The sequence below is a fragment of the Haliotis cracherodii genome, unplaced genomic scaffold (genome assembly GCF_022045235.1).
Source record: "Haliotis cracherodii isolate W230 unplaced genomic scaffold, xgHalCrac1.p SCAF_7, whole genome shotgun sequence".
NCBI lineage: Eukaryota > Metazoa > Mollusca > Gastropoda > Lepetellida > Haliotidae > Haliotis > Haliotis cracherodii.
The window spans coordinates 841,973-986,151 of record NW_027266330.1 but is presented as its reverse complement, the minus strand read 5'-3'; the positions used below and the strand labels follow the sequence as shown (position 1 = coordinate 986,151).

The 144,179-nt window shown below is 41.3% G+C and overlaps 6 protein-coding genes across 6 annotated transcripts; 1 reads left to right on the top strand and 5 right to left on the bottom strand.

Moving 5' to 3' along the window:
* Window positions 1–23,712: 23,712 nt before the first annotated feature.
* On the bottom strand, window positions 23,713–27,449 carry LOC139447889 (uncharacterized). The gene is made up of 3 exons (XM_071229368.1): window positions 27,366–27,449; window positions 24,380–27,048; window positions 23,713–23,761 (listed from the first exon to the last, which is right to left on the bottom strand). The coding sequence occupies exons 1-3, from the start codon at window positions 27,447–27,449 to the stop codon at window positions 23,713–23,715; spliced, it is 2,802 nt and encodes a 933-aa protein (XP_071085469.1).
* Window positions 27,450–29,587: 2,138 nt separating this feature from the next.
* Window positions 29,588–32,850, top strand: LOC139447886 (uncharacterized). The gene is made up of 4 exons (XM_071229365.1): window positions 29,588–29,637; window positions 31,011–31,164; window positions 31,969–32,002; window positions 32,726–32,850. Exons 1-4 carry the CDS (start codon window positions 29,588–29,590, stop codon window positions 32,848–32,850), a joined length of 363 nt encoding a protein of 120 aa, XP_071085466.1.
* Window positions 32,851–49,335: 16,485 nt separating this feature from the next.
* LOC139447136 (ankyrin repeat domain-containing protein 29-like) lies at window positions 49,336–102,376 on the bottom strand. The gene is made up of 9 exons (XM_071228316.1): window positions 102,340–102,376; window positions 95,763–95,801; window positions 95,190–95,228; window positions 93,458–93,496; window positions 93,233–93,277; window positions 92,422–92,463; window positions 86,661–86,696; window positions 51,455–51,529; window positions 49,336–50,114 (listed from the first exon to the last, which is right to left on the bottom strand). The coding sequence occupies exons 1-9, from the start codon at window positions 102,356–102,358 to the stop codon at window positions 49,513–49,515; spliced, it is 936 nt and encodes a 311-aa protein (XP_071084417.1). The 5' UTR covers window positions 102,359–102,376; the 3' UTR covers window positions 49,336–49,512.
* An 11,337-nt stretch (window positions 102,377–113,713) lies between these two features.
* On the bottom strand, window positions 113,714–119,149 carry LOC139448395 (serine/threonine-protein phosphatase 6 regulatory ankyrin repeat subunit C-like). Its single transcript, XM_071229939.1, has 8 exons — window positions 118,963–119,149; window positions 118,180–118,243; window positions 117,325–117,600; window positions 116,730–116,865; window positions 116,526–116,546; window positions 116,141–116,154; window positions 115,768–115,803; window positions 113,714–115,620 (listed from the first exon to the last, which is right to left on the bottom strand). The coding sequence occupies exons 1-8, from the start codon at window positions 118,963–118,965 to the stop codon at window positions 113,720–113,722; spliced, it is 2,451 nt and encodes an 816-aa protein (XP_071086040.1). The 5' UTR covers window positions 118,966–119,149; the 3' UTR covers window positions 113,714–113,719.
* Window positions 119,150–122,074: 2,925 nt separating this feature from the next.
* On the bottom strand, window positions 122,075–127,674 carry LOC139447883 (scavenger receptor class F member 1-like). Its single transcript, XM_071229361.1, has 6 exons — window positions 127,667–127,674; window positions 126,750–126,805; window positions 124,338–125,276; window positions 123,880–124,000; window positions 123,054–123,058; window positions 122,075–122,181 (listed from the first exon to the last, which is right to left on the bottom strand). The coding sequence occupies exons 1-6, from the start codon at window positions 127,672–127,674 to the stop codon at window positions 122,075–122,077; spliced, it is 1,236 nt and encodes a 411-aa protein (XP_071085462.1).
* Window positions 127,675–132,488: 4,814 nt separating this feature from the next.
* LOC139447882 (scavenger receptor class F member 1-like) lies at window positions 132,489–137,865 on the bottom strand. Its single transcript, XM_071229360.1, has 5 exons — window positions 137,846–137,865; window positions 137,691–137,746; window positions 135,852–136,790; window positions 135,391–135,511; window positions 132,489–132,822 (listed from the first exon to the last, which is right to left on the bottom strand). Exons 1-5 carry the CDS (start codon window positions 137,863–137,865, stop codon window positions 132,489–132,491), a joined length of 1,470 nt encoding a protein of 489 aa, XP_071085461.1.
* Window positions 137,866–144,179: the final 6,314 nt, after the last annotated feature.

Genomic DNA, 144,179 nt, shown 5'->3' with positions numbered 1-144,179 from the left:
ACTTACAGAACCTAATGAGTAACGACCTACCCTTGTATACAGACATACACTTACAGAACCTAATGAGTAACGACCTGCCCTTGTATCACGACATACACTTACAGAACCTAATGAGTAACGACCTACCCTTGTATCCAGACATACACTTAGAGAACCTAAAGAGTAACAACCTACCCTTGTATCCAGACATACACTTACATAACCTAATGAGTAACGACCTGCCCTTGTATCCAGACGTACACTTACATAACCTAATGAGTAACGACCTTCCCTTGTATCCAGACGTACACTTACATAACCTAATGAGTAACGACCTTCCCTTGTATCCAGACATACACTTAGAGAACTTAATGAGTAACAACCTACCCTTGTATCCAGACATACACTTACATAACCTAATGAGTAACGACCTGCCCTTGTATCCAGACATACACTTACAGAACCTAATGAGTAATGACCTACCCTTGTATCCAGACATACACTTAAAGAACCTAATGAGTAACGACCTACCCTTGTATCCAGACATACACTTAAAGAACCTAATGAGTAACGACCTGCCCTTGTATCCAGACGTACACTTACATAACCTAATGAGTAACGACCTTCCCTTGAATCACGACATACACTTACAGAACCTAATGAGTAACGACTTACCCTTGTATCCAGACATACACTTAGAGAACCTAATGAGTAACGACCTACCCTTGTATCCAGACATACACTTACATAACCTAATGAGTAACGACCTGCCCTTGTATCCAGACGTACACTTACATAACCTAATGAGTAACGACCTACCCTTGTATCCAGACATACACTTACAGAACCTAATGAGTAACGACCTACCCTTGTATCCAGACATACACTTAGAGAACCTAATGAGTAACAACCTACCCTTGTATCCAGACATACACTTACAGAACCTAATGAGTAATGACCTACCCTTGTATCCAGACACACACTTACAGAACCTAATGAGTAACGACCTACCCTTGTATCCAGACATACACTTAAAGAACCTAATGAGTAACGACCTGCCCTTGTATCCAGACGTACACTTACATAACCTAATGAGTAACGACCTACACTTGTATCCAGACATACACTTACTTAACCTAATGAGTAACAACCTACCCTTGTATCCAGACATACACTTACATAACCTAATGAGTAACGACCTAACCTTGTATCCAGACATACACTTACAGAACCTAATGAGTAATGACCTACCCTTGTATCCAGACTTACACTTACAGAACCTAATGAGTAAAGACCTACCCTTGTATCCAGACATACACTTACAGAACCTAATGTGTAAAAACCTACCCTTGTATCCAGACATACACTTAGAGAACCTAATGAGTAATGACCTACCGTTGTATCCAGACATACACTTAAAGAACCTAATGAGTAACGACCTACCCTTGTATCCAGACACACACTTACAGAACCTAATGAGTAACGACCTACCCTTGTATCCAGACATACACTTAAAGAACCTAATGAGTAACGACCTGCCCTTGTATCCAGACGTACACTTACATAACCTAATGAGTAACGACCTATACTTGTATCCAGACATACACTTAGAGAACCTAATGAGTAACAACCTACCCTTGTATCCAGACATACACTTACAGAACCTAATGAGTAACGACCTGCCCTTGTATCCAGACATACACTTACATAACCTAATGAGTAACGACTTACCCTTGTATCCAGACATACACTTACAGAACCTAATGAGTAATGACCTACCCTTGTATCCAGACATACACTTAAAGAACCTAATGAGTAACGACCTGCCCTTGTATCCAGACGTACACTTACATAACCTAATGAGTAATGACCTACCCTTGTATCCAGACATACACTTAAAGAACCTAATGAGTAACGACCTACCCTTGTATCCAGACATGCACTTCCATACAGCGGTGTGCAGTGTTCTGACAGTATCAGTTGGTGTGGAGCCGTGTGGCCCTGTGACCTGTTATGTTGTCTTTCACAGTTCAAAGTTTGCTGTTTCATTTCCCCTTAACAAGGAAACATCATATCCTGCATTAAACAAGCTGTGTTTTCTCTCAACAAAACTGAATGTGTGAAAAAGTATGAACAAAATAACTCATTTTGTAGTTAGTAACCTTGTTTGTCAAAGCTTAGATAACAAAGCTTAATCATAGACAACAAAGTATAACACAAATGTTATGTATTGAATCTGCTTGAATGTGTAAAACACTACAGGTTTGTTGAATTGACAAACCCAACAATATCGCAATCAATTCTTTCACTTTGTTTCCCTTTAAATAGAAGCAACAAACCCTTTCTGCTAAAACAAGTGTCTGTTGTACGATTCTGACTACAGCATAAGCATGTGTCTATAATCACATTCAAAAAGTGGTGGTACCAGATGTTCGCGAAAAGGTGACCGTATCCTGCTCCATCGGTGGCACCCGTCACAACACATGCAAAGGCAAGTCAATTGTTTACCTGAACCAAAACCGGAACATATTGATATAAGTCTCATTAAAGAATTGCATCGGACATAATTTGTATCCAAATCTGGAAATGTCCTCCACATGTCTGCTATAAAACTTTTGAAAGCTTTTCTCAGGCAGTGAATGCTGCAACCCTGAAGAAACAGCTTATGAAATCTTGGTAGAAAGAGATCGATTGCCCCTCAACACTTGTGAAATGTAGGCACCAAAGGCTAGAGCTGCTGGATTGCTCGACACAAAGGGAACGTGGACTATTGGCAAGATGAAGTCATCCCCCTTTTCTTACAGTCTCGTGGAGAGGTATGATCAGGGAAAACTATTTCAGATATCCTGCTGCTATTCCCACTGTCATCATAAAATTAATTTCGCAGTGGGCATTGTATGTTATATTAAGGGCTTGATATAGTGGTATTTTGTGTCCAGAGTTTGGTTCCTTATATATAGGATGTTACGATCGTGGGTTCGAGTCCAAGATTCATTCTGATTCTTGGTGTGTCAGCACAATTTCAGTAAAGTGTAAACGTCTAAGAGCAACATTACCAACATCCATTTTTTGCCGTTTTGAAGGCATTGATAAACCAAACCCTGTCACTGTGATATGGATAAGGCAGCAACTCATGCATTATTGACCGGGTCACATTATATTGTCCCGCTGCTTAGAAGTCCTAATTAAGACTGCTTGAACAGTCGATAGCAGAGAAGAGAGACACACACATGTTTTAACACTGATTAAGTGTGTTTGAGGATTTGATATCAATTATTCATGTATGTACGAATTTTAATCCATAATCCAAACACGAACCCAAACCTGTTAGTTATATATACCATAAGAACAACCACACGCAGTTACCACAAGGAACAATCATTATTGCTACCAGGACCCACTCGCACAAAGCGATCTAAGCGTTAGGACTATTGTAAGCCTGTTAAAGAATGACGATCATCGTAGTGCTGAGATCACTTTGTGCAAGTGGGCCCAGGATTACCTCAGTACAACAAGAGGAAAGCGCTTGCGGTTTGGGGTGAAAACTGTGTGAGTGGCAGGTGCAACTAGTAGGGCAGGACATGCTTACCCTTTTCGCGAACACCTGGTGTCATAGTTTTCCAGTGGTCCATTTATACAATTTACACTGTTATTTTTCCCTTTACGCCAAATGAAATTTGTTTCGGAGAATAATCAAGACTGGTTATTCTTTTGCATTGTAGATTTGCATTTACATGGCATGGTTGTAGTTGACTGAAGTAATGGCGCGATGATTCACCAAAGATTCATGTTGGGGTGAGGTCATGTGTAAATACCAAATGTTAAATGTTCACCGTGAGTCGCCGGACGTATGAGTATCGTGTCGTGAGGTTTTGTATCACACAAGTCATACAACAGCATACGAAGGATTATATTGGAAACGCCTGTCACTAACACCCAAGAGGGCTTTACGTGGTCTAGTCGGGTACAGACAAACCAGTTGTTTGTATCATAAGAATTATGGGTATGGTGCCACACCACATTCAGTCCATTTAGTCTCACAAGCAATTGGTTGTTGTCCCCACTGTGTGTAAAAGGGTGTGGATGCATCATAGAATCTGTGCTTTGATTATTTTGAAGTAAGGTCATGTATTGATACAATCTGACATACAGCAGAAGAACATGCTGTTTCTATATTCTGACGCTTTGCACAATAGTCAATTGTAAGTCACTACAAGTATATCATATATTTTCGGTTGCTTAGATCTCTTTGATTAAAAATGAATCTTCTGGATCTTGTGTTGACATTGAACCTGTTAGACAGACGACGTGTACCACCAGGGTCCAACTCATATTACTGTACTTGTTCAGTAGGTGAAGAAATGTGTTGTCATTATTCTAAAATAAACATTCAAAGCCTTATGTAGTCTTTACGCCGGTGGTGAAATGATGTTTAAGACATGTTTAACTATTCCGCAGAGGACATAATAGGTTTACATATTTATGGCGGGGCGACAATCCACACTGAAGCCAGCACAAATATTACATTTGCCATTAAGTTTATATGTGCTTACGCCAATACAAAACACTGATAGTTGTTGGTTTCTCCGGGAAAATATGTAACCCTGGCTTGCTTTGTAGTCCGTCACATGTTAAGAACTCGACAGCGCCATTGTGACTTTCTCGCCATATGCATTACAGATATTTCTGAACATATCAATACCACAACACTTTCAAATGTAATTTTAACCGCCGAATGGTCCAACTATTCACGTATTCACAAAGCAGTTTCCAAACCATGCTTTCAGACATTCAGCTGACTGTACACAATCATGGAAAAATATACTTATTCGTTAACTGCAAATGGATGTCCCACTAATTATTTTACTAAATTTCATTCCCATATTCACGGAACATCTCAAGAGTCCAGTTTACGATTCCGATTCTATCATAAGCGTGTGTTTATGATTTTCATATAATTCTCGTCGCTATTTTGTCTTTTACGCCCAATGGGGCCTGTTCCGTGAGATCATCGAGACTGATCATTCTCGGGCGTTGACGTTTTATATTTATGATTTACAATCAATTAGTGATGATCCCAAGTGTCTGCGAAAAAGGTGAGCATTTCCTGTTCCCTCTGGTGGCCCCATCACAAACACATGCAAAGACAAATCAAATGTTCACCTTAACAAACACGGGAACATTGCATCTGACATCGTTTTTCTCAAAGATGCGTCAAATTTGGAAATGTCCTCCACATGTTTACCATAAAACCTTTTGAAAACTGTTCTAAGGAAGCATGCAATTTACACTTATATAAGGATAGATATGAATAAAATTGATACCCAAAACATTTCGACATACAGAGGACATGACAAGTTGATCTAGATTGGCGCTGTCATTTGAGTGATTTTCATCTCTATAAAAGCTCACGGTCATTTTGTGTTTCATTCTTTTTCGTCTTAAAGTCTTAACTCTGTATTAATATCGTGGTGTAGTTTCTATTCCCTCCCTGCAAAGACACGAATGTAGAAAATAGTTTCATACTTTGCAATTTATGTGTTCATTTCACTCGAACACCTTCCTTTTTTAATGACTAATATTGATAACACTGAGTCATCTATGACATCTGACACCATCTTTCTCATCATCACAGTTTCATATTGCTTGTTTCAGTTGTTTGTTAGTTACCCATAGACACCGCAGTATAAATAACTGCTTCATTGTGTCCATATACTGTTATTACTGATACATCAACAGACAGCCTTAATAGTTTATCAAGGTGTTGACAATGAATATTGAGGTCTATAAAACTGCCAGTCATATTTTGCTGTTTAATTAAATTGGTATCAGGTTTGTAATTCTCCCTTTACCCTGTGCCTGCAATGTCCCTATGAAAAAGGGTTTTTGTACTAACATATAAAGTTTTGTTCTGTAATGTTATGATGTAGTCTTCACACATCTATAATGTGCTTGAGAACGGTGCTGCAAACTGTGAATGGGAGTTGGTGTGAGAGAGCGAGTGACAGTTGGATTGAGCCGCCTTTAACAACATGCATTTAACACTGAGGGACACACGTCATTGGCCTCACATATTGTACCCTTGTTGTGAACCAAAGCTTGAATCACCCCACCTCCCTGGTGTTGCTGCTTCGTTCTGATCCTGGCAGGGGTCTGGTGGCTCATCCCCGGCACTCCAGGGCAGTAGTGACATTGTGACAGTAAACATGTCCGTCAGCCCGCTGCTGCCTGTGTGTGTTTGGTGTGTACAGTCACCTAAATACTTTATGCGTGGATGGTTGAAAGTGAAAGCTATAACCATGTCCTGTTGTGCATACTGTTGTCAACAGGCCTTACACTTGCTACATGGGACGACTGCATGTGTAGGCTTGTGGTGGTAGGCCGGAACAGTTGGCGGGCTGTTTTGTATGCGTTGAGAGTCAGACATATGCAAACTCCTGAAGAGAAGCATATTTTATGGGAAATTGAATGAAGGCTGGTCATGGCCCGTTAAGTCAATATCAAGAATGGACAAGGTTCAGAAACACACTCATAACAGTACTTGTTGCTCATAGAATTTCGAGTACACGAGGCTTGAGCACAAGCTTGGAATAGTTTGCCGACGCTACAGGTGTGACCAATGTGTTACACATTATGTTGACAGCAGACCTGTCTTTTGAAATGTTGATCCAAACACTATCAAAAGGGAAAATAAACACTGACTCATCCAGTGACGCGGGAATGTGTTTCACTTGATATATTGCAGTTTTTGTTGTTGACTAATTTGTTATGCATGTCACGTAATGTTAACAGCATTCGTTTCTTGTCTGGCTTATTCACTTATTATAATCATCCAAAGTGTCGTTACCCAGATACCAGCATCACACTTACCCCACCCTCGGCATCACCTTGACTTTGCTGAGATTCTCGTTAGGAATTCGTTATGGGTGTTACTGGGGACATACTTTTAAACATACTTTGACAATCAATTTTAGATGTGATGATTTTCGTTCATATGTACTGACAGTGATGGGAGGACCAAGTGACAGTGATGGGAGGACCAAGTGACAAAGATGGGAGGACCAAGTGACAGAGATGGGAGGACCAAGTGACAGAGATGGGAAGACCAAGTGACAGTGTTGGGAGGACCAAATGACAGAGATGGGAGGACCAAGTGACAGAGATGGGAGGACCAAGTGACAGATGGGAGGACCAAGAGATGGGAGGAACAAGTGACAGAGTTGGGAGGACCAAGTGACAGAGATGGGAGGACCAAGTGACAGTGATGAGAGGACCAAGTGACAGAGTTGGGAGGACCAAGTGACAGAGATGGGAGGACCAAGTGACAGTGATGAGAGGACCAATTGACAGTGTTGGGAGGACCAAGTGACAGAGATCGGAGGACCAAGTGACAGAGATGGGAGGACCAAGTGACAGATGGGAGGACCAAGAGATGGGAGGAACAAGTGACAGATGGGAGGACCAAGTGACAGTGATGGGAGGACCAAGTGACAGAGATGGGAGGACCAATTGACAGAGATGGGAGGACCAAGTGACAGAGATGAGGAGGACCAAGTGACAGAGATGGGAGGACCAAGTGACAGAGATGGGAGGACCAAGTGACAGTGATGAGAGGACCAAGTGACAGTGATGAGAGGACCAAGTGACAGGGGCCAGAGGACAAAGTGACAGTGATGGGAGGACCGATTGACAGTGATGAGGAGGACCAAGTGACAGAGATGGGAGGACCAAGTGACAGTGATGAGAGGACCAAGTGACAGGGGCCAGAGGACAAAGTGACAGTGATGGGAGGACCAAGTGACAGAGATGGGAGGACCAAGTGACAGTGATGAGAGGACCAAGTGACAGAGATGGGAGGACAAAGTGACAGTAATGGGAGGACCAAGTGACGGCGATGGGAAGACCAAGTGACAGGGGCCAGATGACCACATGACAGAAATGGGAGGACCAAGTGACAGAGATGGGAGGACCAAGTGACAGATGGGAGGACCAAGTGACAGAGATGGGAGGACCAAGTGACAGTGATGAGAGGACCAAGTGACAGTGATGAAAAGGACCAAGTGACAGAGATGGGAGGACCAAGTGACAGTGATGGGAGGACCAAGTGACAGTGATGAGAGGACCAAGTGACAGGGGCCAGAGGACAAAGTGACAGATGGGAGGACCAAGTGACAGAGATGGGAGGACCGATTGACAGTGATGAGGAGGACCAAGTGACAGATATGGGAGGACCAAGTGACAGAGATGAGAGGACAAAGTGACAGATGGGAGGACCAAGTGACAGTGATGGGAGGACCGATTGACAGTGATGAGGAGGACCAAGTGACAGATATGGGAGGACCAAGTGACAGTGATGAGAGGACCAAGTGACAGGGGCCAGAGGACAAAGTGACAGATGGGAGGACCAAGTGACAGAGATGGGAGGACCAAGTGACAGTGATGGGAGGACCAAGTGACAGTGATGAAAAGGACAAAGTGACAGTAATGGGAGGACCAAGTGACAGAGATGGGAGGACCAAGTGACAGAGATGGGAAGACCAAGTGACAGTGTTGGGAGGACCAAATGACAGAGATGGGAGGACCAAGTGACAGAGATGGGAGGACCAAGTGACAGATGGGAGGACCAAGAGATGGGAGGAACAAGTGACAGAGTTGGGAGGACCAAGTGACAGAGATGGGAGGACCAAGTGACAGTGATGAGAGGACCAAGTGACAGTGTTGGGAGGACCAAGTGACAGTGAAGAGAGGACCGAATGACAGTGATGAGGAGGACCAAGTGACCGAAATGGGAGGACCAAGTGACAGAGATGGGAGGACCAAGTGACAGAGATGGGAGGACCAAGTGACAGTGATGAGAGGACCAAGTGACAGTGATGGGAGGACCAAGTGACAGAGATGGGAGGACCAATTGACAGTGTTGGGAGGACCAAGTGACAGAGATCGGAGGACCAAGTGACAGAGATGGGAGGACCAAGTGACAGATGGGAGGACCAAGAGATGGGAGGAACAAGTGACAGATGGGAGGACCAAGTGACAGTGATGGGAGGACCAAGTGACAGAGATGGGAGGACCAAGTGACAGAGATGGGAGGACCAAGTGACAGATATGAGGAGGACCAAGTGACAGAGATGGGAGGACCAAGTGACAGAGATGGGAGGACCAAGTGACAGTGATGAGAGGACCAAGTGACAGTGTTGGGAGGACCAAGTGACAGTGATGAGAGGACCGATTGACAGTGATGAGGAGGACCAAGTGACAGAGATGGGAGGACCAAGTGACAGTGATGACAGGACCAAGTGACAGGGGCCAGAGGACAAAGTGACAGTGATGGGAGGACCAAGTGACAGAGATGGGAGGACCAAGTGACAGTGATGAGAGGACCAAGTGACAGAGATGGGAGGACAAGTGACAGTAATGGGAGGACCAAGTGACAGTGATGGGAGGACCAAGTGACGGCGATGGGAAGACCAAGTGACAGGGGCCAGATGACCACATGACAGAAATGGGAGGACCAAGTGACAGAGATGGGAGGACCAAGTGACAGATGGGAGGACCAAGTGACAGAGATGGGAGGACCAAGTGACAGTGATGAGAGGACCAAGTGACAGTGATGAAAAGGACCAAGTGACAGAGATGGGAGGACCAAGTGACAGTGATGGGAGGACCAAGTGACAGTGATGAGAGGACCAAGTGACAGGGGCCAGAGGACAAAGTGACAAATGGGAGGACCAAGTGACAGAGATGGGAGGACCGATTGACAGTGATGAGGAGGACCAAGTGACAGATATGGGAGGACCAAGTGACAGAGATGAGAGGACAAAGTGACAGATGGGAGGACCAAGTGACAGTGATGGGAGGACCGATTGACAGTGATGAGGAGGACCAAGTGACAGATATGGGAGGACCAAGTGACAGTGATGAGAGGACCAAGTGACAGGGGCCAGAGGACAAAGTGACAGATGGGAGGACCAAGTGACAGAGATGGGAGGACCAAGTGACAGTGATGGGAGGACCAAGTGACAGTGATGAAAAGGACAAAGTGACAGTAATGGGAGGACCAAGTGACAGTGATGGGAGGACCAAGTGACGGCGATGGGAAGACCAAGTGACAGGGGTGAGATGACCACATGACAGAAATGGGAGGACCAATTGATGGGGGGACCAAGTGACAGAGATGGGAGGACCAAGTGACAGAGATGGGAGGACCAAGTGACAGTGATGAGAGGACCAAGTGACAGTGTTGGGAGGACCAAGTGACAGTGATGAGAGGACCAATTGACAGTGATGAGAGGACCAATTGACAGTGATGGGAGGACAAAGTGACAGAGAAGGGAGGACCAAGTGACAGTGATGAGAGGACCAAGTGACAGTGTTGGGAGGACCAAGTGACAGTGATGAGAGGACCAATTGACAGTGATGAGAGGACCAATTGACAGTGATGGGAGGACAAAGTGACAGAGAAGGGAGGACCAAGTGACAGTGATGAGAGGACCAAGTGACAGGGGCCAGAGGACCAAGTGACAGTAATGAGGAGGACCAAGTGACAGTGATGGGAGGACCAATTGACAGTGATGGGAGGACCAAGTGACAGTGATGAGTAAGGACAAAGTGACAGTGATGGGAGGACCAAGTGACGGCGATGGGAAGACCAAGTGACAGGGGTCAGAGGACCAAGTGACAGAAATGGGAGGACCAAGTGACAGAGATGGGAGGACCAAGTGACAGAGATGGGAGGACCAAGTGACACTGATCGGAGGACCAAGTGACAGTGATGGGAGGACCAAGTGACAGAGATGGGAGGACCGAGTGACAGTGATGAGAGGACCAAGTGACAGTGATGGGAGGACCAAGTGACAGAGATGGGAGGACCAAGTGACAGTGATCGGAGGACCAAGTGACAGAGATGAGAGGACCAAGTGACAGAGATGGGAGGACCAAGTGACAGTGATGAGAAGGATAAAGTGACAGTAATGGGAGGACCAAGTGACAGTGATAGGAGGACCAAGTGACGGCGATGGGAAGACCAAGTGACAGGGGTCAAAGGACCACATGACAGAAATGGGAGGACCAAGTGACAGAGATGGGAGGACCAAGTGACAGAGATGGGAGGACCAAGTGACACTGATCGGAGGACCAAGTGACATTGATGAGAGGACAAAGTGACAGAGAGGGGAGGACCAAGTGATAGAGATGGGAGGACCAAGTGACAGTGATGAGAGGACCAAGTGACAGTGATGGGAGGACCAAGTGACAGAGATGAGAGGAACAAGTGACAGAGATGGGAGGACCAAGTGACAGTGATGAGAGGACCAAGTGACAGTGATGGGAGGACCAAGTGACAGAGATGAGAGGAACAAGTGACAGAGATGGGAGGACCAAGTGACAGTGATGAGAGGACCAAGTGACAGTGATGGGAGGACCAATTGACAGAGATGAGAGGAACAAGTGACAGAGATGGGAGGACCAAGTGACAGTGATGAGAGGACCAAGTGACAGTGATGGGAGGACCAAGTGACAGAGATGAGAGGAACAAGTGACAGAGATGGGATTACCAAGTGACAGAGATGAGAGGAACAAGTGACAGAGATGGGAGGACAAAGTGACAGTGATGAGAGGACCAAGTGACAGTGATGGGAGGACCAAGTGACAGTGATGAGGAGGATCAAGTGACAGAGACGGGAGGACCAAGTGACAGTGATGGGAGGACCAAGTGACAGTGATGGGAGGACCAAGTGACAGTGATGGGAGGACCAAGTGACTGAGATGAGTGGAGACATGAACTTTAATCTGGGGCGGGAAGTACAACCCATGGCCCTGGGGATGTTTATTTGTTTGCCTGTCTATCAGCAGCCCTACAATCCTGACCACCATTTATAGTCGCGGTGCTAGAGACCTACTGTGCCTCACATCTCCCAAACGCTAGTCCGATTGGGAAATAAATCGGAACACACCTTAGGTAACTTGCATACCTCCTTCAGGTATCGTTGAGCTGCAAGGAACCGATGTTGATTCTCCCTACATGAATGAATGTCGGTGAGATAAATTCGTTGTCAACAGATCCCTCGGGGCGTCTGGTGTGATGTATTCGGGGTGCCTTGGCTTGTACACAGGGTACATCACACCAGATACTAGGGCTGAAACGATATCCCGGGACACCGATGCATCGCGATACGCTCCATACGATACGGTGTGCGAATTGTGAGGTGCTGTATCTCGATTTTTCACGATACGTTTTTTCAAAGACGTATAGATCTATACGTACGTCTTTTTTTGTAAATAAACTTTTATCCCAGATACGTTTTTAATGTGTTTAAAGAAGCATCGAGTCCCCAGGCACCGTAGGCCGGTTAACCAGCCAAGCCTTAGTCACGTCAAAATAGTATATATGTTTATGGACCTACCTGTCATACCATTCATTTATTAAATCTATCACATCTCACAATGTCTGAAATACGTATTCTATTTCAATTTATCATTTTTTATTGATAGATTAAAAAGTTATTCACTATTTCCCGCAATGTTATTGAAAATATAATTCTCGGACATACACTTCGACAACGTGCACATCGAAAGTGTCAAAGAGCAAAACAAAGACGTTTCAAGCAAATCTTTAAATATATCATACAAAGTGATAAATAAAATCAACATAAATATATCTGAAAGTGGTCAAACTTACAGCTAAGTTATTATTTCCAACTTTTCGTGCGATCGCGCGTAATGTTAGTCAAATGACATCTCGGCTTTCGGCGCCTCGAATTCTCGGCTCGGACACGATGTTCAATGCCAAAATATATGCAGGAAAAATCTTTGTCACAGCTTGCAACCTGGCATGATACATCCACGAAGCTCCATATATATCATAGATCGCGATTTCCTGCTTAAAACGTTCAGAATAACGCGATTTAACCAAAAAATTTCGTAAAAATCTGAAATTCATCGTACACGAGGATTTGTAATTTGATTGCCTGCCTCAGGTCACGTGCTCAAATTTGACCAATCATTTGACCTTAAAGATTTCGGCAAGAAAGTGTCATAAGAAACCATTTTGTATCCAATGAAATCTTATGTTAAGCTACGAAAAGACTCAAGGCAATGTTACGAGCGTGTAGATGAAAAAACAAGCTTTCTAGCGATGTGTCATATGTCAGACACCAACGAACGTGTTATTCATACGAAGCATTCGAAAAACGGAGGTATTTCATCATGTTACTGAGCGGACAGCCGCTGTTATCTGGAAATGAATGAAAAGAGATGCTATTTCTTTTTAAAATAATTTTCCAATTAGATCTACGAAATCAATGAAAATAAAAAATAAATAAGTAGATCTTTTGAAATCTTACATTTTCCCCAAATCGTCAAATTTTCGCTTCCTTCGTCCTTAATCTGGACATTATGAATGTGCCAGCTTACATTTTTTGTTTACAACGAAATTAATGTCAATGCATTATTTAAATAATGTGATAAACATAACTTATAAACACTAGGATTAGACCTTTCAAACGGTGTATAACAAGGCTGTTGCTATAATCATTTTTTATACATGAAAATGGCAAATCATTAGTTATTGGACACTGGGACATTTAGTATTTAGTATTTACTCCTAGAATCTACCATCTAGTCACAACTCACAAATGTGTAGAACTGTTAGTTTTGTGTTTGGTAGCCATTACATGGAAATGGCAGATGATTCATTAAGTTAAAATACTCATTACAGTATATATTTTATGACTTATGAACATTCATTAACTTTCATTTAATTTTTCATGTTAATAAACTAAGTTTAATTCATTTATCTCTTGTCTTCTCTTGTCACTATGTGTATCGTAGCGTATCGAGATACTTATCGAATCGTGATGTAAGTATCGAGATACGTATCGTATCGTGACCTAGGTGTATCGTTGCAGCCCTACCAGATACCCCGAGGGATCTGTTGACAGCTTCTAGTATAGGATTAGGTCCACAGCACTGCAAACTTGTAAGTACAACCTAGTATCGCGTGGTCACAACGTGTATCTTGGATAACACCCTGAAGGTGGTATCGGTGCTCATGTTATCAACCACTGTGGTTGGCTGGTTGAGTGAACACTACATACAAAGTACAGCTAAAGGTATTGTGAACTGACCAAAACATGAGTGAGTGGGTGAGTTTATGTATTTTAGTTATTTGTCATGTGTGACATCACTTTGCCGTATCCTACTCTTCTGATGTTTGGCACCTGAGTGGGCGGTATTCACTCCCATGTGTGGCTCACGTCCCAGAGATCGAAATTCTTATTGAACTTGACACTAATGTATTTGAAATAATATCTTGTTTTCCTTTCGTTTGTAAATCACGATCCGTTATGATTTCTGTGTTGTGTTCTGTTTCCTTCATGAAGGGAAATGTTTCCACCATGGCGAATGAAGTCGAATTTGTTATGTATTTCTAGTTCCAATCACTTTCCGCACTGGCAACTCTGAACACAGAACAACTTCCTCGATCATCTTCATACATTCAGTCTACCTGAACAACTGATGTGACGCTATGTGCACACACCGGATCACACTTTCACACACATCCAGATACATCCACTAACTCCCTCACACACATTCACACACACATTCACACACATTTCTTGAAATATTTATTTCAACATGAACGCTCATAACGTCCCTTCTAATTTTCGTGATAAACACTTGTCCCGACAATGACGTGAATACAAATCTGGTGTCTCAAACATTCACCATCGAACTCCACTCTAAAAAGATTGGTACCTGGTAGAGAGAGGGGTACCTGGTAGAGAGAGGGGTACCTGGTAGAGACAGGGGTACCTGGTAGAGAGAGGGGTGACTAGTAGAGAGAGGTGTACCTGGCAGGGAGAGGTGTACCTGGCAGGGAGAGGGGTACCTGGTAGAGAGAGGGGTACCTGGTAGAGAGAGGGGTACCTGGTAGAGAGAGGGGTGACTAGTAGAGAGAGGTGTACCTGGCAGGGAGAGGGGTACCTGGTAGAGAGAGGGGTACCTGGTAGAGAGAGGGGTACCTGGTAGAGAGAGGGGTGACTAGTAGAGAGAGGTGTACCTGGCAGGGAGAGGGGCACCAGGTAGAGAGAGGGGTACCTGGTAGAGAGAGGGGTACCTGGTAGAGAGAGGGATACATGGAAGGGAGAGGGATACCTGGTAGAGAGAGGGGTACCTGGTAGAGGGAGGGGTGACTAGTAGAGAGAGGTGTACCTGGCAGGGAGAGGGGTACCTGGTAGAGAGAGGGGTACCTGGTAGAGAGAGGGGTACCTGGTAGAGAGAGGGGTACCTGGTAGAGAGAGGGGTGACTAGTAGAGAGAGGTGTACCTGGCAGGGAGAGGGGCACCTGGTAGAGAGAGGGGTACCTGGTAGAGAGAGGGGTACCTGGTAGAGAGAGGGATACATTGAAGGGAGAGGCGTGCCTGGTAGAGAGAGGGGTACATGGAAGGGAGAGGCGTGCCTGGTAGTGAGAGGGGTACCTGGTAGTGAGAGGGGTACATGGTAGAGAGAGGGGTACATGGTAGGGAGAGGGGTACCTGGTAATGAGAGGGGTACATGGTAGGGAGAGGGGTACATGGTAGTGAGAGGGGTACCTTGTAGTGAGAGGGGCACATGGAAGGGAGAGGCGTGCCTGGTAGGGAGAGGGATACCTGGTAGTGAGAGGGGTACATGGTAGAGAGAGGGGTACATGGCAGGGAGAGGGGTACCTGGTAGTGAGAGGGGTATCTGGTAGAGAGAGGGGTACATGGAAGGGAGAGGGGTACCTGGTAGTGAGAAGGGTACATGGAAGGGAGAGGCGTGCCTGGTAGAGAGAGGGGTACCTGGTAGGGAGAGGGATACCTGGGAGTGAGAGGGGTACATGGAAGGGAGGGGCGTGCCTGGTAGTGAGAGGGGTACCTGGTAGAGAGAGGGGTACATGGAAGGGAGAGGGGTACCTGGTAGTGAGAGGGGTACATGGAAGGGAGAGGCGTGCCTGGTAGAGAGAGGGGTACCTGGTAGGGAGAGGGATACCTTGTAGAGAGAGGGGTACATGGAAGGGAGAGGGGTACATGGTAGAGAGAGGGGTACATGGTAGAGAGAGGGGTACCTTGTAGAGAGAGGGGTACCTGGTAGGGAGAGGGGTACATGTTAGTGAGGGCAATACCTGGTAGAGAGAGGGGTACCTGGTAGTGAGAGCGATACCTGGTAGAGAGAGTGGTCCCAGGAAGGGAGAGGCGTGCCTGGTAGAGAGAGGGGTACCTGGTAGGGAGAGGGGTACCTGGTAGGGAGAGGGATACCTGGTAGAGAGAGGGGTACATGGTAGAGAGAGGGGTACCTTGTAGAGAGAGGGGTACCTGGTAGAAAGAGGGATACCTGGTAGAGAGAGGGGTACATGGTAGAGAGAGGGGTACATGGTAGAGAGAGGGGTACCTTGTAGAGAGAGGGGTACCTGGTAGGGAGAGGGGTACATGTTAGTGAGGGCGATACCTGGTAGAGAGAGGGGTACCTGGTAGTGAGAGCGATACCTGGTAGAGAGAGTGGTCCCAGGAAGGGAGAGGCGTGCCTGGTAGAGAGAGGGGTGTCTGGTAGAGAGAGGGGTACCTGGTAGTGAGGGGATACCTGGTAAAGAGAGAGGTACCTGGAAGGGAGAGGGATACCTGGTAGAGAGAGGGGTACATGGTAGAGAGAGGGGTACCTTGTAGAGAGAGGGGTACCTGGTAGAAAGAGGGGTACCTGGTAGAGAGAGGGTACCTGGTAGGGAGATCGGTACCTGGTAGGGAGTGGAAAACCTGGTAGGGAGAGCGGTACCTGGTAGAGAGAGGGGTACCTGGTAGAGAGAAGGGTACATGGAAGGGAGAGTCGTGCCTGGTAGAGAGAGGGATACATCGTAGAGAGAGGGGTACCTTGTAGAGAGAGGGGTACCTGGTAGAAAGAGGGGTACCTGGTAGAGAGAGGGTACCTGGTAGGGAGATCGGTACCTGGTAGGGAGTGGAAAACCTGGTAGGGAGAGCGGTACCTGGTAGGGAGAGGGGTACCTGGTAGAGAGAAGGATACATGGAAGGGAGAGGCGTGCCTGGTAGAGAGAGGGGTACATCGTAGAGAGAGGGGTACCTTGTAGAGAGAGGGGTACCTGGTAGAAAGAGGGGTACCTGGTAGAGAGAGGGTACCTGGTAGGGAGATCGGTACCTGGTAGGGAGTGGAAAACCTGGTAGGGAGAGCGGTACCTGGTAGGGAGAGGGGTACCTGGTAGAGAGAAGGATACATGGAAGGGAGAGGCGTGCCTGGTAGAGAGAGGGGTACATCGTAGAGAGAGGGGTACCTTGTAGAGAGAGGGGTACCTGGTATAAAGAGGGGTACATGGTAGAGAGAGGGAAACCTGGTAGGGAGAGGTGTGCCTGGTAGAGAGAGGGGTACCTGGTAGAGAGAGGGAAACCTGGTAGGGAGAGGTGTGCCTGGTAGAGAGAGGGGTACCTGGTAGAGAGAGGGGAACCTGGTAAAGAGAGGGCACCTGGTAGGGAGAGGGGTGCCTGTTAAGGAGATGGGTACCAAGTAAAGAGTGAGTGAGTGAGTGAGTGAGAGATTTTTGTTTAACGTCGCGTTAAACGGTATTCCGGTTATATCATGGCGTGTCAGCCTAATGTGGGAGGAAAGTCTGAAGTGATGCAGGTCTCAGACATTGTCCACTTCGGTGAAACCCACAAGAACGGGTATGGTGCTGACAAACCAAGAAACATAATCGGAGCGAACGGGGATTCGAAACCACAATCATAGGTTTCTGGCTTGCCCAAGGGACGCAACTCTGCACAGCGAATCGCGGTGCCTTAGACGACTGAGCCACCCGACATGGTAGAGAGAGGGATACCTGGTAGGGAGAGTGGTGCCTGGTAGAGAGAGGGGTACCTGGTAGGAAGAGGGGTACATGGTAGGGAGAGGGGAACCTGGTAGGGAGAGGGGTACATGGTAGGGAGAGGGGAACCTGGTAGGGAGAGGGGTACATGGTAGGGAGAGGGGAACCTGGTAGGGAGAGGGGTACCTGGAAGGAAGATTGGTACCTGGTAGGGAGAGAGGTGCCTGGTAGGGAGATGGGTACCTGGTAGAGAGAGGGGTACCTGGTTGGGAAGGTTGAGAGTACGTAGATGGGAACCTGTATGGGAAGATAGGCAGTACGCAGATGGGTACCTGGTAGGGAGGGTTGACAGTACGTAGATGGGTACCTGGAAGGGGAGGCTGACAGTACGTAGATGGGAACCTGGAACGGAAGGTTGACAGTACGTAGATGGGTACCTGGTAGGTAAGGTTGATATTACATAGATGGGAACCTGATAGAGAAGGTATACAGTACGTAGATTAATACCTGGTAGGGAAGGTTGACACTACGTACATGGGTACCTGATAAGGAAGGCTGAGAGTACGTAGATGGGTACCTGGTACAGAAGGTTGACAGTACGTAGATGGGTATCTGGTAGGGAATGCTGACACTACGTAGATGGGTATCTGGTAGGGAAGGTTGACACTACGCAGATGGGTACCTGGTAGAGAAGGTAGACAGTACGTAGACTGGAACCTGGTAGGGAAGGTTGACAGTACGTAGATTGGAACCTGGTAGAGAAGGTAGACAGTACGTAGATTGGAACCTGGTAGGGAAGGTTGACAGTACGTACGTGGGTACCTGGAAGTGAAGATTGACCGGACGTAGATTGGTACCTGATACGGAAGGCTGACAGTACGCAGATGGGTACCTGGTAGGGAAGATTGACAGGACGTAGATGGGTACTTGATAGGGAAAGCTGACAGTACGTAGATGGGTACCTGGTAGAGAAGGTTGACACTACGCAGATGGGTACCTGGTAGGTAAGGTTGACAGTACGTAGATAGGTACCTGGTAGGGAGGGTTGACACTACGCAGATGGGTACCTGGTAGGTAAGGTTGACAGTACGTAGATAGGTACCCGGTAGGGAGGTTGACAGTACGTATTTGGGAACCGTGTAGGGAAGGTTGACAGTACGTATATGGGTACCTGGTAGGTTACGTTGACAGTACGTAGATGGGTACCTGGTAGGGAAGGTTGACAGTACGTATATGGGTACCTGGTAGGGAAGGTTGTCAGTACGTATATGGGTACCTGGTAGGGAAGGTTGACAGTACGTAGATGGGTATCTGGTAGGGAAGGCTTACACTAGGTAGATGGGTACCTGGTAGGGAAGGCTTACACTAGGTAGACTGGAACCTGGTAGGGAAGGTTGACAGTACGTATGTGGGTACCTGGTAGGGAAGGTTGACAGTACGTAGATGAGTACCTTGTAAGGAAGGTTGACAGTACGTAGATTGGAACCTGGTAGGGGAGGTTGACAGTACGTAAATGGGTACCTGGTAGGGAAGGTTGACAGTACGTATATGGGTACCTGGTAGGGAAGGTTGACAGTACGTATATGGGTACCTGGTAGGGAAGGTTGACAGTACTTAGATCGGTTCCTGGTAGGTACACATCCAACCACTCAGTCACCCAACCACTTAAGTCAACCACACTCACACTCACATCCACTCGCTCACTCACTGAACCACACACCCACCTACACAAACAACCACCCAACCACTTAAGTCAACCACACTCACATCCACTCACTCACTCACTGAACCACACACCCAACTACACAAACACACATCCAACCACTCAGTCACCCAACCACTTAAGTCAACCACACTCACACTCACACTCACATCCACTCGCTCACTCAGTGAACCACACACCCACCTACACAAACACCCACCCAACCACTTAAGTCAACCACACTCACATCCACTCGCTCACTCACTGAACCACACACCCACCTACACAAACACCCACCCAACTACTCAATCACCCAACCACATAAGTCAACCACACTCACATCCACTCGCTCACTCACTGAACCAAACACCCACCTACACAAACACCCACCCAACCACTCAATCACCCAACCACGTAAGTCAACCACACTGACACTCACATTCACTCACTGAACCACACACCCACCTACACAACCACACATTCAACCACTCAGTCACCCAACCACTTAAGTCAACAACACTCACACTCACATCCACTCACTAAACAACACACCCACCTACACAACCACACATTCAACCACTCAGTCACCCAACCACTAACGTCAAACACACTCACGCTCACCCACTCACTCACTCACTCACCCACTCACCCACTCACTCACTCACTCACTGAACCACACACCCACCTACACAAACACACATCCAACCACTCAGTCACCCAACCACTAACGTCAAACACACTCACGCTCACCCACTCACTCACTCACTCACCCACTCACTCACTCACTCACTCACTCACTCACTCACTCACTCACTGAACCACACACCCACCTACACAAACACACATCCAACCACTCAGTCACCCAACCACTAACGTCAAACACACTCACACTCACATCCACTCAGTCACTCACTACAGGGTTACAGCATTCAAAGCCTTAGAAAAGTTTATATTTTGAGAACATTTCGAAATTTGAAGCGCCAATGGCCAAAATTATGTCCGACGCAAATCCTTATGTTTGAACAGTGCCATATGTTTGCGTCTTTTTGTGCAGGTGACCAATTGACTTGCCTTTGCATGTGTTTCTTACGGAGGAACCGGTGGATCTTAGCGCTAAGACTATGTAAAGTATGGGAGTTAAGATCATCTTAGCGCTAAGCTGGCGTTGTGCAAGCGGGCCCTGGTATCATCACCAGCTGATTGCGATTCATAAACACATTCTTATAACATGGTCGGCATCGTACAATGGGCTATTTTTAGCAGAAAGTTTCTATTATTTTGAAAAGGTTTTTATTTGCTTATATTTTATTAAAATTGTCGTAAAAAGTTACACCTCATAATGTTCTGATTATTCTTTTCAAAAAGACATAAAACATATATGAACTCTTGTCTGATGTCGTTCTTTAATTACGAACGGATAAAGTCTCACTATAAACTTGCATTCAGTTTTTAGTACGAGTCTTGAGTGATACTTCCTCTGCTTGCTTATCAATGCAATATTTCGAACTAAATGTACTTGAGAACAAAAATGAAACTAGGGAGTCTTTTTATGATAATTTGTGTTCTTTCATAACCATAAGTCAGTTTCTCTTTCTTTCAACGAGGGGCGGAAACATTTCCAGTGATTGAAAGTAAATTGTATATTCATTTTTAGTTTCTAATGGTTCCGAAATGTTCGCATCTATCTAAATAACCAGCCGTTATTATGCTGATTTACTTTCAACATCTGCGCTCAGAGAACCTTCCTCGTCATAATTCTCGAGAGAAGTACTGGGCACTACCAGTGTGAATAATTCCTCTCCAAACCCGACAACGCTACATAGAAAACTGAAAACTGAGTTTGAAGACCACACCTGCCAGTGTGGGGTTAGGGGAGGGCTGGGGGAGTTTTTAGTGGGCCTTGGTGGGGGCAAAGTGGATTGTTGGGGCGGGTGATTAGTCAGCAAACTGGTATGTTTAGAACAGCACTGTTAATAGCTTTGAACATCATTCAGTGGAGTACTATAAATTATGACAATCATTACGTATTTGCAACTGAATGCACACTGAAAGCCTTTGAAACGTTGCCAGAAAGCCACCAAAGGGACATCTGACCCCTGCTCCTCCATTGTGTGAGGCGAGTCCAGTCTGTAGAGGCGGGTTCTGTGTGTAATGTTTCCTGCATTGAATCCTGTATTGTGTCTTTGTTGTACTTTGTGTCTGGCGTGAATGTCAGGTTTTGTGTGTGTTGTGTTTGCTGCATTTATCATGTAGCAGAATGTTTGTTTGTGGAAGTCTTTGTAGTACTCTGTAAAAGTAGCAGGTTCTGACAGGTGTACACACAGGGGGAGTATGCATGGCCGTGTTTGGCGAGGTGAGGGTGGCGCTGTCAGCTGTAACAGTATCATACACGTGGCTGCCAGCTGTGCCCTCTCTTCAAAGTCAAACTGTCACAGGTCACGGCGACCTTTCACAAATATCTCTTTGTGTATCTTGAACACACAACACCAGAAGAACCCAAACAGGTGGCCATACTAGCTATTGAAGGAGTGGGACACTATAGCTGAACACACAACACCAGTAGAACCCAACCAGGTGGCCATACTAGTTACTGAAGGGGTGGGACACTATAGCTGAACACACAACACCAGTAGAACCCAACCAGGTGGTCATACTAGTTACTGAAGGGGTGGGACACTATAGCTGAACACACAACACCATTAGAACCCAACCAGGTGGTCATACTAGTTACTGAAGGGGTGGGACACTATAGCTGAACACACAACAGCAGTAGAACCGAACTACGTGGCCATACTAGTTATTGAAGGGGTGGGACATTATAGCTGAACACACAACACCATTAGAACCCAACCAGGTGGTCATACTAGTTATTGAAGGGGTGGGACACTATAGCTGAACACACAACACCATTAGAACCCAACCAGGTGGTCATACTAGCTACTGAAGGGGTGGGACACTATAGCTGAACACGCAACACCATTAGAACCCAACCAGGTGGTCATACTAGCTACTGAAGGGGTGGGACACTATAATTGAACACACAACACCAGTAGAACCCAACCAGGTGGCCATACTAGTTACTGAAGGGGTGGGACACTATAGCTGAACACACAACACCAGTAGAACCCAACCAGGTGGCCACGCTAGTTACTGAAGGGGTGGGAAACTATAGCTGAACACACAACACCAGTAGAACCCAACCAGGTGGTCATACTAGTTACTGAAGGGGTGGGACACTATAGCTGAATACACAACACCAGTAGAACCGAACTACGTGGCCATACTAGTTATTGAAGGGGTGGGACACTATAGCTGAACACACAACACCAGTAGAGTGAGTGAGTGAGCGAGTTAGGTTTATCGCCGCTTCTAACAGTATTCCAGTTATATCGCGGCGTGTCAGCTTAATGTGGGGGGAAAGCCCGAAGTGATGCAGGTCTAAGACGTTTACCACTTCGGTGAAACCCACGAGCACGGGTATGGTGCTGACAAACCTAGAAACATAATTGGGGCGAACCGAGATTCGAACCCACAATCATAGGTTTCTGGCGTGCCCAAGGGACGCAACTCTGCACAGCGAATCGCGGCGCCTTAGACGACTGGGCCACCCGTGCCCCCCAACACCAGTAGAACCGAACTACGTGGCCATACTAGTTATTGAAGGGGTGGGACACTATAGCTGAACACACAACACCATTAGAACCCAACCAGGTGGCCATACTAGTTATTGAAGGGGTGGGACACTATAGTTGAACACACAACACCATTAGAACCCAACCAGGTGGCCATACTAGTTACTGAAGGGGTGGGACACTATAGCTGAACACACAACACCAGTAGAACCGAACTACGTGGCCATACTAGTTATTGAAGGGGTGGGACACTATAGCTGAACACACAACACCATTAGAACCCAACCAGGTGGTCATACTAGCTACTGAAGGGGTGGGACACTATAGCTGAACACACAACACTAGAAGAACCCAACCAGGTGGCCATACTAGCTACTGAAGGGGTGGGACACTATAGCTGAACACACAACACTAGAAGAACCCAACCAGGTGGCCATACTAGTTACTGAAGGGGTGGGACACTATAGCTGAACACACAACACCAGTAGATATACTTGAACTATTGCTGCCTGCGGCGTAAAACAACATTCACTCACTCTCGTGTTTCCTTCAACATGATATACCATTCAACACATTCAGTCCACGAGAGGGGCGGCTGTAGTTGCCAGGCTGGAGGAATGTTTCCTGTTTACACCAGCATGTATGCGTCAGTAACGCTTAGTCACCACACTGATGTGTTGTGTATGAAAAGACATGCAACATAGCTTTGTACTTTGTACTAGTGTCAGAGAAGTGCTGGTTTTGAATTCAGCTTGTATCAGCTTGTGACAACGAAGTGCTGGGGTCCAAACTGACGACCGCCCCGATGAATCTAGTATTGGCCACACCCACTTTCCGAGAAAGCCTGAGCCTTGCGCCTCCCTTGACAGCCTGTGTGTTGAGCTTGTTCCCGCCATGTTTACTGTGTCAATCAGATTGTCACATATCTTAATAATACATCTCATAGCTGAATGATACAAGACGGATGAGTGTTGGTGATCAATGACCTTTCTTCCTTTGTTTATGGTAAACCAGGTCACAATAGATATATAAGGTGAGGTTAGGATGAGTACGGTCTCACGCCGCTTCTGACAGTATTCGCAGCGGAGAGGTGGCATAAAAAACAAGTGTTGGGCATAGAAAGTATTTAGATGGGTACCCGACAGGCAAGGATGACAGTACTTGAATGGGTACCCGAGAGGTGAGGTTGATAGTAAATAGATCAGTAGCGAGAGGTAAGGTTGATAGTAAATAGATCGGCACCGAGAGGTAAGGTTGATGGTAGTAGATCGGCACCGAGATGTAAGGTTGATAGCGGTAGATCGGCACCGAGAGGTAAGGTTGATGGCAGTAGATCGGCACCGAGAGGTAAGGTTGATGGCAGTAGATCGGTACCGAGAGGTAAGGTTGATGGCAGTAGATCGGCACCGAGAGGTAAGGTTGATGGCAGTAGATCGGCACCGAGAGGTAAGGTTGATGGCAGTAGATCGGCACCGAGAGGTAAGGTTGATGGCGGTAGATCGGCACCGAGAGGTAAGGTTGATGGTAGTAGATCGGCACCGAGATGTAAGGTTGATAGCGGTAGATCGGTACCGAGAGGTGAGGTTCATAGCAGTACATCGGTACCGAGAGGTGAGGTTGATAGCAGTTGATCGGTACCGAGAGGTGAGGTTGATAACAGTAGATCGGTACCGAGAGGTAAGGTTGATAGTAGTAGATCGGTACCGAGAGATAAGGTTGATAACAGTAGATCGGCACCGAGAGGTGAGGTTGATGGCCGTAGATCGGTACCGAGAGGTGAGGTTGATAGCAGTAGATCGGTACCGAGAGATAAGGTTGATAACAGTAGATCGGTACCGAGAGATAAGGTTGATAGTAGTAGATCGGTACCGAGAGGTAAGGTTGATAGCCGTAGATCGGTAGGTGAGGTTGATTGCAGTAGATCGGTACCGAGAGGTGAGGTTGATAGCAGTTGATCGGTACCGAGAGGTGAGGTTGATAACAGTAGATCGGTACCAAGAGGTGAGGTTGATAACAGTAGATCGGTACCGAGAGGTGAGGTTGATAGCAGTAGATCGGTACCGAGAGGTAAGGTTGATGGCAGTAGATCGGTACCGAGAGGTAAGGTTGATGGCAGTAGATCGGTACCGAGAGGTGAGGTTGATAGTAGTAGATCGGTACCGAGAGGTAAGGTTGATGGCAGTAGATCGGTACCGAGAGGTAAGGTTGATGGCAGTAGATCGGTACCGAGAGGTGAGGTTGATAACAGTAGATCGGTACCGAGAGGTGAGGTTGATAGTAGTAGATCGGTACCGAGAGATAAGGTTGATAACAGTAGATCGGCACCGAGAGGTGAGGTTGATGGCAGTAGATCGGTACCGAGAGGTAAGGTTGATGGCAGTAGATCGGTACCGAGAGGTAAGGTTGATGGCAGTAGATCGGTAGGTGAGGTTGATTGCAGTAGATCGGTACCGAGAGGTGAGGTTGATAGCAGTTGATTGGTACCGAGAGGTGAGGTTGATAACAGTAGATCGGTACCGAGAGGTGAGGTTGATAACAGTAGATCGGCACCGAGAGGTAAGGTTGATAACAGTAGATCGGTACCGAGAGGTGAGGTTGATAGCAGTAGATCGGTACCGAGAGGTAAGGTTGATGGCAGTAGATCGGTACCGAGAGGTAAGGTTGATGGCAGTAGATCGGTACCGAGAGGTGAGGTTGATAGCAGAAGATCGGTACCGAGAGGTAAGGTTGATAACAGTAGATCGGTACCGAGAGATAAGGTTGATAGTAGTAGATCGGTACCGAGAGGTAAGGTTGATAGCCGTAGATCGGTGGGTGAGGTTGATTGCAGTAGATCGGTACCGAGAGGTGAGGTTGATAGCAGTTGATCGGTACCGAGAGGTGAGGTTGATAACAGTAGATCGGTACCGAGAGGTGAGGTTGATAACAGTAGATTGGTACCGAGAGGTGAGGTTGATAGCAGTAGATCGGTACCGAGAGGTAAGGTTGATGGCAGTAGATCGGTACCGAGAGGTAAGGTTGATGGCAGTAGATCGGTACCGAGAGGTGAGGTTGATAGCAGTAGATCGGTACCGAGAGGTAAGGTTGATGGCAGTAGATCGGTACCGAGAGGTAAGGTTGATGGCAGTAGATCGGTAGGTGAGGTTGATTGCAGTAGATCGGTACCAAGAGGTGAGGTTGATAGCAGTTGATCGGTACCGAGAGGTGAGGTTGATAACAGTTGATCGGTACCGAGAGGTAAGGTTGATAACAGTAGATCGGTACCGAGAGGTGAGATTGATAACAGTAGATCGGTACCGAGAGGTGAGGTTGATAGCAGTAGATCGGTACCGAGAGGTAAGGTTGATGGCAGTAGATCGATACCGAGAGGTAAGGTTGATGGCAGTAGATCGGTACCGAGAGGTGAGGTTGATAGCAGTAGATCGGTACCGAGAGGTAAGGTTAATGGCAATAGATCGGTACCGAGAGGTAAGGTTGATGGCAGTAGATCGGTACCGAGAGGTAAGGTTGATGGCAGTAGATCGGTAGGTGAGGTTGATTGCAGTAGATCGGTACCGAGAGGTGGGGTTCATAGCAGTAGATCGGTACCGAGAGGTGAGGTTGATAGCAGTAGATCGGTACCGAGAGGTGAGGTTGATGGCAGTAGATCGGTACCGAGAGGTAAGGTTGATGGCAGTAGATCGGTACCGAGAGGTAAGGTTGATGGCAGTAGATCGGTACCGAGAGGTGAGGTTGATAGCAGTAGATCGGTACCGAGAGGTAAGGTTGATGGCAGTAGATCGGTACCGAGAGGTGAGGTTGATAGCAGTAGATCGGTACCGAGAGGTAAGGTTGATGGCAGTAGATCGGTACCGAGAGAAGAGGTTGATAGCAGTAGATCGGTACCGAGAGGTAAGGTTGATGGCAGGTATCTTGAAAGGGTACCCGAGAGGTCAGATCGATAGTACTAAGATGAAAACGATGGTTCAGTGAAGATGATCAATCAACGTGTAATTTTTTATGACAGCTTCATTCACTTCAGGGTTGTTGTCTGAATGTTTTGTTTCATGATGCATCACACAAGTAAAACAGCCTACAAGTTACTTTCCTTATTAGCTGTGTGGCTGTATCTTGGACTACTGGTACATATCTGTTACTTGCATGTTAATAATGTATCCCCATGGAGGCGAACACAAGCAGGTGCACACTTTACTCATGTCTGTCAGTCATCTGTAACAACGTGGAGCACTGTCTTGGCTAACACAGTGTGCCAGTAGCATATATTCTGCTGTTGATGTCCTCCACATGCGACCTCCATCACTGGAGTTGTCATCTTGTCCTCTGCTGTTGATGTCCTCCAGATGCGACCTCCATCACTGGAGTTGTATCATCTCGTCCTCTGCTGTTGATGTCCTCCGATGCGACCTCCATCACTGGTGTTGTTATCTTGTCCTCTGCTGTTGATGTTCTCCAGATGCGAGACGTGGGCAACGTGTTATTATCCTGTGTTGAGTAGGGTTTAATGGCAATATAACATTATACAATGAGCGCATGTATTGTAGGTCTCCTGGAAGCGACTTTACAACCGCTTTGAGGAAGCTAAACACTGCATAAGGATTCTTGAAGAGGGGAAAATATCAGTATTGATATTGTCTTATGTTATCTTGTGAATGCACTACTTGTGTTGCGATAACAAATGGCAGGTCGACATACAATCAGCCTTCACAACGTTAGCTGGAATTCCGATATGAACTCAAGACTTGGTATTTGTTTCCTGTGTTAAGCCAGGGAGCATAGAGTTTACTTATAGCATCACCTGATACTGATGTAGTCCAGGATATGCTCGACAGGTTACACGTGACTTCAACACCGGACTGGTTCAATAGCTGATGGATAAATTTCGAATTCATGACTTGACTTGATTAAAATTAAGACGTTTTGTACAATCAACAACGCACACACTAACAATATCCTCGTAAGGACGAAATACTCCGACTTGTTGTAAACTAAAATCAAACCAGGACCCAATGGTTGACGTGTTGCCAGGGACGTCCTCCCTCTTGGGTTCGCCCGTGCCATACACTATGACGTGTACACATTAGTTCATCTCAACCCCACATTAAAATACAAGCTTCTGATTGGTTAAGGAGCGGGCAATTATTTTCCATGTTGTCCGCTCATGTACCCCGCTGAGAAATCAATCGGAACACACATTAGATAAATTGATTATCTCGTATAAGTATCGTTGAATGAAATGAACCGAATGCATTGGATGTTTTGTAGGCATTACTTAGAAGTTGACGATGACAATGTGGACACAATTTATGGCTAACATCTTCTTTATTACTGTAAAGGCGACGTTTCGGTATTTATCTTTATACCGTGGTACAGTGTTGCTTGACAACGGTATACGGATCTATACGGAAACGCCACCTTTACAGTAATTAAAGAAGCTGCTATCCATAAATTATGTCTACTTTGTTGATGCAATGGGAAAAGGGAAGTAACTCTTCGCCTGAGTCGTCTGCTAGCTGTCAAAATGGCCGAATTAAAGCGTTTTACTTGGTGAAACTGCGGGCATCTGTTCCGGGTCTGTATGAATGAATGTCGGTGAGAAACATTCATTGTCAGCCGACGACTCGGGGTACATAGGGTCACACACACTGGGTACATCACAACATATACCCCTCGAGATCGGTTGACAACTTGTATTATACATACACATCAACGACACACAACACCCTCACACACCGTCCCAATCTCGCACCGACATCCGCCAGTGTATATTGTATATTGTGTATGACCTAATATGACTGCATAACGTCAGTAACATTCACACATATTTCACACACAAATTCTGGCACAGAAATTCGACACTGTTTTGTGTTTAAATATCATTGTTTTGTATGTGAAAGGGCATTAACATTTTGCTTAGATCACGTTTGTGGCTGTATTGATAAAGATTATCAACAAGGTTTGGCTGCTGAGGTTTGAAGAGTAGTCTCCCTTTGACCCTTAATACCAACGGTTGTGAGTGTTAAGTTTTCTATTTTACCTGACATGTGCAATATGGATACAGGATAGTGTAAACTGTTCTGTATAATATATTTGTTATGGTGTCTTGAGTTGCCTTATACGATGTCATAATAGGTTAGAAGAACAATATTACATGATACCGTATATACGGTAAATGTAGTCACCATAGCTATAAATATACCACACGTTCGCTTGTTATATATGTACCTTTTAAGGACAGCAAACTGAAAATTTCCACTAAATAAACAGACATATTTTCTCAACAATGTTTTTAATTTATGCTCGGTTAGCAATGCCCCACTCTTGTTAAACCCCTGAAGCGTCTCTAAAGAACAGTTCAAAAAAACGATTGACATTTTCTCGTTTTCAAGGCATGTCCTATGCTCCTCACAGGGATAGCCCGTTCGCGCACCTCGTGAAACCTGAAGGGCAGCGATGGTGACACGCGCTGGGAAGGAGCCCGGGCATTGTCTGAACGAAGGGAGGTAACACTCACCACAAAGGTGGTTACGACAGGTTCACAGTGATGTGTTATACCGTTACGGTGTTCAGCGCCACATTTCATGTTCAAGATGATTCTATCTGCAAAGGAAACTGACGCAAACCAAATCGTAAACATAGCTTCTGAGAAGAAGAGATACTCCGCACCTTCCCTTTATATGCATATATATATATATCATATCATATATACACTGCAACAATAGAAAAGCAAAAGTGGTAAAATCGTAAATATCTGACCGTGTTGTCGACATCCATACAAACTTAATACTAAAAATGAATTGATCATTTCTGCATCTGGGATTGATTTGTGTGGAAAGAATGTGGTGCTGCAGAAATTGGGTGAAAAGATGGAAAAGTCGCAAAAAAGACAACCACGTGAGAGCCTGGCGCTGAAACACACCAATACGACGTGCACGTGCAACATCACGTGTTGGGCGAAAAAACGTTTGGTTTTCATTTGTATCACAATCTTACAGCAAGTGAACAGCGAAAACATGCCACGACATGACCCACCAGCAGGCATTTACCTGATCACCAGCTATCATGATATGAAACATACAAATAAAATATACTTTTAGCTTGCTGCTACGACTAAAGCTCGTGCGAATTTACAGTGCAGGTCCTTTTCAATTGTGATATAACGCTGAAAAGCGTTTGACTTCCAGTCTCCGTGTAATTTTAACAGAACTCGTGGCATGCCGATGTTCAAAGCCAAAGTACAGTCACAGCACCCCTGGATTGCTGCCACTGGTCCTGTAAGAACAACAATGAATTAACTGTCATGTTGCGTAATAACGAACCGCTGGTATAGTTGTCAAGCCAAACACCCTTATGTCGATCGTGTGATCTAGATAACCTGTCACACACGACATTTCTAACACTTGGAATGTGTCTAGCTGTAAGCTTAAAACCATGTACAGAGGCTAACCAAAACAGTTCCCGGATATACTTCATTAACACAGGATTTGTTGACTTGGTAGATGCATGTCATCGATCCTCATTACGTGGGACACGGGAAGATCCGGGGTAGATTAGAACTTCGCAAACCCACGCTTGCCGTAAGAGGCGACGAACGGGATCGGGTGGTCAGCCTCGCTGACATGGTTGATGCATGTCATCGTATCCCATCGCTCACATCGATGCTCACGCCAATCAATTGATTATCTGGTCCAGACTCGATTATTTACAGACCACCGTCATATAGCTGGAAGTACGGCGTAAATAACAAATTATAGTGATCACGCTGTTTTCTTCTCATGTTCTAGCTTCAGTGTCCAAATTCAGTTTTAAACGAGGATTTGTTGGCATTTCAATCGTTGACGTGTGCTTGCAATGTCCATTTCACAATCTGCTTCAGTTGCGGTGATGGTATTGTCTTCCCCAAGAACATCGGCTTCACCACCACCGGGAAGAAAACCAAAAGACCGTATTTTGAAGCATTTACCGTCAAAGTGAACTCCGCCTTGAAGTTTGAATGCAACTTCACGATGTGTGCATCCAGGTGTGACGGGGTAGGTGAATGTTTCTGATGCAGTAGTGGCGGACCCGTGAAGATCGGGCATACAGCAACCCATGCTTGTCGTAAAATCCGATGCTTGTAAGAGGCGAATAATGGGATCGGGTGGTCAGGCTCGGTTGATGCAGGTCATTCTATCCCAGTTGCGCAGATCGATAATGTCAATCGCTGGATTGTTTGGTCCAGAATAGATTATTTACAGACCACCGTCATATAGCTGGAATATTTCCGAGTGCGGCGTTAATGCAGTTAAGTGGCTGTTCTGGTACTGCACGTGTTTGCATGCTACAGTAGTTCATGTTACATGGCGACACAACTGCGGCCTGCCCTGCGTGGACCCAGAATGACTGACATGTCTGTCTGGAGCCCATGTCTGGAGCCCATGTCTGGAGTCCATGTTTGGAGTCCATGTCTGTCTGGAGTCCATGTCTGTCTGGAGTCCATGTCTGTCTGGAGCCCATGTCTGGAGCCCATGTCTGGAGTCCATGTCTGGAGTCCATGTCTGTCTGGAGTCCATGTTTGTCTGGAGTCCATGTCTGTCTGGAGCCCATGTCTGGAGCCCATGTCTGGAGTCCATGTCTGTCTGGAGTCCATGTCTGTCTGGAGTCCATGTCTGTCCGGAGTCCATGTCTGTCCGGCCAACGCTAAATATGTAAAGGCCGCCATGATGAAGCAAAAGCGCAACTGTCTTAAAACTGTTCACTTTAGATATAACTCCATCTCGCTATAGCGTTCTGTCATCGGTATCTTTTTCCCTGATGTTTTTTCGTCCAACTTAAAGCCATTCTGTTCTTTGCAGAATTCCTGCACCAATGCTGGCATCGGGAAAAGAGGTATGTGTTCACTGCTGGACTGTTAGACTTCTTCAGCAACCCTGTAGTAAAAGGCGACCTACGGGATCGGGTGGTCGGGCTCCCTGACTTGGTTGATGCACCTCACCGTATCCTAATTGCCTGGATCGATGTTCATGATATTAATCACTGGATTGTCAGTCCAGACTTGACTATTTACAGACCGCCGTCAATATTGCTGGAATACTGCCCGAGTTCGGCGTGACAAACACATGCCTATTTCCTACTTTATCCAGTGTTGGCATCATGGAAAATGTTATGCAGATTTGTAACAATTACTCGAAACCATATTTTAATGTATGTGTATGAAAATATATCAGTACAAACTGTTCTCAACGTAACATTTCGGTGAGATTGCATATGTCCATTGTGCCTCCGCCTCGGCTGCTCAAAATGGCTGCCAATATAACATCAACGGACATTTTAAATGCCTGGACAAATGCTGTATTATGGGAACTGGTTCCCAGAATAGTAGTCGTTAGCCAATGGCGCAAAAAACAGTGATCCATGTCAGCACGGTCACGCTGAGGCTTGGTGACTGGGTTCATTGCGTGTCGTCCTGCCCCGACAGTGTCCAGTGTTGCTCATAACATCAATCACTGGTTTGTCTGGTCCTCATTCTTTGTATCGCATGGCTAGAATCCTGCCCATACGCATTCAACACTCGCCGCAACTTCATTCACTGTTTGTTTTATAAATTGTCAGATGTATTCGGGATGTCGGCACATCGAGGCTATGCAATGGTAGCTACTGACGCCATCGCCGTCGTCAACACGGCTCCAGGCGAGGGAGGGGTGGGGGACGTTCATGTCGACAGGTCGCAGCAGTAACGTGTATTGCCATGGTTACGGGTTTTATTAAAAACTCCTCGGTCCTTGCGTCTGTTTATTTTTCTTTCCTTTCTCCGGACAATGATCTTGTCCCGGTATCCATGTTCTGGTGGAGGCGGGCCCTGTAGGCTGGCACTGGTCAGGATTAGAACACCTGGCCACACACCTGCATGTACGCTGCTTAAATATGGTAGGTTAAAATTGAACGAGAAGTAAAATGAGGTGGATTAACTCAGCAAGTTTTTCAACCCACACTTCACGACTGCAGTTTACGTCGATACAAGACTCGGACCCATTATCCGAGATATATTAATTACCTGCAGACGAGGCCCGTGAAGACCGGGTCAGAATAGGTCTTCAGCTGCCCATGCTTGTCGTAACAGGCGACTATGCTTGTAAGAGGGGACTAACGAGATCAGGTGGTCAGGCTCGCCGACTTGGTTGATGCGTGTCATCGGTCCCTATTGCGTCGATCGATGCTGTCGATGATCGATGTCACTGGACATTACAAGAAGCTGGTAGAGCCTGATCTGAAGTCCGGGCAGTGTGTCGAGGCAGTGGGGACGACCTAGGAAAGTTTCACGAGACTTTATAAGCACGCGTACAACATGTTCTGCACTATTATGCTGGGTCTGGGGATATTGTTGCATCAATGCCGTACACAATCGAGGCTGGAGATTCTTCCTTGGAGTATCGACTTGCGCTCTGAGAAGTGAAATGAGATGAGTTGCTTGAAAAATTAGATTTCTCAACGTTGTCCACAGAGACTAGAACTCGAGGCTGTTTTTTTTAGAATGGTACAAACGAAGGAAGACAAGATCTAGACCAGATCTGAATTATTCGTGACCAACTCGTCGAATGTAGACTCGTGACCCTCGGAGGTTTCCTGATTGGCGCCTGAACAGAACTACATCTGCCAAGAACGATAACTCTGATTGTACTCGCCTCACTGTAAAGTTAATGTAGGCGCTTCAGCTCGGCTCGCTTACTCCTGTTGTAGGACAAGTTAACCTCTAAATATATTTTTTAGAAAGGTATTTGGCAAGCCATTCAACTTTCTGGGCTGTTTATCTTTTTATTTGCAAATTTATGAAGTTTTAATATATTAAAATTAGATGAAAACAGACGTGGTTTTCGGATTACGTAATGCCAACATTGATTTTCTGCCGCATGTTAGGTGTAGTAAATGTGACAGTCTTCTCAAGGCTTGAAACGACCGAATCGGTCCTTCCATGGACAGTCTTAACAAATAGTACACATCGTATATGAATTGCAAACATATGAAGGGATACAGAAGTAGTTCTAAATATATACTAACATAGTGAGACCATGTTAATATTCTCAAGGAGCCTATCCTTTTTCGTGACGGTGAGGGTTAGGGTAGCCTATCCTTTTTCTTGAGGATGAGGGTTAGGGTAGCCTATCCTTTTTCACGAGGTTTAGGCTACCATATCCTTTTTCGTGAGGTTTAAGCTACCCTAACCCTAACCCTCACGAAAAAGGATAGGCTACCCTAATCCTAACCCTATCCTTTTTCATGAGGGTTAGGGTAGCCTAAACCTCACGGAAAAAGGAAAGGATTTTAAGATTAATATTGCCCCTATTTTGATATTTATAATCCATGTACACAAATCCAACCGTTAATATTAATAAGATGTAGATGAACACTGTAAAAGCACCAATTATGAAAGTGGATTGTCTCTATATATCTCGGTGCAAGGGATGGTTGTACTGTGTTATATAAGCTTAAAGCGATGTTCCTGGTATATATCACACAGGCACAACATAATAATGTATGGGCATGTGTGATGCATTATATATGCCTGTCATTGTATCCAGTATTATCTTCCTTGCTATATAACTCCCTTGAACCCCCATGAACAAATCCCATGAATCCCCAACGTGTAATCGCCGTACATCCGACCCGAACGTAACACCTGGACGTAACAACCGGACGTAACACCCGGACGTAACACCCGGACGTAACAATTGGACGTAACACCCGGACGTAACACTCGGACGTAACACCCGGACGTAACACATTCTAACAGCAATAGAAACAGGTCGTCACACAAGGCCGGTCACGCCTTGATCCCGCGTATAATTTCCTGGTAAGCTTCGGCATACCAATCACTCAGCACCTATAACTACACTCAGTGAACATTTTCATACCCAGTCATGTGAAGTTCCAAACACAACATTTAAAAAAAATGTTCGAAAATGTTTTACACAAATTTCATTTCTCATTGAAAACAACACATACTCTCACATGATCCGGAAATGGACGACGTGAACGGCACACCACGTCCTTCACTGTCAACACAAACACAACAACGATGTCACTGAGCGCCGCGGGACTCCAGGAGATCCGCCACTCCTGAGGGTCACTCGAGTTTGTGGACACAACATTGACAGTGAGACAAGGACGTCAACAGTTAACATACAGCCAGGTGTAATACTCCCTGTAGACTGTTGGTCACTCGAGTCTGTGGACACAAAGTTTAGAGTGAGACAAGGACATCAACAGTTTACCAGGTGTAATACTCCCAGTAGACTGTGGGTCACTCGAGTCTGTGGACACACAGTTGACAGTGAGACAAGGACATCAACAGTTAACATAAAGCCAGGTGTAATACTCCCAGTAGACTGTGGGTCACTCGAGTCTGTGGACACACAGTTGACAGTGAGACAAGGACATCAACAGTTAACATACAGCCAGGTATAATACTCCCAGTAGACTGTGGGTCACTCGAGTCTGTGGACACAAAGTTGACAGTGAGACAAGGACATCAACAGTTAACATACAGCCAGGTGTAATACTCCCAGTAGACTGTGGGTCACTCGAGTCTGTGGACACAAAGTTGACAGTGAGACAAGGACATCAACAGTTAACATACAGCCAGGTGTAATACTCCCTGTAGACTGTGGGTCACCCGAGTCTGTGGACACACAGTTGACAGTGAGACAAGGACACCAACAGTTAACATACAGCCAGGTGTAATACTCCCAGTAGACTGTGGGTCACTCGAGTCTGTGGACACAAAGTTGACAGTGAGACAAGGACATCAACAGTTAACATACAGCCAGGTGTAATACTCCCTGTAGACTGTGGGTCACCCGAGTCTGTGGACACACAGTTGACAGTGAGACAAGGACATCAACAGTTAACAAACATACAGATAACTGGCTATCGGCAAACTCAGACATTCAGTTTGCAACATCGTCTGTTAGATGTCACTGTAAAAGTTAACAAGACATACACAACGAACTTGACACCATTAATTATATTCCACAATGTTGTAAACTCGGTCTTTTGGTCCTGTGATACGGTAAGTATATATCTTTCATAAGTCGGTCATAAGTCAGGGGTCTCCTGGAATTGTCACAAAGCAGCGCCTCATTTGGATTTTTGTCATCGTGACTTGGACGCAGGTGATGCAGAGCTGACACTGGACTCAACGTGAATAAATAAAACGCGAATTCTTTGGTGTTAGCAAATATATTGAGTGAAGCGGCATCGGTTGAGACCAGTGCTTTGTGTGGGTTGTCGAACAGAACCAACGGGATTACCGCCCAACAGCCATTTAACAAAATATGGCGATCGTTTTGCTCAAGCAGTTGCTCACACACATAGGTATGACAGGCATATCAAGCATGCAGCACGGCAACTTCGTAAGTTGACATGAGGTGGGCACCCCGAACTAAGCAAGTCTTGCAAAGATTTCGTTCTACACCAGACGTCACTATTATGACGTCATATCGCTCATTGTGACGCGAAAGATATTATATACTTCAGTGGGGAACACTGAGTTTTCTGAAGTTGAGGAAAGTGATATTTTTATTGCAGTGAACATAACACTTTGACGGAAACATTGTCATACAAAAGTTACCTCCTTTCAAATTGTCTCCCCTGTCGTAAGGCCGTACACAAACGTCCTTTCAGGGTTAGTTCCATATTGACATGGCAAAATACTGTCACTCAACAATATTCAAGCTATATGATGGCGGTCTGTTAATAATCGAATATGGGCCAGACAAACCAGTGATTCAAATCATGAGCGTCGATCTACGAGTCGGGCTACCCAAACCCGTGTTTGAGGTGAAATGGTAGGGAGAGAAAATAAACCGCCGCCGAGAAATATTTATCTTGAACCCTCTTGGTACCACGGGACCATATATGTCTATTTTGAACTGTGATGTCAAAATATGATGAAATTTAGATTTCAAACACTGTGTGATCAAAATCAAAATAATTACGTGGAGGATAGCTAGAGAGTATCCTGAGCTATAGGCAGCTGCCTGTCTTGTTGGCCACATGTGCGCGATGTGGAGACCGGGGAAATTACATGGTACCTGTACACATTGTGGTATTAACTACCATGACTTACTGACTCACGTACTGTGCCACTGTGTAAGTAAGGGAACAAGAAGAGAGAACTTATGGTGTGACATTGTGTGTATAGGTCCCGTTGACATCAGCGTTGAACTCCACAGCAAATCAGACTATGATCTTGTAGCTTGTTTGTTGCCCTGTAAGCCACCTTTGGATACTGATCCAGATACCAGTCGTTCTGACTCACGAAGTGTAATTCGAGGACTCTACCGCTTCCAATATATGAACGGAATTTACTAAGAACATCCGTTACCACAGTGGTATATGGTGGTATTCTCTGACAATGTAATTATTTTCATGTAGAGGAACAACAGTATATATATATATATATCCCAATTGTGTTGATCGATGCTCATCCAGACTATTTACAGACCGCCGTCACATAGCTGAGCTACTGCTGAGTGCGGCGTTAAACATCAAACAAACAAACAAACAAACAAGCATCGTGTAACTCATATTTTATACAGTTCTACGGACTGCGAAATGTGGTAAGTTGAGTAAGCTGGTTCGTAGGCTCCTGACCTTTTTCTGCCATGTTGGAAGTTCAAGCGAATGACAGGCAGTTTTGATCACGCACCCACATCACACACGACGTTGGTCGAATCTTATACGATTATCCAGATAGTTCTATACCCAAGGAGCTTTCTATGAATCTTGTATTCTGAGACAAGATGAAGAGAAAGTATTCCATGATAATGAACAAATATAATTTTGTTCGTTTTGAAATATTCTTTTGGGTATTTGATTACGTAAAATGGATGCCAAACAGGTGCGTGTCTTGTCCAACTAAGATACACGGTAAACTATTTAATTGTTTATCTATTCAAGTCATTATTTCCATGGTAAAAGCAGTCATTTAATGCTGTGTCGCAGCCATGCTGTCACCATCCATTTCGCTATAACTTACTTTTCTATGAAGAACGATTTCATCATTTCTATTGGGTTTGTTTATACCTAAATGTATACAGTTTCAATATCCATATTTGAGTTGGAAAAGTGTGGTTCCTCGGGAACAAATCACCACAAAAATACATTGTACCTATCCACAGCATATTTTCATCAAGTGACCTGATTTACAACAAACTGGTGCCTAAATATAACGGAGTTATGCCCTTTTTCTTTGTACCAGTGTAAACGCTCTGTCGTCTTTTGACGTCATAGAAGAAAAAAAGTTTTTGTCATTTACATTGTTGTTCAGATATAAGGTAGTATTCTCTTCGCTCACAGTTTCCGTAAAACTTCTAAGTAAAAAAATCGTCGCACAGTAATGTTATCAGTGTACGATAAAGAACGGAGAAATTTCCTGTTTTTCAACGCAGAATAAATTCTCGGGCATCACTCGGCAGTGTCTTTTTTAAACCGGTCTAATATTTACAGTTATTTACACCATCAGACAGAAAATTTAATATTCTACATCTCTGTGTAATTGTATAGCCGGCGGTTGATCCAGTGCCACAGTGAGCGCAATTCTCACACAACCTTCCGATCTTCGGACAATGTGCGTCAGAAAAAACCTCGGCACCCAGAGGTTAACTTCTTGAATGATGACAGCCATATCTTTGTGCATTTCAGTTAACCACTTATGGATACAATGTGCTGTACAGTTCGATATTGATTTGTTTTTACTTTCATTGAAACTGTGATAATGGTGCTGTGGTTTGTTGAAATAAACTAGTGTCCAAAAGAAACGATACCACCCGTTTGCAACGACATAAAAGAAAAACTAAACAATGCAGAAGTTTAGGATTGGTGTTATGCTTTTGAGAAATCCTTTCACAACATCTGTACAAAAATTTCATTTCAATAAAATCTGTACAACCAATATGACAAGCCTTTAAAGATGGGTGGGGTCGAAAAATGATCATTTCGTTAGAGCACTGATCACAGAAACAACGGGAAATGTCACACCACACGTCTCAAAGTCAAGTCAGTAGCGGGTATGTCCACCGTGAGCATCAATACATGCCAGAACACGCCTACGGACTGATGACGTCAAACGTCTGATGACGTTGGGAGTGATGCGTTGCCATTCCTCGAGGTGACATCGTTCCAAGTCCTGGACGTTGACTGGAGGCACACGGCGACGTCGGATTTGCCGATCGAAGTGGTCCCATAAGTGCTCGATGGGATTCATGTCCGGTGAACACGCGGGCCATGGCAAAACCTGTACGTTGGCGTTAGCAAAGAAGTTCTGTGTCAATCTTGCTGTGTGTGGCCTTGCATTGTCATGTTGGAAAAGGAGTCCACGAGGCTGTTGCTGAATAAAGGGCACCACAACAGGCCGTAGGATGTCATCAAGACAACGCTGTGCATTCAGGTTTCCACGAATTACGACAAGCATCGTTTTGACGTCACCACATATGCCACCCCAAACCATTAACCCTCCACCTCCAAACGGCCGGACCTGTTGGATACAGTTAGGCGCCAAACGTTAACCAAATCGTCGGTATACAAGCTGCCGTCCATCGTTTCTGAAGATGAGGAATCTGCTCTCATCAGAGAACATAACACGTGCCCAGTCCCGCCGTTGCCAACGTCGAACTCGCCTGGCCCAGATCAGTCTGTTGTTCCGGTGTCGAGGCGTGAGGAGCGGTCCGCGGTAGGGATGACGTGGCCGGATACCATACTGCCGTAGTCTCCTGTAGACGGTCTTTCGACTGATCCTGTGTCCCAGTGCTGTAGCCGGACGTCGCTGTTACGGTGCGGTTCTTCAGGTGTTATACCCGGATGTAACGATCTTCACGGGGCGTGGTTACTCGTGGTCTTCCACTCCTGGGCCTGTCTGACGTCTGACCTGTCTGACGTAACCGCTGCATCAACCTGGTGATAGTGATGCGTGCGCAGCCCAACCTTCTGGCGACGTCGACGTGTGACGCTCCTTGTTGGATCATTCCAACGGCTCTCTCTCTCTCTCGATGGCTATCAAACGTGGCATATCTTGTGTTCTTTTTGTTGCTGTGATATACAGTTTTTATGCACGTGCAGAACATGCTAGAGAGGGAAATGTCACTTTCACGAAATTTACGTTTTTTCCCCGAAGTGATCACGTGTTCCCGGTATTTTGTATCGACTATGCTGTGTTTGGGATGTGCAATACGAATTGACATGTTTTCATGCTAGACAATTCACTTAGTAAAAAACAATTTTGAAAATAAGTTGGTATCGTTTCTTTTGAACACTAGTTTAGTATTAGCCTCGCGCCTAATGTACATGTAACATGCTGTCATTGTACCAGACCATTGACCAGAAATTATTGAGAATTTAAAGATTGTAATTTTTTTTTTCCACTCATTACCGGCGTATTAAATGTGAATATAAGTACAACATAATTCCAGCTTCAAAGACAGGTGAACACTTGGTATTTTGTCAAGTATCCTTGGGCAGCAATGCAGGCTTCAAGGCGGCTGGGCATACTACTGATCAAAGAAGTTAGAAAGTCGTGGTTCATGCTGTCCCAATATCGGACCACCTCTTCTTTCATTTCAGCAATATTTGTCAGATTTGTTTTATTGACACTTTCCTTCATAAACCCCCAACATTTTCTATTGGATTTAGGTCAGGGCTGTAGCTTGGCCAATCTAATAATGACATATTGTGGGTCCGAAACCAGGCGTGAGAATGCTTTGAACGATGTTTTGGGTGGTTGAGTTGCTGGAAAATCCAAGAATTTTCATATAATACTTGAGCAGATGGAAGCAAATGTCCCTCGAGAATATCTGTGTTCCTCTCACTATTCACTCTGGTTTCATGATCGGTGATGGAATTCTTCGACTTTTCTCCCAACCTATTGCATGCAGCTCAGTTCTAATCGTCTCCTTACAGACACCAAAAGTTCCTCTATCAATCATATCAAGTCTTAAGTTTTCTAAACTCCTTCGTTTGTTTTTAGAAACAAAAATACCAAGCCGCCTCCTGTCATCGACTGTCAATCATCTGGGCCTACCCGCGCCTCTCTTGTGCTCAATGCTATCTCCACTTTCAATACTTTTCAAAACACGATAAAAAGTGGAAAAAGGGACGCCTGTTCTACTTGAAATCACTTTAGCTGATCCGATGTCCTTGTTATAATACTCTAAAATCAACCTCCTCTTCTCTAAGTCAGCGGTTTTTTTATACTACATATCCTCTTGAACATATCCCTAAAATTCTCAATAATTTCTGGTCATACTATACTTGATAACTTATCATGCATGTAAAATTATATATTATCAAATACTCACCAGAATATGGATATATAATAACACCATTGGGTTCATAACGTATTTCCAACATACTGCAATGGATAATAGATCTAATTAATATCAGATTTACAAGGAATTCATGTAGACTGTCCTCTCGATTATTGTATGGTAATCTATCATAAGTCTTTGACTTTTATTTGGTATGATGTAGTGTCAGCAGTGAGTGAACGCTTTCATTCTTCGTTCAATGACGTTTACAGTTTGCAATTATTTGTGTAGGCTTAATAGACGGTCGGGGATTTCCCGCCGCGGTGAATGTCTTGTCCGGACAGGGGCGCGAGGCTTGACCTCGCGTGTTGTGACGTGGATGACGTCACGTCAAACAGCTGATCTGAGGTTGTGACCGTATAATGGTAATTGGTTTCTAAATAATTATATTCTCTTTGATAGAACTGATCTAAACTGGAACGTAGATCAAGTACACCACGATGGGGAAGATTTCCACCGCGACCGACGAGTAAATGAGACCGTTTAGTCGTTTGACTAATACCGTTAGAAATTGCGCAGTTCTTTTTATAATTTTGGTTTGTTGACATATGCTTCTCATATCTGTTTGAAGGAGTGAAATTCCAAGACAATAATGTACATATAGCTGAGTAAGTGAATGGAATGTTCTACAGTGGGTAAAACTGTCAAAATGGATCCAAAATAAAACAGCCTTTTTAATATTTTAGACACATCTATTAGAATCTCGAATGGTTCAATTAATAACATGAATAGTAACAGTAATTACACACAACATTTAGATATTCGATTTCTGAATGACAAAATGTTTTCAATACCATATCACGAGTATCTTTAAATGTACAAGTACATACCTAGGTGTATATACAATCCTGAAGTCGTTTTTATAAAACAATATGAAGGAAAAAGCTGTATTTCATGGATTGGCCATTGGTATATTTTGAGCAAAGTTCTAGGTAAGGCAGCTAAGTGTGAAATACAAAGTGTGGCGAGGTTGTGTTTTCTACTGGTCATAGTGAAACACATTGTTCCGATTTCTTTAGCACATGAACGGCATCTACATTGAAAAAAAACTTTAATCGAAGTAATTTATCATATTTTCGAATCTATTTTTGATATAGATATTACTTAAGATTGTACTGTTAAAACAATAATATTTCCATCTTTCACCTGAGAAAGTTCTCGTTTCCTTGTATCAAATATAGTCTACTCCACACTTCTCAATTTTTCAAACTCAAGTATTCAATTTGTCCGATTATATGATGTTTCATGCTTTTTAATGAATAAGATTTGAAACATTAAAAACTCACCATAACACCCAACGTATAAACAAGCGGTCTACCTGATTACACAACGAAGCTGTGCACCCGAGATCCAAAATAGGTGTTTTTGAATAGCTTTGCCGCCGATGAAAACGTTTGAACTATTTTGATTGAATCTACGAGAACTCACTCTTAGCTGGTAGTACGTTAGCGTAACATTGTTAAATATTAAGAAATAATAATGATGTCCGATATTGAGCGATGTCAATTTGAGGATTGTCAGGAACGTTCAGTCATCGTTCACATATTGTCGTGACTGCGACAGGGCGTCAGGTGGGACCCTTCTACAGCTACCTGGACGTTGTGTCGTTCCTTGTCGTCATGGTCTCGCCTTGTAAGCATCGGGTCATGTCAGTCACGGGGTGATTGGTCTAGCGACGCTTACTCTCCATCAGCATTTATATTCGCACATTAAAGAAACGCAAAACCAGCTTTATACTCAGATCAGTTTTACTTCCATGTTCTCTCCGTCCATCTGTCAATACACGACTGGATCGGACCAACCAGGCTCCTCACTGAACGGTCGGGATTCGACTCGATCGCCTGCCAAAGCGATCCATTTTACGGTAACCGGTATTATTTTAAAGTGTCACATGCCATTATAGATCATTTTAATTGGTTAAGAACAACATCAGACCATGTCTTTCTGTCTCCATCGTGTTAAAGCTATAACCATCAATTAAAAGGTTCACTTTGTTATAATTTTCTAAGGTTTTGGGGATGCATGTTTACCTTATAACAATATTGTCCTTTGAAAATGTCTGAAGTCAATTGCCTCGAAGTTGTTTTTACCACTCACACTGTGACCTATTTGGTTGGCTTTCATCAAGATATCGAGTCTTGGCCAGATAATCTAGTGATTGATGTCATGAGCATCGATCCAATTGGGATACGATGACATGCATCAACCAAGTCAGCGAGCTTGAGCACCCGATCCCGTTAGTAATTTACGATAAGCACAGTCACGTCTTACGCGGCATGCATGTGTCGTTTAAGACCTACTCTAACATAGAAAAATACATAACATAGTGTATTTAGAAGCGCACCCATTGTTTCGTTGGCCAGTGCCAGGTCATGTGTTAGGAGAGACGGGACCCTGCTCAGCCAAGACCCTGCAGTGGCCAGCTGTTTTCTCTGCTTAAGATGTCGGTACATCTGATAGATAGATATGCATGTACAGAATAACTCGATATCTTCACATATTATGGACTGGCCGGTGTTGATATTTTCTAGCCATATGTTACTACAATACAATCGACCCTTGACGATTCGGGTTAGAATACGTCTTCAGCAACCCATGCTTGCCGTAAAAAGGCGACTATGCTTGTCGTAAGAGGCGATTAATGGGATCGGGTGGTCAGGCTCGTACGCTGACTTGGTTGAAGAATGTCATCGTATTCCAGTTGCATAGGGGCGGTCGGGTAGCCTCTTGTTAAAGCGTTCGCTCGTCACGCGGAAGACCCGGGTTCGATTCCCGACGGGGTTATAATGTGCGAAGCTCATTTCTGGTGTCCCGCCGCCGTGATGTTGCTGGAATATTGATAGAGCGGCGTAAAACCATACTTACTCACTACCCCAATTGCGTTGATTAATCACTGGATTGTCTGGTACCGACTCGATTATTACCAAATTCTGCTGTCATTTAGCTAGAATAATGCTGAGTGTGGCGTTAAACAACAAACAAATACATAAGCAATACCACTATTAAAACCAACGGCATAAAGCATATGGATGATAGTTGTATTCATTCAGCCTGTCTTCACTTGTATCTATGTACAACAGTGTAGCTGAGTGACAGCAGTATGCCGGTGACATCCCTTTTCAAAGTGTTACAAATAATACGTTGTCTAGGATCGCGCCTCGGTGCGTAGTCTAACATATCGTCTCTGAAATTAACTGTATCACAGAACAAAACCAGTTGTTCAATGATAGTAAATAAAATATAATAAAAAGGAGCCAAGAGACTTTATTCATTTTCAGTACAGATACAGCAGTAATCTAGACTTGCCAAATAGTATAGACTTGCATGGACTGTGTTGGAGTTATTTGTTTCAGGGTCCGTGAGACAGACTACCCGGTGCGGTCAGATGTGGATTTTCATTGAAATATGGATGTTAGTTAATAACTATGTACATAAATCAAACAAGTGCTTTCTACTTTTGATATAATATTCGCGTTAACTTTACTTAACCTTTAGCCTGCTGAATTATTTTCACACTTCTTACCCCTGCCTGCTGGTTTAATTTTAGCATAAGGCGCTCTAAAGAGGGTGGGTGATTTCAAACAGTCGGTGCCTCATTAAACAAGTGCCAATTGAAGATAGAAAAACTGATAGAAAACTACACAGTTCAATATAAAAATATCCCGAGGTTTTCAATCATACCAAGGTTAAGACCAAAGTGAGCACAAAATTTATAAATTTTCTTGAACTTACCTGAATTGCGTTATTGAAGGTGGTTTGCATTTCATGCTAGGAACCTTTTAATATCGTAAGATTTGTGCAAATTGATTTCAATAATCACATCTCCGATATCTTAATTTTAATTGAGTAAAAATTCGGGTTTTTTATCGGCCAATAACAGCGCGATGGTAAATTATGAACCATTTCAATACATTTATTATCTAGATATCTAAATGTTAAACAGAAAAATAACTTAATTTTCGAGGTCATCATGTCGGTTGCAGAAATACGAACATTCGGGTTAATCTGACGTGTCATGTTATAAAATTTGAAGGAAACAATTAATGACTTATAAATATTCAGTAATCATTTTTTAAAGCGTTTTGGTTGAATATTTATGATATAGAAAAATAAACAACCCGTGTCATGATGCCAGCTGACGTCCTAAAATATAACATGGCGCGCTTCGCCCGACCTCAGCATAACTTATTGCTATTTTAATATCAACTAAGTTTACATTGCCTTTATAAATATAACTTGGAGAAAGTTGACGATCTTCTCAATCGGAGAATGTTTTATTCGTCATATTCCGATTAGTATGACGAGAAAAAAAGGAAAATAAAGTTCGTGAATTCTGACAGTACTATTTCAATAAGTGCAAAGGACACCGGATGTGATGTCACAGACAGGGGTAGTCTGCTGATAAGCTTTCGAAACAAAACAATTACAGTAAATTTTGAAATAGTTCGCCTATCAAATACAGGAAAAACATAAGTCGATACACAGTATCAGTAATGACCACTGACATGAAAAGGAAATGTGGCTTTGACGATATAATTCGCGTATTAGTTACAATCCGTTTGACCTTGCATGCTCCCGTGATCCGGAAACGTTAGGCGATAAATCAACATGCCACATGCAAGTTTCTCGGTATCTTCTGTTGATATTTAAGAATCACCATTCAATGTTACGGTGAATATAAATGGAACATGATTCATATTTCTGCGATGTACATGCTGATAAGTTTCACTACAACAAGTGTATCCCAAGTAATACGTCTATGGATATCGTCGATGAGCAAGATCACCCTCTACAACAGGTGCGCGAAAATGGGCTTGACAAAACGTGTTTCAAAATAACATCCCCGCGTTGCTGAATATGATAGGGTATATATCAGCAATAAAATGCTACGTACATATTTTCGGTGTTAGTTCCACGTTACATTTGGGATAGTTTTCCTTTCGGGAATACATTCATAGATTCTAGCATGATATTAGAACAGTTTCACGAAGGATTTCTACATTTATTAAAAAAATATGAAGACCACCATGATTGCGTATTGATTATAGGTTTGTAATTTTTTAATTATTTACAGCTGTTTACAGGTTTTAAAATTTTAAGTTATATTTAGTAGTTGGTTTTTTTCCACAATGATTGTGTGTGTGGACAGTACATATTGGTCTTTGCATTAGCACAGTGTAACTGATCAAACTTCAATTATTATCTTTAGTTTAAACATATTTTTTCAACAATTATTATCTTTCATTCTGAAAATCAACTATGTGAATAAGTAACTCTCTGATGTCATTATTATAATTTTAGTATTCCATGAATAATGAATAAATCAGATCCTTAACATATACATACTAAACTCATATGGACATTAATCTTGTGCATTAAGGAGTTGGTTTCCAAATAAGACAATTCTGAAATATAATTTAATAGGAATATGATACATTAATTACTGTAACAGTACTTGTAACAGTACATGACATTTTTGTTTGTTTAAGCACAAGAACCACCCTGGTGGCACATAAGCTGGTAAGTTAACCATATGTTTCTAAGAAAATGCTATCTCAGTCTTCTGGTTGTAATGAAAAGATTAAAAGAAACGTGCCTGTGTACATGTTTACCGTTGCCAGATGTATTTTTTCCAGTCAGCCAATCCATTACTTTTGTTCACCTTATGTGGTCTATTTTATACATACAGGTACTGCTTCCAACCTGTTTTTCCTTTGTATGCAATCACAGTATCACAACTTCCTCAGCTGGTGAGTATAAAAGTTCCCTGTCACGAAATGAGAATTATAAAGGAAAGTCATATTTTCATTCAAAAACATATGTCTTTCCTTGAATACTCATTGTCTAAGTGCCAGAAATGTCAGTGTCATAAAACATTTAATAAAAAGATTTTCATAAGGACTTTTCTTCGATAGACCTAAGTCAAACCATGTGACAAGTTAGGTAGAATTATAACTTTATAAGCCCTCATTTCTGAGGTGTCCATATTTTTCACATTTCTATATATTTTTAGGACAAAACGTGATCCTTGTAGATCTGCCTGTTTTGTGAATTTGTAGGATTTTTTTTTCTAAAATTATTATCTTCATATATTTCACGTAAATGATATCAATATATAAGAGAAATAATAGTAACAAAGTTTAACGTATTCTATGCGCAAACATGTCGCATTGAAAATATTCCTAATTTTGTCTTTCCTCACTGACGTCAATAAGGTTTAAATTTGGATGTGGGTAGAAGTGCCAACATTGGAACAAAAACAGGAATCACTCGTACGATAAATGATATATCTTGTTATATTTAGTGGCAATGTTTATTGAAAGATTACGTTTAAAATTATGAAACTTCTGTTTTGTATTCCTTCAGCCTGTCTTCACTTGTATCTATGTACAACAGTGTAGCTGAGTGACAGCAGTATGCCGGTGACATCCCTTTTCAAAGTGTTACAAATATTACGTTGTCTAAGATCGCACCTCGGTGCGTAGTCTAACATCTCGTCTCTGAAAATTAACTGTATGACAGAAAAAAACCCAGTTGTTTAATGATAGTTATAAAGTATAATAAAAAGGAGCCAAGTGACTTTATTCATTTTCAGTAGAGATACTGCAGTCATCTAGACTTGCCAAATAGTATAGACTTGCATGGACTGTGTTGGAGTTATTTGTTTCAGGGTCTGTGTGACAGACTACACGGTGCGGTCAGATGTGGATATTTATTGAAATATGGATGTTAGTTATTATTATTCTCGGAATAGCGACCGTGACAGTTCCATGTAAAGTGGTGGTATGGGGGAAGATGCCTTTTTACACTTTCAGAAACATACAACATTTAAACACTCAGGTACCAGTGTTTGAAACACTCCATGAAACGTGTTAGCTTTCTGTATTATGTCATTGGAACTTAGACTTTTTGGTAAAATTAATAATATTGAAGTTAATTCTTATGTATGAATAAGTCAATGATATCGATAATAACTTCACAGCTTTTTACACCATTTAGTGGGCATGGCACCTATTGTTGTAGGTTTATGGAAATACAAGCGCAAACAAAACCATTGATTGGTCAGCCAATAAAATACCGCGAAATCCCTTGCAATTTATCTCATCATATAATATAAGTTGAGTTTGACGTTCTGAAATTATATTTTAGGCATTATGCTTCATACGGATAGTTTTGTTGTAGATTCTATTAATGTCTGACCATAATTTTAATATTGCAGCAATTCATTTGCACATTTTCCGGTATGTTTCCTGAATTTTCATGCCAATTTTGTTAAAATGATTAAATCACGAAAATTATTTCATTACACTGAAATAACACAGAACTCCAGACAGACTTGAATTACCCTGGGGAAATTGACTTTTTAGGATTGAAAGATTTGCATGCGTTAGATACGCCACCAAATTAAGCATTCAATGACAGAATTCATGGGGAAACCAGTGATGTACGTTCTGACGTCATGAAGATAACTCTGTGATGTGAGAAAATACTCGACGTGCACAGGGACTCGGGAACCGGCTTAGGTTTTGACCGCAAAGCCGTGACGTCATCGACAGTGTGACGTCACTGTCATTGTACATTTGGCGCCACGTCAGCTGGGCGAACCTCGGCTCAGTCTGAGGTCACAGAGTGCAGCGAGATGTAAACAAACAGTTTGGTGTGTTTGTTTCACAATTAATTATAAACTTATTACACACAATTAACATAGAATAATAGTACGCGATGAAGAGCTTACATACTAATCACACAGCAACTATATTTACACTCAGTTAACAATTTTCTTACCTGATCATGCGAAGTTCCAAACACAACAAATGACAAAATGTCTGAAGATATTTTCAACAAGTTTTATTTATCATCAAACACAACAAACATTCTCACCCAATCCTGAAATATAAAGCACGATGACGTGAACGGCACACCACGTCACTGTGTGTAACAACATGTCCTCCTTCACCGTCCACACAAACACGACACTCACTTCAGGTGACGCCACGATCCAACATTTTCTCCTGTTTACATCACGTGACAGCGTGGCGGCTACAAAAGTTTCACAACTTTCTGATGTCCCCCGCGTCTCGCCACGTCGGCCACTGTCTGACCGTCGTTGTTCCGGGCGTCGATGTCCACCACGTTCAGAGACAGCACACACTTCACCGTCTCCACATCTCCTCCACTACAGGCGTAGTGAAGGGTGTTGTCACCGCCCTCGGCCACCTGTGACACATCAGCCCCTTCACTCACCAGGAGCTCCACCACGTCTCTGTGTCCCCACTCTGCTGCCGCCATCACCGGTGTCATGCTGGCCTCTCCTCTACTGTTGATGTCCACCACGTGCAGAGACAGCACAAACTTCACCGTCTCCACATCTCCTCCAATACAGGCGTAGTGAAGGGTGTTGTTACCGTCCTCGTCCACCAGTGACACATCAGCCCCTTCACTCACCAGGATCTTCACCACGTCTACTTGTCCCTCATACGCTGCGGTCATCACCGGTGTCATCCTCCACAGTCCCCCTTCACCGTCGATGTCCGACTGACCCTGGGACAGGATGCGCTTCATCGCCGCCATGTTCCCCGTCCAGCAGGCAGCGTGGAGGTCAGACTCAGCTGGCGCAGGTCGTTGTGATGGAGTGGGTGTCGCTGTAACACAGGGTAAACTCTGTACACGTGCTGGACATCACACATTATCTGACAGTGCTGGTGAATAGTTTACACTAATTAACAGTATACTGAATAGAATCATACAAATACATTATCTGACAAAGCTGGTGACTAGTTTACAGCCATGTTCATTACTAAACTGTTCACTAAGTAGTTCAAAGCCAGAATCATACAGATACATTATCTTACAGTGCTGGTGAATAGTTTACATTAATTAACGGTACACTTAGTAGATCAAGGTCTGATTCATACAGATACATTATCTGACAGTGCTGGTGAATAGTTTACATTAATTAACAGTCTACTTAGTAGATCCAGGCCTGATTCATACAGATACATTATCTTACAGTGCTGGTGAATAGTTTACATTAATTAACAGTATACTGAGTAGATCCAGGCCAGAATCATACAGATACATTATCTTACAGTGCTGGTGAATAGTTTACATTAATTAACAGTCTACTTAGTAGATCCAGGCCTGATTCATACAGATACATTATCTTACAGTGCTGGTGAATAGTTTACATTAATTAACAGTCTACTTAGTAGATCAAGCCCTGATTCATACAGATACATTATCTTACAGTGCTGGTGAATAGTTTACATTAATTAACGGTATACTTAGTAGATCAAGGCCTGATTCATACAGATACATTATCTGACAGTGCTGGTGAATAGTTTACATTAATTAACAGTCTACTTAGTAGATCCAGGCCTGATTCATACAGATACATTATCTTACAGTGCTGGTGAATAGTTTACATTAATTAACAGTCTACTTAGTAGATCAAGCCCTGATTCATACAGATACATTATCTTACAGTGCTGGTGAATAGTTTACATTAATTAACGGTATACTTAGTAGATCAAGGCCTGAATCATACAGATACATTATCTTACAGTGCTGGTGAATAGTTTACATTAATTAACAGTACACTTAGTAGATCAAGACCTGATTCATACAGATACATTATCTTACAGTGCTGGTGAATAGTTTACATTAATTAACGGTATACTTAGTAGATCAAGGCCTGATTCATACAGATACATTATCTTACAGTGCTGGTGAATAGTTTACATTAATTAACAGTATACTGAGTAGATCAAGGCCTGATTCATACAGATACATTATCTTGCAGTGCTGGTGAATAGTTTACATTAATTAACAGTATACTTAGTAGATCAAGACCTGAATAAAGCCAAATAGAAACTATTCCTGTGTCCCTCTGTTGGCAAAACATGACTTTAAAGCGAGACTAGCAAATGGATTCTACTGCCCCCAGGGTACTGACTGTGATGACTTATCTGTCTGGTCTCACCTCGTCTGTGTTTCCCCCGTGTCCTAACTGAGTTTTGTGTTTTCTCACTTCCTGCAGACTGTGGGTCACCCGAGTCTGTGGACACAAAGTTGACAGTGAGACAGGGACATCAACAGTTGACATCTCTATAAACAGTGGCTAAATATTAACTGTACATCTCTATAAACAGTGGCTATATTTTACTTTACATCTTTATAAACACTGGCTGCAGTGTCACTTCATATCTCTATAAACATTGGTTATATTTTAACTTCACATTTATATAAACAGTGGCTAAAGTGTCACTTCATATCTCTATAAACAGTGGCTATATTTTACTACACATTTAGATCTATATAAACACTGGCTACAGTGTCACTTCATATCTCTATAAACAGTGGCTATATTTTACTACACATTTAGATCTATATAAACACTGGCTACAGTGTCACTTCATATCTCTATAAACAGTGGCTATATTTTACTACACATTTAGATCTATATAAATAGTGCCTACAGTGTCACTTCATATCTCTATAAACAGTTGGTATATTTTAACTTCACATTTATATAAACAGTGGCTACAGTGTCACTTCACATCTCTGTAAACAGTGGCTATATTTTAACTTCACATCTCTATTAAACTGTGGCTTTGTTAAGTCTGAAGTCAACGTTTCAAATGAATAAAACTCAAGATCATTTTCTCAGGAATCCATTCATGAAAACGAACATTTACGTTTTGGCTCGAACACAGATTGCCAGCAAAGTCATAACAGTTGTAAAACTATACAAGAAATACACCCCGAACTTCACCAACACAGCTTGCCAGCAAAGTCACAACAGTTGTAAAACTATACAAGAAATACACCACGAACTTCACCAACACAGATTGCCAGCAAAGTCACAACAGTTGTAAAACTATACAAGAAATATACCACGAACTTCACCAACACAGCTTGCCAGCAAAGTCACAACAGTTGTAAAACTATACAAGAAATATACCACGAACTTCACCAACACAGCTTGCCAGCAAAGTCACAACAGTTGTAAAACTATACAAGAAATACACCCCGAACTTCACCAACACAGATAGCCAGCAAAGTCACAACAGTTGTAAAACTATACAAGAAATATACCACGAACTTCACCAACACAGCTTGCCAGCAAAGTCACAACAGTTGTAAAACTATACAAGAAATACACCCCGAACTTCACCAACACAGATAGCCAGCAAAGTCACAACAGTTGTAAAACTATACAAGAAATATACCACGAACTTAACCAACACAGATTGCCAGCAAAGTCACAACAGTTGTAAAACTATACAAGAAATACACCCCGAACTTCACCAACACAGCTTGCCAGCAAAGTCACAACAGTTGTAAAACTATACAAGAAATATACCACGAACTTCACCAACACAGATTGCCAGCAAAGTCACAACAGTTGTAAAACTATACAAGAAATATACCACGAACTTCACCAACAGAGTGATATCCTGGGCCTTGGGAAACACGGATCATCAGTTTGTAACATCAGGTGTAAATGTCAACTAGAAATAAACTACACTACTGTTTCGTTGTGCACGGTTTTTACAGGTCGTAATGATTTTGACCTCGCTAAAATATTGTGAGGACATCTGCTCACTCAGTCAAAACGTCTCGCTCATTCCATGCGGCTCGGCCACTGATGTATGTTATGTTTACTCTGTACATGTACATGTAGTTTGACTTTGCATGTACGCACTTTGCGTGTATCACTGTTTTGAAGTGACGCTGAACAGCATCTTTCCTGCAGGTAACAATGTTTTATGCATAGACCTACCAGCTTGCCTACGTGTTAAACCAGCAAATGCCGTGAAGGTTCTAAGTTTAATTGCAAGTTTCCTTGGAGCATTGCAAATATGTAAACATTGGTCTGCGAGTTGGAGCTACCCTATGATACATGTTATACATTGTTCTCAGTGAACCTCGACACAACGAACACTGTCGGCGTCAGATACAGGACAGCTGATTTCTGCACACAGCTCAGCTCTGGTTGGGGGTGTTGGAAACATTTTCAAACAATGCTTGGTACATTTAGATACGACAGTGGAAATCGATGTGAATATCTACAACACAGCGCACTTCCTCACCGCTGTAATAGTAGCATGGCTGTCAGTCATGTAGAATTTAGGGCTGCCCCTTCTCAGTTATGTTAGATCTATAGTCAAGTTGTTGTGGCATAACAGTGAAACCAAAGCCAGGTAAAGGGTGCAGACATAATTGTGTATTGTGACCCAACCTGAGCGAACATGTGATCATGAACATAAGTCTTTCTCATTGAAATAAATAGACAAATAGGCGTTTATATGACAGTAGCCTGACACATCGCAGACTTGAAACATACTTTGCTGAACTGGGCCTAGCTTACTGCAGTAGAGTTAAACATACTTTGCTACACTGGGCCTAGCTTACTGCAGTACAAAACATTATCACGGGAGCAATGCTGTAACTCGCCACTCAATGTGTAGGGCCTACATCTGTGTCAGTCAACATCATGTAATCGTCAGCCTGTTTAGTTATTTAGTTCTAGGAGAGCGGACATCGATGAGACATTCGAACGTTGTTGTCCACCATGTAAGCTGTACATGTCATTGAAAATAAGATTCATTTTGTATTGATATATGCCCAAAATACTTAAATCCGTTCAAAATATTTCTCATTGTTCAATGGCGATACAGCGTTCTAATATATCTAGCAAACTGCATTGAAAATACCAATCAAACCATCCATCTCCGATCTTCACAATAGTGTCAGTATGTGCCGTTGCACTCATCTTCAAAATGTCTTCATTGTATTAAACATGTTAATGTACTTTGTCCTGGGGCCTTACTACTGAAATACATGATTGATTGATTGTGGCCGAAACATTGCAGACAGGAAGATAAAGTCACGACAGTTAGATCTGTGGAGTTAATCCGATCAAGTCTTTAAACGAAGTTACTCACCCACATACCATGCACACAAGACACCAATCTCCTACCCAGAGTTCCCTGTGACAAGACACATGCCCGCCCGCCGTGAGGCCCTGTCAGCGTGTTGTGACGGCACGACCTCTGTACACCAGCTATGACGTCAGTGTGACGTGTCGGAGGCAACAAGGAGGGTGTGTTTTCGCGGTTCGGTACGTTATGACCGGCTGTTATTTTGTATATACTTGTTTCACCTCTGGAGACCTGGCAATCTACAAGTGTGCCTCGCCCTTCGTGGATGCTGAACTGTCATGACGCATGTCGCCCCCAGAATAAAATCTCCCCCCGGCGAATTTATACCGGTACAGTTCCGCCCCTCTCGAAATAAACTCTCCCCCACCCTACGAAATAAAATCTCCCCCCAGAATATTTCCTCCCCCGGTCATTTTATAAATACTTGCCATACAGTTCAATAGTTGATGTTATTTTGGGTTAGGTAATGTTGTAATCTATTTTTAGCCATTGATTCCATTACTTTACATAAGTTTGAAGTTAGGGATATTGGTCTATATGAGTTAGCTTGATTAGCTGGTTTATTAGGTTTAGGGATTGGTATGACTAGGGCCTGTTTCCAGGGAGTAGGAACCTGTCCGTTTAGGTAGATGAGATTGTATAGTTTGAGTAGTGCCTGGAGTAGTTTTAGCGGGAGATTTTTAATTATTTGGTAAGAAGTTAGGTCAAATCCTGGGGCTGTGCCCATATTCCTGTTTTCGATTACGTAGAGGAGCTCCTCCATTGTGAAGGGTTGGTTTATTGCTAGATTGTTATTGTTTGGTTCTTTTGTGGGTTTGTTTTTTGTTTTAAGTTTATCTTGGTTTTGTTCGCTGAAGTTGGTGTTACTGCTAACGGCTGAAAAGTGGTTGGCGAGATTATTTGCTTTTTGGGCGGGGTTGGTTGAGTTGTTAATGTTAGGTTTTTTATGTCGTTTTAAGCCTCTAATGGCGTGGATTTTGCTCCAGACCGTTCTGGCATCTGTACGGTTATTTATACCTTCGCAGATTTTTTTCCAGTCTCTACTTTTGGCTAGTTGGACTAGTTTTTTAACCTGGTGGTTTAGTTCGTGGGCTATGTTTAGATGTTTGTAGTCGCGTTTTGCTTTATTGAAGGCTGATTCCACCATGGTACCGTGGGTTTGCCTAGCCTGTCTTAGATGTTTTGAAGGGGATGGAGGTTTTGGCTGTGTTTATTATTTAGTCTGTTAGGTTTCTACAATAGGTTTCTGGATCCTTATTTTCTATTTTGTTTAAGTTAGCTTCGTTGCAGATATCTTGGAATTGGTCCCAGTTAGCTTTATTGTAATGGAATTTTGGTTCTTGGTTTTCTGTTTGGATTGGTACGTTTGTATTTCCTATGGTTATGTTTATGGGGAAGTGGTCACTACCTAGCGGGACGTCGTGCACTTCCCATTGAGTACTTTGAGCTGGATCTGGTTAGGGCGATAGCCGACATTTTTTTATCGTAATTTATATCTTCCCTGATAAATATGATTTAAATTTAAGTTTAAGTTCATGGCCGTGGGAGGTGAGTCCGTTGGCGTTCCACTGAAAAATATTTAGTCCTTCCATTATTGGTTTCGGGTGATTGGTGATTTAGTTTTTAGTTTTTATTTTATTTGGTGACTTCTTTTAGATGGAGGTTAAAGAAAAAAGAAGGGAAGATGGGTTAATTTTAGATTGAAAGCTACTTTGTGGAAGGATTTCATGCAAGCTGTTGGTGAGTTTTGACTATGCATGTATAAGGTATAAGTAAGGTGAGGTTATTTAGGTTTTGGTTGTTAGCTGGTTGGGGAGTTTTGCGGTTTCGGTTTTTCTCCCTTTTTGGGGCTGAGAGGGAAGTTTGGTTTGTTTTAGTTGGAGTAGTGTCTATTGTTTCCTCAGTAGTGGAGGAAATCTTCGTCTTCGGTTAGATTAGGTTTAGCTGTTTGAGTTTCCATTGGGGAGGCATGTGATGTGGAGGGTTGTGTAGGTGTTTGCGGGATGGGTGTAGCGTGGATTTCTTAGTGTTTGTGTTTTGTTGTTGTGCTTGCTTGTGGGGGAGTGTTGTTGCCATGTGGGCTGTAGGGTGCTTGGATGAGGGTCGTGTTGTGGCGGTCGTTTTGTGGTTTGTTTTGCATGCGGGGGTTGATGTTTTGGCTATGTTGAGATGTGGGAGGGTTCGTGGTTGGTTGAGTGGCTGCTTGTGTGTGTGAGGTGGGTGCAGTTTCTCGGTAGGGGCCCCAGACAGAGCTGTCGGTTATGGGTGTGGTGTTTGTTTGTGGGATGGTGTTTGGGTTTGGTGTAGGGAGGAGTGGTTTGGATGCGGGTGTAGCAACTTTTCGTGTTTGGATTTTGGCCGTGTCTATGTTTATGTGTTTGTTGGCCTGCTGGGTGAGTGTGTGTCTGTGTGGGCATTGGTTTGAAAGTGAAGTGTGTTGGATGGATTTGCAGTGGATGCACCAGAGTGTGCATGTGCCTGGGCAGTCTGTTTGTGCGCATTTTTTACATTTAGTTTTAGGGTATGTGCATTGGGAGGCAGTGTGATTGTATTTGAGGCACTAAACCCAGATCAAAGCGGTTTCACTCATGGCCGCTCAACCCTAGGTAACCTCGCCCGACTAGAGCAAGATATTAAGAGAGGACAACTAAATAAACAATATACCACAGGCATCTTCTTAGACTTCTCTAAAGCTTTCGACATGGTATGGCATGACGGGCTAATACAAAAACTTTAAAAGATAGGACTCAAAGGTCAGATAATAAACTACATCCAGAACTTCCTAAACAATCGTAAAATAACCGTGGGTATAGACCAAACACTATCGGACCAATGTCCCTTAGAAAATGGCACTCCCCAGGGCAGTATCCTCAGCCCCACCCTCTTCAATATAATGATAAACGATCTATTCGATGGCCTATCCCCTAAACTAAACACATCAAAATTCGCGGATGATCCACACTAAAAGCATTAAAAGCATTAAAATGGCCCAAAATTTACTCCAAAAATATCTAAATAAATTACAACAATGAGCTGACAAATGGGGCTTCTCCCTTAACTCAGGAAAAACAACAGGAATAGTATTCAAACTCCCCAGTTAGAGCCAGTTAAGCATCTTAGGGTGTTTAGGTCTTTACTGCATTTAGTTGTTGGGGTTTTGGATGTGAGCATCCCAGGTGAGATGTTCATCGAAAATAAGTCCTAAGAATTTGGTTTGTTTTTGAAATTTGATTGTTTGGTTGTTTAGCTGGCTTCTGATAGAGACGATGTTTAGTTTATATGCTAGTCGTTAGGTATAAAGATTGTTTAGTAACTTTAGAAGTTCTAGGAAAGTTATTAACACGTGTCGTGTCAGCCCTATGGCATTCGCGATTGTCCACTTCCAGAAAACATCCTGTGTTGGTTTAACATGAATTAGTAAAGGTTAATTAGGGACGTCCAACACGTTAATTAATGTCAAAACACTGTCATTTCCTGCCCAGGATATCACACCCCTACACGCTAAGGTCGGTGAGAAACATTTTCATCAAGGAAAACACACAGTCAAGACTGTAGATTCCCGTCGTCTAGCTACAAATCCTGTGATGTATTAAAGGTTGAAGAATTTTGATCTGAACTGTCCGAAAGTTTATATCTAAAATTTTTGAATTGGATACAGTGATAAAGTCTTATGTCAAGATGTAGACTCATAAATATTGGTTTTATGTTTTAACGGAGATATGATGTTGTCATATGAAACATCGCGTATTAGTGTAATTTGAATGCTTTACCATTCATTGTACGTTCTAAACCATGTGAATGTTGTAATATCAGTCAATCGGGTGGGAAAACAGCCCAATCCTCGCTCCACAAAGGGGTATGTCAATCATTTTGCAAGTTTAAATGACCCCTGATACTTTATGAATACTTTATGACATTTTATGGAGTCAAAATCAATGCTGATTATTCATAAACTTAATGCTTCGTACTATAGGCCTGTGGCCTCTTTAGTGCTGAATAAAGATTGAAAATACATCAGTCAATCAAAGATGAAGGTAACTTTATACATCAGAGTTCTTGAGAATTAGTTCATGTTTTGTTCTTAGACTTACATTTCAACCATCGATTGTGTTCACATGTAGACTCAAACTGGTATATTAAAAAAATGTATACAGACAACAAAAACTGTATTAGAAACAACAAACTCTAGCAGTGAAGGGGTCATTCATAAAGTATTTCTGCAATTATAACTAAAATGCCTATTTCTGGAGATATTTGTGAAGTATTAAGCACATCGTTGTTATATTATTTGAATATACATATATGTGCAGTGGTTACAACTCCAGTGTCAAATTAACTGTCAATCCCTTTTAATAAAATAATTCACAGTAACTGAGGAAGAGCTTACTGTAGTACCATAAAACTAGGGTGAGGCAAATGTCAATGAAGTTAGTATTTTGGATATAACAAGTACATGTACCGTTACAAATAGTCTTATTATCATCTCACTAGGACCAAAGGCCCAAGTGAGCACATTGTCAATGACTTTTTCTTTTTCTCAGTACAAACTGGAAGTCTGGACATGAAATTTAAGGATATCATTATACAAGAACTGATGTTTGTTCATTAAATACCATTAACATCCGAAAAGGACAAAATATGAAATTGAAAAATTTTCTTCTCCAAAAATGTTTTAGGAGGATATTTACCATTAAAATAACACAGAATATTACAACAGGTATCTGTAATGCACAGGCTAACATTATTTACCAGAAGCAAGTCATGAAGAAAATTTGCATCCGGATACCTTCCGGAAACCTTCCGGAAACCTTCCGGAAACCTTCCAGATGCCTTTCAAATTGCTTGGTATTTTCAAGTTAATTTTTTTATGTGTTTCACACTTAAGTGAACAAAATGCACCCCCCAAATTTTGACATTTTTTTTGGAAGGTTTCCGGAAGGTTTCCGGAAGGTATCCGGGCCGGATCCAAAATGGGAAGGTATCCGGAAGGTTTCCGGAAGGTTTCCGGAAGACGGAAACCTACACTTTTTTTGCTGTGTCTGTCAACTTTTAAGCATAGTTTTTGTATAGCATTTCAAAAGCCTGGTTTGTTTGCATTAAAATAAAAACAAAGGAATCTGTAATTAAAATGTGTAAGGTGAAAAAGCTTTCACATAAAAGAGCAAAATACATGGGGGAGAGTAAATATATAATTCTATATAACTTTTCTTGAATGGAGCACATTTGAAAAAAAAGATAATCCAAGCATATTCGATATTACCGTGTTTAAAGAATTTATATCAGTCATATATTTCTAACTTAGATCACCCGTATGTAACCCAGGTAAAGCATGCATATCGGGGAACATTGTAATGTTGGTACAGTTTATCGTGTCTTCGTGCTTTAGCATTACACATTTTCATATTCCTCTAGGTTTTAATTTTTATTTGTTTATGTATTTTTTAATTCTTTTTTTCTCCTATATTTTTTCTGGGTGATATATTTATCTAAATATACATTTAGTTACTTGTGTGTGTGTGGTTGTTTGTTTTTATTTGTTGATTTTGATTTTTATTGATTTTGCGGGGTTTTTTTCTTTTCGGGTGTGGGAGGGGTGGGATGGGGGGATGGCACTTTTCCTTTCGTTGTATATAACGTATGAATCCCTTCTCAGATTCACCGCCAGCCCGATTGTAACAATTACATGATCACTTTGCTTTGTCGATGCCGGTTGATGTTGTTCAATACAGGCTGATAGTGGGTGTTTTTGAATCTATTCTACATGCTAATCATTTCGGGAAGATGATACACATTTCTCTATATTTCGGGTTACTTTACTTATATAATTTCCGATTATCATTCTTAGTTTTACTTTTTCTCTTCTGCTGCGGTGATATCCATCCGAATCCAGGACCTTTGCATAGTCCAGATTTAAAGATTATACATCTAAACGTACGCAGTCTTAAAGACAAAGTAGATTTTATCAGTGCTGAATTAGATAGTTATGATGTATGTTTAACAGAAACCTGCTTGCACCATGATATTCTAGCCACTGATATTACACTGATACCATTTTCATATCGTAGCCTGTATTAAGGAATATATTTTAGATCTTAAATCAGAGTATAACGGACAGCCTGAGCTGGAGGCGCGCGTGGATATATTGACAGTTTTTACGTAGTTAGTGTTAAAACCGAATGTTTGCGAGGATTATTAAGATTTCTGAATTCTGTTACAACAGTAACCGTACATGTATTTGTTACATTAAGTCATTTCATTCAAATTTGTTTGGTATGATTATGTCTTATAATTATTTTAGGATGGAAGGTACAGTTACCAAATAAAATATGCTGAAATATCAATTCATTATGACCATATTTCATAATCTATTTTTTAAAGTAACCCTCCTTACATTAAAGATAACTATTTAAAGAATATAGTACTTAAAGACATTGCAACAAACCGAATAATCAGGGGGGAGACTTTATACTGAGGGGGGCGCGAACCATATCCGCCCGGGGGAGATTTTATTTCAGAACAGATTCTCCGGGGGAGAATCTGTACCGGTATAAAATTTCCGGGGGGAGAATTTGTACGGGGGAGAGTTTATACCGGGACACCGGGACTCGGGACCCAGGGTCACTCTCTTGGACGACGCCTACCAGTGTCCGGTAATAAAGGCACGGCCGGGACTCGGGACTCGGGACACGCGGTCACTCTCTTGGACGACGCCTACCAGTGTCCGGTAATAAAGGCGCTGCATACAACAAGACTCACGTTCGATCTCCTAGTCAGTCAGTCTGTGACCTTGCTACTCCATTACTTCTATACTGGTGATAAGTACGTGGCATAATTAACAATATTACGCTTTTCACTTTATTTCTCCAAGATTTCATCATGTCTTATGATTTGTGTAATACCTTGGCGTATACAGTTTCAATATTGATATCTGTGTTGGAATACTCTGGTTCCTCATGAAAGGAAAACATCACAAAAATGTACTGTCCTTATCCACTGCACATTCGCACCACGTGACCTGGGTTACAGTACACTAGCGCTAAGTACAGCGGAGTTATGTCCCCTTTTCTTTGTACTTGTGTAACATCTTTGTCGTCTTCTGGCGTCATAGAGGAAAATCAATTTTTATCATTTATGGCAATCTACTTGTTTTTTAATGAATGTATTACGTCATAGATAATTACAAGATACAAATCCATCTGGTATACTTTTATGGTCGTTCAGATATTAGGCAGTATTTCACTTGCTCAGTTTCGGTAAAGCTGTTAAATTAAAACAATCGTCGCACAATACTTTTATCGGTATACGATAGAAAGTACCGAAATTGCGACCGCAATGCCCGCACAGCATTCACTTCTCCGATGTTCTGACAATGTGAGTCAGAAAAATAACTCGGCATCCAGGGGGTTAATGCGTAATTCCTATAAGAACATACGGCACCTCCATCTGCGTAAAATGTATTTGTCATAATCCAAATATGTATAAATTTAGAACGCTTCTGTCTTCGAACTATGTCTTGTTACTGAGTGAGTGACTGTGTTTGATTTTACGCCGCTTTTAGCCAAAGGTAGGAAAGTTGTGCAACTACAGGAATAATATGACATACGATATGCATGAATTCATATACCACTGCAATATTATTATACCCCGCCACGAAGTGGAAGGGAGATATAGGAATGGTTGCTGTCCGTCCTTCCGTCACGTTTCTTTTCAGGAGCAGTACCAAAAACAATGAGAGATATCTTACCCAAACTTGGCAGAAAGATACGTCTAGGAGTGAAATGGTGTCCTTTGGTAGTTTCTGATTTAAAAAAAAATATGTTTCGAGTTTCCATGACAACGACTTTGACTTACTCACTTTGACTTGTTGGCTCACTCCATCGCTCCCTCCCTTGCTCACTCTCTCACTCCCTCCCGCCCTCCCTCACTCTCTCGTTCACTCACTCATTCTAGCTTAACCTGAGTAAACAGAACCCTTTGGATTCCGGCAGGATACATGTATGCATCGTCTGTGTACAGAAAGGTCAGAATAGCGTCAGAACTGGGGGAAATAGGTCATTACTGGCCAGGGACCTTGTACTTCTCGTGCACAGAGGGTTCCCGGAAGTCAGTTACCACTTCCTGGAACTCAGGGGATGCACCACACGGAAGGTCAAGGCATTGAAATCAAGCCCGACTATTTAAGCTGGATGTAATTTTTCTCAAGGAGGAAAGTTTACCGACCAATGGTAAGTCATCCTGTAGGTAGGTGTGGATGAGGGACACGGGAAACCATGAGCGAACCTCAAGTCAGACAGTCTGGTGCGCGTCCGGTCTCGTCTTGTTGTCGCCATCTTTCCAACCAGAAACTGATCTCAGACACAAGCCTTCACACCCAGACCAACGCTGTTTGTCAGGGTGACTTCATACATAGTGTCTGTTTGTCAGGGTCCCTTTATACATAGTGTCTGTTTGTCAGGGTCACTTCATACATAGTGTCTGTTTGTCAGGGTCACTTCATACATAGTGTCTGTTTGTCAGGGTCGCTTCATACATAGTGTCTGTTTGTCAGGGTCGCTTCATACATAGTGTCTGTTTGTCAGGGTCGCTTCATACATAGTGTCTGTTTGTCAGGGTCGCTTCATACATAGTGTCTGTTTGTCAGGGTCACTTCATACATAGTGTCTGTTTGACAGGGTCACTTCAATCAATCAGTTTATTTGGTAATAAGGCCTCAGGCCCACGTACATATATATACAAATTAGTTTCACATCAAGTGCTGCATGAAATAATATTTACAGGTAAGAAGAACGAAGACAGATAGCATTTTTAACATAATTGGCTAAGTTCTCAAGGCGGTTTACATCAGAAGAGTTTAACATTCTAACCAGTGTGTCTTTACGATTATTAATAGTAATGAAGTCTAAATATGGGAAATATTTTGAACGAATATCTTCATTAATAGGGCAAACAAGAATGAAATGAATTTCATTTTCAATTGCCCTTAACTTGCACAATGGACAAAACCGGAGTGTCTTATCGGTCCTATCCCTCCTTCCTGTATTATGCATAATTCCCAGTTCTCCAATACGTAAAAGGGTAAGCATACGTCGCTTTTCTTTTGATACAACATTTAATAGATACGGTTCAAGTGATAATGATGTCTTAAATAATGAATACAGTTCTAATTTCGAGCATCCAGACAATTCAGAATGCCATGTTTGTACATGACAGTCCTTAACCCTAAGTATAAACTCACTTATAAAATATTCAGGATCACCAGCACCTTGAAATTCCCACACATGTCCGAAGCCATGAGAATATAACATATTCTTAATAGCCGAAACCCATGTATTCCTACCAACGGCATCAAACCTAACTAACATATCGTAAACCCGTTTTGGAAATCTCTCTTGAGACATATTAAGAAGCTTAAACCAGTATCTTAAACATCTTGTGTAAGAATCAATACAAATACCATATCGACCACATTCTCCGATCACTGCAACATTCGTAGATTTGGAACCGACACCCAAAACAAATTTACAAAACTTTGCTTGGAAACGTTCGAGTAGCAACCATTTATGAACCCCCCAAATCTCTGAACCATATAAAATAATAGGTTTAATCTGAGAGTCGAACATTTTAAACAACACTTTGGGAGCGATATTTCGAAGTTTATAACTAAGCTGTTTTATAGGAATTAAAGCTTTACTTGCTTTCAAAACTAATGTCTGAACTGTTTTCGACCAACAGAGCCTGTTTGAAAATATAATACCCAAATAACTATAATATGTAGAAACCTTGACAGGCATACGCCCCAGTTTCCATTTCTCGTAGTTCCTTAACTTACCACCATTACGAAAAACTAAGATATCAGTTTTATCCATGTTAACTTTTAGACCCCATTTGTTACAAAATTTGTGTAAAACATCAATCTTCTTCTGTAGTTCAAGAACTGAATCCGCAAAAAATACACCAGTCATCCGCATATAAGAGAAGAACCAATTCCAGTAAATCCTCGTGTACAAATATCCCCCTACCACCACACTGCTGGATGTCCTCTTCCAACTGGTTTATGAATAACGAAAACAAACAAGGACTTAAAACGCACCCTTGTCGTACACCACTGAGACTGTTAAAATAATCTGAGATGCTACTCTTTGAAATTTTAACACAAGCGAGAGTTTTAGAATAAATGTCCTGTATGATAGTAAATAGTTTCCCGTGAATTCCTTTTGAATGCAGAACAAACCAAAGAAGATCCCTGTTAATAGAGTCGAAAGCTTTCTGAAAGTCTATGAACATACAGTAAAATCTTCCTTTTGACTTAGACAAATATTTCTGCACTAATGATTGAAGAATAAACATGTTATCCACTGTGGAATATCCTTTTCGGAAGCCAGCCTGACATTCCGGGAGCTTATCATATAACTTAACAAAATGCTTTAATCTATTATTCAAAACCTGGGTAAAAACCTTACCACAAATATCCATCAAGGAAATGCCTCTATAATTGTTAACAACATGAACATTACCTTTCTTATGGAGAGGGAAGATAATACTTTTAGACCATTGATCTGGAAAACTACCACTGCGTAGAATGTTGTTAAAAAGAACTAGAAGATGTGGAATTAAAACATCACTGCCATACTTTATCATCTCTGGTAAAATACCATCAGGACCAGCTGCTTTACCATATTTGAGGGAATCTATGGCTTCTGAAACCTCCTCAGCCGTTATATCTTGATTTAACAAACTGTCAGCACCCTCATCGTTACACACATGACAATTCATGCTATTTACTGGATGCTCTGTAATAACAGCTTTGCAGAACGCAACAAAATCTACATCAGTTACATTATCAGTAATATTCAAAACAGTTTTAAAGTAATCAATCCACTGAGAAACACCAATACTGGGTGCTGTTACGGGTGGCTTCCGTAGGTGAAATTTCAGTTCGGACCAAAATGTTTTTGAATTTCTCTTATCATTACAGGAGTTAAGAATATTTACAATAGCAGATTCTTCAAATACATCCTTTTTTTGCCGGCATATTTCTCTGAATCTATTGCGGACTACATGAAAGTTCTTTAAAGTATCTTTATCTCCACTAATTCTAAACATGTCTAACTGTTTGTATTTGTAGCGTTTCATATTTTTACATTCTGCATCAAACCACGGCGTAGAAGCACACCTGCTAATGTTAGTGTTACGACTGTTGCTTACAGCCATACCACTGTCCTCAGCACACTCTTGAATTATAGATGTCAAATGTTCAGCTTTTTGAGAAGATGTAGAACACTGAGATATATCTCCAACGGGCATCTCAAGTAATCTGTCTTTCAAAGATACACAAAAAAGTTCAACATTCTGAGAGCGCCATATATATTTCGGTATTGAAACACTTTTTTCTATTTGATCTGGAGGTTTTATCACATTAGGTCTACACTTAAGACTACAAGTAACTGGGAAATGGTCTGATTCAGTACGTGTCTGAACAGTAAAGTCTGATAATGAATAAAATAGATCAGTTGAAGCAACAATATAATCGACAACGCTGGCCCCAGAGTTTGCAAAACACGTGAATGATCCATGTGCATCGCTGGTAAAACGTCCCTTTAGAAAGTGAATCCCGTATGTGCAACAGAAAGCGATAAGCTGTTTTCCAAAGTCATCAACGTAAGCGTCTCTCGATTTCCTTAGAATTGAGAAGACGTCACTTTCATAGTTCATGTCACGTAAACATGGAATGTAATCATTATCGTCATCACATAATATATAGTCAGGCAGTAAACCAATGCGTGCGTTAAAGTCTCCTGCCATCATAACATGAACGTCTGGGTAATCTCTTAGCATTTCTAGTAAACAGTACTCTAAATAATCAATACCTTTGAGTCCTCGGATATCTGTCACCATAGAGCTATTATCAGGGTGAATGTAAACAAAGCACACAAGAATATCCTTCTGAACATCAATGAAACTTGAATCTAACACAAGAAATATACAGTCACTAAATGAAGTGTTCACGTGTTTTATCACATTAGTTAATGTTTTCCTCACTAAGACAGCCACGCCACCTCTATTGTTGTAGTCACGCTTGTTCAAATACACTGAGAACTGTTCAAACGAGCTTTCTAAGTTTTCCTTTGAACAACTTTTCCAGGTTTCCAGATATGCAAATAAATCATAATTTTCGCAAAAACTGACAAAGCTAGAGTTATTAAGTTTATTCCTCAAACCTTGCAGATTCCATGACATGAACGAAAGACATCCACGCGGATCCCGGCCATCCTCCTAGCTCTCAGCAGTATCGTGCAGAGTGTCGTCTTCCCGCCTCTCGGTTGCTACACCCGCATCCAAACCACTCCTCCCTACACCACACCCAAACACCATCCCACAAACAAACACCACACCCATAACCGACAGCTCTGTCTGGGGCCCCTACCGAGAAACTGCACCCACCTCACACACACAAGCAGCCACTCAACCAACCACGAACCCTCCCACATCTCATCATAGCCAAAACATCAACCCCCGCATGCAAAACAAACCACAAAACGACCGCCACAACACGATCCTCATCCAAGCACCCTACAGCCCACATGGCAACAACACTCCCCCACAAGCAAGCACAACAACAAAACACAAACACTAAGAAATCCACAGCTACACCCATCCCGCAAACACCTACACAACCCTCCACATCACATGCCTCCCCTATGGAAACTCAAACAGCTAAACCTAATCTAACCGATGACGAAGATTTCCTCCACTACTGAGGAAACAATAGACACTACTCCAACTAAAACAAACCAAACTTCCCTCTCAGCCCCAAAAAGGGAGAAAAAACTAAACCGCAAAACTCCCCAGCCAGCTAACACCCAAACCTAAATAACCTCACCTTACTTATACCTTATACATGCATAGTCAAAACTCACCAACAGCTCGCATGAAATCCTTCCACAAAGTAGCTTTCAATCTAAAATTAACCCATCTTCCCTTCTTTTTTCTTTAACCTCCATCTAAAAGAAGTCACCGAATAAAATAAAAACTAAAAACTAAATCACCAATCACCCGAAACCAATAATGGAAGGACTAAATATTTTTCAGTGGAACGCCAACGGACTCATCTCCCACGGCCATGAACTAAAAACTAAATTTAAACTAAATAAAGGCCCTCACATTGCTTGTATCCAGGAAACCAAATTCTCAAAAAAATCAAAATTCACACTACCTAACTACAACTCAATTAGAACTGACAGAGCTAAACCAAAAACAAGAAGAGCTGCAGGAGGACTAATCATATTTATCAGGGAAGATATAAATTACGAAGAAATAAAAATAGACACGCCAAACCTAGAAGCCAACGGCATTAAAATCACGTTATGTAACCGAAAAATAAACATTGTAAATATATACCACTGGGCAGAACAAAAAGTCCAACCTGAGGATCTAAACAAACTACTCAAAATAAGCGATAAATCTACTATATTTCTAGGGACTTTAACGCTCACCATCCTACATGGAGCATAGATGATAAAATAGATAATCATGGCAAATTAATCTCCGAATGGATAGAAACAAAGGACCTAGTACTCCTTAATAGCAACCAACCCACGAGGTACGATAAGATAAACCAAAAAATGTCGGCTATCGACCTAACCATATGCACCGCAGATCTAGCCCAAAGCACTCAATGGGAAGTGCACGACATCCCGCTAGGTAGTGACCACTTCCCCATAAACATAACCATAGGAAATACAAACGTACCAATCCAAACAGAAAACCAAGAACCAAAATTCCATTACAATAAAGCTAACTGGGACCAATTCCAAGATATCTGCAACGAAGCCAACTTAAACGAAATAGAAAATAAGGATCCAGAAACCTATTGTAAAAACCTAACAGACTATATAATAAACGCAGCCAAAACCTCCATCCCCTTCAAAACATCTAAGACAAGCAAACCGACGGTACCATGGTGGAATGAGGAAATAGAACAGACTAGACGAAAACGTAAATCAGCCTTCAATAAAGCAAAACGCGACTACAAATATTTAAACATAGCCCACGAACTAAACCACCAGGTTAAAAAACTAGTCCAACTAGCCAAAAGTAGAGACTGGAAAAAAATCTGCGAAGGTATAAATAACCGTACAGATGCCAGAACGGTCTGGCGCAAAATCCACGCCATTAGAGGCTTAAAACGACATAAAAAAAACCCTAACATTAACAACTCAACCAACCCCGCCCAAAAAGCAAATAATCTCGCCAACCACTTTTAGGCCGTTAGCAGTAACACCAACTTTAGCCAAAAATTCCAAGATAAACTTAAAACAGAAAACAAACCCACAAAAGAATCAAACAATAACAATCTAGAAATAAATCAACCCTACACAATGGAGGAGCTCCTCTACGTAATCCTAAACAGGAAAAAGGGCACAGCTCAAGGATTAGACCTAACCCTCTTACCAAATAATTAAAAAACTCCCCCTAAAACTACTCCAGGCACTACTCAAACTATACAATCTCATCTACCTGAACGGACAGGTTCCTACTCCCTGGAAACAGGCCCTAGTCATACCAATCCCTAAACCTAATAAACCAGCTAATCAAGCTAACTCATATAGACCAATATCCCTAACTTCAAACTTATGTAAAGTAATGGAATCAATGGCTAAAAATAGATTACAACATTACTTAACCCAAAATAACATCATAAACCCAGATCAAAGCGGTTTCACTCCTGGCCGCTCAACCCTAGGTAACCTCGCCCGACTAGAGCAAGATATTAAGAGAGGACAACTAAATAAACAATATACCACAGGCATCTTCTTAGACTTCTCTAAAGCTTTCGACATGGTATGGCATGACGGGCTAATACAAAAACTTAAAAAAATAGGACTCAAAGGTCAGATAATAAACTACATCCAGGACTTCCTAAACAATCGTAAAATAACCGTGGGTATAGACCAAACTCTATCGGACCAATGTCCCCTAGAAAATGGCACTCCCCAGGGCAGTATCCTCAGCCCCACCCTCTTCAATATAATGATAAACGATCTATTCGAGGGTCTATCCCCTAAAGTAAACACATCAAAATTCGCGGATGATGGAGCCATCTGGATCCGCACTAAAAGCTCGAAAATGGCCCAAAATTTACTCCAAAAATCTCTTAATAAAATACAACATTGGGCTGACAAATGGGGCTTCTCACTTAACTCAGAAAAAACAACAGGAATAGTTTTCAAACATAAAAACATGAAACCCGCCTCCCCAATCCTCCAGCTAAACAATCAAACAATTAAATTTCAAAAACAAACCAAATTCTTAGGACTTATTTTCGATGAACATCTCACCTGGGATGCTCACATCCAAAACCTAACAACTAAATGCAGTAAAGACCTAAACGCCCTAAGATGCCTAACTGGCTCTAACTGGGGAGCCTCCAAAGATACTCTCCTCTCTCTCTACATATCACTAATTAGATCAAAACTAGACTACGGCTGCGCCATATACAACACCCTTAACAACTCCCTATCTAAAAAACTTGACTCAATACAATATCAGGCTCTCAAACTAATTACACGCACCCAACATGGCACCTCCTACACCTCACTTCAGGCCTTAACAGGAGAGATGCCACTAAGTCTACGCAGGGAACAGCTAAGCTTAAATTTCTGGGCCGCGTCCCAATCAAACCCTCTCATCCAAAACTTAATAAACCAAAACATCAGCCCTAAAAACCAAGCTCTAGCTCGTAAACACCCCTTACTTACCCCAATATCCCAAAGAATCACAAACTACCTAAATGAACACCAAATTAAAAATCTTAAACAAAACTGCAAACAATCAAATATCTTCACCCCTAAACTTAAAATACCCAAAATAGACACAACACTAGCTAGCCAAATAAATAAACAAACCGACCCAAACATAGCTAAAACTACCACACTAGCAGACATACACGAAAATTGGCCAAATTGGTGTCACATTTACACGGACGGATCCTCAGATCCGACCTCCAAACACACGGGTTTCGGAGTCCATACCACACAACCAACTAAAACCACACAATCCCTCCGACTCCCAAATAACCAATCAATATTCACGGCAGAACTAATGGGCATGGCCTCAGCCCTCCACAATGAAGAATCCAAAAACCACCAAAAAATCCTAATACTTACCGACTCCCTAAGTGGACTGCAAGCCGTCCAAAACAAAAAATACCAAAAAACCGACCTAAATTAATAAATCAAATACTTAAAAACTCCAAAGACCTAACTAAGACAGGCAAACAAATAACCTTCTTGTGGATCCCCGCCCACGTAGGAATATACGGTAATGAAAACGCCGATAAAGCAGCTAAACTATCCCTCAAAATCCCAGAAATAAGCTTAAACTTACCCATCTCAAAATCAGAAATTAAAAGTGTAAACAAGCAAAAAAATCACCAAAAAATGGCATAACCTATATCTAAACTCAAATAGCCAAATCAAAAAAGTGCTCAGCAAACCACTAACCAAACCAAAAATTCTCCATACATCAAAAAAAATCGACAGAGTAATCACTAAACTCCAGACAAGACACACCAACCTAAATAACCACCTAAAAAAATTAAAAAAACACACTACAGGTAACTGCCCACATTGCAAACAACTAGAAACCCCAGAACACGCACTCATCCACTGCACACACTACCTAACACATCGAACCGCATTACAAACCACCCTCAATCTAAACAAGGCTCTCACTCTAGAAGCAATACTAAACCCACAAAATAAACTAGAAAACTTCAAGGCCTTAGGCGTATTCTTAATCAAAACGGAACTAATAAAACGCATCTAAAAACATAATAACCTACCAAATCAAAATCACATAAACAAACAAACATCCACCATACCCAGCTCCCTTAGTTCTCCTCCCCAACCCCATCGGCATCTATTCCAAATCTCAAAATTCCCAAATTCTATATAAGCAACCCCTAAAGCCCCCTCTTAGGGTTGCACAGGCCACCTTCACCCCTTTCGGAAACACATTAAATGGCCTGGCCGGGCCCGTGTGCGAAATACGCATCAGTCGGAAAGCGCACGTTAAATCTCCAAAGTAAGTAAGTAAGTAAGTAATTTATACAAATCAGTAAATGTATTGGTAATCGCACTTAATGGCCTGGCGGACACGTGTCCGAAATATGCATAATGTCGGAAAGCGCACGTAATACAAATTAAGTAAGTTATACAAATCAGTGTTTATTCTTGATTTATTGTAGTTTTATATTTGGGAATATATTGCTCAGTTAAAGGGGTTTTACATTATATACATGAAGTATAACACATAACATATACATAATATATAATGACCATCAATCATTATGAATGTTGTAATATTAACTTCCACATCAATGTCAATTAACTCCACAAATAACGGACTCCATCACCTGGGTCAGATAGTTTACAAAGTGGACATTTCCTGTCGGTTACAGGTATCCTCCCTCTCCCAGAAGATTATGGTTGCAAGTTCTAAACTTAAGTAATACTCGCCAAACGTTTTCCTGCAGTACGTTTAAATACCATTTTTTACGATATTAAACATTATGCATTTTGAAGACTTATCTATTGCATTTGTCCAACACTCTAGGTTAATATCATGTTTCATGGACTAAATGTTTTAGATAAGTAGGATTTTTGAAACTTTGTGAAAACCAGATGTAGCTAAGTCCAAGTTCATCAAAAGTTCGTTAGATATATGTCATCCATTTATGTTTACCTTTTCCAAATAGGTCGTCATTAAATAGTATCTTGTTTACAAGAAAGTATAATTTAGATGATTTCCCAGAGACTAATTTTATCCAAAAACGCAGATAGAAAACGCAAATAGACACCTTCTGGAGATGTTTTCAAATCCCCATACTTCGCATCCGTAGAGAAGAACTGGTACAACCATACTGTCAAAGCCTCAGTTGACATTAAAGTGATAAATTTAACTCTGACGGCCCGGGTTGTATGTATAAGCACCATATCACAAACGTCACTGTAAAACAAACATATTTACAGTTTAACCAAGCCGCTAAAAACTTCCAAGAGATTGCCAATGTTTCGGTCATACCATGATGAGTAAAGGGGGGTGTGGCAGTTAAACAACATTCCACTATCTGACAACTGTGTGTCTAACAGCTTGGTGCCTGACAACTGGGTGTCTGACAACTGTGTGTCTAACAGCTTGGTGCCTAACAACTGGGTGTCTGACAACTGGGTGTCTAACAACTGGGTGTCTGACAACTGGGTGTCTAACAACGGTGTGTCTAACAACGGTGTGTCTAACAACTGGGTGTCTAACAACTGGGTGTCTGACAAATGGGTGTCTGACAACTGAGTTTCTGACAACTGGGTGTCAGACAACTGGGTGTCTGACAACTGGGTGTCCAACAACTGGGTGTCTGACAACTGGGTGTCTGACAACTGGGTTTCTGACAACTGGGTGTCTGACAACTGGGTGTCTGACAACTGGGTGTCTGCCAACTTGGTGTCTGACAACTGGGTGTCTGACAACTGGGTGTCTAACAACTGGGTGTCGAACATATGGGTGTCTGACAACTGTGTGTCTAACAACTGGCTGTCTAACAACTGGGTGTCTAACAACTGGGTGTCTGACAACTAGGTGTCTAACAACTGGCGTGTCTGACAACTGGGTGTCTAACAGCTGGATGTCTACCAATTGGCTGTCTAACAACTGGGTGTCTAACAACTGGGTGTCTAACAACGGTGTATCTAACAACTGGGTGTCTAACAACTGGGTGTCTGACAACTGGGTGTCTAACAACTGGGGTGTCTGACAACATGGAAGCCCCCATTCTAATCACATGAACATGGTGTTCCCCACACTACAGAGCTTGACATACATGAACTATCTTCCTGATGTGTGTCATAGTTCCAAAATACGTCATATTTCTTCTTTTTTTTAATAAATAATTTTGACTTTATAAAATAACACAAAACAACATATTTTGTGTATGTTACTCAATAGCTTGTGTACTAATCTATCTCAGACGGCGTTGATATACGCCGGCCTTCCTTCACAAGTTTTAGTTGATAAGCATAAAGTTGTTGGACGTGAGTTGTACGAAATAGGACATGCTCTATTTTCATGCGACAAGTTGTATGAACGCAGTCAAACAAATCGCGTATGAATATCACGTGATATTTACACGTCAATTTGTAAACCAAAATGGCGACTCTGATTCACGTCGGCAACTCCTGCTTTCCGGTATCCCAGGTGTCACCACTCAATAAAGGACATGAAAAATAGGTACAGTAAACTACGTTTATAACGAACACGCCCATAACGAACTGACGGACATAACGAACATATGTTTTAGTCCTGACCATCTGTTGTATACTAGTATATGCCGTATGTATGCTTATAACGAACTACGGTTATAACGAACTAAAATTAGTGGTCCCTTTGAGTTCGTTATAACCGTAGTTTACTGTACGTAGAATAACACTGTAATAAATTATATATTTTGACGTTTGCATAAGTCTAATTTTCCAGGTTAAACTGTTCATAGTGTTATTTGAAACGTCAGGCTATGTGACTGCACACAGTGGTGACCATAATACGTTTCTAAAACTTAAAATACACCATACACTCAAATACACGTCACAGGTTTAGATTCTGTGGGAAAGTATCTATTATGTGATGCCATTAACAACTAAATTTATATTAAGCAAAGCATATGTACAAACAAGAGTCATTAGAAGATGACAATCCCCCCGGCCCCCACATATTCGAAAATACAAATCACCTGACTGTCACATTAAGTCCAACTTGATGAGAGTATTTCTCTCTAATATGTCTGTCCGTTAACAAGAGTAGTTATTGTGCCATCAAAGCAATACCATGGAATTGGGACTCGGAAATTTGTATTTCTATGTCAGGTACACACCAATATGAACAGTCAAAATCAAAGTTGTTGCCATGGAAACATTTTTTTCTAAACACCCCTAAGTACATGTAGCATAAGGCAAACTGGTCTTTGTGTGTGCAAAGTGTCATGAAAGAATACCTATCAGTTTTAGAGATATGTTCTGGACAAACACACCACTATGAACAGAATCCAAGTCAAACTTTATATTTTTCCTTAAATTTCTTAACAACAAAAAACACCACTTCAACCCTTGGTTAATACATGTACGAGGTTAGGATGAAAAGTCTTTCACAGTTTCAAGTTGTGCTCCGGAAACGACACCTCCCCCTACCTTTTGTTTCCATGGAAATCAAGAAAAATAAATGTGCCAAAAAGCCACAAATAACAAAAGGCAACACATCAGGATCTGTTTGATATATCTGCTAAGTTCTGAAAATATATGAAAAATATAGAACGGTTTTCGAGTTACTCTCCAGAAACCAAAAACAAGTCGCGCAAAATTATCTGTGAAACTAGCAATCGTGTCTTTGTCCAACTTCTTTCAATAAAGATTTTTTTTAAATATATTTTTTTTAAATTACAAAATAGCTAAAGGCACCACCTCAGCATGTGACTAATACATCTTTCAAGTTTCGATCAAATATACTGAATGGTTTTCGTATTCTGCCCCGGGAAGGAACCCCATCCCCAGAAGGAGTCTATGTCCAACTTCTTTCCATAAAAAAATAGAATTTCGAACAATCCCAAAATATAAAAAGGCACCACTTCAGTATGTGACTGATAGATTTGCCAAGTTTCGATAATATACACTGAATGGTTTTCGAGTTCTGCCCCGAAAAAGGAAATGATTACGGACAGACAGACGGACAGACAGACGGACCGACGGACGGACAGACTGGCTGATCGCTATATCTCCCCGCATTATACGACATCTGAAAATAGTGTACAACGAAAATATTTCCATTTTCGCATTTTACCAATTCCCCGTTCTAGATGTGATTATTTATTCAAATAACGTATAGCTACTGAGAAAGTCAATTACAAAGCAATTGGGTGTCTGCTGTTTGTCCAAACACCAATCATCATTCCGAAAAGACTCCCAAATCGTTTTCGAAACATAAATACTCTGAACCGAACCTCTATGTTCGACAGTGTTGCAAAATCACGGTTCTTTCCGCGTCAGGCGAGATGCCTGTCACATCACACGTATTTCACACTCAGCTACGATACATTCATGTACATCCCTGAATTCATTATACCATTAACAACAACTGGCAAATTGTCGAAGTCACTAATACAAACGGTCCAAATAAAATCAACAAAAATATTCAATATCCTACCAGTGGACCTTCTCGTTTGAAAATTTAACAAAGCAAACCTCTAGATATACAGATTCTAGTTTTACTTTACATCTACTATTCTGACAGATTCAGTCGCCAATTTGTTGCTTACATTAGCTCAGATTATTATGAATATTCATGGGTCGCTAATCGTTGCAAGAATTAATAATTAGAGTCTTAGATACTTATTTGGAAAGTCAACAGAAATCGTTCCACGTGTTGTCGTGATAAAGCCCAACATTTTGTTCTTTTAATCGAAATTTTCTTGACTATGAACGAATAATAGTGGTAATATACTGTTACTTTTTTGTGGTACCGATTTCATCGTTTCTTATAAATTTTGATAAAACCTAAAAGTATCTGGTTTCAACTGGCTAAAGGACACTTTCAGGACTTTTATAAGTCATTGTTCTATATAATAACATAATCTGAAATATGTCTTCAGGACATTTTGGATGACAATCATTCAATGTCCCAGAAAAGGAACCGATGTGGTTATTAAAATCGATAGCTGTGTGGGAACTTTGTAGATACACATAAACAAAAAGATACTAGAATATAATGTCTTTAGGGATAGCATATGCTCACCACGGACAAGACGGGTACTGAGTTACAGCAGATGCTCACCACGGACAAGACGGGTACTGAGTTACAGCATATGCTCACCACGGACAAGACGGGTACTGAGTTACAGCATATGCTCACCACGGACAAGACGGGTACTGAGTTACAGCAGATGCTCACCACGGACAAGACGGGTACTGAGTTACAGCAGATGCTCACCACAGACGTGACGGGTACTGAGTTACAGCAGATGCTCACCACGGACAAGACGGGTACTGAGTTACAGCAGATGCTCACCACGGACATGGCGGGTACTGAGTTACAGCAGATGCTCACCACGGACAAGACGGGTACTGAGTTACAGCAGATGCTCACCACAGACATGTCGGGTACTGAGTTACAGCAGATGCTCACCACAGACATGTCGGGTACTGAGTTACAGCAGATGCTCACCACGGACAAGACGGGTACTGAGTTACAGCAGATGCTCACCACAGACATGTCGGGTACTGAGTTACAGCAGATGCTCACCACGGACAAGACGGGTACTGAGTTACAGCAGATGCTCACCACAGACAAGACGGGTACTGAGTTACAGCAGATGCTCACCACGGACAAGACGGGTACTGAGTTACAGCAGATGCTCACCACGGACAAGACGGGTACTGAGTTACAGCAGATGCTCAACACGGACAAGACGGGTACTGAGTTACAGCAGATGCTCACCACGGACAAGACGGGTACTGAGTTACAGCAGATGCTCACCACGGACATGGCGGGTACTGAGTTACAGCAGATGCTCATCACGGACAAGACGGGTACTGAGTTACAGCAGATGCTCACCACAGACAAGACGGGTACTGAGTTACAGCAGATGCTCACCACGGACATGTCGGGTACTGAGTTACAGCAGATGCTCACCACAGACATGGCGGGTACTGAGTTACAGCAGCTTACAATTAGGCATTGCGGAGTTATGCCCCTTTTTGTCTTGGTATATATCTTCCTCGTGTTTTGACGTCATTACGGAAAGTTTATTTTCGCCACATAAAACAACTACGTTTTCGTATCGAATGTGTCACTTATACATAATCGCACAATTCTAATATATCTGTCATGACGTTGTTCGGATATAAGACAGTATTTTGTTCGTTCACAGTTTACATAAAGCTGTCAAATAAAATATTTCGTCGCACTGTTTTTTATGTATGTACGATCAAATTTGCCTACATATTTTAGAGGCTTTTTCGTCAGCAAACAGAAACTTGGACAACATTTAACACTTTTGCTTTTCAAGCCAGTCTCTAATTTTCCACGATGGGGTTAAAAATTCAATAACATACAAGTTCGTTAAATTGCAAAGTCAGAGGTTGGGCCAGCACCGCGCGACCGCAATTCTCGCACAGCGTTTCAGAACAATGCGTCTGAACATAAACTCGGCAACCGGGATTCCAGGATAATGTAGTGAATCACAAGCTTTTTGTCAGAGATCTCGCGAGACCCGTGTTGTATGCAATTTGCGAGGTGTGAATGACGAGTTGAATACAACTTCAGTTCGTGCAACTAATTGCATACAACTAGTTAACGGTAAACACGTTAAAAGGCATACCACCAAGTCCTTTAGATCTAGAAATTAAAAGTCCCAGGGATCTGTTTGCGGATTTGAAACTTAAATATTGTACTACTACTCTATTGCATACAGCCATTGTAATTGGTGTGTGGTAGTTTGTATTGATTTGTGAACCTAATTATTTGTGTAATATAATTGTTGATTGTATACTATCTGTTGCTTGCTTGTTGGTTTCACACCACACTCTTGAACGTGCATATTTCTGGATTAGCTACATTAATTCAATATGGGAATCGACACGTGACATCTATGTAAAAATTTATATAACTATGGAATACTGTAAGGGTACTATAGGAAATTCATGCGATCTCGACCTTTGCAAACGAGCTAAATATGCCAAAACTGCGAGTTTCGCCAAAATCTCGCTTCTCTCATTCTCGTTTTTTTTGTGCATAGCACTTTTTGTCAAAAGTCGACAACGCGAGAATTGGACATTTTGGTATGATGCAAAATCTTGTAATCTCGACATGTCAAATTAGGCCACAAAAAACATGAAATGCCACGTTTCCTATGTCTCCCGTTGTTACAGTCTCCTATGTCTCCCGTTGTTACAGTCTCCAATGTCTCCCGTTGTTACAGACTCCTATGTCTCCCGTTGTTACAGACTCCTATGTCTCCCGTTGTTACAGACTCCTATGTCTCCCGTTGTTACAGTCTCCTATGTCTCCCGTTGTTACAGTCTCCTATGTCTCCCGTTGTTACAGACTCCTATGTCTTCCGTTGTTACAGTCTCCAATGTCTCCCGTTAATACAGACTCCTTTGTCTCCCGTTGTTACAGTCTCCAATGTATCCCGTTGTTACAGTCTCCTATGTCTCCCGTTGTTACAGACTCCAATGTCTCCCGTTGTTACAGTCTCCTATGTCTCCCGTTGTTACAGACTCCTATGTCTCCCGTTGTTACAGTCTCCTATGTCTCCCGTTGTTACAGTCTCCTATGTCTCCCGTTGTTACAGTCTCCTATGTCTCCCGTTGTTACAGTATCCTATGTGTCCCGTTGTTACAGACTCCTATGTCTTCCGTTGTTACAGACTCCTATGTCTCCCGTTGTTACAGACTGCTATGTCTCCCGTTGTTACAGATTCCTATGTCTTCCGTTGTTACAGACTGCTATGTCTCCCGTTGTTACAGACTCCAATGTCTCCCGTTGTTACAGACTCCTATGTCTCCCGTTATTACAGACCCCTATGTCTCCTGTTGTTACAGACTCCTATGTGTCCCGATGTTACAGACTCCTATGTGTCCCGTTGTTACAGACTCCTATGTCTTCCGTTGTTACAGTATCCTATGTCTCCCGTTGTTACAGACTCCTATGTCTCCCGTTGTTACAGACTCCTATGTCTCCCGTTGTTACAGGCTCCTATGTCTTCCGTTGTTACAGACTCCTATGTCTTCCGTTGTTACAGTATCCTATGTCTCCCGTTGTTACAGACTCCTATGTCTTCCGTTGTAACAGTCTCCTATGTCTCCCGTTGTTAGTCTCCTATGTCTCCCGTTGTTACAGGCTCCTATGTCTTCCGTTGTTACAGACTCCTATGTCTTCCGTTGTTACAGTATCCTATGTCTCCCGTTGTTACAGACTCCTATGTCTTGCGTTGTAACAGTCTCCTATGTCTCCCGTTGTTACAGACTCCTATGTCTTCCGTTGTTACAGTCTCCTATACTTGTGTACATGAATGTCAAATGATAGTGAAAACTCTAGCGTCCTGAAACTGAATCAACTCTATGTGTATATATATATTAAGTGAGTAAATATTGTTTAAAGCCGCATCAGTAGTTATTGAAGCTATTCGCGCTAACACCGTCAGTTAAATAAATAATCACAGACTAGTGAATTTCTCGATGACGTAACATTATACAGGGCTAGCATATTCATTAAAACATCATTCGCTCAGACCAATGTGTAATGAAATGAAAAACGAGCTTGTTCGATGTTTTACATCTTCATATTCGCTACTTTAGGCCACAAAACTTTACATTGTCATCTCCTACCGCCTCACTACAAAACTTCGCCTCGCTTTATTCTGTTGCCTCCAGGTTCCTAGAGTGAGTGAGTGAGTTGGGTTTAACGCCGCTGTTAACAGTATTCCAGTTATATCACGGCGTGTCAGCTTAATGTGGGAGGAAAGCCCGAAGTGATGCAGGTCTCAGACGTTTACCACTTCGGTGAAACCCACGAGCACGGGTATAGTGCTAACAAACCTAGAAACATAATCGGGGCGAACCGGGATTCGAACCCACAATCATAAGTTTCTGGCGTGCCCAAGGGACGCAACTCTGCACAGCGAATCGCGACGCCTTAGACGACTGGGCCACCACTGATCTCCCCCCCCCCCCCCCCCCCCCCCCCACCACAAGTTCCCAGAGGTATGATATATAGCTAATATGTGTGTTCCTACCTTCTTTACTTGATGAAATACTCCACACACGGAGGCCTACTGAACACGCATGATGCCTTAAATAGTTCGATTAGATTAAATAGAACTGTAAAAAATAAATGGCCTCCCGCATTCCCTTGCTGGTTTTTGTTTGTTTTGATTTTTACAATAAAAATTTCTAATTTCTTGCGGCCTTAACATCCACATGCGAGGCATGCTTATACTGGAAATGTACCCCAATATACACCCTGAGGGACCAGCATGGCTCTGAATAAGTGAGTGAGTTTGGCTTGACACCGCTTTGGACAGTATTTATATTTAAGTTATATCTCGGACCCGTTACGATCCGGGGTAGAGTAGGTCTTCAGCAACCCATGCTTGTCTCCCCCCGTGAAGATCTCGGTTAGAACAGGTCTTCAGCAACCCATGCTTGCCGTAAAATGTGAGTACGCTTGTCGTAAGGGGCGACTAACGGGATCGAGTGGTCAGGCTCACTTGTTGATGCATGTCATCGTATCCCAATTGCGTGGATTGATGCTCATGATGTCAATCACTAGATTGTATGGTCCAGACTCGATTATTCACAGAACGCCGTCATATAGCTGAAATAGTGTTGTGTGCAGTGTTAAACATCAATAAAACAAACAAACAAACAAAGAAATGTCATTATGTCAAATATTTTATGTAAGCTTCAATATTTTATCTGTGTATATTTTGGGCGGGTGACCTTTATATATTGGAAAAACACCGTCTGTCACTCTGCATTTATCATTGGTCAAATTAAAATAATATTAAGATAAATGTGTTTTTTCGCACGCTGATCTTTGATACCTGATGCGTTACATATATGGCCGTAGATGAAGAGAGTCATCACATCATTACAACCACATTTATATATGCCCTGTTGTTATGTTGCTTTGTGTGAGTGAGTGAGTGAGTGAGTGATTGGGTGGGTGTTTGGGTGAGTGAGTGAGTGCGTAGGTGAGTGAGTGAGTGAGTGTTTGTGTGGGTGAGTGGGTGGGTTAGTGAGTGTTTGTGTGGGTGTGTGAGTGTGTGTGTGGGTGAGTGAGTGAGTGTGTGAGTGAGTGCGTAGGTGAGTGCGTGAGTGAGTGAGTGAGTGTGTGAGTGAGTGCGTGGGTGAGTGCGTGAGTGAGTGAGTGAGTGAGTGAGTGAGTGAATGGTGGTTGCTCAAACCTTGTGTAACACGAAGACGGGTAACTTAACTCGGCTTCACACAATGTGCCGACCGCGGGATTCGACCAGGGACCTGTCTCGCGCTAGGCCGGCACGTTATCCAATGAGCTTTCCCGGCGCCAATATTGGTTTGAAGTTCAATGTTCAAATATGTGTTATGTATGTTCTTAGTCACATAAACAGTTTATATTAATTCTGCGCCGGGTAATCTATATGTAAATCAGTTAAAATATGAACACGTAATTCACGCAGGACGAGCAATGATAGACTGGGTTCCTGTCTGATACATACGCGTAGACAGGCGAGGGCCAAATTCTCGCCGGTACAAAGACTGGACAATAGTGACGAGCTTCATACATTGCTGTATTTACTGTAATACGCGACCTGCAGGTCCCATCTGTCATTCATCGCAAATATATGAAAGTGGACATGCACGATTGTGAGGAGTCAATTTTTTGAAAGTGACCCAAAAGTGTTTTGTTTGTCTCCGCCTATTATACTGTAAATTTCACTAAAGAAAGAACGATTTCTTTTATTTCTTATTTAGATCGTAATCGTGAAACAGATGTTTAAAATACTGCCTGCTCTACTTGTATAATATATAAATTGTAAAGAGATATAGATATTGAAATTTCAGGAAAGTCGCACGACGTTATTCAGTGACTGGAGTCAGCGTATGCTAGCCACTGGGTTGTTAACTCGTCTACATTTCACCGAACAAATACAAAATTTGACTCGTGTCATCGGAATTAATTTCTCTCTTGGATGCAGCAATTCAAATTATGAAAGGTTATAAATACTGAGTTATTTGTCAGGTTAAAGACATGGATAAGTGTTATCATTGCTTAATAATAGGATATGATATCATTTTAATAAAAACGACAAAAATGCAAAACGTTGAATGTTATGACAATGCTGTAACCATATAATAATTTAGATAAGTATAACCAAGCGCTGAAGTATTAAACACTCTCACTATCATAGCTTCCTTAATATACAAGCTTCAAACTTCTACGTCAGTATCCATTCATAGCCATCGCGATGGACTGTGCCCAAATGGACCGCTAACATTTTGTCCATATACATTGCCGACATTTTACTCGCTAACTTGTAGATACAACCCATCTTGATTACGTCTAATGAGTGTGCTCATGATATTTTAACTTCTTTATAAAGTACAGCATACACTTGCATCAACAACTACTTGAACTCCGCTGTTTTGAGACAATTCTAAACTTAAATCGGTACAGAATATCAATGGACCATACCGTCAATGATACCGGTATTTTCAGAATATAAAACTCGTGCTTCTACACGTATACAGAAAATCAAACCTTTAGGGAAATTGTAAATTATCCGACATTAATTAAATAACGAACGGTATGAAATATTATCTTAATGCATATTATGAATAAAACAAACTGTTGTCATCAAGGAGGGTGTCGGGCCGGGAAGTCGAAAATCTATTTACCAGTAGTACCGGAAAGGCGAATGGAGGAGTAAGGGACTGGGGACCGGGATGGCGAATGAAAAGATCAGTGATGTGTACCCTCGTTATGTATACAACGGACACTTATACATTGAGGACACTGGGGTGGTGTGAGACGGAAAAGTGAAGAAAGAGATAAAAAAAATTGAACTCGGAGAATGTGATTACTAACTTCCACTGAACTCGTGAGACGGAAAAATAAAGAAAGAGACACACAACGCCGTTCAATCTGTGTTCGCAACTACACATACTAGAGGCTGCTTCTTTCACTTTACCCAGTGTATGTGGCGACGCGTACAGAAGGAAGGACTGGCAACAGAACACACTAGCGTTGAAGAAGTGAAGAAGGTTGTAAGACGAGCTTCTGCCCTTCCCTTGCTGCCACTAGACATGGTTGAAGACGTGTGGGCTGATGCGATTGCAGACAGTCCCCAAGGCGTCAAGGTGACGCGCTTCATGGGCTATGTTACCAGTACATGGGTAGAAGGATCATGGAGCAAGGACCTGTGAAATCACTTCGGAAACCAGGGACGCAGAACAAACAACAACCTTGAAGGATGGCATCATCACCTGAACAAGAGCGCCCAGAAGACTCACCCTAACATCTTCGAGGTAGTGAATCTCTGAAACGTGAACAATCTCTAACAGAAGTGAGGGTTGAGCAGCTAGGCGCTCACCCAAGAGCACCTGCTTGGAAGAGAAAATACCGAGTGATTGACTCTAGACTCCGTGCCTTGAAAGAAGATCTGTTGAACCAATTGACGACAACAATGGACTACATTGACGATGTGGCAGATCTACTGCACTGGGAATGAACTGAATTATTACATAAATGATAAAATGTATATCTATATACATCTTCAAATACATGCATGATATATGATTTGTTATACTATACTTGTTATATATTGACTATGTTGCCCAGATTAAATAGTGTCCTCATTTCATTGGTGTTTTCTTTGTAATTAACAAGTACCGGGAAGGCGATCATCTGCCATAATAAGAATTTTTGTGATGACCGGGAAGGCGAACGTAATTTCTAACTCTGAGGGATTGATTTTCGCCTTCCCGGGCCATAACCTCAAGGAGAGAGGTCATATGTCACCAGATGTACATCCTGTATACTGTCGAGAACCTGTTTGCTCGTTACAGCAATAAGCTGTATCTGCGTTCATGTCATCCATGCTTTCACAAAAGTAATCATATCTTAAGAGTAAAGAGTTTTGGCAGTATTATTGAACATTGTTGACAGTGGGATTTATGATAGGGGATATTGAAAGAGAACTGTGTCATCTCTACTGCCACAAGCGTGATGCAGTTCCTTGTGACACCACGTGATAAGTAGATTCCAAATGTATCTCACTCCGTGAACTATTACATTGCTTTTGTTACAGTATGCGATTTCCTGTTTCTGTCAAGACTTTACCAAGAATAGAACCGATTCTTAAGAAAGCTGCAACTTGACCGTGCATTATGTTTTATATAGATTCGCGCCAAAGCAAACTTACGGAAATATATAGCGAGCTTTGTTGTTTAGAATTACTTTAATTTTCAGTAGGTATCGATATGTTTAATACATACTGTTTTCATTTAGACAATGGTACGACATATTTGTATACTTAAACATGGTGTTGTTGAGGTCATTTTATAATGGACAAAAATTAAGAGCCAAAGACGGATGCAGATGTGGAGTGTGTGCACTCCCATCCCCCACACACCCCCACCCCCACACTTCCCAAAAGTTCTTGGATCCGCCCCTGAACAGGATTTAATTCGCATGAATGGGATGTGTCAAAGACCTGATCAGACGCCGTGATGTTGGCTAAAAACGTTAAGCTAACTGCGCGTACAGACAGCAGAAGGTTTCTTTCTACTAAAACACGTTAATGGAACTGGGCAGTGATGTACGCTGTACGGAGGCAAGACGTTGGAAGCGGCATTGAGCTTTCAAGCTTTCCATCTTTCAAAAATAAAGTTTGAAAGATTTATTGACAAGTGTTACCCCGACCATAAGTGACAGAGCGGTCCCGGTGTGTGTTCTGTCACGTGATTATGAACCTGTACCATGTCAACCCTGATCCAACTTGAACAACAAACATGGCGACTGTCGTCCTTGAACTTCATCCCTGAGTTTTGTCTTCCATCGTCTAGTGAGTCAGTGAGTCAGTGAGTATGGTATTACGTCGCTTTTAGCAATATTCGAGCAATATCACGGCGGGGGACACCAGAAATGGGCTTCACACATAGTACCCATGTCGGGAATCGAACCCGGGTCTTCGGCGTGACAAGTGATTGCTTTAACCACTAGGCTACCCGACCGCCCCTTCCATCGTTTACAACCCAACTCTTGTAAATAAACAGTGCACGATGGGATAACTTTTTATATAATACAAACGGACGTCCAGTCACAATTTATAAAACAATTGCTGTTCTGCAGTACCGAAATATATATATGCTTTAAGTGAGTATTTTAATACTACGGGCAGAAATAGGTGAAATATAGACAGGAAATATTTCTTCTCTTTTGCGTCTTCAAGATCCAAAAACTGGCAATGCCGTAAAAAATATCAAATTTTCTGAAAATAAGTACTTTTGTTAAAAAGACAAGCACTCCATTACTTATAGAAGAGCATGAGTCAAACAACACAATCACAGTTTGTCTAACACACAATTTCTTTTATGTTTCAGGTTATTTTATGTTCCTCCCAATTACTGCTGACAGCTACTGATGTGAAATCAACGATTTCAAAAGTTATTACAGGTGGCAAAGATGAATTTGAAATAGAAGGCGACATCTTATTGACGAAGTCCACTGGTCCGAACATATACATGGATTGCCTCCCTCTAGTTGCAGTGGATTATCATAAGCATGCATTCAGTGTACAAACTCTTTCACCGCCTTTGACGTTCTGTTATTTCTCTGCTCCCGGTCTTGTCATGGCCCAGTAGTATTACTGGTTTGTGGGCAGATTAATATACATATTATATACATTCCTGTCCACCATAAAGATCACATTAAAATATAATTGCCATGGATGTCTCAGAATCATACATGATAATCACGTGATCAAAAACACTAAAAAGAAGAAGAAGTTGGTAGTTAGTCAGAAACATTTACTGGCAGTTTGGCGTGTGTATCGGCGGCAGACAGGCAAGACAAGACACACTGTCAACACACGGACAGCACGTGGCTGAATACAAAAGTACGGCTCAGGTGCAATTGTTGAACCGGCAATGAAATGGCAGATCAACAAAATTGCACCCCTTGGCATGAACACAGCATCGGCAATATATGAACACGTCATGTGATTATTTCCATTGATAGCTAACTATGCACAGCTAACTATTTTCCGCCAGTGTAAAAAAGTACCGAGATAATTTGTTTTTGCTTTCACGCACAGTCCATGTGTCAATGTAAAATCACCGCATGCTGCTCAAGCCAACTGTTGCCGTGGTTACCGTTTCCCCTCATCCCTTCATTGTATAATATCAGTTTTTCGGCAGAACCTGCAGGAACTTCTACAGCTCCGATTGGCTTCATGAACTATTTTTAAAAGCAATACCCAATCTCTTCCTTATTTCTTGGTGGTAAATGGACGTTGAATAAGGATTCCAGATGGAAAGCTATAACAACATTTGTTTTCGCGCAGCCATCTTGGTTTTCCAAACCTGTACCGATTTTTCTTTTCGATCTTGAATCCTTATTCAAAGTCTACTTTGTCATCGTAAAAGAATAGTTTACCTATTTGATATCTTGACCGCCGTGTGAAGGCCATCTCTGCAAGTCAGAAACACACAATGAACAACGTGATGATCAGTGAGAAGATGCGAACACACTAACAGATATCTCAGTGACACTAATGTAGAGCAAGTTCTGGCACAATAGATGGGCATTATTGCAGAGTTTCATCCCTTATCTGACAGGATCCGCAGATTGCGGGATAGAATATCTCATACCACATGTGTTCCATGATTTATTAGAAATAAACCTGTAAAATTAATTAATTTATATTTGCGTAAAGGATACATGGTCAAAAAATATACACATACACCTAGAAAAATAGCTACAGATATACACGCTGTCGAAACACTAGTGGCGTATGTGTATATGATACATGGCTACAGATATACACACACTGTAGAAACACTAGTGGTGTATGTGTATATGATACATGGCTACAGATATACACACACTGTCGAAACACTAGTGGTGTATGTGTATAGGATACATGACTACAGATATACACACTGCAGAAACACTAGTGGTGTATGTGTATAGGATGCATGGCTACAGATATACACACTGCAAAAACACTAGTGGTATATGTGTATAGGATGCATGGCTACAGATATACACACTGCAGAAACACTAGTGGTGTATGTGTATAGGATGCATGGCTACAGATATACACACTGCAGAAACACTAGTGGTGTATGTGTATAGGATGCAGATATACACACTGCAGAAACACTAGTGGTCTATGTGTATAGGATGCATGGCTACAGATATACACACTGCAGAAACACTAGTGGTGTATGTGTATAGGATACATGACTACAGATATACACACTGCAGAAACACTAGTGGTGTATGTGTATAGGATACATGGCTACAGATATACACACTGCAGAAACACTAGTGGTATATGTGTATAGGATGCATGGCTACAGATATACACACTGCAGAAACACTAGTGGTGTATGTGTATAGGATACATGGCTACAGATATACACACTGTAGTGACACTAGTGGTGTATGTGTATAGGATACATGGCTACAGATATACACACTGCAGAAACACTAGTGGTAAATGTGTATAGGATGCATGGCTACATATATACACACTGTAGTGACACTAGTGGTGTATGTGTATAGGATACATGGCCACAGATATACACACTGTAGTGACACTAGTGGTGTATGTGTATAGGATGCATGGCTACAGATATGCACACACTGTCGAAACACTAGTGGCGTATGTGTATAGGGTACATGGCTACAGATATACACACTGTAGTGACACTAGTGGTGTATGTGTATAGGGTACATGACTACAGATATACACACTGTAGTGACACTAGTGGTGTATGTGTATAGGATACATGACCACAGATATACACACTGTAGTGACACTAGTGGTGTATATGTATAGGATACATGGCTACAGATATACACACTGTAGTGACACTAGTGGTGTATGTGTATAGGATGCATGGCTACAGATATACACACTGTAGTGACACTAGTGGTGTATGTGTATAGGGTACATGGCTACAGATATACACACTGCAGAAACACTAGTGGTGTATGTGTATAGGATGCAGATATACACACTGCAGAAACACTAGTGGTCTATGTGTATAGGATACATGGCTACAGATATACACACTGCAGAAACACTAGTGGTCTATGTGTATAGGATACATGGCTACAGATATACACACTGTAGTGACACTAGTGGTGTATGTGTATAGGGTACATGGCTACAGATATACACACTGTAGTGACACTAGTGGTGTATGTGTATAGGATACATGGCTACAGATATACACACTGTAGTGACACTAGTGGTGTATGTGCATAGGATACATGGCTACAGATATACACACTGTAGTGACACTAGTGGTGTATGTGTATAGGGTACATGGCTACAGATATACACACTGTAGTGACACTAGTGGTGTATGTGTATAGGATACATGGCTACAGATATACACACTGTAGTGACACTAGTGGTGTATGTGTATAGGATACATGGCTACAGATATACACACTGCAGAAACACTAGTGGTGTATGTGTATAGGGTACATGGCTACAGATATATACACACTGTAGAAACACTAGTAGTGTATGTATATAGGGTACATGGCTACAGATATACACACTGTAGTGACACTAGTGGTGTATGTGTATAGGGTACATGACTACAGATATACACACTGTAGTGACACTAGTGGTGTATGTGCATAGGATACATGGCTACAGATATACACACTGTAGTGACACTAGTGGTGTATGTGTATAGGATGCATGGCTACAGATATACACACTGTAGTGACACTAGTGGTGTATGTGTATAGGATACATGGCTACAGATATACACACTGTAGTGACACCAATGGTGTATGTGTATAGGATACATGGCTACAGATATACACACTGTAGTGACACTAGTGGTGTATGTGTATAGGATACATGACTACAGATATACACACTGTAGTGACACTAGTGGTGTATGTGTATAGGATACATGGCTACAGATATACACACTGCAGAAACACTAGTGGTGTATGTATATAGGATACATGGCTACAGATATACACACTGCAGAAACACTAGTGGTCTATGTGTATAGGATACATGACTACAGATATACACACTGCAGAAACACTAGTGGTCTATGTGTATAGGATACATGACTACAGATATACACACTGCAGAAACACTAGTGGTGTATGTGTATAGGATACATGGCTACAGATATACACACTGTAGTGACACTAGTGGTGTATGTGTATAGGATACATGGCTACAGATATACACACTGTAGTGACACTAGTGGTGTATGTGTATAGGATACATGGCTACAGATATACACACTGTAGTGACACTAGTGGTGTATGTGTATAGGATACATGACTACAGATATACACACTGTAGTGACACTAGTGGTGTATGTGTATAGGATACATGGCTACAGATATACACACTGTAGTGACACTAGTGGTATATGTGTATAGGATACATGACTACAGATATACACACTGCAGAAACACTAGTGGTCTATGTGTATAGGATACATGACTACAGATATACACACTGCAGAAACACTAGTGGTGTATGTATATAGGATGCATGGCTACAGATATGCACACACTGCAGAAACACTAGTGGTGTATGTGTATAGGGTACATGGCTACAGATATACACACTGTAGTGACACTAGTGGTGTATGTGTATAGGATACATGGCTACAGATATACACACACTGCAGAAACACTAGTGGTGTATGTGTATAGGATACATGGCTACAGATATACACACTGTAGTGACACTAGTGGTGTATGTGTATAGGATACATGGCTACAGATATACACACTGCAGAAACACTAGTGGTATATGTGTATAGGATGCATGGCTACAGATATACACACTGTAGTGACACTAGTGGTGTATGTGTATAGGATACATGGCTACAGATATACACACTGTAGGTAGTGACACTAGTGGTGTATGTGTATAGGATGCATGGCTACAGATATACACACACTGTCGAAACACTAGTGGCGTATGTGTATAGGGTACATGGCTACAGATATACACACTGTAGTGACACTAGTGGTGTATGTGTATAGGGTACATGACCACAGATATACACACTGTAGTGACACTAGTGGTGTATGTGTATAGGATACATGGCTACAGATATACACACTGTAGAAACACTAGTGGTGTATGTGTATAGGATACATGGCTACAGATATACACACTGTAGTGACACTAGTGGTGTATGTGTATAGGATACATGACCACAGATATACACACTGTAGTGACACTAGTGGTGTATGTGTATAGGATACATGGCTACAGATATACACACTGTAGAAACACTAGTGGTGTATGTGTATAGGATACATGGCTACAGATATACACACTGTAGTGACACTAGTGGTGTATGTGTATAGGATACATGGCTACAGATATACACACTGTAGAGACACTCGTGGTGTATGTGTATAGGATACATGGCTACAGATATACACACTGTAGTGACACTAGTGGTGTATGTGTATAGGATACATGACTACAGATATACACACTGTAGTGACACTAGTGGTGTATGTGTATAGGATACATGGCTACAGATATAACACTGTAGTGACACTCGTGGTGTATGTATATAGGATGCATGGCTACAGATAAACACACTGCAGAAACACTCGTGGTGTATGTGTATAGGATACATGACTACAGATATACACACTGTTGAAACACTCGTGGTGTATGTGTATAGGATACATGGCTACAGATATACACACTGCAGTGACACTAGTGGTGTATGTGTATAGGATACATGGCTACAGATATACACACTGTAGTGACACTCGTGGTGTATGTGTATAGGATACATGGCTACAGATATACACACTGTAGTGACACTAGTGGTGTATATGTATAGGATACATGGCTACAGATATACACACTGTAGAAACACTAGTGGTGTATGTGTATAGGATGCATGGCTACAGATATACACACTGTAGAAACACTCGTGGTGTATGTGTATAGGATACATGGCTACAGATATACACACTGTAGTGACACTCGTGGTGTATGTGTATAGGATGCATGGCTACAGATATACACACTGCAGAAACACTAGTGGTATATGTGTATAGGATGCATGGCTACAGATATACACACTGTAGTGACACTAGTGGTGTATGTGTATAGGATACATGGCTACAGATATACACACTGTAGTGACACTAGTGGTGTATGTGTATAGGATACATGGCTACAGATATACACACTGTAGTGACACTAGTGGTGTATGTGTATAGGGTACATGACCACAGATATACACACTGTAGTGACACTAGTGGTGTATGTGTATAGGATACATGGCTACAGATATACACACTGTAGTGACACTAGTGGTGTATGTGTATAGGATGCATGGCTACAGATATACACACTGTAGTGACACTAGTGGTGTATGTGTATAGGATACATGACTACAGATATACACACTGTAGTGACACTAGTGGTGTATGTGTATAGGATACATGGCTACAGATATACACACTGTAGTGACACTAGTGGTGTATGTGTATAGGGTACATGGCTACAGATATACACACTGTAGTGACACTAGTGGTGTATGTGTATAGGATGCATGGCTACAGATATACACACTGTAGTGACACTAGTGGTGTATGTGTATAGGATACATGACTACAGATATACACACTGTAGTGACACTAGCGGTGTATGTGTATAGGATACATGGCTACAGATATACACACTGTAGTGACACTAGCGGTGTATGTGTATAGGGTACATGGCTACAGATATACACACTGTAGTGACACTAGTGGTGTATGAGTATAGGATACATGACTACAGATATACACACTGTAGTGACACTAGTGGTGTATGTGTATAGGATACATGACTACAGATATACACACTGTAGTGACACCAATGGTGTATGTGTATAGGATACATGGCTACAGATATACACACTGTAGTGACACTAGTGGTGTATATGTATAAGATGCATGGCTACAGATATACACACTGTAGTGACACTAGTGGTGTATGTGTATAGGGTACATGACCACAGATATACACACTGTAGTGACAATAGTGGTGTATGTATATAGGGTACATGACCACAGATATACAAGCACTGTCATTGAGGTTGTGTGAAAAGATAGATTGGTAAACCAACAGTTGTGATTGACATGCTGACATATTTAAGTGTGAGTTACTTACGGGTCATGCCTTCCTCTATCTGATTCAGGGGTGACTTGGATTCTGTAAGACAATAACTTGTAATCATATTCAGTACCTTCGTCATATCTAAAAATCTAACCACTTGGCACACAAATAGTATTTTGTAAACTGTTCTGTGCAGTGAAATCTGACGGTTGTCTTTGGAGCATTTAAGGTACTCGTGACAAAAATACTCGACTCTTCAGTTGAGAGCTTGAAACTTGTCGCAATTTGTTTACCTGATATATTTTGTCATTTAACTAGTTGGCGACTGTGTGCAAACTTTAATTCTAGGTTTCAATTCATAAGATTTTATCGTTGCATCTTCATTGTCATTGGGACTAATGGGATCGGGTGGTCAGGCGCGCTGACTTGGTTGATGCTGTCAATGTATCCCAACTGTGTAGATCGATGCTTATGATGTCAATCACTGGCGTTAAACAACAAACCAACTTGTCAATGGTAGTTAAAATGGCTGGTCACTTATGTGTGGGAGGATACACTGGTACAGAATTCAGTGTTTCTATTAAGGATCACAACTACGTAAAAAGGGAGAGAAGTTCCAGTCATAAAATTAATAGAATATAAATTCCTTATTCACTATCTCTGTAACAAGTATAACACAGACGTAAATAATTGAGCTCGCCAATCTCGAAAAAAAACACATTATTAATAAAGTCTATTACATGAAGATGAAACATTTACATTTTACTTTAATATGGAGAGTGTGCCTTATTCAATCCTCTTAAACTACACATATTCACTAAACAGTACCGAGTGTCTCCGAAGTCATGAAAAACAAATTGTTTACCTGATCGAGACTGGTGACCTTCTGACCTTGGCGGGGATGTCGACTCTGCCGGAAACAAAACATAAGGGTTGCAGATGAGGCAGATAACGACGATACATGCAGAAGTAAGGTAACTAAATGCATAAGCATTAAAAGACAACAAACAGATCTATAGATATATGTACACGGAGTCAGATATACTCAATGACTGACTACATCTGTCAGGTTTAATCAATATAGACTTACGAGCTCTGTCTTCTGGCATTGTTGGTGGGGACTTGGATTCTGTAACATTTAGTCAGAAACATATAATCAGTCAAATCAAGTCAAATATGAAGTGACAAGAAATGTGTTTTTGTTGCTCAAAGAGTAAAGAAAAGAAAATCCAAATTGAATTACACAAATATATATACAGGCATTGGCGAACATGGCTGAAAATAAGATCGATGGGCTCGAATCTGTTATTATTGTTGATTTCAAAGTTCTGTTACTAAAATTATTTGTGACACAAAGGTGCTCATATGATTTTGATCCTAGAGGTGTGTGGTACTGTTTTATACAGAAACTTATTGTTGACATTATCAGACATGGCTGTCTACTTGTGTGGACGTGTACCAGGTGTGTGGTACGGTGTTATACAGAGACTTATTGTTGACATTATCAGACATGACTGTCTACTTGTTTGGACTTGTACCAGGTGTGTGGTACGGTGTTATACAGAGACTAATTGTTGACATTATCAGACATGACTGTCTACTTGTTTGGACTTGTACCAGGTGTGTGGTACTGTTTTATACAGAGACTTATTGTTGACATTATCAGACATGACTGTCTACTCGTGTGGACATGTACCAGGTGTGTGGTACTGTTTTATACAGAGACTAATTGTTGACATTATCAGACATGGCTGTCTACTTGTGTGGACGTGTACCAGGTGTGTGGTACGGTGTTATACAGAGACTTATTGTTGACATTATCAGACATGACTGTCTACTTGTTTGGACTTGTACCAGGTGTGTGGTACGGTGTTATACAGAGACTAATTGTTGACATTATCAGACATGACTGTCTACTTGTTTGGACTTGTACCAGGTGTGTGGTACTGTTTTATACAGAGACTTATTGTTGACATTATCAGACATGACTGTCTACTCGTGTGGACATGTACCAGGTGTGTGGTACTGTTTTATACAGAGACTAATTGTTGACATTATCAGACATGGCTGTCTATTTGTGTGGACTTGTACCAGATGTGTGGTACTGTTTTATATAGATACTAATTGTTGACATTATCAGACATGACTGTCTACTTGTGTGGACTTGTACCAGGTGTGTGGTACGGTGTTATACAGAGACTAATTGTTGACATTATCAGACATGGCTGTCTACGTGTGTAGACTTGCACCAGGTGTGTGGTACTGTTTTATACAGAGACTAATTGTTGACATTATCAGACACGGCTGTCTATTTGTGTGGACTTGTACCAGGTGTGTGGTACGGTGTTATACAGAGACTTATTGTTGACATTATCAGACATGACTGTCTACTTGTGTGGGCTTGTACCAGATGTGTAGTACTGTTTTATACAGAGACTTATTGTTGACATTATCAGACATGACTGTCTACTTGTGTGGGCTTGTACCAGATGTGTGGTACTGTTTTATACAGAGACTTATTGATGACATTATCAGACATGACTGTCTACTTGTGTGGACTTGTACCAGGTGTGTGGTACTGTTTTATACAGAGACTTATTGTTGACATTATCAGACATGACTGTCTACTTGTTTGGACTTGTACCAGGTGTGTGGTACTGTTTTATACAGAGACTTATTGTTGACATTATCAGACATGACTGTCTACTTGTGTGGGCTTGTACTAGGTGTGTGGTACTGTTTTATACAGAGACTTATTGTTGACATTATCAGACATGGCTGTCTACTTGTGTGGACTTGTACTTGTGTCGATCCTGACTCACCAGTTCGATGTTCTGTCGATCTTGGTGGAGATCTGGACTCTGTAGACACGAAACATCATAAGTAATAATTGCTTCATTACATATTTGTTTCGGACAGAGAAACTATTTCAATATTAAACTCCATCATCCGATCCTTGGTTGATAGGCTAGTAGCACACTGACAATGTAATTGTCTTAAATGACAACCAACAAGAAATCCAGCGCCAGTGCTATTTAGGCTGGAAAAGGAAAACAAACGATTCCTCTTGGGGGCAAAGGTAATTTAATTATAACAAATGTTCAATATAAGATATAATTTCCGGGTGGGAGAATGGGTAAACAAGTAGACTGAGAAAATCACCAAATTTCTGAACAACATGTAGTTTGCATGTTAAGTTTGGCGCCTGTGACATGTCCCTTGCAACAATACAAAACAAATACCGCTTTGTCTCCCCTTGACTGTTAAATTATCATATGGACACCCAAGCAGATGCCATGGCATTTCCGTTTAAGTTAAAATTAACTCGGGTTTATTGTTTACTATCATATAGAAATGTCATAACAAATACAAAACCAATTGTGATGATGACTTACCTGTTCGAAAGAAGTTTGGCCTAGGTGGGGATTGTGACTCTGCAAAACCAGTAAACCAATAATATATCAGATAGCGTTCCATTGAAAGAGCTGGTATGAAGGATATTCATTGTCACTTAACATCAGTGGCGGAGGATGATTGTTATAGTACTGGTAAAGGCATGACTGGAGCTGCTGATACACAAACATAAGCATTACAACAGCCAGTGACGACACAAACATTCAAACAAATGGGACGTAGACGCATACCGCTGGTTGACAGAGAGCTGGAGACAGGGAACAAGTCTGTGAACAGTTTTACTGAAACTTACCGCTGGTTGACAGAGAGCTAGAGACAGGGAACAAGTCTGTGACGTGTACCAGGTGTGTGGTACTGTTTTATACAGAGACTTATTGTTGACATTATCAGACATGACTGTCTACTTGTTTGGACTTGTACCAGGTGTGTGGTACTGTTTTATACAGAGACTAATTGTTGACATTATCAGACATGGCTGTCTAATTGTGTGGACTTGTACCAGGTGTGTGGTACTGTTTTATATAGATACTAATTGTTGACATTATCAGACATGACTGTCTACTCGTGTGGACATGTACCAGGTGTGTGGTACTGTTTTATACAGAGACTAATTGTTGACATTATCAGACATGGCTGTCTACTCGTGTGGACTTGTACCAGGTGTGTGGTACTGTTTTATACAGAGACTAATTGTTGACATTATCAGACATGACTGTCTACTTGTGTGGGCTTGTACCAGGTGTGTGGTACTGTTTTATACAGAGACTAATTGTTGACATTATCAGACATGGCTGTCTACTTATGTGGACTTGTACCGGGTGTGTGGTACTGTTTTATACAGAGACTTATTGTTGACATTCTCAGACATGACTGTCTACGTGTTTGGACTTGTACCGGGTGTGTGGTACTGTTTTATACAGAGACTTATTGTTGACATTATCAGACATGACTGTCGACGTGTGTAGACTTGCACCAGGTGTGTGGTACTGTTTTATACAGAGACTTATTGTTGACATTATCAGACATGACTGGCTACTTGTGTGGACTTGTACCAGATGTGTGTTACTGTTTTATACAGATACTTATTGTTGATATTATCAGACATGACTGTCTACTCGTGTGGGCTTGTACCAGGTGTGTGGTACTGTTTTATACAGAGACTTATTGTTGACATTATCAGACATGACCGTCTACTTGTGTGGACTTGTACCAGATGTGTGGTACTGTTTTATACAGAGACTAATTGTTGACATTATCAGACATGACTGTCTACTTGTGTGGACTTGTACTAGGTGTTTGGTACTGTTTTATACAGAGACTTATTGTTGACATTATCAGACATGACTTTCTACTTGTGTGGGCTTGTACTAGGTGTGTGGTACTGTTTTATACAGAGACTTATTGTTGACATTATCAGACATGACTGTCTACGTGTGTAGACTTGCACCAGGTGTGTGGTACTGTTTTATACAGAGACTAATTGTTGACATTATCAGACATGACCGTCTACTTGTGTGGACTTGTACCAGATGTGTGGTACTGTTTTATACAGAGACTAATTGTTGACATTATCAGACATGACTGTCTACTTGTGTGGGCTTGTACTAGGTGTGTGGTACTGTTTTATACAGAGACTAATTGTTGACATTATCAGACACGGCTGTCTATTTGTGTGGACTTGTACCAGGTGTGTGGTACGGTGTTATACAGAGACTTATTGTTGACATTATCAGACATGACTGTCTACTTGTGTGGGCTTGTACCAGATGTGTAGTACTGTTTTATACAGAGACTTATTGTTGACATTATCAGACATGACTGTCTACTTGTGTGGGCTTGTACCAGATGTGTGGTACTGTTTTATACAGAGACTTATTGATGACATTATCAGACATGACTGTCTACTTGTGTGGACTTGTACCAGGTGTGTGGTACTGTTTTATACAGAGACTTATTGTTGACATTATCAGACATGACTGTCTACGTGTGTAGACTTGCACCAGGTGTGTGGTACTGTTTTATACAGAGACTTATTGTTGACATTATCAGACATGACATAATTGTCTTAAATGACAACCAACAAGAAATCCAGCGCCAGTGCTATTTAGGCTGGAAAAGGAAAACAAACGATTCCTCTTGGGGGCAAAGGTAATTTAATTATAACAAATGTTCAATATAAGATATAATTTCCGGGTGGGAGAATGGGTAAACAAGTAGACTGAGAAAATCACCAAATTTCTGAACAACATGTAGTTTGCATGTTAAGTTTGGCGCCTGTGACATGTCCCTTGCAACAATACAAAACAAATACCGCTTTGTCTCCCCTTGACTGTTAAATTATCATATGGACACCCAAGCAGATGCCATGGCATTTCCGTTTAAGTTAAAATTAACTCGGGTTTATTGTTTACTATCATATAGAAATGTCATAACAAATACAAAACCAATTGTGATGATGACTTACCTGTTCGAAAGAAGTTTGGCCTAGGTGGGGATTGTGACTCTGCAAAACCAGTAAACCAATAATATATCAGATAGCGTTCCATTGAAAGAGCTGGTATGAAGGATATTCATTGTCACTTAACATCAGTGGCGGAGGATGATTGTTATAGTACTGGTAAAGGCATGACTGGAGCTGCTGATACACAAACATAAGCATTACAACAGCCAGTGACGACACAAACATTCAAACAAATGGGACGTAGACGCATACCGCTGGTTGACAGAGAGCTGGAGACAGGGAACAAGTCTGTGAACAGTTTTACTGAAACTTACCGCTGGTTGACGAACAACTGGAGACATGGAACAAGTCTCTGAACAGTTTTACTGAAGCTTACATCTGGTTGACCAAGACCTGGAGACAGAGAACAAGTCTGTGAACAGTTTTACTGAAACTTACCGCTGGTTGACAGAGAGCTGGAGACAGGGAACAAGTCTGTGAACAGTTTTACTGAAACTTACCGCTGGTTGACAGAGAGCTGGAGACAGGGAACAAGTCTTTGAGCAGTTTTACCGAAGCTTACCGCTGGTTGACAGAGAGCTGGAGACAGGGAACAAGTCTGTGAGCAGTTTTACTGAAACTTACATCTGGTTGACAGAGAGCTTGAGACAGGGAACAAGTCTGTGAGCAGTTTTACTGAAACTTACATCTGGTTGACAGAGAGCTGGAGACAGGGAACAAGTCTGTGAACATTTTTACTGAAACTTACCGCTGGTTGACAGAGAGCTGGAGACAGGGAACAAGTCTGTGAACAGTTTTACTGAAACTTACCGCTGGTTGACAGAGAGCTGGAGAAAGGGAACAAGTCTGTGAGCAGTTTTACTGAATCTTACCGCTGGTTAACAGAGAGCTGGATACAGGGAACAAGTCTGTGAACAGTTTTACTGAAACTTACCGCTTGTTCGCAGAGAGCTAGAGACAGAAAACAAGTCTGTGAACAGTTTTACTGAAACTTACCGCTGGTTGACAGAGAGCTGGAGACAGGGAACAAGTCTGTGAACAGTTTTACTGAAACTTACCGCTGGTTGACAGAGAGCTAGAAACAGGGAACAAGTCTGTGAACAGTTTTACTGAAACTTACATCTGGTTGACAGAGAGCTAGAGACAGGGAACAAGTCTGTGAACAGTTTTACTGAAACTTACAGCTGGTTGACAGAGAGCTGGAGACAGGGAACAAGTCTGTGAACAGTCTTACTGAAACTTACCGCTCGTTGACAGAGAGCTGGAGACAGGGAACAAGTCTGTGAACAGTTTTACTGAAACTTACCGCTGGTTGACAGAGAGCTGGAGACAGGGAACAAGTCTGTGAGCAGTTTTACTGAATCTTACCGCTGGTTGACAGAGAGCTGGAGACAGGGAACAAGTCTGTGAACAGTTTTACTGAGACTTACCGCTGGTTGACAGAGAGCTAGAGACAGGGAACAAGTCTGTGAACAGTTTTACTGAAACTTACATCTGGTTGACAGAGAGCTAGAGACAGGGAACAAGTCTGTGAACAGTTTTACTGAAACTTACCGCTGGTTGACAGAGAGCTAGAGACAGGGAACAAGTCTGTGAACAGTTTTACTGAAACTTACCGCTGGTTGACAGAGAGCTCGAGACAGAGAACAAGTCTGTGAACAGTTTTACTGAAACTTACCGCTGGTTGACAGAGAGCTAGAGACAGGGAACAAGTCTGTGAACAGTTTTACTGAAACTTACCGCTGGTTGACAGAGAGCTGGAGACAGGGAACAAGTCTGTGAACAGTTTTACTGAAACTTACATCTGGTTGACAGAGAGCTGGAGACAGGGAACAAGTCTGTGAACAGTTTTACTGAAACTTACCGCTGGTTGACAGAGAGCTGGAGACAAAGAACAAGTCTGTGAACAGTTTTACTGAAACTTACCGCTGGTTGACAGAGAGCTGGAGACAGGGAACAAGTCTGTGAACAGTTTTACTGAAACTTACCGCTCGTTGACAGAGAACTAGAGACAGAGAACAAGTCTGTGAACAGTTTTACTGAATCTTACATCTGGTTGACAGAGAGCTGGAGACAGGGAACAAGTCTGTGAACAGTTTTACTGAAACTTACCGCTGGTTGACAGAGAGCTGGAGACAAAGAACAAGTCTGTGAACAGTTTTACTGAAACTTACCGCTGGTTGACAGAGAGCTAGAGACAGGGAACAAGTCTGTGAACAGTTTTACTGAAACTTACCGCTTGTTCACAGAAAGCTAGAGACAGAGAACAAGTCTGTGAACAGTTTTACTGAAACTTACATCTGTTTGACAGAGAGCTGGAGACAGGGAACAAGTCTGTGAGCAGTTTTACTGAATCTTACCGCTGGTTGACAGAGAGCTGGAGACAGGGAACAAGTCTGTGAGCAGTTTTACTGAAACTTACCGCTGGTTGACAGAGAGCTGGAGACAGGGAACAAGTCTGTGAACAGTTTTACTGAAACTTACATCTGGTTGACAGAGAGCTGGAGACAGGGAACAAGTCTGTGAACAGTTTTACTGAAACTTACCGCTGGTTGGCAGAGAGCTAGAGACAAAGAACAAGTCTGTGAACAGTTTTACTGAAACTTACATCTGGTTGGCAGAGAGCTAAAGACAGGGAACAAGTCTGTGAACAGTTTTACTGAAACTTACAGCTGGTTGACAAAGAGCTAGAGACAGGGAACAAGTCTGTGAAAAGTTTTAGTGAAACTTACAGCTGGTTGACAGAGAGCTGGAGACAGGGAACAAGTCTGTGAACAGTTTTACTGAAACTTACAGCTGGTTGACAGAGAGCTAGAGACAGGGAACAAGTCTGTGAACAGTTTTACTGAAACTTACCGCTGGTTGACAAAGAGCTAGAGACAGGGAACAAGTCTTTGAACAGTTTTACTGAAACTTACATCTGGTTGACAGAGAGCTAGAGACAGGGAACAAGTCTGTGAACAGTTTTACTGAAACTTACAGCTGGTTGACAGAGAGCTAGAGACAGGGAACAAGTCTGTGAACAGTTTTACTGAAACTTACATCTGGTTGACATAGAGCTAGAGACAGGGAACAAGTCTGTTAAAAGTTTTACTGAAACTTACATCTGGTTGACAGAGAGCTGGAGACAGGGAACAAGTCTGTGAACAGTTTTACTGAAACTTACCGCTGGTTGACAAAGAGTTAGAGACAGGGAACAAGTCTGTTAAAAGTTTTATTGAAACTTACATCTGGTTGACAGAGAGCTGGAGACAGAGAACAAGTCTGTGAACAGTTTTACTGAAACTTACATCTGGTTGACAGAGAGCTAGAGACAGGGAACAAGTCTGTGAACAGTTTTACTGAAACTTACATCTGGTTGACAGAGAGCTAGAGACAGTGAACAAGTCTGTGAACAGTTTTACTGAAACTTACCGCTTGTTCACAGAGAGCTGGAGACAGAGAACAAGTCTGTGAACAGTTTTACTGAAACTTACCGCTTGTTCACAGAGAGCTGGAGACAGAGAACAAGTCTGTGAACAGTTTTACTGAAACTTACCGCTTGTTCACAGAGAGCTGGAGACAGAGAACAAGTCTGTGAACAGTTTTACTGAAACTTACCGCTGGTTGACAGAGAGCTGGAGACAGGGAACAAGTCTGTGAACAGTTTTACTGAAACTTACCGCTTGTTCACAGAGAGCTCGAGACAGAGAACAAGTATTTGAACAGTTTTACTGAAACTTACCGCTGGTTGACAGAGAGCTGGAGACAGGGAACAAGTCTGTGAACAGTTTTACTGAAACTTACATCTGGTTGACAGAGAGCTAGAGACAGGGAACAAGTCTGTGAACAGTTTTACTGAAACTTACATCTGGCTGACAGAGAGCTAGAGACAGGGAACAAGTCTGTGAACAGTTTTACTGAAACTTACATCTGGTTGACAGAGAGCTGGAGACAGGGAACAAGTCTGTGAACAGTTTTACTGAAACTTACTGCTGGTTGACAGAGAGCTAGAGACAGAGAACAAGTCTGTGAACAGTTTTACTGAAACTTACCGCTGGTTGACCAAGAGCTGGAGACAGGGAACAAAGTCTGTGAACAGTTTTACTGAAACTTACCAGCCCGAGGACCTGGCATCCTTGGTGGAGACTTTGATTCTGCAAAACAGTAAATAAAACAATCATCGAAAAGCTGATAACACTACGTGACTTTAATATAGTGACGGATTACATTCTTTGTTGAGTAAGTGATTATTGCTAACATTTTAAAATTTCCATATTTCCAGGTCCAGGCAAGCACCATATGTTACATTACTGTTACAGTACCAATACGACAGCTGACTTAATATAAACAAATACATTGATAACGAATTATTTCATATTGCTCAAATTGTCATCAAAAACTATACAAGCTTGCTGTGTACGCATAGATACATACTGTATTGATAAAATGACAGTTAATGAGTGAATGAACTTCACCATATACAACGAGTTTGGATATGCATTGGAAACATGGATCGTTTATACAGGTTTTACTTAACTTTAAAGATAAGGTACTTTAAGGTACATTCAGCAAATTACTTTCTTCAAACAGTAAAGGCAGAGATGACAAGAACTTTTCTTTTTCTCCACCAGAAAAATAAATAAATTTAGTAAGGTCATAATATAGAATAATCTCTCTTTTTATGTGGTAACGTTTGGTATATGTTTGTTTATGCTAGGTCTATAAATATTTTTTTAACCAATAATATGATTGCCTTAATAGGATTGTTGTTTATACCTTTTAGCAATTTCACACTTATAGAATAAATGTCCAGTATAGTTTCAGGCTCATTTTTACGGAATTCGCATAAAGATGAATTAATATATCCTATCTTAAATGACTACTAACTATATCATGTATGATTTTATATTGTAACCGTTTCATATCGATACTTTGGGTACGCTTTTTGGAAATGATACACTCGTTTTCAGTATAGAGACAACCAGGTATTCGTTCCCATTTAGTATAGCAAGGTAATTTTACAAACTTAGAGTTTAGAAGGTGATTGTACAAACATTTGCATCCCAAGATATTGTTAATGTGTCTAAGATTGACAGAATGTACAGGGTTGCATAAAATGTTTAATGATATTTAATTAAATGCGCAAGTTCCTTTACGGCTCTGTTAACAAGTTATAAAATTTGTTGTTAAAGAATATTTTGTGGTGCATCCTTCATAGAAGTCAAGAATATACCTTCCTGATGCATAAAATCGTTAACAAACACCTGTATCACACCAGGTACTACACATACTTGGTCTCTTGTCAGTTCTTATGTCAACATTATTCCATAAACACTGAGCTTGTAGTTCTGCTTCTGTTAAGTATTGAGTTTTACTTTTCAAAATAAAGTCTGACCAAGCTTTAAGAAAATCTTTCCAGTATATATTTGTTAATGATCGAATTATAGTTTCATGTATGTATGAACTATCTGCAAGCCGTAAAAGCTTTGAATTGGCCACTCTGTTTTGGCCACTTTGGTTCATCATAATTTACTCTTTGTCTCCATCTCAGCTTTAGCGATTTGTTTATATCTTTAATAGTTGAAACTTTCACTTCTCCATGTTCAGTATTCAAAATAATAACTTTATTATGGCGTGTTATTTTATTGCGTTTGCCCTTCCACATGAAATTGAAACATTTTTTTAAAGGCATCTATTTGTGATTCAGGAGGGTTTTGAAGGGCAGAAAATAAGTGATCCAATTTTTGAAGGAGGAGTGATTTCTAAACAGTATGTGTTCCATAAACGTCTAGCTTTCAAAATATTCATGTGTTTTTTTAATTTGCAGTAAATATTTATTGTAATGTTGTTCTACTATTTGTTCTAGGTCAATGTCAAACTATATTCACAAAGGCGTAAACGCTGATTGAGACCACTCAAATTTCCCTTCCTGATATAATGTGAACCTTCTTCTCTTTTTAGAACCATTCGAAATGAATTTGGTTTTGTTTACATTAACATTAAAAAACGAGAAACGTTCAAATGTCTGCAATGTATTCGAGACTGCGTAGATACATTTTTTCAGAACCATCTAAAGTAAGAGTTTATCGTCAGGAAAGTGGGATAGTATATAGTCAATATTTCCTAAATTAATTCCCTTTATCGTTTAAATATTCCGAATAATAATTTTTTCAAAAAGTATTAAAAAGTACGGGGCTATCGGATCTCCTTGACGACATTCGCGTCCTGTTTGAAAAGATGACGAGACGAAACTCTGGATTCAACTTTTTATGAAGAGTTTCAGTCCACTAAGTAATGCTAGGTCCAAAGTTAAAAAACTTCAGGACATTAGTTAAATATTGTCGGTTTACTGAATGAAATTCTTCCTCAAAATCAATCAAGTTTCATAATGTTCCATTAGATCATATATATGTCTGATATCTTCTCCAATGTATCGTCCCATAACAAAACCCTTTTCATCTTCATTTATTATATTAGGTAGGTTTTTTGTGTTGACAATGGCAGCAGGCCCGATTTTGTATGAGGTATAAAGAGGGGATAGTGGACGCCAATCTTTCAGATATCTTTTGGGTTTATTTCCCTTGGGGATAAGAGTTATCAAACCCTGCTTCTGAGTAATTGACAATTTACCCTTAATGTAGGCAGTATTTAATTATCGTAATAGAAAAGCCCTATGTCTTTCCAAAAGAATTGTAGAAATTCCCTGGTCAAACTGTCTGGTCCTGGACTTGTCCATGCGTTTACGCGCTTGTGTTAGTTCAGTCATACTTAGATCTCTTTGAAAACTAGAATACTTCGGATTTGGTAACTTAAAACACTTTGTATCCTTAAAGTATTCAGACTCATCAATAGGCTGAATATAGTTTTTCATAAAGGGATTTGATCTCAGTGAGCATTTCGTCACTTGTGTTAATGATAGTGCCGTCGTGTTTTTCTAACTCTATGAAAGATTTTTCTCATTCCCTTTCCTTGTAAATTTTGTTTTAGGTATAATAATAATATATAGAGGTTATCACGCAAGTGTGTTTGGGGATGGTAAATATCCTGCATTTGGAATAAACATTGTATTTAGCGAGCCTTGGTGAGCTAAATACATAGTGTTTATACCTTAATATGTATTACGTCATAAGGTAAGTGATGTGTCAGTCGGAGTGTGACTATAGCCAATATTGTTCCAACTGAAATCTGTTTCTTATACAGTGGCAAAGCACCATATACGCACAACAACAATTGTTTTTACTTGCATTCGCGGCAATCCATCGGTCTGTCCGTTAGAGTAACTGCCCTTTGTCAAAGGGAAGCTACTTTAACCCTAGTCAATGAGACGCCACGGCCACGTTCAGACGTTGTTGACAGTCGGGCTGTCATGTCATAACGTTAAGTGCTGCCAGATGTACACACGGCGACAAAACGAAACAAGGTAATAATTCAAACAAATTTCGTCCAAATCCAACTATTTTAATTTGTGGAAAAGGTTCCAAGCTGCAGAGGTCGTCAAGCACAGATATGGTTACTGATATTCCGCTTGGCTAGGCCTAGTGCCCTCGCAAAATTGTTTCGAAATGTATATCTCCAAAGTTGCCAAAACTTATAAAATGCCTTAGCTACGTCACAGTTAGAATATATTTTCAGTATATTAGACTGACAGTGTTCTTTTGATAATGATAGCAATTATCCCTTTAGTTTATCCAGATTGCCATGGTTAATTCTGACTTGATCGCCGAATGACAAGGGCGACGACATCTTTGTTTATAAACACTGAAAGTAGTCCCTGCTTGACCTTTGATATTTGCATCTCTATCCGCATATGACCCCAAGGGATATCGTTTTTATCCGTTGGCTTTATCCTGCCGAGAAACCTTCCTATTATATGATAAATATATATATCCTTTTGTTCCTTGGGACCTATTCTTACAAGAAATCCCCAAGGGGAAATATAGGTACTAACAGAGATACGGATATGTCATTAGCAAAAGATTAACAGAACAAGAAACATTAAATACACAGGCACATGAGAGGTGGACACATCTATGTGAGAACGACAGAGAGATAGAGACCGTGAATAGAAACACTTACCAGCTCGAGACACTGGCGTCCTTGGTGGGGACATGGATTCTGTAAAACCATGAACTAGAACTAGTACTAGAACTCTAAATAACTAGGTTATAGTTACACGTTCAATTCCCGGTCGAAAACATACCGATGGTTAAGAGTAAGTATATACTCGGAAACGTTGTGTCCCCCACAATAACGAAGTTGACATCCATATGATATCTCTCTTATATGTATCACTTCTAAATGCCTTTAAAAAACCTGATGCCGATGCTTAGATATGAAACTAGACACGCAACGTCTTTTTTGTTACTTTCCTTCCCAAAATTACTCAATTTCCGAGTTCTGTGACCCGAATACACGCGCCTATATTTGTACAGATAGTATTTCATACTGAGGCGTTCGGTTTCAAATTTAAATAAGAGGTATCGACGCTACAGTGGGACTACATCACATTTCAAAACACAGTAGGTTTATCTCCTAAATATCCAAACAGCGAGCTAGGATGTTAAGCGAGGTTTGTGTGTTTGTTGTTTGATGCCGCACTCAGCAATACTTCAGCCACATGTACATGACTGGAAATTAACGAGACTGGAACAGACAATCCAATGATTAACACCATGACGGAATGGTCCACGCATTTGAGATATGATGTGCATCAACCAAGTCTTCCATTACTCGATTCCGATTGTCGCCTGTTACAACATATTTATATTCTCAGGCAGAAACGTGGAAAGGCAAAGAATCTACACATCATGTGAATAGCTGGAACGTTGATTCGCCGACAAATAGGTTTGCAGGCAAGTGCTGCTTTAATACTACGTGATCTTAAGTTCAGTGTGAAAAAGTGACAAATGCTTGAGTATTTATAAAAGCTATATTATAGTTGTTATTTACGGCTTAGAGACAAAATCTGAACAACAAAGTAGCTCAGTGTCAACTTACGTCTTCGACTTTGTACCCTCTCTGAGGAATCTGCAAAACAAAAGTAGTGACATTGATTCGGTAGAGTAAGTCACATACACATATAGATAAATAACTGTCCCGGCAACTCTGTATACTGTTAATACTTGCAGACTAGCTAGCTTGGATCCCTCATCACTACCTTGAAACATAAGGGATAAAACACGATGTTGACCATCGACTGGGTAACATACCAAGTCACTTGTTGCGAGGCAGGTCACAGGTTATTCCTGTACATACAGCTTTTCAGTGGCAGTTAGTTTGCCTTTTCGATTCAATAATCCATTGACACGACATAAAATCATAATGAGGTCTCATCTGCATTTGACAATTGCTGACCTATTTAATATTTTTCTTGCAAAGGTAATTGTAAATTGTTTCGTTTTAAATTCAATACCTATGTTATCTATATCCTCTTGAAAGACAAATATTTGATACAAAGTGATTAAAAAACTGTCAGTTGAACAATTTTATTGCATTCTTTAAAAACAGGTGATTAACGGCATATAGATGTATTCCATTAAATATAACAATTTACTGAAATTTTGACAGCAAAAGTTAAGCATAGATTTTTGTATCAACAAATTAAATATAAAATTGGTTCCCATGCTCGTTCGGGTTATCGTCAAAATGTAGCATGGATTGCACATTGTCCAAAATTCACTTGAGGATTGACTGTGTATTTTTTTCGGTTCATTGAGGTATGAATCGAAAAACCGATGTGCAAACTGTATGAATCCGCGTAGCGGATTCTCACAAAAGTTTACACATCAGTTTTTCGATTCATACTTCAATGAACCGAAAAAAATACACAGTCATTGCTTATAATTAAAATCGACAACGTAAAATATGTTTTATCTACAATAGTTTAACCCAAAACAGTTGCATATATCAAAACAGACAAAAATGACGACATTAATAAACATTCCAGGTGTAGGTATACATACAGTGGCGAGACATGAATCAGGTGATCGTTTAATTTGTGCACATAACTTGACACGCCTACACAGCCAGTAGCCAATCAACGGAGAGTTGGATTAAAACAATGTTCATTGGACCTGTCAATTAAGGCAAGAGGCGAAAAGAACTGCAACAGTCAGACTGTAACGAACCGGAAGAAATATGTCCGAGAGAAGGCGGTTGTTTCAAATAACATGGTCATTTACTGCGTGATTCAAACATTACTTCCCTGATTACGGTAAAACACAGTTTGAAAAATGCTAGTTAGAAATGAAACCCGAAGACATGAAAGTTGAACCGAGGCGAGCGGTGAAAAAAACAGGCGAGCGAGCCTGCACGTTTGCTGTTTCATTGATTCTCGGCCTTCGGTTTCAAAGGGTAGTTTGGACAATGAATATGCATGAAAGTCGCTAAATGTCCTGTGCATTACGATACACATGAGCAGAAAGGGAATTCCCGATCGACTGTAATATTGGGATTCCCCGACATTCTGCAGTAATAAAAGTAGTGCGCCGCGGTGGGCGTGGCTTAATTTTTTACATTCATTGGGAAATGAATGCAATAACACGTGACCAATTCAGCTAATCAGAATGCAGGAATTTCCATGAACACAACGCAAAATTTAATTATTTTCCAAAATATGTTCGCAGAAAAAAGTTTATTGAATGTAATTTACTGATCAATTTAAAATACACATTTTCAACACAATAATCTTTGCAATCAATAAACCGGTTTTAAAATATTTTTGTCTTTTTAATATTCAAGTCTACATCTTTTTATGTTTTAAAAAAAATATAGATATACTTGAGACAATAAAATCGTTGTAACGTATAGGTTCAACGGACAAATACTAGCAAATGATCCTCAGCAATTCTGTCCGACAAGCCAAACATCATTGAACTGCGTTCTGGAACAGATTTGACACAAAGTATTTCGCTCCTCAGCCAGATTTAATTGAAATCAGACAAATCAGTTTATTAGCTCTCCTTAATCTGAAAGGAAAGAAAATGACTACATGATATGTATGTTCACGTTAACTTGTGGCGTGTTCCATGAGACAACATGACTTGACATTTCCTAAATTATCTCCCTTTGCGAACGAAAATTAATGTCACTTTTAAATTTTGCAAAGAATTATGGATCTAGATAGATAAAAAATTCGATAAAATAATTTCATCATCTAAATACTAATAGCTTGATATTGTATTTAAGTCCTTGGTTAATTCGTGAAATATATTGGATACATAAATAACAAAACAAACTTAAAAAGCTTAGATAGTCTTAAAAACGTCCTTGTGGGTGCGCTGCTTCCTGAACATTTGTTTTGTTTTGAGTGTGTCCACGTATAATGTTGGTGTTTACACTAATATAAACTTGACTTTTGACATAAACACAAAAAATATACAGTACTAGTATACATCACTTAACATCAGACTTAAACACGCATGTTAAATGCTGAACGCATATGCTGTTCGATCAAAGGTCTCGTCATTGTCATTTAGAATAACGTCCCTTACTTTTGTCCTTGACTTCGTACGCGATGTGTTTATATCATAAAGTTATGAGCGCTCATGAGAGGACCATTTGAAGGGAAAATAGTGAAGTGTCTTTTGGCACATTATTTCAATTCTAATAGCTAAAGTGTGTTAACACTACACTTATTGATTATAACATTTATTGGTTTTGAAAAATGCTATTGCATGGCACACGAATGCTTTTTGAGTTCGGTTAGTCATGACATCTTTTATCATAAGAACAACACGTCTACATGTAGGACATATGTAGGATTGTACAGAATTTCACTCAGATATGTGCATGTTAAACAATGTGACCTGACAATGTGATCATGAATTCCGTGTCACTTATCTATGTTGTTGTTATTGTCAGCAGCTGGGAAATCCCCGTGACGTCACTGGGAAATACCCCGCTTTTTCAATCTCTAACACAAATGAGTTCTCTGTCAGAGTTACGACAGGTATCGTAACTCTGAACGATCTGCGACAGGTTTACGATAGTTTCGAAAATCTATCTTATCTTAACCTTAAGATATCTTATCTTTGAACGTAAATTGTTAAGATATATCTTAACTATGATCGTTTCGGCAATCTAGGCCCTTATATATTACAGCATGCAACATGTGTGGGTCATGATGCTCAAACAGACTAAACTTTCATAGTCAGTAACATTTATTCACATTGGATTGTCTAGAGATACCTACCCGATGTGGCCATGCTGACACGTGAATCTGTAAAGAGTGAGAATTCTGTGTTACACATTGTAGACAGGCCTACCTGCTATGTGTCTACAGACGTTGTTACTTGAAAAAGACCACCTATTTGTGTCCACCAGTGCCGCTAGAGAACAAAACCTGCATGTTTTCCCTTGTCATGCATGAATTCAATGTGTACAATTACATGTCAAGCAGTTTATTTCACAAGATAAAAAATGAATTAAGTAAATAGTTTCTTAACTGTAACCCTTGCACAAGTATTTTACATGGTACTGCTTACATTGTTCTACTTACTACAAATTGATTACTTCCTGGTCCTGTGATAGTAAGAAGGCAACTTATGTAATATTACATCATTTCCGAACATTCAATGTGCATTGAATTTGTTGCAGTCAGTACGTATATACAGTGCCTGATATCACTGCACGCTGTGACACGTATCAAACTTTGCCAGTAAAGAGGATCAAGCTAAAACAACAGATACGTTATAAAATTCACTGCTTAATGTTCCTAATTATATTTTTATTGCCAAATGGTAAAACATACATAATGTGATATATATTAGCACGGCTTACCTATTTGAGGTAAGGTCCCCTTGATATGGTGTCACTGATATGAGCAGTCACGTGATAGATACGCCCAACGTATCGACACATAGTCGGTGTGTTTACTGTAGCGTGTCCATGGCTAACACAGCTGAAAGGCGAGTTTGTGTGACAGTGCGTCGTGGTTTTCCCACTAACTTGTATAGATTACAACACGAGCCAGTTAGATTCCCTGTTACATCCAGTTACAAAATGGAGCCTGACGAGTGAAAGCGACAGAGATACGTTTTGAAATACGCGATTTGTAATAAAAACAGCTTCGGGAGTGTTGTAATTTATTAATTAAACTTTTCACATAATAGAAATTGAAAAATACATTGTTTGCATTAGGATAGCGTAAGGATATAGCAGTCGGAGCTAATTCCACCATAGACTGTTCTCTCAAGGTGAAACCTGGCAATGAAGTGCGCAGCTTTCTCCGAGATCGATTATAGCGACAAAAGCGAAAACAAAACTCCACACTCACAAGGAATCAACACCAAACTCAGTGCGACTCCGACTATATCATGAGAATGTGTTTAGGAATCACCAGCAAATAGTGATGATACCAGGTGTTGACATAAAGGTGAGCGTGTCCTGCCCCGTCGGTGGCACCCGTCACAAACACATGCAAAGGCTAGTCAAGTGCTTACCTAAAAAAAACACGGTACATTGGAAAAGGCAAAATAGGAAATTGCATCGACATAATATTTGTCACTGATGCGTCAAATTTGGAAATGTCCTCCACGTGTCTACCATAACCGTTTAATGAAGTTTGAGTTCGGTCTTACATTCTGTAATTCTGATCAAACAACTTTGAGCAAACACTGCATGGCGCTCTTTGAAAAATCTTCGTCCCATAGAGTGACGACAAACCTGTATGAGCATCGGAGCTAGCAATGAGACGAACTAAGTTCATGGAGTAGAATCGCCGAACGGCAGATTTGAATTACACCCTCTATTTTGAATGCATTTCATAAAAATTAAAGGCATACATGCAGGTTAAATGACCACAATTAGGCACAAGTATGTGATGTTTTACCATTTCTTATAGATAACCTAAACATATCTTTTAGTGTATACTATAACGATATCTATCAATTCTGTGTAATATAAAGGTCACGTTACCAGTATATTTGGGCAAAACAGACACTGAAATTCGACATCGTCATCTTTATGACAGAAAATGAGAAATGGCTTTCATAATAACAAATATTATCTAAATAAAATCCCCATTCAAAACTGGGAGACATGTTGAAGTAGAAACATTCAATTCGTTCTCAGGAACTAGATATGGGCACAGAAGAAAGAGGTATACCCATTAGTTTTACTTAAACTAAGAAATATACTCTTGTCGTGTGCAAGTGCTTGTTTCTTTCCGGTGTAATCCTTTCAAAATAGAGGGTGCAATTTAAATTTGACGGTCAGTGATTCCGTGCGGTGGAATTCCAATAGACAGGCAAACAGTTTGAACTGTATGTCATGTGTATCAATTCTTATACAGTATAGTTAAAAAAATGTACCATATAAATCTCAACTGACCTAATCCTTCACTTTTACTTTCCTCATATGTACCGATACCATATTCCCTTAACTTATACTGTAACTGTATGTCTAATATATGTGTCCATGTCATATTCATAGTTTGTTGAGCGTTTAAACACTGATCGAGGAGACAGTCATGTAGGTGTCAGTGCCTTCGGAAGTTGACCAGCTGATGAGTTATTATAAACAGTAACGTCTTCATGTGTGTGACCTAATTCAGGATGGTAGGTGTTAGGTAAACATGTTTGCCATGTGCAGATGTGTACAATCGACCAAATAAACCATATTCCTTAGAAATCATAAGCACAGTCCAGTTTACAGTTTCTGCATCATAAGCATGTGCTCATGAATCAAAATACAATAATGGTGACGCCGTGTGTTTACGGAAATGTGAGTATACATTGCCCAATCGGTAGTACGCATCATAAATACACGCAGAGGCAAGTCAGGATTCACCATGGGATCATGATACAAGTTGCAATGTACCCAACTTAGCAGGTATGTAGCAGTTTACCTTCGAACTATCGTAATGCTATATGATCGGTGCTAACTGAAAAGCGCCTGACCGTTGATTCGAAGCAGGCTGATCTTGTTTTAAGAAGCTGCAGTGTTTTTAATAAGGGCCTGATGGGTTTATTCAGGGCCTGCAGGTTCTAAAGTCTGTGGATCCCAACGGCTGCCCACGACCAAGAATTCTGGTATGTCTAAGGAAAGTAACTCGAGGTGCGGTGCCTTAGACTACATGGTTACTACAAGTAAACGCTGCAGCCAGATTTATCAAACGTTTATTGAGAACACAATATTTTACATACACTTGACAGTTACAGACATCCAAATGTTCCTGACATGTTCTTTATGTCAGCTTTCTAATTCACTCTTTGCACATACCTGTGCATGTCAATAATGTCACATTGTTAAGACAAGGTCCAACATTTGTTTCCCTTTAACATTTTACGCATACACGTATGTTAAACTTGTGACAGGAACAGGAACAGCACAATCTGACCAGTAGGATGGATGGTTTCTCAACACTGTCAGATGATGTGCCAATGTTTCTGCATAGCCCTCATTTCATTTCAAGGTCTGTGATACAAGAAATCTATGCACAGAACTATCACTTAGTCTTCTTGCTATCATGATTGCTGTTAAGCCTTGTTTATTTTATGCCAGGGCATTCACGATGTTCTGTGAGAGGACATACTTTACCATCTCCACATGTCCTCCATAACAGGCCACCTGAAGAATGTTGTTATTATCAAAATCCACTTGTAACAAATCAGCGCCTTGACTCTCAAGAAATTCCAACACCTCTCTATGACCAGCACCTGCAGCCATCATTACTGGAGTCCTCCCGTATTGTCCTCTGCTGTTGATGTCCGCCATCTTGTGTGACACGACATTCTTCACCATCTCCACATGTCCGCCTATACATGCAACATGGAGGATGTTGTTGCCGTTATCATCTTTTACGGCCACATCACCTCCATTACTTTTAAGAAGGTCAAACACTTCTTTGTGCCCCTTCTCCGCTGCCTTCAACACCGGGGTTCTTCCGTACCGTCCTCTGCTGTTGATGTCGACCCTGTGATTTGTGACGATGTCCTTCACTAAGTCCAGATGACCATCCAGACAGGTCACATGGAGGATGTTCTCACCTCTGCCATCTACCTGTGATAGATCTGCTCCTTTACTCACAAGTAAGTCAAACACAAGTCTATGTTTCCTTACGTCCACCATTCTCACTGGTGTTCGTTGAAGCTGCCCTTTACTATTGATGTCAACAACGTTCAAGGAAAGGACATACGTCACTACATCAACACGTCCCCCAAAACAAGCCACATGTAGGATGTTGTTACTGTCATTGTCTGTTAGTGAAAGATCAGCCCCTGTATCAAAAAGGACCTCAACCACCTCTATATGTTGGCCACCTGCAGCCATCATTGCTGGCGTCCTCCCGTATTGTCCTCTGCTGTTGATACCAACAAGGCCTTGTGAGAGGACAAACTTCACAATTTCAACATGTCCACCAATACATGCAACATGAAGGATGTTGTTGCCGTTATCATCTTTTAAGTTCACATCACATCCATTACTTTTAAGAAGGTCCAACACTTCTTTGTGCCCCTTCTCGGCTGCCTTCATCACCGGGGTTCTTCCGTACCGTCCTCTGCTGTTGATGTCGACCCTGTGATTTGTGACGCTGTCCTTCACTAAGTCCAGATGTCCTTCCAGACAGGCCACATGGAGGATGTTCTCACCTTTGTCATCTACCTGTGATAGATCTGCTCCTTTACTCACAAGGAAATCAAACACATTTCTGTGTTTCCAGAAGTCAACCATTCTCACGGGTGTCCGCTGATGATGACCTTTACAGTTGAGGTCCACAGCGTTCAAGGAGAGGACAAACTTTACCACTTCCAGATCTCCCCCTATACAGGCCACGTGAAGGATTGTGTTTCCGTCATCGTCCACCAGCGACACATCAGCTCTTCTTTTCATAAGAAATTCAACTACATCTTTATGACGACAGCATGCAGCCATCATTGCCGGTGTCCTCCCATACTGTCCTCTACTGTTAATGCCAACAATGCCTAATGAGAGGACATGCTTCACCATCTCCACATGTCCTCCAATACAGGCCACATGAAGGATGTTGTTACCCTCATCATCCACTGATGACAAATTACCTCCCTTGATAACTAGGAAGTCTAATACTTCTCTATGTCCTTTCTCTGCTGTTTTCATTAATGGCGTCCTCCCATAACATCCTCTACTTTTGATGTCTACAATATTCTGTAACAGGAGATATTTCACAACATCCATATATCCTCCCAGACAAGCCACATGAAGAATGTTTTCACCCTTGTTGTCCACTAGTGACAGATCAGCCCCTTTGTCCACCAGCAGGTTCACTACGTGTCCGTGTCCCTTGGAAGCTGCACACATCACAGGGGTCCTCCCGTCTTCCCCCCTGGAGTTGACATCTTCACTGTTGTCAGACAATATCTGTTTGATGATGTCGACATCCCCCACTAGGCTTGCATAATGAAGATTAGTGTTCCCTGTGAAAGAAGTCATGGTACATTAGTTGCATGTTGCATCTTTACCCGTTGAGCAGATGGGTAAATCCCCACAAAATAGTTGTACAAGATAACAGCAATCTCCTCACATACTGACTTATTATAGGAGCGTATGGAGACTTCCCTTACCTCCGATCAAATGCATCCCTTCTTCAGGTGGCATACCTGAAAACCACAATTGTAGATACGTTTAATCTGGATCTGTCATTTAGGTTCTTGCGATTAAGGAATCGTGGTTTGGTTTGGGGCAAAAACACATCCAATCAGGGCAGCATACTGCTTTTACATCCTACTTTGACACACTTCAAACATCTCCTTACACCGAACACCACACATTATCCAGGAATATAGTCTGTAGGAAATCAAAATGACATAAAAACACTTCCGTTTTAATATGCTATGTTATTCGGAAGTGTTCCTGATTAACCATACAGCCAAAGAAACAGGGAGAAACAAATGACGAGGACTTTCAGGATCTACATTATTTTATTTATATACTTACGAGAATGGGTGAATCTGAAAACAAAAACACATTTCATAACAATAAATTAAGTAAGTTGAGTGTCTCTTTACAATTGGTGGCTTTATTTCAAAATAAGTGAGTCAGTATAAATCTGTTTTGAGTGAGTGAGTGAGTATGGTTTTATGACGCTTTTAACAATATTGCAGCAAAATCACAGCTTGGGACACGAGAAATGGGTTTTACGCATTGTACCCATGTCGGGAAACGAACCCCGGTCTTCAGCGTGACGAACGAACGGTTGAACAATTAGGCTACCCGACCGCCCCTAAATCTGTTTTGAACCACTTTGAGTAATGTGTGAGGAAAGTCCAAGTCACACACGTAATGCCAGTTTAGTAGTTTTCAGACAAGTGGACGAAAATACCTTTTGGACCGTCTTTTTCTTCTGAAAGAAAGAATAGAAACATGCCAAAATAGATTTGAACAGAATATTCGTTATTAATATTTTCAAAATGTCCCAAAATTCAACATAACACTACAGACGAGAACAACTTACTGACATTTTCTTAGGGCAAGGCCAGTTAATGAGAAACATTAAGCATTCATAATGACATTGACTTTTACTTACAGAATGAGGATTATGACTGTAATGATGACACCTGCCACGACTATGATGCAGACAGGGATGGCAATCACGGCCTGCCCTGGTGATGGGGACTCCGTCGTTGTGGAACTCCCTGTAGATGGAGCTTCTGGCACCTTCACTGTATAAACACAGACTAGTAACTTATCAATGTGTAAATAGAACGTGCTCATACATTCTTCATTCTTTCAGTGTTTCATGTATGCATGAAACCGCAGCGGAAGAGAACATCTGTTGAGTGGCGTCAGGCCACAAGAAAACAAACAGTTTATGAACATTGTATAAGTGGCAGTTGCTACTGATAGAGCAGGCCATGCTTAACCACTTCACGAACAGCTGGTGCCGTCAGAGATTTTCAGTGATTAATTCATATTTGTTAATTCTTTTTTGCCTTTTGGAATAGTGGATAATCGAGAGTGGTTATTCTCTGGCGTTGACGTTGAATATTATATATCACTTAAGGAATAAATATGTAAAGCCTCTCTGTATCAACTAAATGTCCTTTTCCATAATTCCTTCTGTGACTGGATACCAGTTACCACCTATCCATCAGTGTTCACGTTCTGCCAAACCAGTGTACCTTTCAGCGTCTGACAAAAATGACCCTTCCGGTTGAGGGGGCAGCCCTGGGTACAGTGTCCTTCCTGTTGGCTGCACGTCCTGTTGACACAATGAGTGCTGCACTGGGAGTTGCACTGATCTCCGTACCAGCCTGCCATGCACCCCAAGGAACAACTCCCAGAATGCTTATCACAGTGGTTAACGTTCGCAAGACTCGCACATCGCTCTGGACATAAGTGTTCACATCTTCCTCCATACGATCCCTGCCTACATTCCTCGCCACATACAGGCAGTACTGACGAACAGTAAACATACATGCATATTAGGTTTTATTGCAGTCGGAATCCTACAATCGACTCTGCTTTTAGCAGAGATTTCTTGTGAATATGGAAGGGTATTTATTTCCATAATTATGAGCAACATAACATCATTTGCATATGATTTCAATGATTTCACGGGTTTAACAAAACAGATGGACATTACTATGGTGAGTCTTTACATATGAATGTTAATGCTACAAAGTAACCAGTATTATTGCTGTTATTATTGGATCTTTCGTACGTTTATGTATTATGAAAGGAATTAATTTCATACTCTATGACTGCATATTATCATCAAAGTATCATTTAACCGATAGTTGTAGTCAAATTGTTTGATAGGCATTACTTAGAAGATGACAGATGATAAAGAAGACACAATTTATGGATACCACTTCTTTAATACTGTAAAGGCGACGTTTCGCTATAGGTCCTTATACCATTGTCAAGCAGTAAAGCAGTCTTTCTTGACAACAGTATAAGGACCTATACCGAAACGTCGCCTATTAAAAAGGTTGTTATCCATGAAGTGTGTCTACTGTGATAGTTGTACTCACCAAATCTAAGCAGGACAATGCAAAGAGTCAACATTGCTGAACGAGTTTGCCTTCCCATTATTTTCTGCAAACAACGGCATGTCTATGCAAAAAATATCACAACAACTTACAGTTATCTGGACAAACACTTTATTTAACATGACCTTTATGCTTCAAGTAGGATACATATATGAGCTACCTCAATAAGTTCATGAACGAGTTTAGGATAAGTGCCCTGCAAGTTTCCCTAAAAGAAATTTTAAACGTTTCTCGAAATGTTAAAATCATTTCCATTTATGATCCGCTATGATCTTGACCGAAATATTGTAAGTTGTATTTCAGATATGAACAGTCTGTGAAAAAAATATAAGTTGCTCAACTAATTGGTATGATTACATGACTGTTAGTAGAAGTAGATGCACCCTGGAAACACTGCTGTGTATTACCCTTACTTTCACATTAAGCTTGTCTTTATCCTCAAATTAATACCTGGACCGCCAACGCTATACTTCACGTGTAGCATTGACACATAATAAGTCAATAATATTTGTTTATGCCTGTAATACTTAGTACTAAGTGATCTAAAAGAAGTTGCAATATATTTTTTTGATCATTACATTGGATCTTTAGAATTTCGTCTCAGTTACTTGATAATAATCATAGACAGACCATCAGCAATTGACATTTATTGTAATATTAGACTTTGTGACAATGTAACCAATATGGGCTGCCAACCATGATTCTAATCAAAATGTTCAGTCATAGTTTCCAAAGCGTTGTAGAAACAGTGAAAGGTATACATACCATCGTGTCATGTACTTCCTATTTCTCAACCAATAGCATGATGTGTCTACCCCATATTAAACTTTCCGCAGTTGGACGCCATTTCTCCCTTGAATATGACACAAATAGCCACCTTGCACTTTATTGCGCATGTTGCTACAAAAGCTTTACTATTTGATATCCCAGCCGATACGGAGCTGCTTGACTGGACGTGTTTATTTGTACACCCTCTGTATGAGCAGTTAGCTTCGAGAACCAGTTGCATGGAAAGTGGGGCACCTGACCTGAACAAAAGAAGGCAATGAATGCATTCTGTGTGGTGTAGGCACAACTCATGTCCTGTTTGACAGTGAGAGCAGTAAATCCCACACGGGTAGTGATTGCACCAACATAAAACAGAGTATCAGGATATAGATATGGACAATATTAATGTTAGAGAGGTAGTTAATACTAGATATGATAAATTGTAGATCTTTCATAAGACTTGTTAGCTGTTTTGCCAGTATCATGGGAAAGAAACCTTATCTCATGGGGAACGAATGCGACCAATATTATTATTATGTAACATGAAATCAGTAATAACAACTCTGCATTGTTAGTGGTGATAGTTATGATGCATATGTTTGAATTCCATAGATAATAACAATTTTAATAATCCTGCATAAGGCCGACAACAATGTTTTTTTTACTTTTACACCACTATCCTACACGACAATCTTAAGGGTAAACTTCATTCCTTAATCCATTGGTCATTTATTACTAAACGTGGTGACCATAGAAAAAGACACATTTCTATCTTCAAAGGTTCAGTATAATTTGTCAACAATTAAATCATGTGCCATCTGAAGTTTACTGAGAAGTAATGTGTGAAATGCTGGTCCTCATCATCTATAAATTGTATGTGGAATGTGGCGATAAGACATTTTGACAAGACGGAGGCACCCCAATGGGCACCAGTTGTATCCTGTTTCTTTATGCATACAAGTCAGAATTGAACAATCGAGCACGCTCTTTCTGCAAAGATGATAACGAGTGTAATATGACTCTCGCCCAAAAGAGGGTTACAACATTCATGGCCTAAGTTTAAGGCTTTTAATTTTAAAAAAACTGTTTAGTCATATTATTAACCCGGATTCATACAGGTTGCACTTCGGTTTTTCCATTCATAACTCGATAAACGGAAAAGAATTGTGGTCAATTCTTCAATAAAACACGAACTCTTTGATGTCAGCAAATATTCTAAGTGAAGTCAGATGGAGTTTATCTGAATACGTCATCTGGATAAATTCCCAGGCATTCTCGTCAATGAAGACAAGAACGGGTGTTGCCCGAAGATCACGTTGTTTTTCATTACCTCGACGTGCAAAGTTAAATGTTAAATCAAACCAAACGTTCCGAAGTAGACCAGCAGGACGTGACAAATCAAATCTTTCGGTTTCAATAATTGCTGAATAGTACTGTTTTCTCCCACTATTCACTTTCTAAACACGGACACAAATACATTGTTGTCAGAGTGAAATACCTCATCAACCATGCTATTTACACTTGAAAGGATGTTCTCTCATGTTTCTTTTCATCGACCCAATAAAAGAGTGGAGTGATGTCCCCCCTGGCCATTGGCTGAAGGTGAACGTTTTGGTTCCAAGTTAAGATGTTATTACACAGTTATGGCTTTAGTTACATATCGATCAACCAAGACTCGGGTTGTATTAATATATTACTGTCCTTCCCGTTTCACTAAAGTGGTAGTGGTTGTAACAGTGATTGTTAGTTGTGGTAACTGTGTTGGTTGTTGTCATAATTTATATGATTAACGTTAGAACATTTAATGGACATGTGTTCGTATTTATGTACATTGTAGGTGTTTTTTTCTATATGTTTTTTTATCCGTCTTTGGATTACTTTATCAAGGCTTGATTGACGCTCGATGATACATGAATCTTGTGAGTGAACTGCTTGCTCTCTTCACACACAGAAAGTAAGATCATACCTGTAGTTGTAAATTCCTTTGAGGTATTTATCACGTAATGGGTAGGTTTCTCTACAGGATAAAGCCAATAAAAATGGTATCCGTTCAGGTTCATATACGAATAAAGATGCAAATATCACAGGTCCGGCAGGTACAACATTCAGTGTTTGCACACAAACATTGCGTCGCCATTGTCAATCGGCGATCGAGTCAGAATTAACGATAGGGAATCTGGAGAAACTATTTGTTATCATTATCAAAACGATAGTCAAATATACCGATAATCAGGGACTAATCGGGACGTAGCTGAGGCATTTTACAAGTTTGAGCATCCAAACGATTTAGCGAGGTCACTTGCCAACCGAGATCCGTTTCATATCTGTGTTTGTAGACTTTTGTGGCTTGGTGCCTCAATTTAAAACAGCCGGATTTGCCCGAAATGTTACCAAATTGTTATTTTGTCTCATTTTGGCGCAATGTGTACATTTGACTCTGCACTGGGTAACGCTAAACAGGACTCACAGTCTCATAGTTTAGGGTAAGAGTAGCTTCCCTTTGATAAAGGGACGTTACTCCAGCATGAGAAATTGCTGGATTAGATTGCTGCGATAGGCAGTTATATTGCATGTATGCAGTTATGCCACGGTCTAGGAAACAGGTTTCAGTTGGAACTATATTTACTGTTGTCACTGTTGTATTCTTACTGTTGTATTAATGCGCACGTTCCAGGAACGCTGGCAATGTCTAGGGAATGTTTGTAAGAGATGTGAACAGGTGATGATCTCTATAAATGAGTCATTAATAAAGAAAATAAGAACTACTTAAACACACTTAAGCAGCTTTATAATATGTAATTGATATCATTCGGACATATTCAGACCAAGATGTTTGTGTTTCTCTTCTCCTTTATTGCACGTTCAAGTAATCTTAATAAATAAACAAATGCTTATTTACAATGGATATATAAAGCTTGCATATGAGTGTGGGCAATGTTGTTAGGCTCTTGTTTACAAAAAAATGTACAATAGAATCACTCAAGTACTCATCAACGTAATAACAAATATTTTAATGAATGTATATCCAAGCTGCATAAAGGAATGACATGTGCTCCTTTCCATGGCTGTACTTGCTGCACTAATTCGATCGTGTACTAAAGGAAGACGATTACTGGACCGGCTTCCCCCTCTTCCACGTCACAGTAATCATATGAAGAGGTCCTGGGGGCATCTTGGTGGATTTGGACACCGTCTCTGCTCTCTTCGATCCTATCTCTAAAACAAGTCAACCACATATTATCATTGTCATTTGTTTATCATTTATTATTTATGCTCGGCACTAAGAATTAGAATTCCAGTTTAAACAAGAACATAACAAGTATGGTCAATTGGATGGAATTGTAAATAATGTGAGTATTTGGGGAAATAGAAATACATTGATTTATTAAAGTTAGTAGCAAGGGGAAAAGGTTATTTTTAATTTAAAAAAAAGAAATTGAGGCAAAATTGGATGCCGGAAATGTTCCAAATGGTTAATTTTAAATCAAGGTACAACAATGTGTAAATTATATGATAAATACACCTTTGGACGAGATCCAGATGCAAATGCATTTTCGTGGACATATGTAATATAAATATTTACTCGTTATCACTGCAAAATATTTTTAAAATAAAAACGAAAATAATCATAACTATCAAAACACACGGATGGCAGAGTCGGTGATGGAAAAGTAGGAATGAAAAACAATTAAAAAAAGTAATAGACACATTGGCAGAAAATAATGAAAGTATACTACTTATTACCAAGAGGAAGGACTCTTAGCACATAAAAAAAACTTCCCGTCGATCTGATTGCCGGCAAAGTCCTACAATCTGTTTATGTAAGAACATCCCAACAGCTCTGGTACGACTTTCAAAGCACTGATCAAGTACGGAAACCAATTCGTTTATAATTGCTCTTTCTGATGATGGAAGATGGTTACGCTTATGTGTTAAGTTTTTTAACCATGAACAAAAGTCCTTAATGTGTATCAATTTTGTTCAGTGTTTACCCTTTGCTGAATATTTGTTTCGATTTAGGTGTATAGATGATCTGATTTCGTTCAAAAACAGTCAAATAGCCACATCCATTCCTCTGATTGACCCACCTGAACTAGAAATAAAAGGGACCAGTGAATCATATGCATACAGATTCAGAGTGACAAAAACACTCTCCACAAGACTGCATGACATGAGGAATGACTTCCGCTTACCAATTTTACCAAAAGATTGCAAAGAGCGTCATAACATTCAAGGCCTAAGTAGAGCATTTGAAAGTTTTCAAAATTTTACGTAAAAATATAGAGATTACATGAAGTATACATGTAACGATTTTACGAAACAAGTGTCAGAGTTCTTGTATTGTCCGAGTAAGAGCGAATGTAATACACGAAATCAGTATGACACACATGCGAGTGTAATAATTTCTTTATTACCCTATATTTCTTAATCCTTTTAGTCTCCGAAAACCACTATTGTTGAATGACGTCAACAATCTTCAGTGATGACGTCGTTTCTAGTATGACGTTAACAATGCCGTCCGGAGGAGTAAACAATTTGGTGGTGCGCGTGAATTGATATTTGCCCCTAGTACTTATACGATTTTTATGAACTCTGTTATTTCTAGTCCCAAAACAGTGCCAGCATAACAAAGTATTAATACAGCAATGTACTTATTGTCAATGATTACACATACACAATAACCATCACAAAATAGAAGATGAACTTGCCACTTTGTTTTGTCAGTTGTAAGCCTATTGCATTTGGCTTATCCCTGTTTATACAGACATTACACCCAACGTGATGTGAACACGTTCAGTCAAAAACCGCCAGGATTTGGGACCAGACAACAGTTCACTGCACTCTGCTTACTTACATGAAACTCCCAGTGTTAAATAAGAGTTAATGTAATCAGGAGTAAACTAACACACTTACGTGTCTGTGAAACAACCTTTTCTATCACAAATGCACACGATCACTATGCAGATAAGAAGGAGAGCGAAGGCTGATGGTATTCCTATCTGTAGGCCGCGGGTAATATCTGGCGTCTTAACACCTGGAAGTAAAACAGATGCAGCACTGATCAAAGAAGACATTGAGGCTGTGATAGATTATTGTGAAATAGTTTTTGATATCGTTCAGATGACTTAACATTGTGTGTAGTGATGTAGCCTAATGGCGTACACCTGGGTTCTCTTCATCAATCAAACATCCCAATGGCAGCATCCCCGCCATAAGATAACTCAAGTAAACAAAATCATTAAGTGTATAACATGGCTCGATATTGCTACCAGTGTGCAAAGGTCTGCTAATTCAAAAACATTTAAAATGTGAGTCATATCAAGATGTTGGTTAGTTTAAGTTAGGTTAGTTATTGTCCTAAACTATGTTACCTGTGTCAGTGCAGTTGTTTGTACGGGTAGAGTCACACCTGTACCCTGTGATGTTGCAACCATCAGAACAAACGCCAGTTGTTGTATCACAAACACCGTCAAGACAGCAGCTTTGATTGCAGGACATCCCATAAAACCCATTGTCACATCCTTCACATGACCCATTGTCTGTGTTGCAGGAGTTATTGACACAGTTGTCAGGGCAGGGCATACAGTCAGTCCCAAAGTATCCAGGTACACAACCAGCTACACAGCCACCTGAAGGGGAGCATCTCTTGTACAGACACCTGGGGTTACACTGAGAGGAGCATGTAGCTCCATACCAGCCATCAACACAACCCTTGACACAGTCGCCTGTCTCTCTGCTACACTCAGGTGACCTTGTGGTGGAGCTGTTCATGTCAGATACTGCCTGACAATGTTTACTGCAGTCCTTGTCACAGAAAATGCCAAAGTATCCAGGTGCACAGCCGCGTTCACATCCAAACTTACAGGAACCTTGACAGTGATCACACAAATATGTACAATTTAATCCAAAATATGACGGATGACATTCGTCACAAGTCCCATTAATCCTGTTGCAAGGTTTACATCTACTGGAGCATTCTTTACATCCAGAACCATAGAAGCCGTCCTTACATCCAGACACACAGGAGGAGCCAAGCTGGCAGTACCCTCCCTCACATCCACCTGGACAGGCCGAACATATCTCTGCAGGCCTGTAGCAAGGTAGTTTGCAGTTTGGGCCTCCAAAACCTGACACACAGCCGTCAGTACATCTGCCAATACCTTCACTTGTAAGCACACATGTTCTGTTCTTGCATCCGTTGCTGCAGACTGAGCCACATGTGCTGCCGTAGTATCCATTGTCGCATCCTGAACAAGTCATGTTTTCCAAGTCACAGACTGAACAGTGGGGATATTCGCCACAACGAGCCGCTGTAAAATACATCTTTGAAATTAGAAATAAAGTATGTTTGTATGAATAGTACGTTTATCGGCAGGATCAAGCCAACAGATAAAACAATGGAAATGTGATATGTCAGGTAGGTACTTCTTTCACGACGACATGTGAAGTCTAAACAGTATCTCGATTCATCAGTGAAAAATGAGTACTAGAGGCTGTGCTGGTCTGTCAATTCGAGGGGCGGTCGTGACGCCTAGTGGTTAAAGCGTTCGTCTCGTCACGCCGAAGACCCGGTGTGAAGCCCATTTCTGGAGTCCCCCGCCGTGATATTGCTGCAATATTGTTAAAAGCGGTGTAAAACCATACTCACTCACTCACTCACTCACTCACACAATGTCAGTGTTTACCAACGAATATGGCGCCCCTCTTGTCTATTGGCGATCGATTCAGAATTGCCGATCGGGAGCCTGGACAAGTTACAGGAACAAATGTTCTAAAAAATGTATACAAGTCTTTTAGGTACCGAAAATAAGTGTTTATCGGGCATTACATTTCACACGTGTAGGCAACTTAAGACGTATAAATAGCGAAGAAATGTCGCGAGAACGCAGGGGATGCCAGTTCCTATAACTATGCTTGTAGAACCTCAGCAGTTTGGGGTCTTTTCCCGATTTAAAAACAATTGAATGTGGCCGAAATATGTTCCTCATTTTACACTTTTAAATTTGTAGCTGTGTGAAATATTTGACTGTATTCCGTTCTCTGTATTCTGTAATCTGTATAATGTATGAATTGTTATGACAGGCCTGGCATACTCTCAACAACCGTGACGTTTGATAGACTTGAATTGCTACCTTTTGATCAAGGACATTTACTCTAGTGGGCGGACGGATGGATTGCCGTGATTGTCGATTAGGGACAAAACTGAAATATTCTCAGTAGGGAATTGACCTTTTGCCTTTGTGTCAGGTACGCCACTGTCTAAAAGTTTTAGTTATATTAGTCATTAGTTTAAGTCAATTATATTGACTGTTGTCACTGTCCAACTGACTAATCACTGACACTGACATAAAATATTCATGCACATATTCCAGGAAAACTTGCAATGTTTATGAGAGATACAACTATAGTTTTAAAATAATCTTTGTATTGGGAGGGTTAAACAGACAGGGATTTAAGAGGTAATGAATTTTGAAGTTTTTAAAGTAAGTGTTTTTTCTCGAATTTTCCATTGTCGCCTGTATCCAAGTTACAGACAGAACAGTGGGGATATTTCTGACAGCGAACCGCAGAAATTCATCTTAAAAATTAGAAATAAAATACCAGCAGTGTAACATAAGTCCTATGTGTTTATCATATCAACATGCTACTTTAATTGAGATTACGTTTAAGACTACCAGACTAGCAGGCTATCATGGTTACTGTTAGCGTTAACTCATGTACTCATTTCCTGAAATGAAGCAGCGAGGTTTCATTCATGAGCAGCGAAAATATAAGGGCTTTACCTTCAGTGGAGACAAACGTCAGGAAACACAGAGTTGTCGTGATAAACATGATGTGTCTGAAAAACACAAACATATACCATCAGCAATCTTCTTTCTGAAAAAATAATTGTTTATATCTTGTAAGCAACTTGATGTGAATAAACATTTTCGTTAGAGTCTGGTGAGTAAAAACCTACGCTTGTATCCAGACATGCACTTCCATGTGATTCAGTGGTGTGCGGTGTGTTGACAGCTTCAGCTGATGTGGAGCCGTGTGGCCGCGTGGCGGTGTGGTCGTGTGGCTAGTTATAGTGTGTTCAATGTTTGTTGTTTCAGTTTCCCCTTGACAAGGAAAACATCATATTGTGAATTATACGTGCAGTGTTTTCTGACTCTCCACAAAACAGAATATTTAAGGAAGGAAAGAAGTATGACACATGGCATTTAGTAACTTTGTAAGTCAGAGTCATGACACGGCCACAATAAAGCTTGATTAGAAACAACAAACTAATAATGAGAATGTTTGCAGTGATTCATCTGCTTAATTTTGGTTTCAAGTGCGTTGATTATGAGAAATTAATAATCTGTATGTTATGTTCATAATTATGTTTGAATATTTAAAAGTAAATTGTTACTATCTTTCCAATCCACAATCTAGCAAGAGATTCCCCATGGAGACATGTCAGCTTTCACATTCTTAGATGGTCAAAAATGTACCTGACTGGTAATACGTAATATCACTTTAGAATGGAGCCGTTTTCTACATGAAATATTTTTATTATACAGTTTAACCGTCTGTATCTAATTGTTTACAGTCATTGTTGAAATGGTACACAAGGCAAGCATTATGACTTTCAAGTTTTATAGCAGACAAGTCGAGGACAATTCCAAACTTGATGTATTAGTGGTTTTTCTTTTCAGGTGAACAGTTGACTTGCCTTTGCATGTGTTCGTAATGGATGAAACCATTTGGGCGGGATACGCTCACTAGCGCGAACACATGGTATCTTCACTTATTGGTATTGATTTATAGATATAGACTACTCAAGGTTTGCTAAGGATCACCGCTAAATTGTGTTGATCTCTTTAAATAGCAAAAGACAATATTACTATAACATGTTTAATGAACTAAGGCCGAATGTGGCGGCAGTCACGAAGTGATGATGTGTTGCTGCAATCAGGAGATTACCTGCGTTGGCTGGGTAGCTGATCCAAACGTCTTGTATCAAATCCATGCCCTGATAATCATTGTTTGGTTGACACGAAAAGACGTTTAAAACGTGTCGTTGTGTGGACCCAATGTCAAGCATGCCTATGTTTCTGCCTAATTCCTCGGTACTCAACCTAAGTCTTTGACGTTGAAAGGGTGTAAGGGCATTCAGTCGTTGCAATCCTTTGACGTACGTAGTGTTGTACTGTCGGATAATGATGTGCAACGAATCTGTGATAATATACGAGGACGGCAAGAACAACATTTTGTTTTATATTTTCACGAGAACGGATATCACAGCTTTATGTTCTGTGAGACGAGAGAACGGATGTCACAGCTTTATGTTCTATGAGAGTGGAGAACGGGTGTCACAAGTTTATCTTCTATACGAAGAGAAAACGGGTGCCATCTGTGCAGCGTTATGTTATGTAATAGGAGAACGAGTGTCAAAGCTGTATGTTTTACACGTGGGGAGAACGGGTGACACAATTGTATGGTCTATAAAAGGAGAGAAAGGATATCACAGCTTTATGGTCTATAAGAGGGGAGCACGCATGACACAGCTTTATGGTCTATAAGAGGGGAGCACGCTTGGTACAGCTTTATGGTCTATAAGAGGGGAGCATGCTTGGCACAGCTTTATGGTCTATAAGAGGGGAGCACGCATGGCACAGCTTTATGGTCTATAAGAGGGGAGCACGCTTGGCACAGCTTTATGGACTATAAGAGGGGAGCACGCTTGGCACAGCTTTATGGTCTATACGAGGGGAGCACGCTTGGCACAGCTTTATGGTCTATAAGAGGGGAGCACGCTTGGCACAGCTTTATGGTCTATAAGAGGGGAGCACGCTTGGCACAGCTTTATGGTCTATACGAGGGGAGCACGCTTGGCACAGCTTTATGGTCTATACGAGGGGAGCACGCTTGGCACAGCTTTATGGTCTATAAGAGGGGAGCACGCTTGGCACAGCTTTATGGTCTATAAGAGGGGAGCACGCTTGGCACAGCTTTATGGTCTATAAGAGGGGAGCACGCATGGCACAGCTTTATGGTCTATAAGAGGGGAGCACGCTTGGCACAGCTTTATGGTCTATAAGAGGGGAGCACGCTTGGGTCAGCTTTATGGTCTATAAGAGGGGAGCACGCTTGGCAGAGTTTTATGGTCTATCATAGGGGAGCACGTTTGGCACAGCTTTATGGTCTATAAGAGGGGAGCACGCTTGGCACAGCTTTATGGTCCATAAGAGGGGAGCACGCTTGGGTCAGCTTTATGTTCTATAAGAGGGGAGCAGGCATGGCACAGCTTTATGGTAGAATGGGTGGCCCAGTCGTCTAAAGCGACACAACTTGCTATGCAGAATTGCGTCCTTTGGTCACGCCAGAAATCTGTGATTGTGGGTGCGAATCACGGTTCGCCCCGATTATCTTTCTAGCTTTGTCAGCACCATACCCATGCTCGTGGGTTTCACCAAAGTGGCTAACGTCTAAGACGTGCATCACTCCAGGCTTTCCTTCCACATTGAGCTGACACGCCGTGATATAACTGGAATACTGCTCAAAACCCAAATCACTCACTCTACAAAAGAGGAGAACAGGTTGCACACATTCGTGTTTTTAAGAAAGTGGCAAGTCTTTATGTTCTGTAAGAAGTTCATGTTCAGGTAACGGTTTGTATTTGAATTGCAGAATGGGGTCAGTTGTTCAATAATTGATCAACCATGAAGACTGCAATCAGCACATGAAACTCCCTTTAGTCCTCCAGAATATCACAGCTGTCGTTCAAGATCAAGTGTGCCCACCATGGACATTAGTGCACGCCCCAACTCCACGAAGGGGAAAAGATGTGAGAACACCAAGAAACGGGATTCGATGCATTCTTCTAGGAGGACCTGTGCTAACTTAGCCTTGTTATAACGGCGACCAAACAAGGTGATCCCACAAGGTGTTGTATAAGTGATAAGTCTGGTGATTGTGATGGCCAAGGCAAGACGTTGTATGGCGCCTATGATATCGTGTAGGAATAGGGTGCTGGAAATCTGTTGCAGGAACGGTAGTACAACAGGGAAGGGAGATTAGTCAATGTAACGCTGTTTCCTTCCAAAATCACCAGATATGTCTTGACTTGGCTACAGATGCATGCATTGACGGGACTGCAGATGCTTTATTGAGATCGCTACAGATGCCGCATTCACAGAGCTACAGATGCCGCATTCACACAGCTACAGATGTCGCATTCACACAGCTACAGATGTCGCATTCACACAGCTACAGATGTCACATTCACAGGACCACAGATGCCACATTCACAGGACCACAGATGCCGCATTCACAGGACTATAGATGCCGCATTCACAGGACTATAGATGCCGCATTCACAAAGCTACAGATGCCGCATTCACACAGCTACAAATGCCGCATTCACACAGCTACAGATGCCGCATTCACACAGCTACAGATGCCGCATTCACATAGCTACAGATACCGCATTCACACAGCTACAGATGCCACATTCACAGGGCTACAGATGCCGCATTCACACAGCTACAGATGTCGCATTCACACAGCTACAGATGCCGCATTCACACAGCTACAGATGCCACATTCACAGGGCCACAGATTCCACATTCACAGGGCTACAGATGCCGCATTCACACAGCTACAGATGCCGCATTCACACAGCTACAGATGTCGCATTCACACAGCTACAGATGCCACATTCACAGGACCACAGATGCCACATTCACAGGACCACAGATGCCGCATTCACAGGACTATAGATGCCGCATTCACAGGACTATAGATGCCGCATTCACACAGCTACAGATGCCGCATTCACACAGCTACAGATGCCGCATTCACACAGCGACAGATGCCGCATTCACACAGCTACAGATGCCGCATTCACACAGCTACAGATGCCGCATTCACACAGCTACAGATGCCTCAGTGACTTGGCCACCTTCAAAAGGTTCGACATCCTAAACGCAACAACGTGATGTTCGTACTCCTCGTCGGTAATTGACACAAATTCTTTCATCTACACTGAAAAGCTGGAGTCCGTTCTCTCCTGTGAACATGACTCTGACAGTGTCTGTTCTACCAGCACCTGAGTTTTCAAGTCTATCGATGTATGTGTTCCGGTGTCAGCGTCACGACTGATATTTGTGCTCTGATAGTTTACCGACGCAGTCTTCAGGACACTGTCCCGCGACTGACAGGATGGCTGTCGCAGCTGATGACGTCACCGTGGTGATATTATTCCTCAGATTTGTATGTAGAGGTTTCCTTGGTGGTGGTGACAGGAGGTCTGCCACTCCTAGGCCTGTCTCTCGTCCGTCCAGTGTGCCTGAAACAGGCCTGGTGAATGGTGACTGTCCTTCGGCTACAACCAAAACTCCTCACGACGTGGTCAGGCCTTGTTACCTTGATCTATCATAGCTTGTTCTCTCTGTTGTAGAGTTAGTCGTAGCGTGTTGTTGTCTAACGGATTGGGTGGGAATGAACAGTACATCGTTCCTGATATACCAATATATTTGTAGGTTGGCATGCTGTAATTTTCACTTCAAACTCAACTCCTATTGATTTTGGTAGTGTAGCACGTCCATTACTCCATTACTTTGTTGTGGTTGTGATTAATTCTCAACCATTTGGTAAAACTGTTTGTGGTTTGTATCCAACGTGTCCAAATATCATTTTGGTAACGTTTGGTTTGTTCTTAAATCAAAAGTTCTACTATTCATGTGCATACTCCACACAGTATTTGACCTCCTCCGTTGTCTAGTGGTAGAGCGGTCGCCCGCGGAGCGGAAGGTTCGATCCCTGGCCCCGTCCTACCAAGAGACGTTAAAAGTATGGTACTTGTTGTTACCCTGCAGTAAGGGGCTTAGACAAGGACTGGGTAGCTCGGAGTCTCAGTGGGCTAGCACTATAACATCGGCATTAGTCCAGACTAGTACAAACACACGCACGCACGCACACACACACACACACACACACACACACACACACACACACACACACACACACACACACACAAACACACACACATACACCCTCCCCTCACGTGGAGGACCTTTCCAAGTTTGACTAACCAGTGACGAAGATGATGATGGATGCAGTTTATAAAGGCCACTGATGCTTAGTGTCAACAATTCTGAACATACCAATTAGAAGTAGTGAAAAAGGTTTATTGAAGAAAATGAAATATGTTCAATTGGCCATGATCAACACAATATAATATTCATGGCTAACTTTTCTTATTAGACGAAAGCAAAAATACAATTGGGCACTCGAAGAAATACAAAATAAATTACAGTAAATAATTTTTTCAATGTGTCAAGATTCCGAACACACCGTTCCGTTTCAAAGGTTCAACACAAATGATAGCAGAACATCTATTGCTTACTAACATAAAAGCTTTAATGTGCTAAATTAAATAACTAGGTTCAACATAATTAGGTTGCTAAAAGAGAGAACTGTACATGAAGCAAATCATTCTACAAATCAATCATTGGTATTTCCGTAAATCCAGTACTTCATTTACAGTCCATTCATATACTGGATCTCTTTGGCTGAGTTGGTGAGATGTAATGGACCACTGCCCCCGGGTCAGCAGCACGGACGTCCGGATCTCTCACCAGGTGAGTGTAGGCCTGGGAGTCTGTGGTAGAACCGTCTGATGTACCGGAGGCAGACCCGTCAGATGTATCATGGTCGCTGACTTGAACCGCACATGCTGCCGGGGAGCAATCAGCTATAACAGGCATGACGATATTGACATCTTGGCCTTCCACTGATTCCGGGCGCTGGAGGTCTATATGATCATCTCCTATCTGCCAGTATCTGTGATACTCCACCGTACCAGCCTCGACTGTATGTTGTTCCCTTTGTCATCAACAGGAACAATATAGCATCAACACAAGACAATACAGAATTGGCACAAGAAAAGGTTTTCTCCATGAACTAACCATCGACACTGATACTACAGCTTCGTTATGCCAAATACTAAACGCAAGCTGTGATAAGACAATCGAGTTCAAAAGGAAGTAGAAAGTTATATGCCTAGTCTTGATTTATTCAGAAAGCATGTGACTTGTACTGTTTTACATCATCTTGTCATAATATATTTTACATTTAGTGACCCTCGCATTTCTGTTGTGATTCTTTAATCTGACTGGCATTTGGGTCGAGATAGAACAGCATGTTAAAAGCTTTTGCTGGGTATCGCGTGGATGGAAGAGTTGTTAGTTTAAACCAATAATTCATACAGCGCTTCAGCAAAAATATATATAATGGATATCTGCCACATTCTCCAAGTACAATACTATTTGGGGTGGAGGATCGAACCCAAAATAACACGTTTACAGGCATAAAGATGAACTTTTTCTATACACTCTTTAACCCCATATTTCTGATCCATAAAGTAAAATTGGCATTATCTTTGTATCAAAAATGTGTAAGGATAAATTACAGGGCAGATAATCATATTTTAAAAAACTTTGTAGGATTGACATCAACACTTTCTTAGCTTTAACAGATGTAGATTCTAGATATTTTCCAACTCTAAAGTCCTAGGAAACAATATTCAAAGGTAAGTATAAGATGAAACTCCCTCTATATGTGCATATTTGTATATCCATTTCTCTAATTTTGATAATTTCCCACTGCTTTTAAAGACAGGAACTTTAATTTGTTTAGATTGACGGACAGTCACCAATTGTCACAATAAATTTCCAAAATACTGATTTGACGTTGAAAACCAATTACCGAATCAGAAAAAAGGACAACATCGTCAGCAAAAAGTAAAAGGAATATTTCTATTAGATCTGGATATAACTGAATGCCATTTTCAGATTTTCACTTAATTTCAAGAACAAGTTCATTTATGAAGAAAGAGAACAAGAATGGGCTTGATACACAACCCTGACGCACTCCCACAGGACAATCAAACATAATTGTAAGGTTACTGCCATTGGTTCGTACACACACACACACACACACATATATATATATATATATATATATATATATATATATATATATATATATATATATATATATATATATAACATATACCTCCCATTTTTGAGAGATATTTTGTAATTAAAAGCTTGTAAAGTGAAAACATTGTCCATTGAGGAATATCCAGCTCTTAATCCTTCCTGTTTTTCAAAATTGTTTCCCATTGCATCTGACCAAAACGTTAATCTGCCATTAAGAATCATGGTATATAATTTTCCAAAACAACAGATATTCCCCGATAGTTATCAACATTATCCTTGTCACCCTTTTTATGCAATGGAACAATGATTGCTTTTGACCATTCCGAAGGAAAAACACCTTTATCATTTAGAGAATTGAACAATACAAGTAAATATGGAACAAGGATACTATCTGAACACTGAAACATGTCACTAATTAAAAAATCTGTTCCAGCTACTTTATTACTTTACAACTTACGAATATTCCCTTGTATTTCCTCACTGCTGATAGGGGCATTAAATATATCATCAGTGACGGACTTAAGCCAATTAGTACGAGTATATTCATCAGTTAGAACACTTTCAGTATTCAAGGTGTGTGTATCTATTTCATAAAAAGTATATATGTCTGGCTCTGCAATACTGAAGAGGTCTTTAAAATACTTAGTCTCTGAATTTATGTTATTTTTATCCTGATAAAGCTTAAACTTTGTGCCAAAATGTTTGGGAATCCTTTATTGAATCTATCAATTCAGATTGACGTTTAATCTCAAAGGAACTTTTAGCATTCCTACATACAGCTTTATACTTATTTTTTTGCAGCAAGATAGTGCGGAAGAGAACTTTGTCTTTATATTTTCAAAAAAACATTGAGATAAGGACTTCTCTGTTTTTAAAACATTCACATTAGGCATCATACCAATCTTTAAAACCTGCAAATGGTCTTACACAACGCTTCATACAATCAGCTGATCGCAATAAGATATCTGTGAATAGTTTAATCCTGTAATCAATGTCTGTTAAGGCTATCTGTACCACATCCTCCAATTCTTCATTGAGAGATGCTAACATTTTAATGAATATATATCTCTTATCCTCATTCCATGAATACTTAGTACCACTGATCATTCGGTCATCTGAACGGACCTCTGTTGTAGTCTCTGATAGATCAATATTCGTAGATAGATTTAATGCTATAGGGAGACGTTCTGATTCACTTCTTGAAATCATTTTAAAAGACAGAACGTTCTCAAATAACCAGCATGATCCAATGACATATGGGCCTATGGCCTGAATACAATAAATGATGATGATGATGATGACATAATCAATTACACTGCATCCATTATATCCAACAAATGTATAATCGCCTTTTTCTTTGTCAGTATCACATCGACCATTTAGAATGTCCAAATTCAACAATCGACACCCACCAATTACAGATTAATCAGGAGTAAATTAACACACTTACGTGTCTGAGAAGCAACCTTTTCTAAGAAGAATGCACACAATCACTATGCAGATAAGAAGGAGAGCGAAGGCTGTTGGTATTCCTATCTGTAGGCCGCGGGTAATATCTGGCGTCTTAACACCTGGAAGTAAAACAGATGCAGCACTGATCAAAGAAGACATTGAGGCTGTGATAGATTAATGTGAAATAGTTTTTGATATCGTTCAGATGACTTAACATTGTGTGTAGTGATGTAGCCTAATGGCGGAACACCTGGGTTCTCTTCATCAATCAAACATCCCAATGGTAGCATCCCCGCCATAAGATAACTCAAGTAAACAAAATCATTAAGTGCATAACATGGCTCGATATTGCTACCAGTTTGCAAACGTCTGCTCATTCAAAAACTCATTTCAAATGTGAGTCATATCAAGATGTTGGTTAGTTTAAGTTAGGTTAGTTTATGCCCTAAACTATGTTACCTGTGTCAGTGCAGTTGTTTGTACAGGTAGAGTCACACCTGTACCCTGTGATGTTGCATCCATCAGAACAAAGGCCAGTTGTTGTATCACAAACACCGTCAAGACAGCAGCTTTGATTGCAGGACATCCCATAAAACCCATTGTCACATTTTATACAAGACCCATTGTCTGTGTTGCAGGAGTTATTGACACAGTTGTCAGGGCAGGGCATACAGTCACTCCCAAAGTATCCAGGTACACAACCATCTACACAGCCACCTGAAGGGGAGCATCTCTTGTACAGACACCTGGGGTTACACTGAGAGGAGCATGTAGCTCCATACCAGCCATCAACACAACCCTTGACGCAGTCGCCTGTCTCTCTGCTACACTCAGGTGACCTTGTGGTGGAGCTGTTCATGTCAGATACTGCCTGACAATGTTTACTGCAGTCCTTGTCACAGAAAATGCCATAATATCCAGGTACACAGCCGTGTTCACATCCAAACTTACAGGAACCTTGACAGTGATCACACAAATATGTACAATTTAATCCAAAATATGACGGATGACATTCGTCACAAGTCCCATTAATCCTGTTGCAAGGTTTACATCTACTGGAGCATTCTTTACATCCAGAACCATAGAAGCCGTCCTTACATCCAGACACACAGGAGGAGCCAAGCTGGCAGTACCCTCCCTCACATCCACCTGGACAGGCCGAACATATCTCTGCAGGCCTGTAGCAAGGTAGTTTGCAGTTTGGGCCTCCAAAACCTGACACACAGCCGTCAGTACATCTGCCAATACCTTCACTTGTAAGCACACATGTTCTGTTCTTGCATCCGTTGCTGCAGACTGAGCCACATGTGCTGCCGTAGTATCCATTGTCGCATCCTGAACAAGTCATGTTCTCCAAGTCACAGACTGAACAGTGGGGATATTCGCCACAACGAGCCGCTGTAAAATACATCTTTGAAATTAGAAATAAAGTATGTTTGTATGAATAGTACGTTTATCGGCAGGATCAAGCCAACAGATAAAACAATGGAAATGTGATATGTCAGGTAGGTACTTCTTTCACGACGACATGTGAAGTCTAAACAGTATCTCGATTCATCAGTGAAATGAGTACTGGAGGCTGTCCTGGTCTGTCCATTCGAGGGGCGGTCGGGTAGCCTAGTGGTTAAAGCGTTCGTCTCGTCACGCCGAAGACCCGGGTTCGATTCCCGACATGGTTACAATGTGTGAAGCCCATTTCTGGAGTCCACCGCCGTGATATTGCTGGAATATTGCTAAAAGCGGTGTAAAACCATACTCACTCACTCACTCACTCACTCACTCACTTTCAGTGTTTATCAACGAATATGGCACCCCTCTTGTCTATTGGCGATCGATTCAGAATTGCCGATCGGCAGCCTGGACAAGTTACAGGAACAAATGTTTTAAAGAATGAAACAATTCTTTTAGGTACCGAAAATAAGTGTTTATCGGGCATTACATTTCACAAGTGTAGGCAACTTAAGACGTATAAATAGCGAAGAAATATCGCGAGAACGCTGGCGATGTCAGTTCCCATAACTATGCTTGTAGACCTCAGCAGTTTGGGGTCTTTTCCCGATTTAAAAACAATTGAATGTGGCCGAAATATGTCCCTCATTTTACCCTGTGTAATTTGTAGCTGTGTGAAATATCTGACTGCGTTTTGTATTCTGTAATCTGAATAATGTATGAAATGTTATGACAGGTCTGGCATACTCTCAACAACCGTGACGTTTGATAGACTTGAATTGCTTCCCTTTGATCAAGGGCATTTACTCTAGTGGGCGGATCACGAACAGTGAAAACATAAGGGCTTACCTTTTGTCGAGACAAACGTCAGGAAACACAGATTTATCATAATAAGCATGATGTGTCTGAAAAACACAAATATATATCATCAGCAATCTTCTTTATGAAATAATAATTGTTTATATGTGAATAAACATTTTCGTTAAAGTCTTGTGAGTAAAAACCTACCCTTGTATCCAGACATACACTTCCATGTGATTCAGTGGTGTGCGGTGTGTTGACAGCTTCAGCTGGTGTGGAGCTGTGTGGCCGCGTGGCGGTGTGGTCGTGTGGCTAGTTATAGTGTGTTCAATGTTTGTTGTTTCAGTTTCCCCTTGACAAGGAAAACATCACATTGTGAATTATACATGCAGTGTTTTCTGGCTCTCCACAAAACAGAATATTTAAGATAGTAGGAAAGAAGTATGACACATGGCATTTAGTAACTTTGTAAAGTGATGACACGGCCACAATAAAGCTTAATTAGAAACAACAAACTAATAATGACAATGTTTGCAGTGATTCATCTGCTTAAATGTGGTTTCATGCATGTTGATTATAAGAAATTAATAATCTGTATGTTATATTTATAATTATGTCAGAATATCTAAAAGTAAATTGTTGCTATATTTCAAATCCACAATCTAGCAAGAGATTCCCCATGGAAACATGTCAGCTTTCACATTCTTAGATGGTCATAAATATACCTGATTTGTGATACGTAATATCACTTTAGAATGTAGCCGTTTCCGAAATGAAATGTAATGATACAGTTCAACCGTCTGTATGTAATTGTTTACAGTCATTGTTGAAATGGTACACAAGGAAAGGTGATAGAAGAGATATGAAGATGAAGGAAGTTAATACCAGAAATAGCTAGGATGAACCTGTTGAATGTCTCTCACATATACACATACTCATGATATAGTCGCAATTATACGATGGATTCTGCTGTTAACAGATATTTCTTGTGATAAAAGGATAGTTCTGTTGCTTCTATTACAGAGCGTGTAAAGTCGGTGTGTAAATACAGTGAAACTAAAAAAAAACCCAAGGAATTGCTTCAACGTTTGTGATCTGAGAAAGGAACAAAGACTAATTATGCCAAAACATTTCATTGTCAACTTTATATACCCCAAGCCAAAATTAAGAAAACACTTTATTCCTTGATGCATGGGGCATTCAATGACAGCAAATTCCCTGCAACTGATTTGCCCACATGTACATGAAATGAAAAAAAACAGTTGGTCTGTTTCATATTCAGAAGTTTTGGAGTGACAGGTCTCCACACGAGAGTATGAAATGAAAACTTTCTAACAGTCAACTTTTCCCTTATTCAAGCATTTCACAAATTTTGAGGTACGAGTAAACATGTTCTGTCTACGAAGATTTCAAAGAACTTGATATGAGTCTTGTTTAAATATTCTTTCGTCAGAATCTCAGCATTACAGCTTTCAAGTTTTATAGTAGACAAGTGGAGGACATTTCCAAACTTGATGTATTAGTGACCAAAATTACGTTTGATGCAATTTTTATTTGTACCATAATGTTCACGTGGGTTTCTTTCAGTGAACAGTTGACTTGCCATTGCGTGTTTTTCTGATGGATGACTCCTACAGGGCAATATACGCACAGTTTTTGAAAATACCTGGTATCTCCACTATTTGATTTATAGATATATATCCTACTCAATGTTTGCTGAGGATCGTTACTTTAAAAGGTAAATTGCGTGCATCTATTTGAATAGCAAAAGACAATACAGCTGTTAAAACATGTTTTATGAAAAAAATCCGTTTTCATGTGCCACAAATGACAACAAATAACATGCGACCATTGATCGATCAGATCACCCGTCAAAATGAGAGTATCTGACCAAAACTGAAACGATATCCATCACGAAATCAAATTCTTCGTAGCGCGTATGTGATCTACATGATGCGATCACAGCCTGGCATTTCATCTTGTGCTCCCACTTAGTGTCCGGATGGCTGCCAAGGGAAGAATGTACCACTTTTCAGTAAGAGCTTTGCCGAGTTCCTGTTGTGTTGCCGGAAGGAGAGGGCGTCGTGGAGGGCGATCTGCACCTCGTTCCACGTGGCCTGGCCCCTCCACGCTGACAATGTTCTTTTCAGGCGTCAACTACCCCGGCACGACCGGCACGGTCTGATAGCACCAGCTTACAGTCTCATGTATAAATACAGTGTGTCATCCCTGTAGCGCACATATGTTAACGTGACCAGCTCTACTGATCCTACACCACGTTGGAATCTTTAAATCTCCTTATATACTCTTCAAAAAAAGAAACTTGACGCCGACTTTCAAAATGTAATATAATGCGATTGTTTCAAAATAGGACACAGAAACATAATTGAAACACTGTTTGAAGATCAATGTACACAATGTTCAAAACATTAATCGTGTCACCTAGACAGACACATGTACACGATACAGTTAATGTCACAGGGGTACAGAAAATGTCAGTATCGGTTGTGCCCACCACGTGCATCAATCACCGCTTGACACCGACGACCCATAGATGCAATCAAGTTGTCAATAACACGCTGTTGGATATGCTGCCAACTCGTCCCACAGATGCTCAATCGGGGTCAAATCTGGTGACCGGGCTGGCCAAGGTAATGTCTGGATGTTGTTGTGCTGTAAGAAATCCTGACAAACACTTGCAATATGCGGTCGAGCGTTGTCCTGCTGGAACTGTCCGCCATGAACGTTGACGTGAGGAAGAACGTAAGGCTGTAGGATCAAGTCTCTGTAACGCACACCTGTCAATGCACCTGCCACATGCACGAGAGGCGTCCTACCACCGTGATGAATTCCGACCCATACCATGACACTCCCGCCGCCAAATGGGACAACCTGCTGCACACAGTTGGGGGCATAACGTTCACCCCGACGTCTGTAGGCACGTGCGCGCCCATCTGCACGTGTGAGTAGGAAACGGGACTCGTCAGTAAACAGTACATTTCTCCACCTTGCACGTGCCCATCTAACCCTCTGTTGGCACCAAAGCAGACGGTCCGCCAGATGACGTGGGGTCAATACATGACGTCGAACAGGTCTTCGTGCAAAATGTCCAGCCTCCCTCAGTCTGTTGCGTACCGTTGGATCTCATACTCTGCGTACCCCAGGGATCTGTGTGGCTGTAGACGTGGCTGTCGTAGTGCGGTCTCGGAGGTGTCGCAGCCGGACGTATCGATCTTGTGCTTGGGTTGTCACCCTTGGTCTTCCTGACCTTGGTCTGTCTTCAACTCTGTTGGTGTTGTATCGGGTCCACAGTGCGGCGGTTGTCTGTCTGGATACGCCAAAGTGCCTGGCCACTTCTTGCTGAGTTGCTCCAGCTTGTAATCTCCCAATGGCGTTGTTCCTTTAAGCTGCAATCGGTCTTGGTATTCTGACACAGCCTCTACTGCCGTTTAAAATTGATCCACAAACGCTACGTTTATGTGCTTTGCATGTGTTTTCGCGAATTATAGACACATCATCTTTCTGTTTGACTTATTTGGTTCTCATTTAATGTAATTTTTTTAGATATTTGGCGAAAAGTGATTTTACATCTATGTCAATTTTCTTTTTTTGAAGAGTATATATACGTCACTCCGGCACGACGACATGTGAAGTCTAAACAGTATCTCGATTCATCAATGAAATCAGTACTGGAGGCTGTCCTGGTCTGTCCATTCGAGGGGTGGTCGGGTAGCCTAGTGGTTAAAGCGTTCGTCTCGTCACGCCGAAGATCCGGGTTTGATTTCCGACATGGGTACAATGTGTGAAGTCCATTTCTGGTGTCCCCAGCCCTGATATTGCTGGAATATTGCTAAAAGCGGCGTAAAACCACACTCACTTTGTCCATTCGACGTGGTATTCAGCCCAATCCAAACGTATCTGTCAGTGGGATATGAATGGATGTCTTCCGCGACCGAAGACCAGCCTCACCGAGAAGATTGCGCACAGAGTAGAAACGTTAACGGAACTGGCGTTCCGCAGGTCATTTCTGAATGTGGTGGCAGTCACGAAATGATGACGTCTTGCTGCACTCAGGAGAAACCTGTAGTAATGATGCATGGTGGAACGCTGTCGATCTATTGCCTGTCGTTGGGTAGCTGATCCAAACATCTTGTATCAAATCCATGCCCTGATGATCATTGTTTGGTTGACACGCAAGACGTTTAAAACGTGTCGTTGTGTTGATCCAATGTCAAGCATGCCTATGGTTCTGCCTAATTCTTCGGTCGTCAAATGAAGTCTTTGACATTGAAGGGGCGATGTGCATTAAGTCGTTGCAATGCTTTGATGTAAATGTAATGTGCTGTCGGATGATGATGTGCTACGATTCTGTCATAATACATGTACATCCAAACACAGGTTTTCAAGCACCTTGTGCACATCGTGCAAATAACTGTGTGCCTTTGCATTCCACCATGAAACTGAGGTCCTATATAGGTTACCCAATCGTTTTGTATCGGGATATTTAATTTTTTATTTTTTTATTACCATCAAAACTTGAACCTATAGCAAACTTTCAGTAGTTGTAATCGTACAACAGACTCTACTTTTTTAATAAAGAGTGTTATATACGCAAAGCCAGATTTGTGTGAAGTAGGAAAATACATTTATACGAGGAACCGTACAAGGTATTGAGCCAAAATGTTGTGGAGAGAACACTTGGTGGTTGTAGTCATCTCAGTTATCGGTACGTAGGGAAAGTCCAAGGTGAAGGTCAGCTACTACAATAACGCGTATGTCCCCCTTTGGAATCGATACGGATAGCAGCCTGACATCTCCTGCCCATGGAAGAGACGAGAATGCGAATCACATCCTGGGGAGTGGTAGCCCACTCGGCCTGCAACGCAAACGCCAACTGCTGCAACGTCTGGGGTTGTGGTTGACGTCGGCGTAGCCGTCAATTCAATTCATCCCACAGATGCTCTATCGGGTTCAAATCCGGGGATCTGAAGGGCCAGGGGAGAACATCAACGTCGCTCTTGCTCGTAGACCTGTTGTTCTTAAACGGTTTCGTACGGTCTGGTCGGAGTTTCTGTGCAGTCCACGTATTAGGGATGCGGTTGAGGAGGCTGTGGTCGTCCTTTCACGTAGGTGGCACAGTCGGATGTAGCGACCTTGGGCGGGATGGTTACCCTTGGTCGACCCGACCTTGGCGAATCACGTGTTGACCCATACCGACCCATACCCAGAGCCTTGTGATGGTGCTGGGCGCGACATTGAAAACCCTGGCTACAAGCGGCCTGTGACGTTGTTTCTTTGCACTTCTGTTAATGATGTCATGTTGTTGAACGGTCACTGATCGATTGACGCAGGTGCCAGGCAATCAAAAACCCTGCACTTTAAAACCTATCATAGTGCTGCTGCACGTGCAGTACGTGCAGCGCCATGGCCCTTCGAATTCTGTTTATGCACTGAGTGCGTTTTTTTCTGAATCGTACGTGTTTCCCGACTAACACTATAACACATTAAACCTCTTTATTTTGCACCGCTTGGTACACTAATTATGGCCAAAAATATCCATTTTGCGGAGTATATTTTAACAGTGTCACTAGCACCCAGGCTTATGAAGCAAAATATTGCACTGAAGGACACCATTATTTAACACATCAAACATAGTATATATATATGTGAATACATTAACAAGTGAATTGGTTGAATGGAAATACATAGCCATCATGTTACTGTATACGAAGGACAAATTCAGGATCACAACACAGATTTTGGAAATATTTATTGAATGATTCAAAGGGCGTCTTGTTTAAAGATTGTTTCCTTCAGGGTCCCACCATGAAATATAATTACACAATTCAACCGTCTGTATCTAATGCTTTACAGTCATTGTTGAAATGGTACACAAGGAAAGCATTACAGCTTTCAAGTTTTATAGTTAACAAGTGGAGGACATTTCCAAACTTGATGCATTAGTGACCCGAATGATGTTTGATACAATTCCTTATTTTGATTTGTACCTTAATGTTCCCGAGGTGTTTTTTTCAAGTGAACAGTTGGCTTGCCTTAGCATGTGTTTTGTGATGGATCGAACCTATTGGGTAGGATACGCTTAGTTATTGCAAATACCTGGTATGTTCACTATTCGATATTGATTTATAGAAATAAACTACTCAACGTTTGCTGATGATCATCACTTCATAAGTTAAATTGTATCCATCTGTATAAATAGCAAAATACAATATTCCACTAATCCTATAACATGCGTAACGTCAAAAATCACGAAATCATATTCTTAGTAGCGCAATTGGGACCCACATGACCCATGGTACTATCGTCTTATGCACGCAATAAGTGACCACATGATTCCCACGGGAGGATTTACCCCTTTTCAGTAGGAGTATTGCCGAGTTCCTGAAGAGTTGCCTGGAGGACATGGCGTCGTGAGAGAGTTCTGCCACTCGTGCCACATTCGATAGGTTTTAGGTCTCATGGCAGACAATGCTCTTATCAGACATCAACTATTTATACAAATAAATGCATAATAAT

Coding starts and splice junctions, on each gene's coding strand:
- LOC139447886 (XM_071229365.1), top strand. CDS start 29,588: ATGGTGACACGCGCTGGGAAGGAGCCCGGGCATTGTCTGAACGAAGGG. Junction 29,638..31,010: donor CATTGTCTGAACGAAGGGAG/GTAACACTCACC, acceptor AATCTGCTTCAG/TTGCGGTGATGGTATTGTCT. Junction 32,003..32,725: donor TGCTGGCATCGGGAAAAGAG/GTATGTGTTCAC, acceptor ATAAATTGTCAG/ATGTATTCGGGATGTCGGCA.
- LOC139447136 (XM_071228316.1), bottom strand. Junction 93,497..95,189: donor ATCGACAGAACATCGAACTG/GTGAGTCAGGAT, acceptor TAAATGTTACAG/AATCCAAGTCCCCACCAACA. Junction 92,464..93,232: donor AGGTCACCAGTCTCGATCAG/GTAAACAATTTG, acceptor ATTGTCTTACAG/AATCCAAGTCACCCCTGAAT.
- LOC139447889 (XM_071229368.1), bottom strand. CDS start 27,449: ATGACAACTCCAGTGATGGAGGTCGCATGTGGAGGACATCAACAGCAG. Junction 27,049..27,365: donor ACACTGTGTTAGCCAAGACA/GTGCTCCACGTT, acceptor TACCCTTTCAAG/ATACCTGCCATCAACCTTAC. Junction 23,762..24,379: donor ACCATCAACCTTACCTCTCG/GTGCCGATCTAT, acceptor TGGTGTAAACAG/GAAACATTCCTCCAGCCTGG.
- LOC139447883 (XM_071229361.1), bottom strand. Junction 125,277..126,749: donor GACGTTTGTCTCCACTGAAG/GTAAAGCCCTTA, acceptor TGTATTTTACAG/CGGCTCGTTGTGGCGAATAT. Junction 124,001..124,337: donor AAACAACTGCACTGACACAG/GTAACATAGTTT, acceptor TTTTACTTCCAG/GTGTTAAGACGCCAGATATT.
- LOC139447882 (XM_071229360.1), bottom strand. CDS start 137,865: ATGTCTGGATACAAGGGTAG. Junction 137,747..137,845: donor ATGTCTGGATACAAGGGTAG/GTTTTTACTCAC, acceptor TGTGTTTTTCAG/ACACATCATGCTTATTATGA. Junction 135,512..135,851: donor AAACAACTGCACTGACACAG/GTAACATAGTTT, acceptor TTTTACTTCCAG/GTGTTAAGACGCCAGATATT.
- LOC139448395 (XM_071229939.1), bottom strand. Junction 116,547..116,729: donor ACAGTCATAATCCTCATTCT/GTAAGTAAAAGT, acceptor TCTTTCTTTCAG/AAGAAAAAGACGGTCCAAAA. Junction 115,621..115,767: donor AGGGATGCATTTGATCGGAG/GTAAGGGAAGTC, acceptor CTTCTTTCACAG/GGAACACTAATCTTCATTAT.